This window comes from Mus musculus, chromosome 3, assembly GCF_000001635.26.
Source record: "Mus musculus strain C57BL/6J chromosome 3, GRCm38.p6 C57BL/6J".
Lineage (NCBI taxonomy): Eukaryota > Metazoa > Chordata > Mammalia > Rodentia > Muridae > Mus > Mus musculus.
In genome coordinates, this window is record NC_000069.6 from 60,776,392 (window position 1) to 60,920,570 (window position 144,179).

A 144,179-nucleotide genomic window follows, 5' to 3' on the forward strand; every position below is an offset into this window, starting at 1 on the left:
CCAAAAAAATGGGAATGGGTGGGTAGGGAAGTGTGGGCGAGGGTATGGAGGACTTTTGGGATAGCATTGGAAATGTAATTGAGGAAAATATGTACTAAAAAATATTTTTAAAAAACCTGTTCATGAACCAAAAAAAAAAAAAAAAAAAAAAAAGAGAGAGAGAGAGAGAGAGAAAATCAGAAAAGGGTTTGGGGTATCTCTAACTAAGTAAGTGAAAGACTTATATGAAAAAAATTCAATGATTCAATGTTTCAAACAAAGGAACTGAATTCTATATCAGAGTATGGGGAGATCTACCATGTTCATGGATCAGTAGGATTAATAGAGAATTTATATATGTATATATGCGAAATGATAACCAAGCTAAAATTGATAGAATAAGAGGGTATGTAAAGAATAAGGGATGGGAGGAAAGAGACAGATTTCATTAAAAAAATGAAACAGAATAGATAGTTATTGATTGGGGTTCTTGAATGGGAGGATAAAATGGGAGTTGTAGAAGGGAATACAGGGAGGGACAGCTAGAATGAAGGGTCATCTGATAGTCAGTATAGAAACCTAATACAGTAGAAACATCCTAAGACATACGGATATGTGAAGGTGATCTAAATGAATTCACTAAATAATGAGACAGTTCCATCTGACCACCTCTTATAAACAAACCAACTTCCCATTATTGAAATTTTGTTATATCTCGTTCAATTGTTGACCAAAGGGGTCTCAGGGGAATTTCTCAAACAACTCAGGCTGTTGCTAAGGCAGTTGTTCTTCACAAATTGACACAAAGGCCTCATTGCTAAAGACAACACCTATACAACTCATTGAACATAAAGAAGTTGAGCAAGTGTCTATATAGAAACCCCACCCTTATGTTTCAACATCTTTGGTATAAAAACATGTCTTCTCTTTTCTCAAAAGAATTGTAACACCAAGCCAGTCATAAATCCTTTATCTACAATGGTGTACTGCCTACAAGATGTGCTAGGGCAAAGGCAGCACAAAACCTAAGGGCAGTAACCAAGCAATAACTTACCTGACTTAAGGCCCACCCTATGAGAATTAACCTATACATAACACTGCTCAGGTGACCAAGAATTTGAGACTAGATAGCCAAGAATCCTAGAGCAAAACCAATAATTCTGCTCTAAAAATATGTAGTGATAAAACAACTTCTAGTGTGCTTTATTCAGCTATCATCAGAGAAGCTGCCTCCTGTAACAAATGGGTACAAATATATAGAGACCCACGGCAAGACATTACACAGTGAGAGACCTTGGAACACTCATCACTAAAATGGATGCCTACATCAAATTCTTCCCTTCAGCACTTAGGGAATCCCAAGGAAGAGTAGGCCGAAAGAATGTAAGACCCAGAGGATAGAGTACATTGATAAAATAAGACCCTCTAAATAAACAGCAGCAAAGCTCATATCACAGTTACTCAAGCAGCATGATAGGGCTTATAGGGTTATGTGGTAGGTCTTCTCACATATATTGTAGCTTCTAGTTTATGTTATAAGCTTCCCGATTGTGTAAATAAGTGGGTCTCTTATTCTTGTACCTTCTCTTGGACTCTTTTCCTTTTGTTGGTTTGTCTTATCCAACTTCAATGTGATACTTTTTGTTTTATATTATATTTCATTTTGTTATATTTTAAAACTGAACGAAATAATGAATGAATGAGTGAATGAATGATGAATGAATGAAAGATACACAGACACTAGGGTAAATGTTAGTAAGTGAACCGTTGCTTATGTGTGGTAGGAGAGGGAATATTAGTTTTCTCTAACAGCTTTCTCATTGGGCGTATCAACCACTCCAAGAGAGGCCACGTGTTCAGGAGTAGTTAACAAATCTATAATGAATGCTGAAGGGTTTTTTGTGTGCTTTTATTTCTAACTAACATTATAGTTTGATGTGTTTTATTTTATTTTATTTTTGGGTATGATTTAATCTGTGTTTTGTTTTGGGAAGATTTTGTATTTCTACTGGGTTTTGTTTGCTTATTGGTAGAGAATTTAAATGTTGGATAAATAAGGATGTGGAGAGATTTGAAAGAACTTGTAGGATAGGAAGAAAATGATCAAAATATATTTAAAAATGTTTTTTAATGAAAAAGATTAAAATTAAAAAAGGGAAAGACTCCTAAACCCAGGAAGACAGTCTGATGCTTGATTCTCGCTGAAGGAGTTTGGTTCTGATTTTATAGCTTTCACTGGTACTTTGAAAATGCTCCTAGTAATTCAGATGTGAATAGAGGGGTAGGACAATTATCTTTCCCACAGGCAGGTAGTCAGTGAATTAGTCATGATATGGAAATGGACCATTAGATTAAAAAACCTTAATTCATTTTTTTCCTTCTGGAAAAGTATAAAATGGTACTTTCTTATAAATAGCTGTAAATGACTAAATAGAAGTAGCATTTTACTAGATGAATGAATTTACTAGATGAATGAATACTAGAATTTTACTAGATGAATGAATCACTGTATGTAACTCACTACTTTTTAAATGTCATATTACTTTTAACACATTTCACGTAGCAAGAAATGATGACTGATTTTATGACTTTTCCTATAGTTTTGGAAACATTTGACCCTTGGTCTCTCTTCCATGGACCACCAACTCAAGGACTCAAAGGCATAGCATATTCACGATAACTTGGAAAGTATTCATTGACAGAATTATAATATTAAATTATTTAACACAGCATTATGTTTTCTCACAGTTGCAGTAAGGTAACTGACAGAAACAGCCTAAGGGGAAAATAATTTATTGATTTAAGAGCGGTCACAGGTTCTTAATGGTAGGACAGCATAGTCCCAGCAACATGAGGAAGCTTGTCATGTTGCTTCCATGCCAAGGATGAAGAGAAAGTCAATGTAGTACCCATCTGGCCTTCACCTTTTTCTTTTATTTTCAGGGATCCCAGTTCGTGGATGGACTGATCCACATTCAATTAAAAACTCCCTGGAAACACTTTCCCAGTCACTCCCAAGATTATGTCTCCTGTGTCATTTTAATCCTACTCAAGTCTACAATGAAAATTAACTAGCACAATATGTACTGGAAAGAACAATTATTTCTTGCCGTGATGATACAGAGATGGATAACTTGAGTTATTGAGAACTGGACTGAACATTTGTCCTCACATGAGGGAGAAGAACCATGACTCACTAGCTGTGAATGGTGATGGGACCTTACATTGAAATTTTTCTCTTCTGAGCTGAAGTGGTCTTCATATATGTGACTATATATGTGTTGTTGACTATATATGTGTTGAAAATGTAATTGGTTAGGGCTTTAATGGTGTTGGAGACATTGTGTGACATCTATCCACTGTGCTCTTGTGTGTGGCTGCTTGTGCCTTTTCGCAAACTGAGTATATAAAGACTGGTTGAAGCCCACATTACCTTGTAATGTTTCTCATTAACCTGACTCCAAAGTTATAGCTTCCAGTAGGGCAATGTATGTGTTGCATTTAAGTACTGAGCAGAGTAGAGGTTAGGAGGAGAGTGAACAAAGAAAACATTTCTGGAGAGAGAAATAAGATAAAATAGGAAGTACTTTGCCTACGTGGCTCTCCAATGAAGAATTCCTCAGTCCTTTTTGCTTTGTGGTAAGCATGGATTTTGCTCAACAGCTCATGTAAAATAGCTACACTTTGTATGTGGTCATATGGACCACAAGTGCAAAGATTTTATGTTGCAGAATTGTATAATGGGATAGAGATATAAATCAAAATCTATTATGTGTTTAGTCTGAGTCAGATGTTGTGTTTGGCATAATCTCTCAACTATCAAAGACCCAGAGGGAAATGAGTGCCATTAGTCCAAATCTATCCATAAAAAGAGTTGGTAATCTGACTAAACCAAAACTGACTGACACCAAATGCTTTTTGATGCCTTAGGAGCTATCAAAGATACAAGCGTTAATAGTGATTTGTTTTATGTAACATTTGCATCTATTTATCTGTTGAACTTTATGTTTAATAATATTACATATTCATTGAGCATTTTAGCATAAAGAAAAACATAAATATTTGAAGATAACTATATGTTTAATTTAGTTTAAACATTATATAATTTTACATATACAATATGTGTGTGTTGAAGCATCACATAGTACTAATTAACACGTAGCATTTTTATGGTTTTATTAATCAGTTAATATTAATGTAAAAATATTCTTTTTAGGTAAGATGGCTCAGTTTCTGCTGAGTTCAGTTCAATCCCTGAGATCAAGTCCCCCAGGTTGTTCTCTGACTTCTACAAGCATACTGTCACACACACACACACACACACACACACACACACACACACAATTAAAACATTCTCTTCTTTCACATTCCTGATACCCCTGGAAAGTCTAAACCTGGATTAATTACATTGTCTGTCACTGTGACAGAAAACCTGGCATATATTGTCTTGTTAATTCATGGAGTTCAGTTTACCAAGGACTGTTCTTTTGCTCCTGGTTCTGTGGTGAGGCAGACAATCTGAGGTGGCAATAGATGTAGAGGTCAGAGCAACTTGTGGGAGTGATTCTTTCCTTCCTCCATTCAGGTTAGCTCTGGTTGCAAGGCTCAGCACTGAGAACCCTTACCCACTGTGAGTTCCTCTGGTCCATGATCACATATTTATTACTTTATTAGTGTTTCTCTTTAGTATGCACTTAAAACTTAATTATCGTGTTACCCATAGTGGATAAAGGGACATGAGAGGATGAAGAATGGAAAAGACTTCTTTAAAGCCAAATGTACCTTATTATTCTGACTCAGTAGCTATGCATTAGCTACAGCATAAAGCATATATGACAATCAATACTAAAACCAAAGCTGAAAAGAGCCTTAGACAAATGACCTATGCTAGCTGTATCAGGAAGGGCAGGCACAGGGAGACTTCATTTCAGTTGACTTTAAACCACAGCATCTTGACTGTACAAGTCTAAGCATAAAATGGGAAACCACAGAGACTTCTAAATGATTCAGTAGAATTTTTATCTCTGGAAATATTAATATTGGCAGTTTGAGACATATATATTACATATATATGTATCCTATATATTATTTTTGTTAATGTTTTCATGAACCAAGATATTTCAAGAAAATTGGAAAGGACTTAATAAAATACAGAAACTAAGGCAGTAGAAACACTGGGTTCTTTGTGTGAACTGGTGAGAATATCGGCCTGAGCTTAGGAATAATATTTACTTTTTAAAAATACATATTTTCTCACTTATTCCACTAAAACCCTTGAAGCAATGAATACTGAAAAACAATGAATACTCTTGCTAACCAGGCTGTGGTTTAAAAGAAATATATTACCCATTAAAAGGATCCAGGACTCCTTGGGAAACTGCTGATTTCAGGTCTGGAAGAAAATGAACAAGATTAATTTGGAACATATTGTTGTTACTGAATGTGGAGAAATTATTAAAGGCAATAGTGGTGACATTAAAAAATACATAATAATAAACTTGATGGAGTCTTCATGGCCAAAGTTGAGAGATCCAAGGTCTGAAAAAGAAAAAAAAATACAAAAAAGTCAAATGTACTTAATAAAAATATTTTTAAATTAATACATTTATAATGATAATGATACTTTAATGTGAAGACTCCTATCCCTTGTTTTATCATAGTAACAAAAAGTAACTTGTGAACTTAGCTTCTCTATTTAAATTTTAATTTATTAGATATTTTCCTTATTTACATTTCAAATGTTATCCCCTTTCCTGGTCTCCTTCCAAAAACCCTCTCCTCCACCCCTGCTCACCAACCTACCCACTCCTACTTTCTGGCCCTTGCATTCTCCTATACTGGGGCATAGAGCCTTCTCATGACCAAGGGCCTTCCTTCCCATTGATGACTAACTAGGCCATCCTCTGCTGCATATATAGCTGGAGCCATGAGTCCCACTATGTGTACTCTTTGGTTGGTGGTTTAGTCCCTGGGAGTTCTGGGAGTACTAGTTAGTTCATATTGTTGTTCCTCCTATGGAGCTGCAAACCCCTTCAGCTCCTTGGGCACTTTCTCTAGCTCCTTCATTGGGGACCCTGTGCTCCATCCAATGGATGGCTGTGAGCCTCCACTTCTGTATTTGTCAGGCACTGGCAGAGCCTCTCAGTAGATAGCTATATCAGGCTCCTGTCAGCACGCTTTCATTGGCATCCACAATAGTGTCTGGGTTTGGTGGTTGTTTATAGGATGGATCCCTGGGTGGGGCATTCTCTGGCTATCATTTCTTTTTTTTTTTTTTTAATATTTTTTATTACGTATTTTCCTCAATTACATTTCCAATACTATCCCAAAAGTCCCCCATACCCTCGCCCCCACTCCCCTACCCACCCATTCCCACGTTTTGGCCCTGGCGTTCCCCTGTACTGGGGCATATAAAGTTTGCTTGTCCAATGGGCCTCTCTTTGCGGTGATGGCCGATTAGGCCATCTTTTGATACATATGCAGCTAGAGTCAAGAGCTCAGGGGTACTGGTTAGTTCATAATGTTTTTGCACCTACAGGGTTGCAGATCTCTTTAGCAACTTGGATACTTTCTCTAGCTCCTTCATTGGGGGCCCTGTGATCCATCCAATAGCAGACTGTGAGCATCCACTTCTGTGTTTGATAGGCCCAGGCTAGTCTCACAAGAGACAGCTATATCAGGGTCCTTTCAGCAAACACTTGCTAGTCTCTGCTCCACACTTTGTCTCTGTTAACTCCTTCCATAGGTATTTTGTTCCCCTTCTAGGAAGGATCGAAGTATCCCCACTTTGTTCTTCCTTCTTCTTGAGTTTCATATGGTTTGCAAATTGTATTTTGGGTATTCAGAGCTTCTGGACTAATATCCACTTATCAGTAAGTACATATCATGTGTGTTCTTTTGTGATTGGGTTACCTCACTCAGGATGATATCCTCCAGATCTATCCATTTGCCTAAGAATTTCATAAACTCTCTGTTTTTAATAGCTGAATAGTACTCCTTTGTGTAAATGTACCACATTTTTTTGCATCCATTCCTCTGTTGAGGGATATCTGCGTTGATTATAAATAAGGCTGCTATGAACATAGTGGAGCATGTGTCCTTATTACTTGTTGGAGCATTTTCTGGGTATATGCCCAGGAGTGGTATTGCAGCTTCTTATTCAAGCAGACAAATTACAAAATAATATTTTCTAGATAATTATAGAAAGCTGAACACTGAGCCATTAAATGACAAGTCCTCTTACCTGACAGAGCTATGGAGATGATTTCCCAAGTCTCCCCTCAACTGTGTTCATGTTGCCTTTTAACTACACAGTTTAAATGAACACAGACTGATACAAATACACAACTAACACAGCAATGGAAAATCAGAAATATGAGAGATAGTTATACACTTCTATTTCTGACTAGAGTTTGGTGTGCAGTGGGTTTATCTCCAGACAACATAATAAGGCACTGTTTAAAAGACATGATGTAACTTTTCTGTGGCTGTTTAATACTGCTGAGGCACTCTAAGGAATTCTGGCTACTTTAAGCAATTTGCTTTACATTGTCCAGAATTGGATAGGTGGGAAGTCTCAACATGTAACAGCATTTGTTACCAAGTTCAACCACCTGAATTATATTCCTGGGATCAAGATGGCTAAAGAGACCCAGCTTCATCAAGCTGTCCTGTAACTTACACACACACACACACACACACACACACACACACACACACTGAATTAAAAGTAGTTTTTAAAACGTTAAAATTGTCCAGTCTCTGTTTTTTAAACTAAAAAAATTAAGAGTGGAATTTTATTTCTGCCACTTTGTGGTAAGAGAACTAAAAATGACTAGAAAGTAAGAGGTAAGATAATGAGGGAAAAGAAGAGTGGGAAGGGGGTGGTTCAACAGCAGAAAAGGAGGAGAGAGAAGGATAAGAGAGGAGGGAGGACCATGATACAGACAGAAGGGGTCAAGGAAGAAAGGATAAAGGAAACGGGGGAACAGGGTGGGAGATAGGAGTGGGTTGGGGGAGAAGAAGGGGGATTAGACAGAAGGGAGGAGAGCAGAGAGGAGGCAGGAAAGGGGGAAAGGTTGTGAGGGAAGAGGGGAGCCTGAGAAAGAGATTCACATCCAAGGTAATGGCCTAGTCTTGGTCAAGGTTGTCCTTGTAAACAGCACATCGGACTTCTTTAAACAGATAAAGATTTTACTAAGTGGGCCATAAGCTAGGGTTCCAGTTCGTTTTGTATGACCAACTCAAGACAAGCAGAAATGATCCTTGGTCAACATCAAGATCACCACTCCTGAGCTCAATTCCCGTGTATGATATTTATACCGCTGGGGCAGAAAACTCCTGTTACCATAACCTCATTGACCTTTCATTCTCAGCTCACAAATCAGCCTAGTCCACGATAGTCTTTTACTTGTAAATCCCAAGATTGCTGCCTGTGGCCCAGCTTTGGGAACATTCAGAAATCAGCTTTTGTTCATGGGAGATGGTTTTTACTTCCTCAGTAGCCACAAAGTGGGAAATTTCTCACGCATGGAGAATGAAGGATGGTGCTGGAAAAGAATCATGCCTGTTTATTACATTTAGGACTAAAAGCTCTGTTTTGGTGATGTAATTAGCTTGTGACAAAAGCATATTACTATTAAAATTGTCATAATCACCTAGGGTTAGCTGAATGACATAATGTGTCTTGGTTCTGATAATTCAAGGGATATCTTATTATGGTGTTGGGAAGAGATGGAAGCCAAAAATCACTTTCTGATTTTTCTGTACTAACACCAAAGAAACCAAAGAATCCTTTGCCTCAAAAGCAGCTTTTACAAAAAAAGCAAGTCTTACGTCTCCAATTAGGAAGTGGAAGCGCCAGGCTACTGGGGCTGGCTAAATGTTTAAGTTTCTTGTCTATAGAGAGACACAGGAAGCACACTTCCTTATCAGCCAGAGCAGAGGAGCCTTCTTTCAGCACGCCCACTGGCTGGGAGCAGATGTTGCACTGCCCTAATATGCAAGGAGCCTATTTGTGCTGTAATTGAATGGTTTGCAGCAGCACAGCTGGGCCTCGCAGATTTCACTTCCTTGATAGTCCACAGCCTACAGTTCATTTTTGCCAAGCCAATAGGTGACCTGTAGAAGGAAAAAAAAAATAACATAACCAAATTTAAGGAGCGATGCACAGGGAGCCTCTTCATTTTTACCTCATTAATTCTGTCATTGTTTTCCTCCTGCTCAGAACAGTTACTTTGCCCCCTAAAACTCTGCTTCTTTCAAGATAATTTACAATCATGGAAACCACACAGATCGCTGAGGTCGGGAAGCCACAGAGAGACCACATCCTTTGTTTTCATTTCTCAGCTCCAAGTATCTTAAGCTGCCTGGTTCCAAGATGTGCACATCCACCCCGAGGCCGAATTGTGTAAGAATGTCTCCTTTGGCACCATGCTTCTCTGTCAACACAAATGACTTATCTGTTGTCTGATAAACCAAGTGGACACCCTAAAGAGCTCTCTGGAAACCATGATTGTGTCTGGGTTGGCAGAGGAAGACTTTAGAACATGAGGTATTGAGAATTACCTGAAGATAGAAGCTGCTCCTACTGAAGGAGAGAGAGAGAGAGAGCTCGAAGGAGGGAGGCACAGAGAACACAAGTGTGCACAGATGTTTCAAAATTGTGATCTGAAAGCTATTCTGGCTTAGAGATGTCTTTATCCTCAAGTCCAAGTAGATCAAAGAGAGTGCTTAAAATGGAGGAAGAATTTATTGTTCACTAGGGTCAAGCCAAGCCTTAAGGAAGAAAGGCCTTAAGGAAGAAAGGTTTTCTACTTAATCTTTGAGTTTTTGTTTTCACACAGCTGGGGTAATTAGGTATGGCCTAGGAAAATTTATTTCTTGGAATGGAAGATGGCAGTACAGAACTCAGAATGCAGTCTCCACTGGGTTTGGAACTCCTTGTTAAAAGGATCTTTTTATTTTCCAAGATGTCTAGCCTATCTCTTGAGAGCCGGAAACTAGGAATGAATATGTACTGAAAGATCAAACTAGACATTCTACATATATTTGGAACATTTTCTTTTTATCTAACATATTACCATGAAGATAATAGTTAAAGTGATATATCTATGACATACGGTGTGATGTTTTGAAATATCTATATATTATGAAATATTAAGTCAAGAAATTAACAACTTTCTGACTTTCTCACCTCTTATATTTATCCATTTTGTGTAACAATAAAATTATGATTGCTCAGAAATATTCAAGACACACTCCATTAGGATCAATAATAACCATTATGTTGTATAATAGACCTACAGAATGTACCCCTCCTGTGTAACAGTATCTTAGGTCTCTTTACTGCTGCCGCCCCTACCCCTAACCTTCCAGTCCACAGTCCTCACAACCACGATTCTATTCTCTATTTCTGTGAGGTCAAAATTTTTAAATTTCACATATGACTGATATAGTATGAAATGCTTTTTTCTGTTCCCATATTATTCCTCTTAGTGTGGCATCTTCCAGGTTACTGAGAATATTTTATGCACAGGAACAAAACACAAAGAGTGGCTGTAGAAGAACAGTATGTTTAGAGTCTTCTGTGGCCATATCTGGTTTGTTTCCTACTGCTGTAGCACAAGGACAAACACAAGTTGGGGGAGAAAAAGGATATAAACTTCATCTTAATAGCTTACAGTCTATCATAAAGCAGACTCGGCAGAAACTCAAGGCAAGAACCTAGAGGCAGGAACTGAAGCAGAGGCCATTGAAGAATGCTACTTATTGGCTTGACCCGTGACTTGCTCATTCTCACTTTCTTATACACACAGGACTACCTGCCCAAGGGTAGCACTGCCACCAGTGGGCTGGGTCCTCCCTCATCATTCATGGATTAAGAAAATGTTGTATAGACTTGTTTATATGCCAAGATGATGAATGGACCTTCTCAAATGAGGTTCCTTCTTCCATGATGAATTGTGCTTGTGCCAAGTTGACAAAAAACAAAAGACAAAACAAAACAACAAAAGCAAACAAACAAAAAACAAAACAAAACAAACTAGCCAGTGCATAGACTAACAACTGGCATATTCCTATGTATTAAGTGCATCTTTTCCATCTTTCAGGAACTCTATTGGCAAATATTAACAATGGAGACAGAATTCTTGATCCAACAGAGGACTATTATAGCCAGATTCACTTCAAGATTTATTGGTCTAGATGCCAATTAAGAAGAGAAGCACACAGTCAGAGATAGTTTTCAACCACATTAAAGGTTTGCAAAAACTATGCATCATGACCCCATTAGAGGTCTCAGAGCCTCTCACAGGAGTTGACTAAGACCTAGAAAAACACAGATATTTAGATTATGATTCAAAATGGTAACAAAATTACAATTATTAGTTAGCAACAAAAATAATTTTATGGTTGTGGTTCATCGGGACATGAGGAACTAACTGTATTAAAGGTTTGAAGCATTAGAAAGGTGGTGAACCACTGCTTACATGATGCCAATACCAGAAGAACCAGATCACTAGAGTGTGTTTGAAGGACAAAGTCAGGTACTTTAAATCAGGTGAGTCAGGGCTTACTTCGCATCACAGGTGAATTCTTCAACATGGGTACAACACCTGCTCCCTGATTTCTATTTTAAGGTGGCGTGAGTTTCAAATGCCTTGTAGTCTCTTTAATCCCACACACTGTTGTATTCAGAAGTCACACAGGTGAGAAGGGCCTTTCCCCGACTCACTCAGTATTGCTAATATGGTAAAAAGTGAGAGATTCTGAGTTAAAACTGTACCTTTTTTCTCCCCTTGAGAAATTGAAAGTTGGGGGAAGTAATGACTCAAGCTGCTTCCACTGGGTGGTGGAGCAGAAGACTGAGAGCCAGCTGCCGGGACCAGCTAGGGACTACGGATTCATTACCTCCTTTCCTTATCTGAATCAGAGACTGAGTAACAGCCTCGAAACGGCTCCCTCACAGCAGCGCCATGTTATTTCTATTCTTTGCTATTTGGTGAATGTTTCGCTGCAGTGCAGGTCTCAGTCAGTTGTGGACTACATAAAGCTGTGACAGAGCAACTTAGTTACGGATTTCAACAAGAGGAGAAGCAGCCTTTTTAGAGAAATATACTTAATTCCCCACGGAGAACAAGGGGAGTCCCTCCCTTGGCTCACTCCCATTTATTTGTGGACTTTGGAGGCATTCTGTTTGAAACTGTGAGTAAGGGTTCATATTGTTGATTGTATTTTATCCTCAAATGCCCAGAGCTTCTTAGAATTTCTACAATCAGATACGTTGTCAGAGAGTATAAAATATCATCATAGGCAGGCTACTCCGTGTTTGAAAAGGTTTTCAGTTTCTTCTTATCCCTTGTATTCCAGTCACAAAACTGTACATTGTTTTAATGAATTCGAGTTTTCTAACTCCAAAAACCCCAAGCCTCAAACAGTGAAAATTTCGACTGGTACTGTAAAGGTAAACTCGTAGTTCATTCACTCAGTTACTTAGTGCCTGTGCTGTTAGCATCTGCACTGGGCACTGCATTTAAAGGGCAAGAAAATAAACTGACCTGTGTTTCACTGTGGTATTCACCAAAGTTTGACTGAATTCCAATGCTGCCATTAACCAAGGTTTGGGTTCATTGTCAAGGGGAACAGATTTGGTTAAAGTGATATCTCCCTCTTCAGCCTCTCTGACAACTTCTCAGAGGTTCGGTCTCTTATGGTATACTGTGTATGCTTTTTAACAAGAGCTTGTGTATGATGTCAGGAAGGTTCTTTTTTTTTTAACTATTTTACAATAATTACAGCACAGCAGTCACAAGTTTGCAGCATGGAATAAGGGCCTTTCTATATAGCCATCCCCATTAATATGTAACAGAAAGTAGACTTAATTAGGTTAATGTCTCTGCCATGCAGACAGCTGAGTTTGAGGAAGTTGAAGGGATCTTCTAGAGCTAGAGCAATAAAATAAATAAATAAATAAATAAATAAACCGAGAGATGCATGAGCTTCTGCTTTCCTATTAGTTAAAATTGTGATGAATTGATAGTTGAGTTATGAATAAAGGACACACTTATGACCCACCGGTAGAACTGCTATCATCCTGTTGAAGGGCTCCTGAGCACAATTTTTTTAATTTTTTTTTTTTTTTTTTGCTATTCTGACCACTGTGTTTTATATTTCTGCTGTTGGTGTCAAAATTTCTGTGTAGCATTACAGAATCTCTCCTACATGGACTTGCACATGCAGTGTCTTTTGTCTTCTGGCTGCCAGCCAGGCCAATGCAATGAATGCGCTTCAGTTTCTTGCACATGTGAGGCCTCACCCACTTTGCTTGCTTGCCTATGAGCGTATTTTCTTACAAATTCTCTTGCTCTAGTCCGAATTAAAACCACCACCATCAACAACAACAAGATTTGCTGTAGATTAAAATGTTGAAGAGAATACTGTAGTTACTCCAAAAGCAATTAGAGCTAATCCTATATCATATTTGGACTTATGTTTCTATAACAGATCAGGGACTTGGTAATCACTGAAAGAAGAGTACAATCTATATAGAAACGAGGAGGATTAGGACCCAAGCACACCCTGCTATCCCAGTGCCGAGAAGTTCAGTACAAGGACAGGACCCTTCTACCTTTGTTCGAAAGTGTGTGTTAGGTTGCCTGGATATTGCTGGTTTATTGGCAGAGGGTTGTGTTTTCTTATCCATCCTTTTCAGCTGAGAAGAAGCAACTCTTTCTACATGGCATGGAAGTGATCTGTAGCCCGGATTCTTACACCATGGGCCACATGTGGTCACAGTAAATGCTGGGTTCTCTGACAGCCTCATACCTGGGAGCGCTTTCTAAACATGATGTCCAAGCATGAATTCAAAATTAAATGTGCAATGAGTCTGAGCTGCTTCTGGCAGTGCTGGACCACGCCACATCCCCAACTTCCTTGCAGCCTCACAACAAGCAGTGCACACTGCACATGCTGTCCCTCTGCCTGATGTCACACTGCTGGAACACTAAGGCTGCTGTACTCTATGAATTACACAAGTTTCACTGTGCTGCTGTCTTCTGCCCCCCACAGAAACACGATGGCTTAATTATGGAAAATGAAGTGTTGTGGTCCTTTTCTAATATCATTACTCAGTATGTAAGTATCAAATAATCATATTGTTGCATTGAATCAGGTTAGAACATTAGCATTTAAAAATCCTATTTGAGTTGCTGATATAAGCCTCATAAAATAAGGAATAAAATAAATTTTGTTGGTATTAGGACAGAAATTCCAACCATATTTTTAGTAAGGTTCCCTAAGGATATGTGGGGTGTGTGTCTGTGTGTCTGTGTGTTTGTGTGTGTGTATGTATGTGTGTGTGTGTGTGTGTGTGTGTGTGTGTGACTGTGTGTGTGTGTGAGAGAGTGAATTTAATAAATCAGCTTAAAATAGTAACAAAAGCAGGATTACATGAGAACTTAGAATACTGTAGTTACTTAGTTTTTCTTTCCTTGAAGGGTGATAATTGGTAGTTACTCAGTGTATTTAAGTCCAGGCACCTCAGTAGTCCCTGTATGATACTGAAGCTGGAAGCTTTTTGGAGAGCTGCTAGTTCCAAGACTGCTCACCTCTGCAGCAAAAGGGAAGGCCAAACAAGCAAAGTGCATGATGGTTTTCCTTCTGATTTACTAATTTTATCAGGTTGCTACTTGAAGGTGCCACCACAGTTGGGCCAAGTTTCTTGTTCAATACACAGACAGTCAAGACAGATGTTCAGGTGTGGCTTCCTATCCAGGTGTTTCCAATTTATACTATATTGGCATTAAAACCAACCACAACATACAGCTTTGGAAATGCCCCCTAAATGTACTTTTCCTACTTAGTAGTACATATTCACATCATGTTGCATTCTCAACAATGATGGTTACAAAATTAGACTGTTAATCAATTTAGAAAGTATGAAGCCACTGTGCAATCTACAATACCAAATCTTTGTTTCAGATTTAATGATTTGTATAAAAGTAAATAGGCACACCCATCTTGTTAGCGTGCTACTTTATTTTTATTTTCAGGAACTGTATATGATATCATATATATCTATTCAAAGAATTGCTTTAAAGTAACTTTTAAAATCAAATGTTATCAGTAAATACTTGGTATCTTATAGAGCTTTGTCCTGGTTTGGTGTGAAAATTTCTTGGGTGAAAAGGGGTCTCAAGTGGGAAGGTTTATGAAGCCCTGCTCTGAACATTAGAAATATCTTCAAAGGCAAAAGTCCTTTCATATACTATATAACAGCATTGATGGACACACCCTTAGAGGGTGCTGCTAACACAGACTTAAAAGTGCATGTTTTAGTGGAAACCCTTCAAAAAGAGGATAGGTCAGTTAGCATGCAAAAACACAGTGCTCAGAGTCTTTCAGGGATGGTGCTGTCATGGTCATTTCCCAATTCGTGCCCACAGATCTCCCATTCTGGACACTTGCACTCTGCCACTTTTCTGTACACTCCCTGCAGGACCTGTATGCAAGTGAGCAGACTCCTGGAGAAGAGCGTTCCATGCCACCTTCTTTGGGGTGTACATATTATATTACACTTTGAAACCTGTGAACTAGCCAGTAGCTGAGTCTAACATGAAGCTTTAAAATATAAACAAGTACATCAAATAACACTCCCTTGGCACATGAGAGAAAATGAAAAAATGTTTGCCCCTCCTCACCACAAATCTAGTTTTTGCTTCTCCAGTGTGTTGGTTTCTAGGTTCAGGACTATGCTCATATTTAGAAATGCTTGCATTCACGAGGCTGTGTGTCTGTGCCAGAATGTTCTATGTGTTTAGTATTCTGCTTTCATAAACACCATCAATGTCTGGCAATATGCAAGCAGGCCAGTTGATTCTGTGAAGTGCTCTAAAGCTGGGGTTAGGATTGGGGGTGGTTCCAGAAGGCTAGGAGCGAAATGAGGCCAGGGCTTTCTGAGGACACTTGTTCATCTTCTGGTTATCTGTGCCAGTACTAGTGAGAGCCGTTCATCCTTCCTGTGTGCTTCCCTGAGTACAAATCGGAGCCAAATCTGAGGGAAGTTTTCTTCTGAGTTGTACAAGTGCTTCTTTGACAGTCATTAAAATAGCCGGAACAACCCAAGTCACAATGGGTCTGGAACAGTGCATTCAGAGATGGTTTTAATTATGAGCCTCAGCACCTGCCTCTGTTATGCTGCCATGGCGAGGCTGAGAAAAACTGGGGCTAAGGAGAAAATGTCAGGAGAGTATGGTTGTGTGTGTGTGTGTGTGTGTGTGTGTGTGTGTGTGTATGAGGGGGTGGGAACCAGCTACATAATATCACTGTACTTTCTTTACAGCCTACTAGTAAACAAGTCCTTACGGTTGGTCTATCAGGAGGCTGTGTGTGTGTGTGTGTGTGTGTGTGTGTGTGTGTGTGTGTGTATTAGTGTCTGTACATGCACATACATGTATATGCTTGTTGGTATGTGAATGCATGTGCCTATGTGTATGACTATGCATGAATGTATGGTGGAAACTATGTTTGTGCTGGGAATTTAACATGTGAGTTCAAAACTGCTTGATTGTTAATAGCATTTTGTTGTCAAATGGGAATATTTGTACATTAATTTTTTATTAGCTTAGCTACTACTGGAGGGATATTGTTATATTTCTCAGTGTGACATTATCTTGAACATGTTGCAAGACTACCTTTAAAAATATTTTTAAAGTGTTTTTAAAGTACTTTGTTGAAAGTACTTCTCTTTTTTAAAAGTGTTTTTCTTTTAAAGTTTAGGTATCTTTGGTGGTGGGTTTCATATCTGCACTATATCTTAAAGTACTTGAGCAAAGAAACACTCATCAATACTGAAGTTAATAAAGAACAGGAGCTTAATAAATGCTAATCTTTAAAATATAGATTCGTGTAACATTGCTAGATTTTACAACACTCTGTAAAAACACAAATATGAATTAATAATGAAAACTTCAGGAGTGTGTGTTATGTTTGAAGAAGAGAAAGAGCACAGTAGAGAATGCAGCTGGTTGAAGGGCCTGCCAGTGTATCCTAAGGATAAAGGCTGGTGTTTGAACAAATTCTACCTCACAAAGCCTGCTCAAGAATGGCAAATGTCTCTGTATGATGGATGAAGCAATTCAATCTTGCTCTTAGCCTCTGAGCTGTGGTGCAGAGGACCTTCCTTTACTCTGAAGATTGTAGGTGATGCTTCAAAATGTCCCCCTACCTTAAACCCAGTCAGAGAGAACATTTTTCTCACAGTGTGTGCCTGTGCAGTAGTATTCTATAGGTATGGATATTAACCAACAAGAGTCTTTCCTGGTTTGGTTTGGTTTGGTTTGGTTTGGTTTGGTTTGGTTTGGTTTGGTTTGGTTTCTTCTTGTGAACTTCTGGAAAGCATTTAGCAGGTAGCTTTGATGCTGTCCGTTGATAGCATTCTCAGCCTGTCATGCTAACAGTGTTTGTGACACAGGGTCTCACTATCTTGCCTAAGGCTAACTTCAAAATCCTGTGTCCAAATGACACCCCTGCTTCTGCCTCTATCGCCTTACGTTAGATTCATTATCTGAATTAGGACCCAGAGCAGAAAGAAGGCTTTGGTTTTGACCTGTAGGGAAACATTGGAAGATGGATTTTAGCTGAACGTAGTTTCTATCCTTCTGTCATTCTGCAGACTTATTAGACCTCTATATTCATTCACTCCATAAATATTTACTGAGCAGCTACTTAGTGGGTTTTTTTTTAAGCGAAAGGGCAAGTGGCAAGGGACATGTGCTGCTTCCTTAGAACTTAATGTCTTCTAAGTGACTAAGCGACATTGCTAGCAAATGGGAGGGATGATTCGTATCATTTATTTCTGACCCCTCACCTGACTTTCACATTGTGTTGGACTTAATATTGTACTTTCTAAAGCTGGAAATACTTTTACTGACTCTGATTCTTCCTTCTACTTCCAGGTACTTATATACCAGAGTGCAGGAGCCAAAGTCTCACAGGATGGGTTCCTGCTGTTTGCTGGAACCTGATGGAAGTGGATGGTGTTAGGAAGCCCCCAGGAAGCTAGTCTTTAGATCTATTTGAAAATCATGACACTTAGGGCATTAGTCTTCCTGTCCCTCTTAGATAAGAGTTCATGACTTTATAGCCCTTCATTAAGAATGCTAGTAAAGAGATCAATTGAAAAACTCTTACATTTCTTTGTTATTACTTAAGAAAGCATAAACTTTCCCTGAATGATAATTCCTACCATTACTTTTAGAGGAGAAAGCACGTTACATTTTAAAGTATGGACTCCTTTTGTGACATTGTACTACTTTTAACAATAGTTTATTTCTTCTTTTAACAATTAAATTTTTAAAATATATTGTCATGAACATATATAATTCACTCCAATTGCTATAATTCTATAACTGATTTCATCCTCCTATGCCGAGGCTAGTTTTTATGTATACTTGACACAAGCTAACATCATCTGAGAGGAGGGAACGCCAATTGTGAAAATACTTTTATAAGATAGGCCAGATATTTAGGGCATTTTCTTAATTAGTGACTGATGTGAAAAGGTCTAGTCCATTGTAGGTAGGGTCACACTTGGAATGGGAGTCCTTGGTTTTATGAGAAAACAGGCTGGGCAAACCTTGAGGAGCAAGCCAGTAAGCAGAACTCCTCTACGGCTCTTTCCTTAGGTCCCGCCTCCAGGTTCCTGTTAACTGTGAGCGTTTGCCTCGGCTTCCTTCAGTGGATCCTGATTCAAGATATATAAGCCAAACTGTTTCCTCCCCCAAGTTGCTTTCAGTAATGATGCTTTTCATCACAGTAATTATAACCCTAGATAAGACACCATTATACCCCTGTCAACTGCCCTCCTCTCCACACAGCCCATTCCCACATTCAAATCTCTTGTTTCATTTTGTGATGGACTGAGTTTAAGTAGAGATATTTGTGCAACCATGAGTTTGGAAATACTTGTTGGAGATTGGCTGCCTGAGTCCAGTACCTGGAATTCATGATAGTAGGAGACACCTGTCTCTTGTTGTCCCCTGACCTTTACATGCTCTATATGAACACACACACACACACACACACACACTTCCTGGAATAAGCATGTCACTGGGCCTGGGCCTAGAGGGCCGTATGCCACCCTGCTTCTACACGAGCTGTCCACTTACTGGCAGGCACCATGCTACATGAAGCTACTGTACTCTTCCACTACAGTGGGCCCAGTCACATCAGCCCTCTGAGCCACCAAGCCAGCTCCGCCTAATGCACTGTCCTTCTTCAAACTGTGAGCCAGAATAAACTTTCTGCCATATCTATCAGGTATTTCTATCAAAGAAATGAGAAGAGTCACAGATGCTTTGGCTGAGGTTATCTGGGACCCCTTATATTCAGTTTACAGGAAGATTCTAAATACTATAGGAGGAAGACTGAGCATTTGCGTTCTCCATACCCTTAAATGCATTTGCTGTGATGATTAGCAATGTGATGCTGATACTTAGTTTACTAACTAAGATTCATTTTTGCCCTGTAATGCTATTCAGTATTCACTCCTGTGGATAATTTACTATCTTTGCTGATAGTAGTCTTTAGGTAGCTCTTCAGTCAATGCAGGATTGCTGATGTTCAAACCCACAAAAAGAGCTCTCCAGAAATCGTCCCTTCCTTGTCCCCACAGGGGTGCCTGGTTGAGAAGAGAGCATCCCCTGGAGCTTGTAGCTAGCTCTGCCTCTTCTCGCATCCTCTCTAGGTGCTACTGCATTGTGCACTACTGTAGCTCTCAACCATGACCTTGCTTCAGATGCCCCTGTTTCTGACTGTAAAGCTTTTATCTCCTGTCTCTTGTCCAGTAGGAAAATCACAGAGCAAAATGAATAGCTTGAAAAAGGGTTGGGGTGGGGGACATACAATTTTTAAATTAAATTATAATATACTCATTCAGATTTAGTGTATTTTTCCCCTCAACAACGAGTTTACAGAAAATAGACAACTGCTATATTAAAAGCCTGATAGCCATATGACCGTATTGCTGGTTGTGCTGGCAAACACCAGCAGGATACACTCCAATGCTGAAGACTGGAGGGTCATAGGAAATACAACCTTATCTCTCTTAAACAGCAACCAACACACAAAAGTTAGTGTTTTCTTCTATGAATAAACCAAAAGTACACTTTATTTCCTAACAAAAAGCTATATAAAAACATTTAAAACTGTTTATAATTTATGCTTACCCTTACATGAAAATAAATACAAAAATCATTAATATTTTTTTCAGTTACATTTATTGAGACTTTCTGCTCCAGTTACTCAAAGAAATTGTGTTTAACTAGTCCCTCATAGAGTTTACAGTGTATTGGCAGAAAAAAATATAAAAAGCTGTTAGAATAAAATACAACGATTGGTAGAGGAGTAAGAATCTGTGTCTCACAGGATCCATAAGAGTAAAGCGCTCTACACTGAAGACACATGGAAACATCTTTGAGACTGAGAGGAGTCACACTTTTAGAGATCCCATGAAGTCTTACTAGAGGCCATGATCGCAGCCCACTGACCAACCTGAAGAGAAGACAGTATTGAACCCTAAACTGACAGGGTGCTTAGGATTTGAAGGTTAATCACATCGCAGTTTAGAGAGAGGCACCTTGTGAAAGCTTGATTATCCATTTAAAAACACGATAAAATCCAGCCAGAAAATGTATCACTAAGTTGGGAAATTTACAGTTTAAGTGACATGAAGTGACAGAGGAAAGACAAACAGATTGAGAAGAGATTAAGAAAATAAAACTGGTAAACATATGCTTGGTTTGAGTAGAAGAAGAGACGAGGAAAAAAAACGAACCAAAGATGACCCCAATTAAGGACACACAGGACAATAAAAAGGGGCAGGCAGCTGTGGGTGGGGATTGGAAGAAGAGTTTGCCAGGATTTATACAGTCGGAGATGTCCAGTAGGCATGCATGTGGTTATTACCAGAGACAGTGGTGTGTGTAGGCACTAAGCCCAGAGAAAGGGCTGAACTGCAAGGGCTCGCTGAAACCATCACAGGCACTTGGCAGGGAGAGCTCTGAGGAGGGTTGTGATGGCCTTAGATGAGAACAGAAAATTGCAAGCAAATGCCAGTGAAAAGGCACAGAAACATGAGACCCACGAAGAGAATGAGGCAGTTATGCGGGAGAAGAGGAAGAGGCCCAGTGAGTAGAGCACAGCGCCACAGACACTTAGGAGAGAGGGAGCACGGTGAAGGAGGGGCAAGGAAAATCTCTCTGGAGCTGCTGAGAAAACAGGTAATGAAGTTGTCTGAAGTGATCATTGGCAGTTCCCAGGAGAAGAGTGCTGAGACAGTTCCAAGGTCAGGAAACTACTTAGAATAAAGTGAAGGTATAGGTTGAAGAGGAGTAGAAAACCCTCACCAAGAACAGCTACTCACTCGCTCCTGTGAGTTACCTGTATTGACATGCATTAAAATGCCTGACTTGGATAGAGAAACCCAAGCTTTTGTGAGGGACTGCTTTCAAGTTAACTGGGTGAGGCTTCCAGGCTTCCGGCAGGGTGCTGCAGTGGGGTGAGTCTGCAGAGCATTTTTCTGAGTAGAACCAGAGAAAACTTTGGGACAACATTGGTTTGTCTCTGTTTTTTCCTGCTTGAGCAATCGGAGTCCTGTGGGGGAGTTGATTCAGCCCCAGCTGTACTATTGTTATTCAGACTCGCTGCCAAGCGTCTGTGCAGCCCGCTTTAGAGTTGGCAATGGCATGGCAGAACTGTCCTTCCAATTGGGGTGTCTGGTAAGTCCTGGTCCCTTCCACGCTCTGTTTGTAGGACTGTCAGCTTTAGCAAGTGGACTAAAAATTTAAGCGGAATAGGCCCCCTCTCATTACTGAGCTCATTTTGTATTTCTTGTTACAGTGGCCTTCTTAGTAGTAACTTGGTCAATTAAAATAACTTTAGAAACACGATGGTGTAGAGTATGTGTATACTTCAATGTAGACCGTCCAGACTGGCTTGACTAGGAGATGATAAAACATAGGACTAAGCAAGAAAGACTTCTAATACTTTACCAGATAACTTAGAATACTGGTGCCCAAATTAAAAAACAAAAATCTAATCTAAATTAATTTGAGTTTCATGAGGACTTTTGACAAGTGACCTTTTGTACATGTGAAGCGCCTGCTTTCTTTCACTTTTTGAACAGCATGGCTGAATGGGGTTATTAACTCACGCTATTTCCTGAGAAACAGCACCCTATCAGGATGACTCTGAGGCACTCCAGTATTTCAGCCAGACACCCACACATCTCAGAGTTGTACTCCTCCAAAAAAAACAATGAGCCCATTCACTGCCCAAGTGCTGTCTAGTACATAGAAAGTATCATCCCAAGCTGAAACCTACAGATTTGTGTAAAACTTCTTAATTCATCTGCAAGGAAGCACAGAGGCCATTCCCTGACTTGGAAGATAGTACTGGAGCAGAGGATCAGAGGCAGGACAATCATAAAACTGAAGTTTGCTTACTCAAGTTTCCACGTAAACCAAAGCTACTATGAGTCTCAGGCAGAAGAGTCCCTTGTATAGGCGGCACATTTGCTGACTGGCTGTTGTTGGCCACGAGGCTGCATTTGACTGGAACTGAGGGAAGTTGCTGGGTGTGAGCATCTTCATGCTGTATCATGTTCAAAGTGGATTAGTGTCACTAGGCAATGATCTCTTTCTGTAACAAGTTACAACGACTAACTGGGCTCTGTCTGTACAACACAAATTGATGCATTACTTTGATGACTCAGTGTGTTGAGCAAAAATTTCAGCATCTAGCTTTTCGTTATTGTGGATGGCACAAAACATGTTATGTACATACTGTAATTTCTCTTTAGTCCTAGAGCCTAGTTTATGCTGCAAGCAACCAGCTTCTTATTGTTTCCTTCGTAGTTGTCTTTTCTATCAGAAAGCCAGTGATTCCCATCATGTGTGGTCTGCAACTTTGTTCTTAGCATCAGTTACTACTCCAGTGCTGGGTATTTCATGGGTGTTTAGGGTCTCCTTCTGTCAAGACGAAGGAGTTAGCATCCAAAGACGTTGATAGACCTACAAGCTTTACTTGATTTGCCTATAAAAAGGCTGGGACACACATAGATGAAATGACTCATCCTCCATGAGCTTGGAGATATGACAGTCTTGGAACCCTGGACTCCCCTTCCAGTTCCTGAGACACCAGAGTCCCACTTTTCCATTCACTATCCATTCACCATTTCTTAAGTGCATCACAAGCATGAATGCATTATACCCAGCACCTAATCCTTACAGTACAGGTCAGGTCAGAACCCAGTGTGAGAATACAACACCGAGAATCATAGCGGATCACAGGGCGTTCAGATTCATAGCAACTTCTTACATGACTTCTAGAATGAGGGTCTGCATGAGTGCTTTGCATCTGGTGTCTGGCCCATGGTGGAGTAGAGAATCTACACATCTCAGACTTGGAGATATCTCAGTCCCAAATGACCTTAGATAGCTCCTTTCGTTTTTTTGTTTTTTTTTTTTTTCTATTGTATTTTCTGTACCTGGGTACTCAGAATACATCTTGTTATTAGCTCATGTTGAGCAAATGCTATTATTAAAAAGTTGACTCTTTCCAGCAAATATTGTCTCATTGGTTCAATTTCTATCAGTTATGATTAAGGAGAAATGGCCTCAGCCAAGGCACAGTTCAGTGAATGATTTTCCAATCCTTTCTGAGATTCACTCTCAGGGTGAATATCTGTCTACTATTTTCTTACTATCACAGGAATTGCCTGAACAAATTGTTGGGCCTTTCAACTTCATGAAAATTACCTAGAAATAAAGATGCTCAAACCAATGGAAAACAGTCATAAATTAAATAATGGGACATTCAAGGGTAATTTAAGGACTTCAGTTTACATGTACAACCATGTTTACTTGCAAGAATAGGACCTTAGGTGGTATCTAGATAGATGCCACAGCAGTTAAGAGTGCTTGCTGCTCTTTCAATGGACCAGAGAGGGTTTTGTTCTCAGCACTAACATGGCAGCACACAACCATCTTCAGTAACTTCCACACAAGGGGACCAGGTACCCTCTTCTGTCACCATGCAAACACATCATGCACACACATCCATGCTGGCAAAACACTCATACATATGAAATAAGAAGAAAGGACCAGAAACTTAAATAAAAACAAAGTTGTAGAGACTAGGTGAGATGAGAAAGCTCAGTAGGTCTTGTTTAACTAAAGCCTGAATGTCACTCTTCTATGGTGACACTTAGCACATTTTCATTATTTTTGACATCTTGGACCAATAAAGAGAAGCTGCTGTTCAAAACTAAATAGTGTGGCATTTGCAGGGTTACCTAAATCCATCAAGTATATGTGGTAGGCTCTAGTCACATTGGTTATTTCAGGAAATCGTGAGTTTTTTTAAAAGTTTGCGTGACCGAAAGAGGTGAGAAATAATCAAAATATTGATGGAATTTATGTGTGAGCACTGGCAACTGAATGATTGGCAGCAGCTCCTCTTTCTTGTGCTGTTAGGGAGAACCAATAAGCCTCAAAAATCATCTTTTGCTAACCACCTACTTATTTTGTTAAGATTATAAAAGTGTATTTGAACTTGAGTTTGACCAAGAGAGCAGAAAAAGTTCACTCAACTTTTGCTGAAGTAGAAGTTGAGGCTTAGGCCAGAACCAACAGAACAAATTATAAGGAAGAGTAAAGCATTAGGAAAATGCCACTTCAGGAGAGCAAAGCACAAAGAGAACCACAGAATGACAGCTGTGATCTTCCTGGAATTATTACCCTCGCTAGCTGTGCATAGCACTCTTACATGTGTTATTCCATTCAACTCAGAGCCCTCAACTCCAAATAAAAGTTCAAGTGTTCTTTTCTCTCCCCTCCCCCTATTTTGCTCCTTCATATCCTCCATTTTCTTGCCTCCCTTCCCTCTCTCTATTTTTCTTCCCTACCTTGATCCCCCCTCATCATTCTTCCCTCCTTCCCTTTCTTTCTTCTGTCACTTGTCAGTTTGAATTCTGAACTTACTCCCTTTCTCATGCTAGTCAAGTGCTCTACCAATGAGCTACAACCTCAACTCCCAACAATGGTATTGCTCTAATGGTATGTATTTTTTTTTTATTCAATTAATACAACCAGAAGAAAGAGCTTGCTTACAGAAGGATAATGATAGATTTGTTTCATGCTCTCACTAGGAATTTTCTTTAAGATAAAGACTTTCATTTCCAAGGTGTATTAGCCACCTTTCTCTTTGTTGTGACAAACTGCCCGACAGAAAGGACTTAGAGAAGAAATATCTATTCTAGCTCACAAGTTGGGTCCATTATGGTAGGGAAGGTGTAGTGAAGCAGCTTTGTTCTGGGAGTTTGTAGATATAGATCATCATGTCATAGCTCATTAAGAAGCAGAGAGCTAGTTGGGAACTAGAGGAGATTACAAACTTCAAAACCCTGAACATAGTAATCTGCATCTGTCAGTGAGGCTCCAAGACCCAAAGGCTCTAGAACCTACCCCAAACAATGCCATTAGGCAAGGACAAAATGATCAAAACCTGAGCTTTAGGGAACAGTTCAAGCTCAAAGCACAATGGAGAATATGAATATTCCAGGACAGGTCCTTAAGAACAACAATAAATAGATGGTCCATCCCTTCGTCTCAGCTCCAAACTTTGTCTCTGTAACTCCTTCCATGGTTGTTTTGTTCCCAATTCTAAGAAGGGGCAAAGTGTCCACACTTTGGTCTTCATTCTTCTTGAGTTTCATGCGTTTAGCAAATTGTATCTTATATCTTGGGTATTCTAAATTTCTGGGCTAATATCCACTTATCAGTGAGTACATATTGTTCGAGTTCTTTTGTGATTGGGTTACCTCACTCAGGATGATGCCCGGGAATCTATCCCATAATCAGCTTCCAAATGCTGACACCATTGCATACACTAGCAAGATTTTGCTGAAAGGACCCAGATATGGCTGTCTCTTGTGAGACTATGCCGGGACCTGGCAAACACAGAAGTGGATGCTCACAGTCAGCTATTGGATGTATCACAGGGCCCCCAATGGAGGAGCTAGAGAAAGTACCCAAGGAGCTGAACGGATCTGCAATCCTATAGGTGGAACAACAATATGAACTAACCAATACCCCTCCCCCCCCCCTGGAGCTCATGTCTCTAGCTGCATATGAATCAGAAGATGGCCTAGTTGGCCACCAGTGGAAAGAGAGGCCCCTTGGTCGTGCAAACTTTATATGCCTCAGTACAGGGGAATGCCAGGGTCAAGAAGTGGGAGTGGGTGGGTATGGGAGTGGGGGTGGGTGGGTATGGGGGACTTTTGGGATAGCATTGGAAATGTAAATGAAATAAATACCCAATTAAAAAAATGCAGACCTAAAAAAACCAACAATATATAAACAAACAGCAAACAAACACCCTCTGTGTCCTTCTTCCATTCTCCTTAATGTTTTGTAAGCTGCTTCTTAATAACTTCCTATGTGTGTATGCATGTTTGCCAGGCCATGCATTGATACTGGCATGTTTTAGCCAAGCACTATCCTGCTGAGCTGCATCCTCACTCTTTAACTCCAGTTGAGACTCAAAGATTGGGAAGCACTTGCTTAAATCTCAGTTTAGGGAGGACAATCTTCATCTCCAGAAGTCTCCCTGTACAAACAGTTGCAGCCAACAACTCACCCAGGCAACTCCCGTGCCTTAGAAGCAGGTACATTCCATTGTTATGTTGTCCTTTGTAGGAAAATGGCAGATATTTCCACTTCCCCACACCTCAATGACTTGTAGATGATAATATTTTCACGATACATGCCTATTTTATAAATGGCAAGCCAGTTCTCTATACTGTAATCCCTCCTTTATTTTCAATAGGCTTAATTCATTTGCCATAGTTTAGCTTTACAGCAAAACTGAACAGATGTATAGAGATTTTGAAGATAACATCCTCCATGATTAATATTTTGATGAAATTATACTGACCTAAAGTTTTTCTTTACTTTTAAAGCATGGTACAGTGAGATTTCAATTAGACTAGGACTTTATACTTCAACAGTGACGTCTGGCTACCTTGGATACATGTGCATTCCATTACTTTCAGTTACTGCTTAACATTGTTAAAATCAAATCAGGGAATTACAGCAAACCTCTAGTAGTGTTGAGGTCTGATGTTTATTTGATACTAAGTTTTCATTTTCGTACCAGATATCAATGAATCATGTGAAAGGTTAACTCACATTCAGGCTCACAGAAGTAGTGTGTAAGATTTATACTACTGTGAAAAATAATAGCACATGACTGCTCTTACTGTATGTACACAGGATCGTGACTTCATCATATTCTTGGCACTTCTCAACACAAGGATTCTAGTTTTTCAAAGATCATTTCTCCCAAGAAATATCCAATACCACAACCTCTTAAACAAAAAACAAGCTGTTTAGCATCCTGTTGTTTTATAGAGAAAGAGCAATTAAAGTGCCATCTTTTTGAAGTTGATGATACAACTTTAGCCAAGTTGTGAACAGTTATCACAATTTTATCAGGCTTTGTATTTATCAGATGATGAGGTGTGCTGCAAAATGCAAAGAGCATTGTTTCCCAATTAAACTAAACCTCAGTTTATATTTTGTTTGCTGCATGAGGTTGGGCAAATAACTGTGTGGTATGTAGCTAGACATATCTATTTTGTGATGCCAGCACCAGGGTAAGAATTAGCAATGAAAAAAACCTGCAATCCCACAACACAGAGCACGCCGAAGAATGATGATGGACAACACAGGACAGGATATGGACTCTGGAGCCAGATCAGCTATTTAATCTCAAGCAGGTTGCTTAATTTCTACAAACATCTTTGCTTGTCTACCTCATAAGCTCATTAGAAAATTAAACATGAAGGCAAGAGTCAATTATGCAAATTAAAATATTAAAATGAAATGTAATTACAATTATTTAACAAGACTGACATGTCTTTGTGTATTGAAAACACCCTGGAGAAGCAACTGTGTCTTTGATGACTAGACAGACATCATTGTTTTCAACGGATGTTCTAATGCTGGACCTCATTTATTACTGCTTTTTATTCTTTCTTTAGAATATATTATCTGTCATTAAGCAGTTTAGATGTGTTTCTTAGTTTAGATCTATGCAAGGGAAATATTCTTTCTAATTCTTGGCTTAGAGTTTAGGGAAGGACAGATAAGATTGACCAATGGTACTGGGTTATAGCTATACAGCAAGCAGTAGGAGGTTCTGCTGAGTTTTTATACTATAGGGTAACTTAGATGACAATCTTTCATGAGATATAAGAAAGGATTTTTAAAATCCTGTCATATAAAAATGATGAATGTTTACTAAGGTAAATACGTTGGTACTTAAACTAATATATATATGCTTCACATTGGGAACCCATAAATATTTTTGTTGTTGTTTCTAAGTACCTGTTTAAAAAAATGCTTTCCCTGAATGTTGTCTTTGCAGGTTGTGACATTATTTGTGATGAGCCAGGGCCTTGGCATGCCTCCAGTGAGACAGGAGACTTGGAAGGTGCACCTAAGATGGCCATGCTTTCTTGGCAGCTGCTAATAGAGCCAAATGATCTCTAGGCTCACTTTAAACACACCCCAGCTGAATCTCAGCTCTGTCCTGTGATGTGGGGTTGCCAACTGTTCACTGTGAGTCTAATTTCATCACATGCAAAAGGCAAGACTGTACAAAACTATTTTAGATACCCTGCAGTAACTCAAAGGCGTATCTGATCCCAGCCTTGGGTGAAGTGATTGATATCTGTTGTTCCGGAGACAATCATACTCTGTTCACATTCTGGCTCTACATCTCATTGGCTTCATGACATGAGCAAATTCCTTAATCTCATTACAACTCTATTTTATCTATGAAATGGAGATAGCAAAAGCACCCTCTTTGGGGACTTGATGTGGAGATTAATAAAATCCATTTATATAAAAGGCTGTGGAAAAACCTGACAAACAAGTTTGTAGTAATGTTAATGACTATTTTAATCTTCACACTGTAAGATTTAAACACGCACACACACATACACACACACACACATACACACACACACACATACACACACACACACATACACACACACACACACACATACACACACACACACACACACACACATACACACACACACACACATACACACACACACACACATACACACACACATACACACACACACACACACACACACATACACTAAAAAAAGGATAACAAACACTTAAAATTAGAGAGTGGAGAAACTTGGGACCAGAATAAAAATTGCTGGAGAACGGAGCATATTCTGTTACAGAATTTACATCCTTGCTCAAAAGTCGATATCCTGGTCAACCAAATGTTACACACAAACTTCCCAATCTCTTGTGCTTTGACAACTGCTATTGAGAGTGGCAGAGTTTTGTAACTTTGCCTTCTGAGTTCATTAGAGATCACAGATCAGAGGTCTTTGAAGAAATGGATTACAGAGAGACAAAACTCAGCTTTCTTTGGGTAGTAATATGATGACTAAGTTTCTAAAATCAGAATTGTGTAACCAAGCTAATTAAGAAGCTACTTTATAGCCATATTAGGTTGCATCGTATTATTCATCAAATATTTTAAGGCACTCCTGGAAATTGCTTAAAGTACACTGGTAATGAAATTCATAACAGTGGCACTCACCATTAAATCAGCGGCTCTTCAAGAATAGTGATTCTGCTTTGCCCCATATGCTACATAAACAAGGGGCATCAACAAAGTAAGTGGGAAACATTCTTGTTAATATGCTTGATATTTTCTAATATTCTTAAATTTTCACCTAGGACTTTAAAGTGGGGCAGTGCAGACTTTTAACATTTACGTCCTAATGTTAGATCATTTACTGCCTTCTATTATTACTTGAATCTGTATTTAATGCTTCTGTTAATATAGTGTTCGAACATCTCATTACAGGGACTAGTTTCTTCCCTTGAGACAAAAAGGATACTCTAGGCTGTTGTAACAGCTAGCAGCTGCCAAATAAAGAGAAATTCAGAGACCCTGAGATGATTGTGGCTAAAAAGAAATGGAGTTACTTAGTCCTATTAAGTAGATCTATTCCTCAAGGAATCCATGTGTTTAAAACAAACAAGATGTTTAGTATCAACATACTGAATGTGCTCTGCAAAAAAAAAAAAAAAATCTGTATACCAAAGCTGATATGATATGAACTGTTTAAGTTTGTAGAACTCAAACACTCTTGCCTGTAGTGTTTATATTCGATTAAAGGAACACATAGATTCCAAGGATATATTAACATTGTAAAGCCAGTAAAATTAATATAAAGGTATGGATAATAATATAGCAAACATTCATATCCCTACCAATCATGTAAATGTAAATCTTGCCAGTCTGCTAACGGCCCTCAATCCTGTCCGCCCAGCCTCTCCATTCTGTCTTTCACACTCACCGAGTGAGAGCTGGCTTGTCCTGCACACTTCCTTGTTACAGAGCAAAGTAAGCTGCTCCTGTCCAGGCCGTGAACTCCACATCTTTCTTAAGTATTTTATATAGGAAGAAATGTCTTCTAGGTTGTTCATATTCTAGTCAGTGCTGCATTGTCTTATGGTGCTGCTTTGCTTAGTTCTTATGTCAAATCACGTCTCACAGTTTCCAGGTGCTTTAGTAAGTGGGGTCATAAGGGAAGCTTTAGCCTTTTCTTTCCAACTCTCTTTCCTTGATTGCACTTGTTTCTGTCATGGAGAGCGTAACTTGCTGCTATGTCTAAATTCTGTTTTCAAGGTTTGACAGAGTGTAATTTCTCTTCTTGATTATAACTGCTTAATATAATTTCCAACTGATCTCTCTTTTAAGCTTTGGGTTCTATTGTTAAGACTATCGGTTTTTTTTTCATATTTTTATTTTTTATTCACTTTGCACCCTGATCATAGTTCCCATTCCTCCTCTCTTCCCAATACCCCCTTTACAAATCCCTCTCGTTAGGGGAGCCCCCTTTCATACCACCCCACCCTGGGGAATCTATTCCCAGCAGGGCTAGGCACATCATCTCCCACTGAGGCCAGACCAGGCAGTCCAGGTCAGAGGAAGAAGATCCAACTTCAGGGAATAGAGACTGAGACAGCCCTGGCTCCAGTTGTTACGGGACTCACATGAAGACCAAGCTGCACATTGGAGCATGCAGGATCTGGACCAGGACCATGGATTTTGTTCATCTTTTAAGAACAAACATCTTTGTTTTTCTTTTCCTTTTCTTTAGTTTTGAGATTATAATATAATTACATAATATGCTCCTTCCTGTTTTTTCTTCCAAATTCTTTCATATACACTTCTTTGCTCTCTTTCATGGTCCCTGTATCCATAATTGCTGTTACATGCATAAATGTATATATACATATATATTCCTAAATATAACCTACTTAGTCTGTTCATTTGTATGTATGTTTTCAAACCAGACGATTTGGCACTGAATAACCAATTATTAGAAATAGAGAGAGCTACTTCTCTGAGCATTCCTCGGTTTGCTGTAGTTCTTTATGTAGAGTTTAGGCCTTGGGCTTTCTCTAACCACTCTGGCATTCCCACTGGTGTCTTCCCTGTCCAGATACTTCTTAGACAGTCATGTTAGTGACACTCTACCCATGTAGTTACTGATGTTACCAGGAGACATAATCTCCCAGCCAATTATGTGATCCTCTGCCTGCTACAGTTCTTCTGCCCCTTCTTCTGCAACATTCCTCAAGTCTTAGGTGCACAAATTGCTTTGTAGGTATCCTGCATGTCCCTTGGGGCAAGAACAAACTTCTTGGTAGCCCAGACAGTACCTCCATGAGACTGGGCTGCATTTACCTACCCTTTGAGTGTTGACTCAGAAGTAGCTGATCCTTTCATTTCTTCTTGTATCTTTTTCTTTTGGATGCTAGCAAGAACCTAGCTATGATTTGACAGGGACTGTGAGCATCCTTACACTTTCTCCAAATTCCTCCCTGCCCCACAACCCTCTGGCCCTGTGGCAGACCTGCATGTAGTCTTAATGCAGGCAGCATGTCATTTAGGTTCTTTTTCTTCTCCATTTGCCTCCGTTTGACAGCTACAGAGCTTTACAACTTGACTGCCCTGAAAGTTTCCTCTTAAACTCTAATAAAATTATCCTTGAGCTGAATAAACAAACACAAGCCATAACCCTTCCTACTGTGTATGTGCTCTGGAGTCTTCTACCTTTAATTCTATTGCCCTGTCACTTTTAAACAGCGCTGTGTTAAATTCTTATCCCTATGTATTTTTACTTATAATCCCAACAGTTTAACTTGGATTATATATTTTGTGATTATAATTTGATCTTTTCCCTTTTACTATTGCATGGCATCTGCCTTTATTCTCATTTGTCGATTTTGATTCTGTTCATGATATTTTTTCTTTAATTATTTTATACATTGCTTTATCTTTAATGGTGTATCGCATAGGTACGACTGTATAAGCAACTTCTAGCTAATTTAAAAGCATGAAAATAAAAGTAGCTTTTAGTTTTTAATACAGGAAATTTTCTTTTTTTATTTTTTATTTTTAATTGGGCATTTATTTCATTTACATTTCCAATGCTATCCCAAAAGTCCCCCACACGCTCCCCCACCCACTCCCCCACCCACCCACTCCCACTTCTTGGCCCTGGCATTCCCCTGTACTGAGGCAGATAAAGTTTGCAAGACCAATGGGCCTCTCTTTCCACTGATGGCCAACTAGGCCATCTTCTGATACATATGCAGCTAGAGACACAAGCTCTGGGGGGTACTGGGTAGTTCATATTGTTGTTCCACCTATACAGGAAATTTTCATGTTTGCATTTATTGTAGTTGATTTATTTTAATTAGATGTACAATTGAAATATACCATTCCACCACATTCTTAGAAGATTCTACATTTTTAAAAAAGTAGTCTAGCAAACACAGAAGTGGATGCTTACAGTCAGCTATTGGATGGATCACAGGGCCCCCAATGGAGGAGCTAGAGAAAGTAACCAAGGAGCTAAAGGGATCTGCAACCCTATAGGTGGAACAACAATATGAACTAACCAGTACCTTCGGGTGCTCGTGTCTCTAGCTGCATATGTATCAGAAGATGGCCTAGTTAGCCATCAGTGGAAACAGAGGCCCATTGGTCCTGCAAACTTTATCTGCCTCAGTACAGGGGAACGCCAGGGCCAAGAAGTGGGAGTGGGTGGGTGGGGGAGTGGGTGGGGGAGCGTGTGGGGGACTTTTGGGATAGCATTGGAAATGTAAATGAAATAAATACCTAATAAAAAATGAAATTAAAAAAAGTAGTCTTTATGCTTAATTCAGTTCTTTCTTAGTTTTCAAACTTTTCTTGCTTTCAATTTTTCCCGTAATTTTTCTTTTTTTTTTCCTGCTTTAATTTGGCTTGCTCTAAGAGTTCTTTTAGTTTTTTAGTGAAAAAAATCAACTGGTTCTTTTGAGTTGTTCCCATTCTTGTTTGCCCTCCAGTTACATATGCATAGTCACAAGCACACTGTTTTGTATGAGTCTGTCTCAGAGATACGTTTCTATTTAAACATATTCCTTCCAATTGTTTTTACAAGAAGTTATTGTAAACATCTGTGGCTGTAGTACTTATTAGAAGCTGTAATTATTTTATTTAACTTAACGAAATAAGAACACAATGTGAGATTAAGCATCTTAAATTTTTGAGTATATGTTATAGTTGAATGTAGTTTCAATGTTGCACATAGGTCTTTAAAGACCACTTATTAGGGAGTTCTCATTTTCTTTTCTCCCTACTACTGTGGTCTTTGGAACTGTGAACTTGACCATTTTAGATAAAGCTTCCTCTCTCCTCCCTCTTTGCCTGATTACGTGGACCTCTCTGGATCTCTCTGGTTCTGTTCATTGTTCTTTAGTGCCTCCCCCTAGACTTCTAATCTCATCCATTCTTGGTAAGTTTTTCTCCTTGATTTTTTCTTATTATTTCCTACAGCTTTGCTTACAGAGATTCTTCTCCCATAGCCTGTGTCCCAGTTAAAGGACAAAGAAGCATCAACTCCAGGATCTATAGTAAATCTGTGTCACTTGCTCTTGTCTCACTCAAAGGTCTGTGTAGCCTATATGCATAATGTAGGCCATGGACACAGAAAGCCATCTATCTGGTCATCATCATTTGTCAACACCTCACAAAAGCCTGACTTTTTTTTCTTCCATTTTCTTTTTCTGAAAGAGCCACAGAGATTCCTCTAAAGGTTTTATGGAAGTCAGTGAGTCACCACATTCTGCAGTATTTCACTTCTGTTTCTTTTTTAAAAGGCAGAATAAACACATGCAGATGTTAAAAACTATTCCCACAGGCAAAAAACCATATCCATAACCATATTGAAAATGCTGCTCATTTGTAAAAACACTTGTGGCATCATGTTTCCAGACCAATAAAGACAGGAACCACATGGTGAAAGCAATTTCCAAGTAGCTTTACTTCAGGCAGAGAACACAATAGCATTGCAGTAACTGTAATTTTAATTTAGAAACTATTACTTTATTATTCTTAGAAATACTCTCTCTTGTCTATTAAGAACCAACAAATTTATTTCAATCCGAAAAATAAAAAAATGTTGGCCTTACAGATGAAATAGGAGCAACTGTTTAAAATCACCCCATGAATCTGAATTGGAAACTAATTTTACATTTCCTTGAAGAGCATGTGATATGAAAAATTTTGCAATGTTATGGTTGTAAAACTTTACTATAGGCTATGTGATAACCAGGATAATGTTTCTTCATTCGTTTATTTATTACAATTGTGATTTAAAATTGTTAAGTATTAAAAATAATAAACTTTTAAGAATAACTTTGTTACTAAAACCAGGCTTTGAGTATGTTCAGAATATATTATCATTACATATTTCAAATTCTGGTCTTTAAAAATATATTTTTAAATTTTTTCAGAGGAAAGATATATGCAGCCCCATAGACAAATAAATATCCATAACAGGAGAGAGAACTACACACCATTTTACTTCTAACTTATTTTTAAGCTCAGTTCAAAGGATGAACTATAAACTCAAGAAAACAAAGCTACCCAGGCTTCAGGAACTTCTTTCTCCCTTACCTGTTGGTCATTCTAGAGACCCTATACTCCCTCTGGATCAGCAAATATATCAGGCTAGGAAGCTTTCATTCCTGGAAATTCTCAAAGTTATATTTTGCAGGTATGTATAAATGAGAATCCAAATACCTGTTCAATAGAATGAATATTTTTGAGGAATTCACTGTAAGAGCTTAATTAGACACACAGGCTAAAGCCAAAGCTGGGAATTATTACATGTGGTAAACAGGGTTAAAGAGGAACTTTGAAGCAAGATTTTCTAAGAGATATTAATTAACAATGCAGAATTATTTAGGCTATTGTAGAATTTTTTTAATTTAGGCTCAGGTATCTGATGCCTTCCAAACAGGTATCAAGAAACAAATTAAATTATTAGGAACCAACCTGTCATAAATCAGACAGATTCAAGGTTTCTCTGAATTAATTTATAATGCTAATTTCTCACCATTTATATCTCATTGCCATAACTGCCACATTGCCAATAAAATGATGCAAACCCTCAAGACCTGCAAACAGTCAACAGCCTCAGAGACAGGAGGGAAGCCTCTGGTGGATGACTAATTAGCCAGTTCCACTTATCTCAGCTTTGACATTTCAGGAAAGTCCGCCATTCTGGCATTTGGAACTGGGGAATTCCGGTGTAACCAGAGTCACGTGAGACCCGGATTCTTTGAGCACAGCTGTGAAACCAGAACAAAATGCTGTGACATTAACATGCGAATTACAGGGAAAAGAGTTTCCCCATTAACTTCCTGGGTCATCATTGAAAGTTTAGACAGGCAGATATCTGATGGCAATTTAACTGTGCATGTGTTTGTAGGATAGCATTAGTGTGAAAAGGAATTCACCCCCAACCTGGATGTTCGACCCTGGACAGCCCCAGTGGGCAACTGTTTCAGAGTATGATGTGTTTTGTCAGCATCCCCCAATGCATCCTTCCAGTCAGAATGCATTTAGTGACCAAAAGCTACAGAGGAAGAAAGCTCAGACATTTTACCCTCTGCACCCCAATGGCTGCATCCACTGTCAAGGTCTCCCTAAATACTAGTTTCTCTGTTCCATCCTGCTCCCTGCCCTTTCCTCCCCAAAATGTTAATTTCCAGTGAACTTTCAGAGTCCATTACAGTGACTATTTTGTAGAAATGGACCTTCAGCCAAAGGTAAAGTGGCATTTTGAGAGCTATCCTGTGCTGTCGTCCTAAAAAGCACTCACATGCAATTATGAATTGATTTGTCAGCAAAAACAGGCAGATATTTTTCATTACAAATGTACCAAGAGTCTCATGTAGATTGCTTAATGCTTCCTAGATCTTTATTCACAATGCACAGTCAAATTCAGCACCATGGCCACCTTTCTTCCTTTGTGGTGGCACCTTACTGTGTCCTGTAAATATTGCCAATCTCAGTAACTTTTCTGTTGTTTGTTTTTAGAACTGGATAAAATGAATTGAAAAGCAGCTGGGAAAATCATAGACGCCTTGGGAGAAAAGTACAGAATTATTGGAGGACTACAAAAGGATTGCAGACAACAGCTGTGATCTGGTGGTTTTGTTTTGTTTTGTTTTTTTGTTTGTTTGTTTGTTTTAATGCCATTTTGAAAGGAACAGCCTATTGAGGTTCATGCATCTTTGGGGGAAGCATTCAATGAAGTCATTAATTAATGCCTATCATATGTAAAGCTAGCTGCAAAGCAAGAGGGACAGCAAAAGAGAAGGAAGGTTACCCTACGGGCACAGAAGGAAATATGCAACTATATCAACCACAGCTCAAAACTGTTAAGGTGAGGAAAGAGGGAATAATAATATGTGGGGAAGAAGGAACTGAGGAGTGGGTGTCTGAGAAAGCTGAGAAAGGTTGGGGATGCTGCACTGGGTGCAGCTGAAGAATTTCAGAGGGTTGGGCTTTCAGAGAACTAGAGTGTCAAACCAAGTTTCTGAAATGCATTAAAAACATGACTCAGTTTTCTATGTGAAATTTCTGGAGGAAATCCTCTCATCTCTTATTAAATAAATACGAATTGCTAAAAAGTTCTTGGTTTGTTTGTTCTCTCCCTCCTTCCTTGCCTCCTTCCCTCCCTCCCTCCTTTCCTTCTTCCTTTCCCTCCTGCCTCTCTACTTTTTGTTTTTACTTCTTTCGAACTTCAGGCCCATGCTTTTTCTTTGCTACAACAATGTGATCATGCTGTGCAGGGGTTCAAATGTCAAGGCAACCATCTGGGCTGCCACACCACTGGTCTGTGCATGCAATTGTCCCTGCCTTCGGCTGCTGTGTAGTCTCAGCTGGATGAGTAGAACATAAGTTTGGGATCACATCTTTAAAGCTTGGGTCTGAAAGCTCTGTGAGCTTCTTGCTTGACTTCCATTTTTATGAAAGAGAACTAGGAAAGGCAGTTGTATCTCATATTTCAGCTTCGGTATAACATTAAAATATACAGTTATATATCTTAATGGAATATGAGTCTTTGACAAATTACAAAATGAATGAGCTGAGATTGATATCATTTTTTAAAATTTACATGTTGCTCTAATTTCTAATTTCTAGACCCTCTGGATCCCTTTGTCTGCGTGGAATGGGTCTCTGGGGCAGGTGGGCAAAGTGTCAGATGGAATGACAGACAGATGCACACAGGAGAGGTTGTGTAGAATCTAAATGTAATTTGTCAAATCGAGCATCAAACTTTTTATACAGAAGAAAATAAGGAAGTTGGGTGACACACCAGCAAGGTACAAAGAGGTTACTGGATTCTTTCACAAAACAGAGGAATACAAACACAGAAGGTCTAACAGGAACCACCTGGGATAGAATTCATTGTTAACAAATGGGATCAACAAGAGCTCCACCTAAGATTCACTTAATCTTAGAATCCAGGGTCCAGGGCTTCTTGACCTTGCCATAGTTCCTATTTTAGTCTATTGTATAGTCCACCTTTCCCTTAGGCCATTGTAAATACGTGTGTATGGGTATAACTCAGCTATCTATAATTCTAAGTATCTATTCTGGTTCCTCTTTAGGTCTCAAACTTCCTTCTCCCTAGATGATGGTAAATTCCTGTGTAGGGCAGTGACTTAGCGTTTATTCTAAGTGATAGTGTAATACCAGAGGCAATTCTGAATGTCACTGAATAGGCAACATTCTTACTGAATTCCAAGCCCATGGTTAGCTCAAGGACTTTCTAGGACGTTGGAACATTGGTGAAAGCTTAGCTATGTCAGAATTCAATCTTAAAAGGCACTTATAATAAGATAATACTAAAAGAGAGCACATGGATCCATACACCAGACTAATGCAGGAATGGAATATTAATGTATGGGTTAAAGAGAACGCCAGACTCCAGGAGGTGAGTTTCCGTGAAACTCTTTGCCTCGTGAGTAGCTTCCAGGCCTCTCGGCCCTTCAAGCTGACTCAACCAGAGTGTGTGACAATCAAAGTTGGCTTAATTATTCTATTTCAGGATATTGGAGTTTTAAAAACTTTTAAATTTGATGTATGTAATTTCTTTGTACTGGCCAAAGAGTACTTCTTGTTGTTGTACTTGTTTTCTTTTCTTTTTTGTTTGTTTTTAAAAACAAAGCCTCCTGGTCCCACATATAATTTTACTTGGATAAATTACTGATTCAAAAGCTTGGAAACTTCCACAAAAAAATTCTTTCAAAGAAATAATTTAAAGATCAATTTGTTTATTGTATATTCACTGTATATAATAAAAAGTTTCATGATGTTTCTTACAAGTATATCATGTACTTCTACTTTGACAAGTATATTCTACAGCACTACTTGATTGTATTTCCCCTTCCCACTCTGCTTCTTTCCTTTCTTTCCACTTATTCCCTAATCAATTTCATTGCTACATTCATGTCATATATTCATGCATGATTTGAAATGTCTAGTCATAATCTGTGATTCACAATTAAGAGAAAGCATCTTTCTGGATTTGACTTCATCTACTTACTAGGAGGAGCTCCAGTGTTGGGTGGCTAGTGGACCTGCATGGACTAGAAACCCATAAAGCAACTTTTAGGGCTAAGTGTCCTCCTCTGAGATTAATACTTAGAAACTTGTAGATTTGGGGGTGATGGTTGTTATTATTTAGTTGGTTTGTAGTTTTTGTTATTGTGGGGTGGGATATTCATGTTATTGTTTTTCTATTAGTTCTCTGAGAGTATCAAGGTCTTTACAGCATGTTTTAATCATATTCAAACCAAAATTCTTCCCAATTTGCTGCTTCTGCATCCATAAAATGTTGTGTCTCCCTGCTCTTTTTTTTTTTTTTTTAATCAGTGAAGACAAATTTGTGCTGTCTAATATTCTTGGACTTTTTGTCTTTACCAAGAACATACTTGATTTTCTCAGACTTTCACTCTTAAGAAAATTGACCTTTCCTTTCTCAGCTGCAAAGAATTGCCAGTCACTTCATGGCCAGGGATAGGATTGTATGTTCAACTCCCCTCTTAGTGCCTGGATTTAACCTGGCTTGTGCATGCTGCCACGAATACTATGAGTTCATATGTACAGCTGCCCTGAAGTTTCCAAAGATATTTTACTATAGTCATCTACCAGTTCTGGCTCTCACACTATTCATGCCCTCTCCTCCACAATGGTCCTTGAACCTTGAGAATGGAGGAGTGGTTAATGGGCATCTGGTATCTTGTGGAAGAAGTCCTTAGTACTATCCAATCTATTTGGCTAGTATCTATCACTATCATTTCAGGAATCTCCTGTAGATTCACCCATTATGTATTGCTTACTGGTAATTGTTCTCAGTCTGTTACAAAAACATCTCATGTGTCATGTCAGTCCCCCATGTTCCCTATGTGCAAAGAAAGGAAGAACAGATAAGTGCCCGTGTCTATTGTTTCCTGCTTCTCTGGTCTCTCTCTCTCTCTCTCTCTCTCTCTCTCTCTCTCATGCTAAATGAAGCTTAATGGCTCTTCTTACTCTCTAAACCCCATGATTTATCAACCCTCTTTTTAAGTAACCAGAGAGATTTTATGAAGCCTATAAATAAAAATGCTTAGTCATGACATTTATTTATAGAAATCATATTAGTCATTTTTTAAAAGTAATGTTAATATCTCAGGTGTCAAATAATAGTTAGTATGCTAATATTTACACTACTTCTAACATTTTGTGGACAAATAAGCAAAACGAGGGAGAATATTTGGAATATACCTGCATTCATTCTCATATTTATAATTTGGAACCCCTAATCCTGAAGCTTTATGATATGAAATTTTTTAAATATTAAATCCATAATAGAGTAATTATGATTTAAAAATGATCATGAGGGATTTCATGTACAATGATTCATGTTTTCATTTAGAAGAAGGAGAAGAAGAAAGAGAAGGAGAAGAAGGAAAAAGAGAAGGAGAAGAAACAGAGGAAACATTTGAGACATCATGAGACACAGAAAAATGTCCTGACAAAACTACAGCCAAAAGTTAAGTATTTGAAGGCCTGAAGAGAAGCCTGTTGGGAATTGGTTCTAATGCTTTTATTTAATCAGGAACCTTTGTGTCCAAATGCTGATGGTCCTTGTCCCCAGTTGTTTTTTGATCAATCAATAAAGATGCCAGAGGCCAATGGCTGGGCAAAGGCAGTGGCAGGGGCTGGAGGGGGGGCTCTTAAATTTTCAGGGGCTAGGGTGCAGAAGAAAGGACAAGAAAGGGGAATCGTCATATTTCAGAGGGAGATTTAGAGCTGTAGAAGAAAACTCATCTGAAATGTAGGTGAGAAGGAATGTAGTCCCCCCAAAAGAGCTGGCCAGAAGTGTCTTGGGCAGCAAAGACTAGGGGACTGCTCAGAAGGAACAGGACAGCAAAGATAGATCATAGATTTATAGGATGTTGAGTCAAGAGTACCAGAGGGAAATCTATGATAGCTGGGCTGGGGATTAGAACTGCCCAGCTTTTGAGCTAACCAAGGCATTTAAAAAATAAGCTATTATGTGTGTTTCTTTCATTTCTGCCCAAAGAATTCCTGGGCAGGTGGCTGAAAGACTGCAACCTGCCAGAATCAAAAAGCAGTGTGTAGCTAAACTCTGTGCTACAGAAGCCAACCCTGTATGCACCTTCACTTTCAGCATCCAGGCTACAGAACTGAGAAGTGTGCTTGTGAGATTGAGAAAACCAACATAAAGATTCATGGCATAGCATTATAACTCAACCACAGTGAATGTAACTCAAACCCACAACTAAAAATATACTGTTCAGTCTATTTTGACAAATATATTGTCCAGTCTATGTGGCTAGTCTATGTGACTGAGTCAAACACAAAGCAACAAATGATGTCACATCTGTTATAGGAATCTGAGAAAGCATTCTAAACAGTATGTTAGCAAAGGATGTAATTGACTGGTGCCATTCTTCTGAGACTAAGTTCAAGACAACCACATGTAGGTTTACTTTCTGCTTCCCAAGTCATATGACTTCATCAAACTCTAACAAATTTAGTTGTAGGTTTGTTCTTCGAACTCACATTTCAGATTATGGTTCAGTAGGTCTTAAGGAAAGAGACTACACTGTGACTTTAGAAATAAATTAAACTCCATGATTTTCAGCTTTAAACCTTCCACAGAGTCCACAATGAAAGTCTTCCTTAAGTCACTCTGTCATTTCAACTCTGCTGCATTACCAGTGCTAACTCTTGACCTACAAAGAGGAAGGACAATAAAGCCTCTCTTTAATCCAGTGGAAAAAGGAGGGGAGTAAAACTGCTCTGGGAAATGAATTGATTCAATTAGCTGTTTTTGTTGCACGAATCCCATTAGAGCACCAAACACTACTGCATAAAGAACCTCCTAAACATGCTCTTGTGTATCAGCAACAGACATGATGTAGGCCAGTCAACATACAGACTCTAGAGAGTTTTATGTATTGTAATAAAGAGAAAGCTTAACTGAAACATTCTTATTTATTTTCTGTTCTTTAAAGAAATTCAACATCCAGTTATGATTGTCTTCTGGATTCTACCTAGGAGTTAATGAAAAGAGATAATCCTGAAGTTTTCCTTGTAGTTAAGCAGCCAGGGTCATTTGGTTTCTTATTATGCATCTGCACAGACTTTGAGTACACTGGGTCCAATGGAAGGACAAGGACTTCCCTGAGAGGGAAACTAAACCTTTCTTTGATGGGTTAGCTAGAAAGTAGAGTGATAGCCATGCTGTGCCTTGAAAATGAAACTCTTTAGGACTGAACTCAGTATGCTCCTCTAAGAGGCTCCATGTCATGCTCTGATTGCTGGCTTGATATTTAAAGTGAGAATTTTAACATAGAGCAAAGGAGCATATGTAGGGACTTTGAGACTCAGCTACCATGTACCTTCCTTTCTTCTACCATATTTTTGCCTTGTACAGGTTCTCCAAGGTTCTTTAGGTTCTTATTTTTTGAGTAATACCTAACTTTCATCTTTCCTGTGTGGTAAGGAAGCGGGCACTGGGAAGGAAAACAGGGAAAAGGAAAGGCTGTGTTAAAACATTTCAGGGCCTCTTGGGGTCACACAGGACAGTGGATATCACTACCCTTATTTGAAATGCCATGACTTGATATACAGACAACTCAATCTACGTGAGGTTCTTGACAAATTCTAATCTAGGCAAGGGACTGAACACATTACAAAGGCTATAACCTCCTGATGGTCATTTGAGATGGAGCACTGTGGAAAGATAGGGATGCCTTGTTGTATGTGCTTCCCTTGGGTGGATAAAAGCATAATCCCTCCTATGCAGCACATGCCTCAATAATAGTGGAAGGGAACCTAAGAGCTGGTATTCTAAGCCAATGTGTGCTACACTTGGTTTATCCCCAACATAGTGGATGAGTTAGCTCTTTACTCTGGTGCCTAGAGTGTAGGTCACAACATAGTAGATATATAGTAAATGGAGAAATACTGGCCATGGAGGAGAGAGACATAGGGAATATTTTAGCACCGATGGACTCATTTTTAATTGTATCGGGTTTCACAGTTACTGCCAGGAAGATCAACTGCATGATTGATGTGGAGTAGGCAAGTGCCCAGGTCTCTAGAAATAGAATGATTTCTTTTCTCTTTATCAGACTGTCTGGATTTCCTCAGAATATAATTGATACCTCACAAATGTCATGCACATTACATTTCATTTTGAATTCATGCTCAGTTTCATATTTTGAGTACAATATGAACTCAGCCCACTAACTCGTTTATTGAATAACAAGAGTAAAATGAGTAAAAGTCATGGAGTGTCTCTCTGTGTGTGCACGTGTCTGTGAGTGCACGTGGTTTTTACAATAGCTGCAAATTCTATAGCATGAATAGTATGAAGTCAAAGTGAGCTCAGACCAATGGGTGTGCCCCTCTCCCACGTGCTGGCAGATAAGAGCTGTTTTTTCAGAATGTTACTCTCTAATCAGTGAAAGACAGGGTTATGACGACAAGACTTTCATTTTCTGGGCACAGAACCAACTATTGTGAAAAGTGTTCACCTCCAGAAGGATGGGGTCTTCTGCCTCCTTGAGCCCCTAAGAAATAAGTGTTAAGTAGAGATGTTCAGAAAATTTGCCTTGTCCAAGCTCCAAATTCTTTCCTTTTGTGTTTGAGGTAGTAATTGTTTTCTTCTCTGCTGTCTAAGATTCTAAATGCTTAACAGGACCTCAGCACCAAGTATGAACTTCTGTGAGACCTCAGTATCTTTATATAACACACTCCTTGGAACTTCAGTCTTTATCACTTTGTGGTCTAACAAGGTTCCTGTTGAACCAGACAAGGGGGTGGGGTGGTTTCAGATGAGCAGACAAGTGACAATAAGATGAAGGGAGTAGGAGAAGAGCTAAGGGACTCTGAAGCTTGACCTCAGTCTAATGAATAAAGAGAACCTGGAAAATATACTTTGAGTGTAAAAATTCTTGGAAATTAATTTTTCTAAAGAGAATACGACTTAAATCTCTAGGGCTAGGCATACTGCTTAGAGGTGAAACAATTCCTAGAAAACACACGCGCGCGCGCACACACACACACACACACACACACACACACACACACACATACACACAGTGTGACAGTGTGCTGATTGGAGCCATAAGCAAAGCCATGAAAAGTTTTGCAAACACTGGTTACAGAGATCAAGAAACATCCTAAGTCCACTGGTTCTTAACCTGTGGGTTGTAACCCCTTGGGGGATTACAGATCAGATGTCCTGTGTATCACATATTCACAGTATAATTCATAACAGTAGCAAAATTACAGCTATGAAATAGCAGCAAAATAATTTTATTGTTGGGGGAGTCACCACCACATGAGGAACTGTATTAAATAAAGGGTCACTGCATCAGGAAGGCTGAGAATCACTGTTCTAAGTGAAGATTATTTGAGCCTTAGAATATCATTGCTCTAACTGTTCAGTATTCAAGACTTATAGCAAACACAAAAATTAAAGAGTGCTCTTCATGGATGCTGGATGACATAGGCTTACAGACTTTTTTACCCATGAAAAGGGCTGCATAATAAATAATAGCTGGTAGGCCAATAATACTTGCTTCTCAAAACTGTTGTAAGGGTTACAAATAACTAATGTGTAGAAAAAAAACTCAGTCCAGAACTCAGCATACATTCAGCATTCATCACATGTCATCCATCACTATAAATCACAAGAATTAGTGAGAAAGGTGCCAAAATTATCTTTGAGATTATTGAACCGACTATATAATCTATGAATCAATAGGTCATGACTGAAGGCTTGAACTTGCTCATTTATGTCATCTTCAGTATATCTTCTCCAATTATTATATGAAAAAATTCAACAATGGTGTGTGAGACTTTTTTCCTCTCATTTTGTTGTTCTCTCTCTCTCTCTCTCTCTCTCTCTCTCTCTCTCTCTCTCTCTCTCTCTCTCCCTCTGTGTGTGTGTGTGTGTGTGTGTGTGTATGTGTGCATGCTTGAAAAATCAGTGCATTTTTAGTATTTTTTTTCAATTAAATACTGAAGTGCTTATCACTTAAAAAAATAAGTAGTGGTAAAAATCTAATGACAATAGTATAGAAGACCCCCCCCCTAGTGTTTGGGGTAGCTTCTAAGGCCCCCAGGGGAACACTAAAAAGCACTGAACCCTGCCTACCTTCTGTTGTTTCTGTTTCTGTTGCTTTTTTCTGGTTCTTATCAGTTTCAGCACACTCTCTGCCCTGCCCTAGTTTGTTTTTCTTTTGCTGTGATGACAAACCATGACCAAAACCTCAATGAGTGGGAAAGGGTTTGTTTCTGCTTACAGCCACTGCATGATTGAAGAAAGGCAGTGCAGGGGTAGGAGGCAGAAATTGAAGCAGTACCTATGGAGGAACACTTCTGGCTTGCTCAGGCAGCATTCTTATAGTGCCCAACCTACCTGCCTATAGGTGGCACTTCCCACAATAGGCTAGATCCTAGTATATCAATTAGCAATTAAGAAAAATGCCCCATAGTGCTACATCCACTCCAGTAGTGACAAGCTCGACAGGCCCCAAAAACCTGGGCGCAGTCCCGAGGCAAAAAGTTCACAGAAACAGTCTCCTGGAATCGTGGCATCCTGTATAAAGAATGCTCCAATGTCCTTGCTTTAGTTGGTAAACAGATCTGTGTGCTTTCCCTTAATATTGCTTTATTCCTAAGGATTGATATTTTGACATACAGCTAAGTTAGATTCTAGGCAGTCCTTGATCCGACCTTGGGCATGGAGAGCTAAGTCACTGCCCTACACAGAAATTTACCATTATCTAGGAAGAAGGAAGTTTGTGACCTAAGGAGGAACCAGAGTAGATACTTAGAACTATAGATACCTGAGTTACACACATATACAAGCATTTACAATGGCCTAGGGGGAAGGTGAACTATACAATAGACTAGAGTAGGAACTATGGCAAGGGTATGAACCCCTTGCCCCTGGCTTCTAAGAGTAAGTGGACCTTAGGTGGAGCTGTTTTTGATCCCAGTTCTTAACATTGAATTTTATCCCAGTTGGTTCCTGCCATTCCTTCCGTGTTTGCATTCCTCTGTTTTGTGTAGGAATCCAGTAACCTCTTTGTACCTTGCCAGTGTGTCACCCAACTTCCCTATTTTCTTCTGTATAAAAAGTTTGATGCTCAATTTAACAAATTACATTCAGATCCATGCTCCCTTGTCTGTTTGTCACTCCAATTCCCACCGACTCTATCTATGCCCATCTGCCGGAATCCCTGATTCCCATGGATTGAGGAGGGCCTACTGGGCCCGGTCCGTGGCACCATAGACATGGCCACAAGCCAATGAGATAGAAAAAAAATTCCTCAATCGAGGGCCCTTCTCTCCAGGTGACTCTAAGTTTGTGTCAAGTTGACAGCTGAAGCCCACTAGGACCCTCACTTTCCTCATTTAGAAACATTCATCCTTTCACTTGAAGGAAGCCTCTTTGGCTTCTTTTTGACGCACTGAATCATAAGTGTAACCAACTTCACTTTGGGGGGACTTTAACTAAATTAAGGCTTCCCTGTTATCCTACCATGGAAAACCTGGTACCTGAGAGGATTCCTAAATAACTAATGGGCTGGTAGCATATAAAAAGTAGATATGATATGGTAGCATATGGAAAGTAGATATAGGATATAATATGCAAGGAGATGGCTCACATTCCAAATGGGAAGCAATGGAAAAACATGGCATTTTATCAAGCTACTCTAATAGTGCTTAATTTACCATCTATAAACTCTTTTCACACTTTCTTGCTGAAAAGTATTGAGCTGTATTTTATTTCAGGGGAAAAAAAACAGACAAGGGACACATACTCAGAAAACATATAGTGTGTGTGTGTGTGAGAGAGAGAGAGAGAGAGAGAGAGAGAGAGAGAGAGGTGTATAGGAAGGATTGGCTTACAGATATTCCAGTGAGTTTAAACCTCGGCAGATTGAGACTTCTACTATTCAGTTCTCGAATTGTGTTTTCCCTTAGGGTTTTTTTTTTTTAACATACTTTAGCAGATTCCCTTTATTTGTAAAAGCCTTGCCTCATGAGTCTGAATACAAAATGAATAGCTATTTATTCTCTAAAAAAGCACACTAGAATTGAAATTATATGCAAAAAGAATTAAAATAATTCTGCTGACTTCGAACTGTTTTTAATTAGGGCTAGTAAAGCAGGGAGATTCTTTGTTCTTAGAGAAAAGAAAAAAATGGAATCTTCTTCAGTGAATGGAGACCTACAAGGTTGAGAGACAGGACCTGCATAATTTTTCAGATTAAGATATTATTTCTTGAGGGCTGGCCCTGTACTTCACTGGCCCTGCCAGATGTGGTGGCAGTGGAGTGGGCAGGAGGGCTATCCCTACCTTTGCTGGCCCTGCCCTTGCTGGCACAGTAGAGGTCTGGACTGACAAAGTCAGCTAGGACCCTGACCCAGATCCAGAGCTTTGAGTTGGTCCACCCCGACATCTAATCCATCTATGAACTTCTGGAATGTGTGAAGGGGGTTGGTACTGCAGAACCAGAGCTGCAAGATCACCATGATTCTGGACAACAGCAGGATATTTGAGAGGTGTCTCTGCGAGGGTTCAGTATTGATATTGTGTCAGAAACCCAATACCTTGAATCAGCCCAGTGACTCATTGAAATGAACATTTGCATGTAAAGCTGTTTGAGCAAAGGGCTTGTGATACACTGCAGCTTCCAATTCCACTACAATAAATGAGTATGTGCCAGAGAAATAGGAAAGATGGACGAGAGGAATGGTGCATGGGAGGTGGACCTGTAGACACAACAGCTGTGATGGATGTGAGAAAAGACTGCTGTTGATGGTGGAAAAGGTCATTACCTAATAGGGTAGGTGGAATTGTATGCAGTAGCCAGGAGCTTTCAGAGACACACCCCACACCCTCACAACACACCAAGCTGCTACTTCATGCACTGTAAATATTTCTCAGTGTTGGTTTGTAGAGTTTCTGTGGGTATACTACAGAGTAGAACATACAGTCAGAGTCATTCCTAGCATTTAACATTAAACTGTAAAAAAAAAAAATCTTAAACCTTTCAAATAAGTGAAACAATGACTGAATGTCCTGTGGGGCTTACTGTCCCTTTCTTCATGTTATCCTGTGGTTCTATAGATTTCAGAGAGTTAATATTGGTACAAAAATATCTGTCCAGAGAACTGCAATTGAGTTATGTGTGCTGGAGTCTATGGCACTATTTTCAGGTAGCTAGTGGCAGTTTCCCTTCTATCTGTAAATCAGTTTCTATGTTCATTGAAAGCTCTCTATGTGTGTCTAAGGATTCCTCTTTGACATGGATCTGCCACTTCATCAATTAATTCCTAATTAATATGCTTATATCACATATTTTTGCTGTATTTATGTATTGCATGTTTGGCTTACATTTTTACACTTACATATAAAAATTTTAGATCAAGAGCATTAAATAGTATTCTGACTTTGAATTAAAACCCAATATATTGATAATGAAACCTCTAGGTCAGATAAATTGTATTATTTTGTTGTTGTTGTTCAAAGGTGAACATACAGAGAAGGTATTAATATGTGAATTTGCCTTGAAGTGCAATCTAGTCACTACAGAGTGTGTGGTAAGGTGGAGAAGGTGAAGGAGCTACTGTCCAACATTGTAGGCAAGATACACAGGCGCTTCAGAAAATGAGCTGCTTCTATGTGTAAATCATCTCTTTTGTAGTATGAACTTGATTCTCATGCAAATAAATAGTATAAAACAAGAAAGGGGGAGCAATTTTGATATCCAAATGAAACTAATTTATCAGTGGTTTTAACATTTTTGTGTTTGCTATATTGCATGTTAGTGTTATCTAACATATTTATTCAAACCCATGAAATCCTTAAGAAAAATAAGCAGTTGTTACTACATACTTGCTTTCTACTCAATACTCTCAAACACTGCATTAGTTGACTCTCTAAGTTAATAGAGATACAGATCCTGTAATCAATAAAACAATATAGTAAACTTAATATTTATTGAAATCAGCCAACAAAAATAAGATACCAGTTTTGCCCTCAACGTATATAAATTCTACATTAGAGTGAAGGATTTATTTGGGAATCTGTGAGATACTTGGGTGCAGAGACTAAGGGGTCAAAGGAAGTGTTAACAACAGATCAGTCGGAGCTGGTAATGGCTCTCCGTGAGTCAGCCCCAAGTCAGAGGCTAACCTGTGTAAACAGGTCTATTAGGCTCTCTTTGTGCTACACTCAGGAGTTTTCTTTCCATCTTTGTAGCTGGAAATATTATTAGTTTGCTAATATGCCTTGCTACAAGAGACAAAGAGGGCTTCAGGGATCTGAGATATGCTGACCAGTTGGATGAATGTGCAGTTCAGTGTTCTTAAGCCTGTGACTACGTTAAACTGGCCTAAACCTAATGAACTGTTTCCAAATATTGCTTTCTATTCAATCATTTAGGAGACCACCATGTAATTTTAATTTCCGTGTTTCAAAAAAAAAAAAAACCATACAGGAAACAAATGGAAGGAATAGAGGAATAGCAGCAGAATTTAAAGTGTTAGGTGGCACCTGCAGGACTGCTAGACATTAGCTGATAGTGCGTGCTCTTAGGGCTTTCCAATATTAATTTTATAGACTAGCATTTTTAAATGAAAGGCATTTTTTGGGTAGAGATTTCCTTTTCTTTCCCAATTAAGCTCTGACATGTGCACATACTGGTGATCTAAGATTCAACCTGTAACCGAAGTTGTCAATAACGTATTTGAATACTAGCTTCTTCAATTGTCCTTTCCTGGGAAGCTTATGAATTCTAGACACCAGTCTCCCACTCTGCTTTTCAGGCCTTCTACTTCTCTTGCCTGCCTCACAGCTCACCCTCGAGCTCCTGTCAGCTCCTTGGTATGATGCAAAATGTCAGATCACTTGTTGGAACTCGGCTCATTTGCTGGAGAGGGGGATCTGGAGATGAGTTTGGAGCCATAGGATGCTTGGACTCATCTACTCCCATTTGAATTTCTTAAATTTCCAGAAACAGATCCTCTGGGAGGAAGCAGGCACTCGTGAATAAGCTCTAAGCCCCTCCTCTTCCACCCCTAACCTGCTCTGCACTCTGGAAAGAACCAATTTTATTCAGCCAGGATATACAAACTGAAGCCTTAGTGAGGGACAAGGTTCTATTGGGGGTGGGGGGGGAGTTGTGGAAGTGAATTCCTCCTGTTGAAAATAGAGACAGGCCTTCCGAATTGTTCAAAATGCCTGTGATTTTGTGCAAGTGTATGTATCAACCATCAACTAGAGGTTATTTTCCACAGTTAACAATTTAAGCCTTTGCACTTGACACTGTGTTTATACTGTATCCAAATCCTTTGCTCCCCCTTTGAAATGAAATTCCCAGGGTTTAGGATGGAACTGATCTGGATTTATTTTCTACCTCAAAACTCGTTGGTAGAATTGAAAGACATCTCACAAGCCAAGACAGAGCCCAAGCCCAAGAATTCTGTTACTCTTATAACAGTTGATAACATCACTCCACCCAAGCTGCTTGGAGCTGCACTCGGCTGCTTAGTTTTGGATGCTTGATGTTATCAACTGTACCAGGGAAAACTAAACCAGCAATGAATGTTCAGATCGGAGTAGAACAAAACCCGAAGGAGTATGATTAGTGTGCTCTACAAAAAGAAAAAAGAAAAATCCATGCATCTTAATTACTGTAAACCCAAGTTTGTGAGTTAGCAAATATCTGTTGCTATCATTTCTTAAAATTCATTTCCATCTTCCTCATTATAAAAGCAGAGCTAACCTTACAGGCTTCTGTGGCCCACTGAAGACATTTCTGTGGTGAAAGATGACAAAAAGCAGCAGCCAGCCCCAGCTTCCCCTGGGAAAGCCAGCTGCAAAGTTCCTGAAAGCATCCAGATCTCCTTTCATGTGAAAATCCTGTAGTCTCTGTCTACAGAAAGAGGTGAGTGAGTGAACCAACCCCTTTACCTAAATCTCATTTTTACCCAAATTACGACATTAGGACAAAATAAGGATTCACTCTTTTGGTATTTTCGGGGAAACTGAATCTGTCACTCAAATAATGGTATACATATGTTTTGGTCTAAGCATATGTATGTGTGTGTGTGTGTGTGTGTGTGCATATATATATATATATATATATATATATATATATATATATATGTATGTATATATACACATATACATATATATATATATATATATGCACACATATATGTATATATATGCACACATGTATGTATATATATGCACACATATATGTATATATATGCAAATTGGACAAAAAGATTTCTTCCAAACATGATCAGGACTGTTGTTTCCTACGTATTTCTATGTTAATTGTTTAAGTATATTGGACACTAGCTAGTCTCTCGATTCTCAATGACCAGTCCAGGGGGTTGGGCTGGGGATGAAGGAATCTTACTCTTCATTCATTGTTTTAGATTTTACCGTTGGAATTGTGGTCAAGATGAAAGAGAAAACTTTGCATTGACCATGAAATTACAAGAGAAAATGGAGTAAGCTTTTGGAGAGCCCTTGCTGAGAAGGGGCAGCAATCTCTGCCTCCTGGCTTTTATGCTACTGACTGTATTTTTTTTTGTCTCCATAGTCAATTGTTAAGTTTGTTTAGCAGAAAAAGGGAAAGGACTCTACGTACATGATTCTAATGGTAAAGCAGTTGGTGTCCTTCTGCCACACTCCCATCCCAGCAGAGTTTTGTACCTGCTCAGCTTGCTCCCTAACAGGGACCAGTTTTGTGTCAACTTGACACAGGCTAGTCTTTTGAGAGATGAGAACTTCAATAGTGAAAAGGCTTCTGATACGTTGTAAGGGTCCATGATTTGCCAAAGAATGATAACCCGGACTCAAGTGGTATGTAAACACAAAGAGTGCTTTATTCTGCAGAAGTCCGGCATGCTGGGGTCTCCCATTGCTAAGAAGGAAAACAAAGTGAGCTTATAGGCCTGATTTAAAACATATTCGGGTGTTCCAGGATAGATGACCTCTATAAAAACTTTTTTGAGTGTGGGGCCTGGAAACTTGCTGCTGAGGTAGCTGAGGAAGTCTGGAAACTGCTGCTGACCCATTGTCCTTGCCTCAGGCCAGTTGGTGGGGCAGCTTCTGAGGGCTGGACTTGCCTGGGATTGTCCAGTTCTGGAAACAGAGATTTAGGCCTTAACTACCAATTTGAAGCTTGTCATGGAATCAGACTGGCCTTCTCATATTATCTTTCCTCCGCTGGTGAAATGAGCCAATTTAAGGCAGATTAGAATATATTACCCAAGATATAAGATACAATTTCCTAAACACATGAAACTCAAGAAAAATGAAGACTGAAGTGTGGACACTATGCCCCTCCTTAGAAGTGGGAACAAAATACCCATGGAAGGAGTTATAAAGTTTGGAGCTGAGATGAAAGGATGGACCATGTAGAGACTGCCATATCCAGGGATCCACCCCATAATCAGCATCCAAACGCTGACACCATTGCATACACTAGCAAGATTTTATCGAAAGGACCCAGATATAGCTGTCTCTTGTGAGACTTTGCTGGGGCCTAGCAAACACAGAAGTGGATGCTCACAGTCAGCTATTGGATGGATCACAGGGCTCCCAATGAAGGAGCTAGAGAAAGTACCCAAGGAGCTAAAGGGATCTGCAACCCTATAGGTGGAACAACATTATGAACTAACCAGTACCCCTGAGCTCTTGACTCTAGCTGCATATGTATCAAAAGATGGCTTAGTCGGCCATCACTGGAAAGAGAGGCCCATTGGACACGCAAACTTTATATGCCCCAGTACAGGGGAATGCCAGGGCCAAAAAGGGGGAGTAGGTGGGTAGGGGAGTGGGGGTGGGTGGGTATGGGGGACTTTTGGTATAGCATTGGAAATGTAAATGAGCTAAATACCTAATAAAAAATGGAAAAAAAAGAATATATTAAAGGCAGGTTTATTTGGGAAGCTGCTCTCCAGTGGGCAACGCATGGGCTCCAAAGAAGAAGGAGGACAGGGAAGTAGCCATGGAAGGGGGAGAAAAAGAAAGAAAGAAAGAAAGAAAGAAAGAAAGAAAGAAAGAAAGAAAGAAAGAAAGAAAGAAAGGAAGGAAGGAAGGAAGGAAGGAAAGAAGGAAGGAAGGAAGGAAGGAAGGAAGGAAGGAAGGAAGGAAGGAAGGAAGGAAAGAAGGAAGGAAGAAAGAAAGGAAGGAAGGAAGGAAGGAAGGAAGGAAGGAAGGAAGGAAGGAAGGAAGGAAGGAAGGAAGGGCATAATCATACAGAGAGAAGACAAGGAGAAGACAGAGGGTGAGAGACCAAAATGTCTGGATTATATAGGGAAGAGCCTCTGGGGGGAAGGAAGCCAGCCGCCCCCCCCCCCCCCCACTGGAAGGTTCAGGGTTAGGGGCAGGATGTACCAAGTAGGCATTGAGGGATACTGGGATGACCTAGAGGCCAGGTATGCTTTGATATGTAAAATATGTTTCGGTCCAGGTGAGAAACCGAAATAGCTTCCACTAGAGCAAGCTGAAAGCAAGCATGAAGAAAATTTTTTTACATGGAGGACCCAGCCAAATGTGGGTGGTGCCATCCTTAGGCTGGTTGCCCTACATTCTATAAAAACAAGCAATGATCAGTCAGAGCATACCCTGATGAACAACAAGGCAGTAAGCAGCACCACTCCATGCCCTGTGCTTCAGCTCCTGCCTCCAAATTCTACCCAGTTTAAGTTTCTAAAGTGGCTTCCTTTAGTAGACGCTGAGCCAGACAAACACTTTTCTCTCCAAGTTGCTTTTGGTCATGATTATTTATTTTTCACAGCACTAGTAGACCTAGCTAAGACAGCTTGTGAGTCCAGAAAGTTCTTTCGGTGTTTTTGTCGGCAGGTTTTGTGCTTCCAGTAACAGCACCTGAACACAAAACCTTGAACACAGTTAGGGTCGGCAGGTCACAGAAGACTAGACTGCCGTGTATACCGTCCATCCAACTCACCTTTTAGGGTTGCTCCTACATTATCGAGACAATGACAAGAAGGATGTGGAGTGTTTATTTATCCCCCTTCTGGAGCGCCTGCTTGGGGCACTTGCTTCTATAATACAGCAGCCTCTCTCCCACACCATCCCATCAGTGTATCATTCCTATGTGCTATAAATTCCCACAATTGCTATAGTAGTACTCATTATGATTTAAAATGCTTTAAAAAACCCTGTATAATTTCTGTATATGTATATTTATGTGGGTGTGAGTATGAGTATTGGAAAGAAGTTCATGAGAGGGGAAAAGAGGCTTTAAGTGGGCAGAGAGAATAATTGGACAAAGGTGAGAAGGAACAGGAAATATTGGGCATAGAAGGTATCTTAGTTAGGGTTTTACTACTGTGAAGAGACACCATGACTCTTATAAGGACAGCATTTAATAGGGGCTGGCTTGGTGCAGGAAGAGCTGAGAGGTCTATTTCTTCATCTGAAGGCTCCTAGAAGAATACTACCTCCCAGGCAGCTAAGACAAAGGTATTAAAGACCATACCCACAGGCCACACATACTCTGACAAGGCCACACCTCCCAACAGTGCCACTACCTGGGCCAAGCATATACAAACCATCACAGAAGGGTACAAATAATGAGGTAGGTCAGAGAACTAGAGGAGACAGGTGTGGGAGAGAGCAACCAAAACAATCTCTGTGGAAAATGCCAGGAGGAAACCTATATGCAAATTTTAAAAATAAAAATTTCTTCAAGTAGGATTTGTTTTTGCTACGAGGTCTATAAGGTGTCCTAGACTTCGTGAGGTCAATACGTATTACATTTTTTTTCATGTTTTCTACAACTTGAAGTGTTCAAGGTATCAGAACTACAAGGATTCTGGGAGTTATGCCAGTCAGTGCTTATATTTCTGAATGCACATTTTTGCCAAGTAAAAGCATTTCAATAGGCCATATATTTGTAAATGAACTTACACTGCTTCATCATAGGGATTTTAAAGATCAAAAGTCGATTCATTAACCAGTTGCCACCTGTTATGGTTTGAATATCAAGTGTTGCCCACAGGCTTTTCATTTGAGTGCTTGGGTCTTAGTTTGAGGAATAAAAACCTAAAGGAGCAAAAGAGCCTGTAGAGTGTGGTGTCGAGTTGAAGCAGTTCACCAGCGGTGGACCTTGCATGATGATACTAGATCCCAGGATGGCCCTCCTCTCGCAGGCAGTGGCATGTGTGGAGTCTTGGTGCCAGAACTCAGTAGTGAGACTCCTCTTATTTGCAAAGCAAATGATTCTTTTATGAATTTATAGTCACGCAGGCTGCTGCTTGGATATGGCTGGATTGTGTGTGGCATCATTTGTAAATACAGGGTTATTAACAGTTTTCTCCACTTCTTTCAGCTACAGAAATGAGGTGGTTATATTCCTTGTAGAGCTTGATGCCCACAGTTAGAGTCATCAGCTTATGCCTCAAAATTCAATAAGCTTTGGGACTGGCAGGCTTTTGTTTCCTGATTCTTACAGTGTCCATTTCCAGTTATCAAAGAATATACTTCCATGTTTTTGCAAAAGCAGGTTACTATTAACATTCACTCAAAAGACAGCGAGAAGAAACATCTATAGAGAAACTGATTCTACACTCTAAAGAGAACATCTAACATTGTCTCTGAATCAGTAAAATATTTATTCCCACTAACCACAATCTACAACCATGCTCTGGTTCATATTAAGATGAGAATTATAAATAAGCTCCTTAACTTTATATAGTTTAAGTAGGCAACATTACCTAAACTCTAGTTTTATTTTCAGAATGGTTAACTCTTTCCATTCCTTTTGTGTTTTGAGTACAGTGTCCTTTACAAGTTCAACATTTTACTCTCCTTGCTGGCTACTTTACTTATTCTCTAAAATATAAGTCTGAGAAATGTCAGGGGCAGTTCTGATGTTAAGATCCTGTTCCCCAATTGGTCCTTGATCTGTCAATAAAGAAAGCGATGGGCTAATTGGTGGGTGGAAGGTCCAGGCAGGACTTTCAGGAGGAAAGAGAGACACCAGGAAGGAAAACAGTTCTCCATGCTTTGGAGGTGAAGAACGAAGAGCCATGTGAGATCTCAAAATGAAGTGGCCACAGAGGGCGCTCCTATAGACAGGTGGCCTGTGGAGTTTAGCAACTGAAGTTTGGGGCAGATGGGAGAGGTGGAGATAAGAAATTGATAATGACATGGTTTTGCCCAGAAGGCAAGTTGAAATTGAACAACTTGTGTGTCTGTGTCTTTTGTTGGCAGATTCAAGGGAAGCTGGGAGGGGTCCGGGAATGCAGTCACTTTTCACTTCCCAGGGCAAAGGCAGGTTGAGCAATAGTCCATGTTGCAGAGAAATGACTATATTTGTCTTGTTTTTTTTTAAGTTTTAAATTTTTATATAATATTCCTTGTTGATTAATTTTCATTTTTATTAACACTCTTTGGTTTAGTCAGCCTGAACTCTGAGCCTGTGCCTGTATGTAATTTTTTTATATTCTTTTTTTTATTATTGTATGTAATTTTTAAGCACATATATTTTGTACCCTATACACTTTAAATTTTATTTAGAAAAAGATAGATTGTGTGGGGGTTACTGTTTATAATATTGAGTGTCTGTGTTTATATTTTCCCTGGGATTTATATATGTTTAGCACTACTTTATACAAAATTTTAACAATATTTGCTCCTAAATTACTTATTAGTAATTAAAATCTACAAAATGAAAGGCAGATAGGAGTAATTTTGGTGATTTGGGTCAAGTAATGATTTAGTAGACACATCACCAAATGAATATACACAAAAAGGTATAAATCAAGACTTGTACATACACAAAAATAAAACTTTGGCCAATGCCTTTGGCTGCCTCCTACAACTGGGATGTAGGACATGTTGTGGAAGATATCATACCCTTCAGACATAGGACTTGTAAGCATAGAGTTAGAGCTAGAACTGACTGGAAAGCCTCCTTTCTAAGGACCAGCTCCTTAACGATTAGGAGGTGCTGTGAAAACTGCCAAGGGAGAAAAGCAATCAAGATTCATTACCCTGTTGTAATATCTATGAATACTATTGAGACGTTTGGCAAGATATTCTCAATGGTACAATAGTGGTACTTATGTCTTATAGATAACCAATAGCTCTATAATTGGAGTTTAGGCCTACTCAGTAAGTGGAAACTCATGCTTTATACTGTAAATCTAGCCAATTACCCATAACTAAAGAGATCATAGATCCTCCAGGAAACTTTCTACTACCATTTATCCAAATCAGTATAGCTTATAATTATGTTCTAAATACTTATACCCATAGTTTAGTGTTGCTCTCACCTTTCATCAAGATGCTTCTTTCTGCAAGATCCACGTCTGATCAAGCATATAGAGTAAGTGACCATGTGGTACAATGTATGAACTGGAGACTCACAACCAAGGCTTGGTGAACACCACAGAAGAGGGCAGAAAGACAGGTAGAATGAGAGAAGCATTTTGCCTGCTGCTAGATAGTATCCTCTAAGCCTTACAGATTCACCCGTGAAATCTCAACACTACAGTTTCATGAACAAGGCCTATACAATGATCACATCAGTTAACATGCCAACATGGAGAGGGTTCACAATGTCCCATCTCTACATGAAGAGTTAGAAGCAGTCAACGGCCACTGAGGGAAGAGAATCAGTTCTCTCCACGGATACAGCACCTGATAGGTTATTCATGCCAAGGTGTAAAGCCAAAAGACAGGTATCTATAGATTTAGTAAGATTAATGTGTATGTATGTGTGTGAATATAGAGGAAGAGGTCATAAGTTTAAAAGGTAGTTGAAGGGCACAGTAGGAATTGAATGTAGAAAATGTTAGTGGAAATACAGTGTGTTCATTTGTGAAAACTAAAAATATTTAAAATTTATAATTTAAAAAGGGAACAAAAAAATTTTAGTGCTTTAGTGATCATGGTCAAAAATGTGAGAAATAATCAACAGACTAAAATAAAGTACTATTAAAAATCATGCAACTCACAAAATATTTGCATATATTTCTTTTTTTTGGTGTTGTGAAATATCTTTTTTTTTCCACAACTTTTCACTTTCTTTTTTTTAACTTTATTTTGATTAGGTATTTTCCTCATTTACATTTCCAATGCTATCCCAAAAGTCCCCCATACCTTCCCCCCCCACTCCCCTACCCACCCACTCCCACTTTTTGGCCCTGGCATTCCCCTGTACTGAGGCATATAACTTTTGCAAGTCCAATGGTCCTCTATTTCCAGTGATGGCCGACTAGGCCATCTTTTGATACATATGCAGCTAGAGTCAAGAGCTCAGGGGTACTGGTTAGTTCATAATGTTGTTCCACCTACAGGGTTGCAGATTCCTTTAGCTCCTTGGGTACTTTCTCTAGCTCCTCCATTGGGGGCTCTGTGATCCATCCAATAGCTGACTGTGAGCATCCACTTCTGTGTTTGCTAGGCCCCGGCATAGTCTCACAAGAGAGAACTCTATCTGGGTCCTTTCAGCAAAATCTTGCTAGTGTGTGCAATGGTGTCAGCGTTTGGAAGCTAATTATGGGATGGATCCCCGGATATGGCAGGCTCTAGATGGTCCATCCTTTCGTATCAGATCCAAACTTTATCTCTGTAACTCCTTCCATGCGTGTTTTGTTCACAATTCTAAGAAGGGGCAAAGTGTCCACACTTTGGTCTTTGTTCTTCTTGAGTTTCATGCGTTTAACAAATTTTATCTTATATCTTGGGTATCCTAAGTTTCTGGGCTAATATCCACTTATCAGTGAGTACATATTGTGTGAGTTCCTATGTGATTGGGTTACCTCACTCAGGATGATGCCCTCCAGGTCCATCCATTTGCCTAGGAATTTCATAAATTCATTCTTTTTAATAGCTGAGTGGTACTCCATTGTGTAAATGTACCACATTTTCTGTAGCCATTCCTCTGTTGAGGGGCATCTGGGTTCTTTCCAGCTTCTGGCTATTATAAATAAGGCTGCTATGAACATAGTGGAGCATGTGTCCTTCTTAACGGTTGGGACTTCTTCTGGATATATGCCCAGGAGAGGTATTGCTGGATCCTCCGGTAGTACTATGTCCAATTTTCTGAGGAACCGCGAGACTGATTTCCAGAGTGGTTGTACAAGCCTGCAATCCCACCAACAATGGAGGAGTGTTCCTCTTTCTTCACATCCTGGCCATCATCTGCTGTCACCTGAATTTTTGATCTTAGCCATTCTGAGTGGTGTGAGGTGGAATCTCAGGGTTGTTTTGATTTGCATTTCCCTGATGATTAAGGACATTGAACATTTTTTCAGGTGCTTCTCTGCCATTCGGTATTCCTCAGGTGAGAATTCTTTGTTCAGTTCTGAGCCCCATTTTTTAATGGGGTTGTTCGATTTTCTGAAGTCCACCTCCCTACTCTCGATTCCCTTACACTAGGGCATCAATCAAACTTTCAAAGGACCAAGGAGCACTCCTCCCATTGATGCATGACAAGGCCATCCTCTGCTATATATGCAGCTAGATCCATGTGTACTCCTTTGTTGATGGCTTAGTCCCTGGGAGCTCTCCTGGGTTTGGTTGGTTGATATTGTTGTTCTTCCTATAAGGCTGCAACCCCCTTCAACTCCTTCAGTCCTTTCTCTAACTCCCCTAATGGGGACACCATGCTCAGTTCAATGGTTGGCTGTGAGCATCAGCCCCTGTATTTGTAAGGCTCTGGCAGGGCCTCTCAGGAGACAGCCATATCAGACTCTTTTCAGAATGCACTTCTTGGCATCCACAATAGTGTCTGGGTTTGGTAACTGTATATGGGATGAATTCCCAGGTGGAATAGTCTCTGGATGTCCTTTCCTTCAGTCTCTGCTCTACACTTTATCTCCATATTTGCTCCTGTGAGTATTTTGTTCTCCTTCTAAGGACTGAAACACCCACACTTTGTTATTCCCTTTTCTTGAGCTTCATGTGGTCTGTGAATCATATCTTGGGTATTTAGAGCTTTGGGGCTAATATCCACTTGTCAGTGAGTATATACCATGTGAGATGTGTTTCCTGTATGCAGAAAAATGCTGGGTCCAGTTTATGTATCTATGTCTGTTAGGTTATGTCTTTTTATTGGGGAATTGAGTCCATTGATATTAAGAGATATTAAGGGATAGTGATTGTTGCTTCCTTTTATTTTTTTTCCCTATGGTATCTTCTGCACATGAGATTCTCTCTTCTATCTCTGTTGGTGATGCTTGCATCTATGACTCTTGCTTTTCTATCTAGGTTTTCTATCTCCAGGGTTGTCTCCATTTGTGATTTCTTTATTGTTTCTATTTCCATTTTTAGATCCTGGATGGTTTTGTTCACTTCCTTCACCTGTTTGGTTGTGTTTTCCTGTAATTCTTTAAGGAATTCTTGTGTTACCTCTTTAAGGGCTTCTAGCTGTTTTTACCTGTGTTCTCCTGTGTACTGTCTGGTTTTATGTGTCAACTTGACATAGGCTGGGGTTATCACAGAGAAAGGAGCTTCTCTGGGGAAGTACCTCCATGAGATCCAGCTGTGGGGTATTTTCTCAATTAGTGATCAAGGGGGAAAGACCCCTTGTGAGTGGGTCCATCTCTGTGCTGGCAGTCTTGGGTTCTATAAGAGAGCAGGCTGCACAAGCCAGGGGAAGCAAGCCAGTAAGGAACTTGTGCATCAGGGCTTCTACTTCTTGACCTGCTTGAATTCCAGTCCTGGCTTCCTTGGTGATGAACAGCAGTATGGAAGTGTAAGCCAAATAAAGCCTTTCCTCCCCAACTTGTTTCTTGGTCATGATGTTTGTGCAGCAATAGAAACCCTGAATAAGACATCCTGTATTTCTTTAAGGGAGTTATTTATGTTCTTTTTAAAGTCCTCTATCATTATCATGAGATGTGATTTCAAATCAGAGTCTTGGTTTTCTGGTGTGTTGTGGTATCAGGGCTCTCAGTGATGGGAGAACTGGGTTCTTATGATGCCAAGTAGCCTTGCTTTCTGTTGCTTATGTTCTTGCCCTTGCCTCTTACCATCTGGTTATCTCTGATGTTAGCTGGTCTTACTGTCTCTGACTTTGACCTCCCCTTCCTACAAGCCTGTGAGTCAGCACTCCTGGGTAACCAGTTCTGTTTGGGAGAAATTTAGGTATGGATAACTGATATCAGCTCCGGAATGCACATGGAAACCAGAAGGATCCTGTTCTGGGCTGTTCCTTGCTTCCTGTATCCCAATGGCTCTGGGCGTGTCCCTCTTGGGCCAGGAATTTGAGCAGAAGTGGTGGTCTTACCTGTGCTCACAGCACTCCTGTGAGACCAGCTCTCTCCCGATGGTATTTGGGTATGGAGCACAGTGGCACAGGATAAGCTACTGGTGCAGATAAAGATTTTGATTTTGTTTTTGTTTTTATTTTTACTTTATTTTATTGTTTTAAGACTTATTTATTTTATATATGTAAGTACACTGTCACTGTCTTCAGACACACCAGAAGAAGGCACCACAATTACAGATGGTTGTGAGCCACCATGTGGTTGCTCGGAATTGAACTCAGAACCTCTGGAAGAGTAGTCAAGTGTTCTTAACCGCTGAAGGAAAATTATTTTAATAACCATTAATAATTAGGAAATTATATTTTCTCAGTGACAAGAGAACTTATTTGCCTCATATTTCCAAGTTACAGTCTATCATTGAGGAAAATCAAGAACTTAAAGCAGGATTCATAGAGAAATACTGATGCTTGCTGTCTTGCTCTCTGGTTTGCTATAAATACAAATGAAAACTATAATGAGATACCGCCTCACATCCACTACACTACCTATACTTAAAGGATGCAAAACAGTACATAATGGCAAATATATTGAGGGACTAAAATGTTTAGATTGCTTGTGGGAATTGTGTAGTCATTTTGAAAAATAATTTGCCTGCAATTTTGGATATTATCTCATTTTGCTTCATGTACTAAGATTAATGTGAAATTATCTATTATTTTAGTCCTGGTTCCCATTGCCAGCACTAATGTCAACCAATATTTCATCAACTCTCTATAGCAGCACACACACACACAGACACATACACACACATACACACACACACACACACACACACACACCAAACATACTCTCAAATATACATATATGAATGTCAATGCTAATGACATGTTTTTTATATAACTGTTTATATAGAGAATGTGTGAATGCCTTGGTTCAACAAGAGCCTCACAGGTGTCATCTCATTCCTTTCATTACTCACATGCCCTTGTTGAGATTTGTGGTATAATCTAAAACTCTACAAGGAAAAATGCCAATGGGAAAATCACATCTGAGAGGATGTAACAGGCCTGTTAACCACTCATAAAATGACTCCCTTACATCTATTTGCTTCTGTCCTAGAGACATTCTTTTCATTTTGCTTTTGGTTTCAGATGTGCATCCCTATTTAAATTGATAAATTCCATTTATCCATTTCTGATTTTTGTTGCTGATACTTTTGTAGATTTATTTATAAAACCCTTAACCATACCCATGCCATTAAGCATTTCCACTTTCTCTTCTAGAAGTTTTACAGGTCTGGGTTGTATGTGTGAGTCTTTAACCTGTGTCAGGTTGATCTTTGTACCTGCTGAGAAATAAGAATTCAGTTTCATTCTTTAACATATCAACAGCAAGTTTTGTCTATCATCTGTTGCCATGGCTACCCCTTCCCCATGTGTGGACTTAGTATTTATAAAAGATCAATTGACCTTAGATTTCACATGTTTTCTTTGTTCTGTCTGTGCCTGTGGTAATTACAGCTTTGTAAAATGTGAAAGGGGGTATGTTCTTTTTTTTATATATGATTACTTCAGCAATTTATGGTCTTCAGTGGTTTCATATAAATTTTAGGGTTGATTTTCTATTTCAATGAAGAATTGCATTGGTATTTTGAAAGGTATTACTTCCAATATGAATCCAAGCAATTTTTTCCATGGAAGTTGGACATTCTAGGAACACTAACTTTTCAATCCTAGGATTGCAGATTACATTTCCACAAATTTGTAAATCCTTCAATTGTTTTAAATGGCAACAGGGCTGAAACTGCAGGGATTTATGTTAAATAAAATCAGCCAGTTCCAGTAAGACAAACACCACATGTGACTTCAATGTTCAGAATCTAAAAAAAAAAAAAATGTTGAACTTACTGAAGTAAACACTTATAATAGCAATACCTAAGGACTCTAGTATACTGGTCTGGCATGGAAAAGTAAGGGAGAGACAGGACAATGGGCATCAAGTTACAGCCATATAAGATGACAGTCTGGAGTGCTAAGGTAAATAAAAAAGAAATGCCATTCCTGCCTTCCAAAATAGAAGAAAAAAATTTTAGCAAATTTTCAAGTATTTGAAGTGACAAATATGCAAACCACATTATGAGATACATATATATATATATATGTATATATATATACATATATATATATATATGTATGTATATGTACACACACACAATGTAGATAATATATGGATCACTTTGTACTTCATAAATATATTTAATTCTTACCTGCCAATTTAAAACAAAACAGCACTTATGTTTAATAAAGACTTTAATAGAATAACAGCACTTTTAAGAAGAAAAGTGTTTTATTTACTGCTTAGCATAGCTTACAAGAAACATTTTATAGTGCACACATGTAATAACTGATAGTAGCTCTGATATCTTCATTGAAATAAATTTATGATAAAATTAATTTTAAACTATTCTGTTAAGACATAGAATTACAGATTATTGTAATAAAATTTATTCAGGAACTTTGTTTTGTTTTTCTGTTATGTTTCAAAATATGTTAGCATGATGGGAGACATACGGAACAAATGAAATTGATTGTTTTAAAAGGGAAGAATTCATGTGGTCTGAACAGTTTTCTCATTCATAAGATGATGCTTTATTTTAGACCCCCGTTCAGAAGCTGTCTTCAACACCCTAAATCATTTAAAGTTCATGTCTGCCTGGAACATCACCAAGCCTGTTAATGGCTTTGTTCAGCTGTTTTCTGCTTGCTCCAGTACCAATGGACACATTTTATATGCATCCAGTGCCTCCACTTCCTAGAGTTTCTTTCAGTGCATATCACTCTACAATACTGGGCATCACACTCCACATTGAAATTTCATACTGCTCATGAAAATCTTTTCTCATTAGCCCTCTCTCGACTCCCTCTGCTTAGCAGTTATGGCTCCCATGCTGTTAGAGACTGTTAGTACATGTTGCTACTCTACAGAAAAAGATGCAAGTTGGAACTTTCTGACTGTGCTCCTTACCTGGAAGGAAGTCTCAGTTTAACTGTGCTGGCAAGAGCTCAGAACCTCTGCTATTCAGAGTGAGTCAGAAACTTCATCCTTGAATAATGAGTTCTATCACTTGGGAACAAAGCTCTCTGTACTAAACATGAAAAGAATGGAGTTTTTGTTTTTATTTTTTTATTTTTCTGGGTCTATGATGCTTAAGGGTATTTAGTAAACTCAAAAGAATTACATTAACATAGAAAAGATAAGCTTAGGAAGGTTGCTTTTTGAGAATTCACCTGAATATGCATAGTAGCTGTTGTTATGGTTAATTTTATTATTTTTACTTGAGTAGATCTAGATACTGTATTAGTGTTGCTATTTTTTCTTAATTTTTATGCTTGAAGTGTAGTTGCTGCATTTCCCCTGTGAGCATTTTAAGATCCTTGCTAACAAATAGACTATATAAAATACAATAATTTTCAAATTTGTGCAGTATGCAAAAAGTAGTTGTAGGACATTTGTAATTTGTGTAGTATATGTTTTTTCATTTATCTTTCTTCAGCATGAAGTACACCCTCTTAAAACTCTTCACTTTGTGGTTGCATTGGAAGCAATGCCATTTCATGAATAGAAATTTTTCCATAGGCCTCTATTTTCATGCATGTGGAAGAGAAACCACTGCCTAGGGCCAATCATATCAGAAATTAGAAGCTCCTGGAACAGTGATAAAGAGGAAAGATTCTGTCCAGCAATGACTAATGACTATGGGCTAAGCATTCATTTTTGAGGGGGGCTGAAGCAGGGGGAGTTTATTTGGCTTACAGTTTCGGGCCACAGTCCACCAATGAGGAACATCAAGACACAGAGCGAAGGCAAGAATTCAAATTCTAGCTGGTCTACTTGCTTTTCTGCACAACATGACTACTGACCAGGAACTCACCTCACTGCTAGAGAAGCAGGGCAAGAACAGTTCAGGGAATGGGGTCACCCCCAGTAGCTGGACCACTCTACATCAATTGATAATCAAGGCAATCTCTCACAGACGTGCACAAAGGCCCATCTGATCTAAGCAATCCCTCAATTGATGGATGCTCTCTTCTCAAATTTCTCTAGGTCATGTGAAGTTAACAGCTGAGGCTAGCCAAGACTATCTCGGCAAAAGGGATAGCATTTGAAATGTAAAATATCCAATTAAAAAATTAAAAGAGAAGACCTCCCTATCTTTCAGATGGGCTAAGCGTTCTTAAAACAGACTTAATTCAGACAGGCTAAGCATCATACATTCATTTTGTCTGAACTCTGGCCTGAATGCCTCCCTTTGTGGTGATATGGTGATATACCATCTTCTCTCTGGCTCCTCATAAAGTGGGCTTTATCTGATTAAGTTTTCTTTTATTTGTTCAACACATGCTTATCTGTTTCCTAGAGCTGGGTAAGAACTGGCACACTGAATGAACACAATATACATTTATCTGTCTTGTGAAGCTTAAGTGTGAAAGGAAGAATGTCTCCACAGAATGCAAACTGCTTTCAAACATTGAGAAAGAAGGGGAGAATGATTGTAAGAGCTAGAGGTATCTCCTGCATAGAGTGTCTTCTATATATAATTGGAAAGTTGCCTAAACAAGATCTGGACCTTGACAATAACAGTTGACATGTCATCATTGGTAAGAAAAATCTCACAAATCCCCACAACTAGCTAAAGATTTCCAGGGATATATTGTCTACTGAGAGAGGCATCCCAAGGGGGTCAGAAAGACAGACAGACAGACATGCGCATGTGCACACACACACACACACACACACCTTTAAACAGACTCAGCTGGCTGTATTTATACATTTATATGTATGTATGTACATGTGCATGTGTGTGTGTATGTGTAACAATAATAATTAAGGCATAAGAGGTCATTAATTTGAGGAGGGGGAGGACACAAGAAGATTTGGAGAGAGAAGAAGTGGAAATGACACAAACACAGGGCTCATACACAAAATTCAAAAATAACAAAAAGCAAGAAAAAATAGAAAAATAAAATAAAATAAAAATTAAGACAGTCCCAGTATGAAAAGTAAGTGTCTGAAATTATGAGTCAGGAGTGAGTGAGAACATCTTTTTTTCTTTCTTTCTTTGCTAACATAGACATGGGAACACAGTCCTTATGACAAACACATGACACAGGAAAGCATTTGGTCCTTGTAACAGAGGCTGGCTGAAGGATCTGGAATATCACTTCCACTGTCATGTTGTTCAGTGTGACCTTTCATAACCTCAAAGAGTGAGACAGAGGTGAGTCCTAAAAGTGTCACAAATAAGCATTTGAAAACAAACTTTAAGAGGAATATTGAATATTTGCTTAAATTACGAAATGAAACTAAGGTTATGAATGTATAATTGGTAAGAAAGAAAAATCAACTTATGATCAAGAGATAAATACTATGAACAACTTCATATGTTAAAATACATAATATATTAAAATGTACACAGAAATCTATATGATTTAAAATCAGGTTCAAAGTATACATACTAATTTACAGCCTATGCTTTAAAATTATGCAGTGGAAATTTTTGCTGTCATTAAGTATTTTCCCAAAATAATACCTGAATGGTTCAAGTGACCCTGAAAAGCACCTGTGATGGTTTGTATATTCTTGGACCAGGGAGTGGCACCATTTGGAGGTGTGGTTTTGTTGGAATAGGTGTGACCTGATTGGAGTAGGTGTGTCACTGTGGGTGTGGGCTTAAGATTCTCACCCCAGTTGCCTGGAAGTTAGTCTTCCACTAGCAGCCTTTTGATGAAGACGTAGAACTCTCAGCTCTGCCTGCACCATGACAGCCTGGGTGCTGCCATGTTCCCACCTTGATGATAATGGACTGAACCTCTGAACCTGTACGCTAGCCACAATTAAATGTTGTTTTTTATAAGACTTGCCTTGGTCATGGTGTCTGTTCACAGCAGTAAAACCCTAAGACAGCACCTAACATATGTGCTGCTGCAGGCTGTGTGTGGTCTTCATTTGTTTTTCCTTGTGTTGGCTCTGATCATGGCATCAAGATCAACCCAAAGATGTAAATGAATGAACGTGTTTTTACTTATGCCCATATTATACTAATGGACAATACATACAATGTATATAAAAAGCACAGAGGTTACACTTAGAAATAGTTAAACCAAAGGTTAAGTAAATATAAGATGGGTTGGTATGCAGTGGCTTTATAAAGTCCCTCAGCTATGCATAGTGGAATTGCTGTCATCAAGAAGAGATGCCTCTATTTAAGTTCCCATTGACCATTATATGTCATTTAAGCAACATTTACATAGTTGTATGATGGTTGTGGTATTGCAAAAGCAAGATGTGGATATGCCTCTAGCTTTGTTTTTCTGTAAGACTCAGTGCTTTGCAGCACAAAGATGTCAAAGTTGGAGACTCTCCTTTGGAAATTTCATAGATCTTGGAAACCTACCATTTTTTTTTTCTGGAGCTTTCCTCTTCTTCTAGAATATAGGCAGGTGACAGTTTCCTTTTATTTTCTCTAATAAAGGCTCTAGAATCTTTTCCATCTCCCTCAAGAGACAAAGCATTTCCCTATAACTCTCATAGCTTCCTTTATTCTGCAAGTTAAAATATAAGGTCTCATGGTGGAAAGTGATGGCTTCTCTGACCTCATCCCCAATATTCAGTAACCTTGAGTCTCATAGAACTGTTACCTGTTTCTTGAACATTTTACCTTCATTTTAATCCTTGAGACTTTTTAGAGCAAAAACTTCCAATTAGAGGTCATGAGGCAGGGTGGTATTATCACAGGATAATGAAACATGTACAAAATATAAAGTTCTATTTGTGATCTATTACAGTGATTGGGATTTAGGAATCTGGTACCTCTGAGCCCAAAGTGCTCAGGGGCAGCATTTGAGAAGTGATGAATCATGCTAGACCTGCCATCGGGCTCAAGTATCCTGCAGTTTCCATGCTACCTGCTATCTGGGGTGTGTGTTCTACAGTTTCCACACTACTGTTTGTTGTATTTTACTCATCTATGACATATCTATGGCCCCTCAGTGTATTATTTCCTCAATAACACAATCTCTGTGGGCCCTTGTGTTTCTGACACAAATAAAACCTCCACTATCTGCCCCAGGCTCTGCTTCTGCTCCCACTGTTTACCCCATCGGGCCAAGTAAAGACTAAATTATTTGATACTTCCTGGACTTGGCCCATCACCATGGGCAAAAATAGGGGTTTATCATTATACTCAAGTCGGGCAGGACAAAGAAGAAAGTGAGGAGGAGGGAGAGGGAGAAAGCAGACCTCTAACAAACAACAGAAACCAAGACACTAAGAAGAAACAATAAACACATGAACCAGATATTTGGCTCCTTTGTCATCTTTCTAAAGCCTGACATGGTGTACATTTAATTTATGATGTAAGACTTATTCAGCAGAAGTTTCAAAATGTTAGACTTCCACTAAATTTTGGAGCCATAAGGACTTGGAGAATGTGTAATAAATAGCTTTGCTATTTAGAGGAAGAAAATAGAGGCCTCAATTATACTGATACATTTTAGAGAAAATTGCTTTGTACATGTTTTGAGGAAAACAACACATGGAGACATTTGGGAAAGTTGACAATCAAGCAGAATGAGGGAAGCAATGACCTTAGAGATGGTTGGGATCAGGCAGGATTCGGAAGAGTGCACAGACAGTCTCAATCATCCACAGCAAGACTGCAGTAATGATGATATGGGGCTGAAGCTGAGAGGAAATGAATGTCTGATCACAGAAGCCAACATCATCAGCTGTGACTGACTAACTGACCGTGAGGCCATTTAACATTCTCCCCATGGAACAACTGGTGACCTTCTTTTTGCTCCAACTCCACATGACAAGGATATAATTTGCCCTAATTCTTAAAAGAACAGGAAAACACTAAACACTGATGTAATCTGTTTGTTTAATTCTAGAAAACCTCTCCCTGGAGCCTGTTTTTTTTTTTTTTTTTCTCCTTTCCCCTACCAAACTAGGAGAGTAGTCAAAGGCTTTAAATGGGAAAGAGGCTCTTACTACAGTATAGAGACCGCTCAGTGAGACTAATGGGAAACAGGGGAAATTTAGACAGCCAAGCAAAAGATGAAGAAAGTCTGTGGATACTGTACAAGATGTTTAAAGTTGGTGCCAACTCGAGCCAATCAGCTACAGTTCACCTCTGCAGTCTAATCTTAGCAAATTGGTGCTTGCAAGTAGGCTGCCAGATGCAGAAGACTGGGAAAGAGGACAGACTGACAGGCTGAGTTGCTTCCTGTTGACCATAGATTAGAAAAGATACCGAGGTAATGGCCTTGCCTAGGAACAAAGTTGAGAATAATAGGTTAGCATTGCTCTTATGACCTAGATAGAGATGTGGTTTAAAGCCAGTATTCTATAATATTCACTTGAAAATCTCACATTTGAAAACCTCACAAGCAATACTAACAGGACATAGTCACGACTGAAGTCGGCCTTTGTTCTTCTCCGACTTTCCCTGGATGACTTAGTTTTCCATCTCTTCATCATTCTTTTGTGGTGTATGTGTGTGTGCGTGCACGCACATGCACCTATGCATGTACTTCCATATGGAGACTAGAGGTCATTGGCAGGTATCATTTTTCTCAATTGCTTTACCCTATTTTTTTGGGACAAGGTCTCTCATTAACCCCAGAGCTCACATTCTATAATTCAGACTTCTTAGGCAGAGCTTTGGATCTGAACTCATTTGTAGGCTCTAAGCACTTTACCAACTGAACCACCCTCCTAAGCTTTTATTAGTTATTCTTTAGTCTTTATAAACATGTGCCTGAATTCATAGTTCTAAGGAATATTTTGGTGTTACCTTTTCATTTGCTGGTTTGGGCTTAAACCCAGATCTCTACATGAGGTAGGCAAACCCTGTGTCCCTGAGCCTTGGCCTTGGCCCAGGTAAATGCTCATAAGAGCAAATAAATTTCAACTTTTAAGTCTGTATCTAGAACCCCCTGAGCTTCAGGCTTATATGTATAAATGTTCATTGGCCATCTTGACCTTTCTTTATGTAGTCATTTTAATGTTTTATAGATATTCAGAAAACCCCAGTGTGGTTTTCAAAAAGAACTAGGTACTCCATAAACAGCTGTAACAAAATTAAGGAACTATTATCTTCCTTTCTCCATATCTACATTCCATTCTGTATGTTTTGATTTTACTTAATTATACTGCTGTGACACCCTCTGATTCAGTCAGTAAATAGAATGACAGTTTTTGCTCTTTCTATAATTCACCTTCTGAATCTAAGCAGCCATTAAACACTTTAAATTCTATGAAAGGAAATTTTCCACAACACAATCCTTCCTTTTACAGACTATTACTGGATAACTTGCCTTTACTAATGAAAGCATTATACTTTGTGAATTGTGTTGTCCCTAAAATGTACATGTTAAAAACCCTAATCTTGTGACTGGGGAGATGATAGCTCAGTGGTTAAAAGCTCTCACTGCTCTTCAGAAGGTTCTGAGTTCAATTCCTAGCATCCACATGGTAGTTCACAGCTGGAAGATGCCTTCTTCTGGTGTGCAGAGTACATGCAGAGAAGAGTGCCCATATACATGAAGAAATACATCTTAAAAAAAATAAAAACCCTAATCTCAAGTACCTTAGGATGTGACTATGATTGCAAATAGTTCCTTTAAAGAGGTCATTGACTTAGAATGAGGCCAGCACAAGTTGACTGCTATCATTAGAAGCAAAGTTAAACACATGGAAAGGCAACATAGATGTGTTCTCAGAATGAAGATTGCTTGAGGAGATAAGATGCAGGTGTCACCTGAAAGTCTAGAAAAGGAGCCTCAGGTGAAATTTGGCTTGCAACTCTAAAACATTTCAAAACTGTAGGAAAATCAATTTATTTAACCCACTCAGCCTGTGGTATTTTGTCATGAATGTTCTAGAAAATTAGCATGTTTTTGATTAAAAGATTACCCAATCTGCAGCATGCCATCTCTCTGGCTATGTATGTATGTATATATGTATCTATCTATCTATCTATCTATCTGTCTGTCTGTCTGTCTGTCTGTCTATCTATCTATCTATCTATCTATCTGCCTATCTACACTCCATCCATATATCCATCATTGTCATATTTCTTTTTCCCATTCATTAAGGTGGATTACAAAGAAAGAAAAACACATACACAGATATTATGTATATTAGACATTTACAGTATAAACCAGTAAATCAGCCTCATTTATCATTCTTCTTCGTCTTATATGATCTTTCTTAAACAGTGTAAAAACTTCAAATGAGCATGTTATTTGGTATTTCAAATAACATTTTGCTCTTTCTATTCTACCAGTAAATTTGAACACCTTAGACTACCAGACAAGGCATTTTGCACTTTGTTTCTCCCCTACTCCCATTTGACTTTCCCAATTCATCTGATTTACAGGAAAAAGGGGCAAAGAATGAATTAGTCAGAGAGAGGTACAATTAAGAGACAAAGTAAAATGATTGGGGTCCTATTGGCTCCCCAGTCCTAGCTCTAATATCAGGACACAGGTACTGTGTACCAGGCCCTTTTGTGAGCACTTTACACATGACTATTCAGTTAAAAACATTGAAACACAGGAGTATGCAACTTCTCAGTGTTCCTTCAGTGGTTATTAGGACTAAGAGAGTGAACCACTCAGGCAGTTACAAGAATTTGTCCCTTATTGTCCTTCACTACCCTCTAGCTGTTATTGTTGTTTTTTATTTGTTTAATAAACCTTATTTTAAAAATTATAACTCCAATTGGTTTCTATTATTAATAGTAAAGTTAAATAAAAATGCATAGTAGCCTAAATTAATTGCCTTACAGTCTGTATGGGGGCAGGGGATGAGTCAGACTTATACAACACTTCCTATATTTGACTATCTTCATAACAGACCATTGTGGCTTAGACACAGTATATCTCCTAGCGCTTCCTGTGTTGGATTCCTGGAACTCTCAGAGGTGGCACTGGCAGATTGTGTAGACCTTTAATCCTGGTGCAAATCCAGTGCTTTCAAGGGGATGTGATGATGCTCTCATGGAATCCAAGTTAGCTCTTAGAAGAATGAACTGTTACAAAGAGAAAAAGACTGACAACGTGCCTACACTTTGGCTACCTATCTTGCCACGTGATCACTACCTTTACAGCAACTCCAAGCCACCATTAGTGTTATCACTATGATGCATCACAATCAACTGGGCCCTCATCAGTTTAGCAAGACTTGTTTGGACTTGATACTTCTAATACTATGTATTAAAGAAAACCCCTTTTGTTATAAAAACACATGGTATTGGGTATCTTAAGTAACAGAAAATGGACTGATACACAGCATTTATCAAATCACAACACACTTACTAATTACTTACAAAACTGAATTTAAGAACACTTCAAAATGTTCATTATCCAAGTAGGCTTTATTCCAGGGACACAAAGTCGGGTCAATACAGGCAAATCAATAAATATAATATTACACCTAAATAGAATTAAGAACAGAAGTTACATGATCATCTCAACAGATTTCAAAAAGAGCTTTGACAGAATTCAATTCCTTCATTATAAAAGCCCTAGAATACCAAGATTAGAAGGAACAGACCCGTATGACACACCTACTGCCAGCATTATATAGAATTTCTTCTAGCTTGGAGAAGGAAGCAAGGGCACTCACTCTCTGTTATTCACAAGAGCCCTAACATCTCTTATTAGGGGCTCTATGGCAAGAGGAAGAAGTAAAAGGGGCACACAAAGCAAAGGAAGACATCAAATTATCTCTACATGCATATGGCATAAGTCTCTACTGACTCAACTAGAAGACCCTGAGATGTGATAAATGCTTTTGTCAAAACAGCAGGGTTAAAGCAAAAAGACAACATGTAAAACTGTAGCTTCTGTACATATGCGTCTCCAAAACTCTTAACCAGAAAAATAAAAATCAGATTTGTAACAGTTTAAAAACAAATCATAAGAATGAATATAACAAAGGCCATAGATGACATACACAACAAACTCTTTAAGACACTGAGAAAAAAAGCTGATGATGACACTGTGGGCTGCTTAGTTTTTGTCACATATGCCAGAGTTATCTGAGAAGAGGAAACTTCAACTGAGAAAATGCCTCCGTTAGATTGGCTTGTTCAGTAAGCCTGTAGAGCATTTTTTTGATTAGTGATTGGTATGGAAGTGTCTTAGATCACTGTGACCATAATTCCTCCTGGGCAGGTGGTCCTGCATTGTATAAGAAAGTGGCCTAAGCAAGCCATGTGTAACAAGCCAGTAAGCAGCATTCCTCTCTGCTTGAGTTCCTGCCTTTAGGTTCCTGCTTGAGTTCCTGCCTTCATTTCCCTTCAGCACAGACTATAATATGTAAGGCAATACATCCTTTCCTTCCCAAGCTTCTTTTGGCCACAGTGTTTTATCACAGCAAGAGGAAACAACTAGAACATATTGGGTGATCTAAAGATCATAAGTGCTAATGGCTTGGCAGCATTACTTCTGTGAAATTGGGTATATTACCAAAAGATATCTACAGAATCAATACAATTCCTACAAAAATTGCAATAACATTTTTTTGGGAACACTTGAAAAAAAAAAAAAAAACAAAACAAAAAACTCCAGAAATCCACAAGAAAACACAGAAGACTTGAAACACAGAATTAATTCTGAAGAGAATGGATGCGCCACTATAGTTGATCTCAAGTTATACAAAACCAGAGTAATCAAAGAATATATCAGCCTCTGATCTAACTGTAATATACTAAATACACCAGCCTCTGGTCTAACTGTAATATACTAAATACATCAGCCTCTGGTCTAACTGTTATATACTAAATATATCAGCCTCTGTTCTAACTGTAATATGCTAACTACACCAGCCTCTGGTCTAACTGTTATATACTAAATATATCAGCCTCTGTTCTAACTGTAATATGCTAACTACACGAGCCTCTGATCTAACTGTAATATACTAAATACATCAGCCTCTGGTCTATCTATAATATACTAACTACCCCAGGCTCCATTCTAACTATAATATGCTAACTACCACAGCTTCTGGTCCAACAATAATATGCTAGCTACCAGAGCCTCTGATCTAACTATAAAATGCTAACTACATGTATTAGTCAGGGTTCTCTAGAGTCACAGAACTTACGGACAGTCTCTAGATAGTAAAGGAATTTATTGATGACTTACAGTCGGCAGCCCAATTCCCAACAATGATTCAGTCGCAGCTGTGAATGGAAGTCCAAGGATCTAGCAGTTACTCAGTCTCACACAGCAAGCAGGCGAAGGAGCAAGAGCAAGAGCTAGACTCCCTTCTTCCAATGTCCTTATATTGTCTCCAGCAGAAGGTGTAGCTCAGATTAAAGGTGTGTTCCACCACACCTTTAATCCCAGATGAAAAGGTGTAGCCCAGTTTAAAGGTATGTTCCTTAAACTCGGAGATTCAATCTTCTGGAATCCATAGCCACTATGGCTCAAGATCTCCATACCAAGATCCAGATAAGGATCTCCAAGCCTCCAGATCAGGGTCACTGGTGAGCCTTCCAATTCCGGATTGTAGTTCATTCCAAATATTATTGAAATGGAAACAGAGTCATAGGCCAATGCAACTGAATGGAAGATTGAGAAATCAGCCCACATAGCTGTAGCCAACTAGTCAGTGACAAGAACATTATTCACAGTTTTGTAAAGCTGTCATTTTATGTATTATACACAAAGAACCAAAATAAAGTGATTTTTTTATAATTATATATTTTTCTTATATCATGTAATAAAGTCCCAAGAGTATTACCACAGTGCCTTGCTTTTGTTATACATTAATACTTGGTGTAGGGTTGATGTGTGGGAGGAGTCTAACACTAAACTGAAGAATGATGGGCCATGTTATATAATCAGACACCTTTATGATTCTCTATGCCCAATTTAAATAAAGAGGAACAAAAATTACAAAAGGAAAACATGGAGCCAAGTCCTAAGATATCTGGACCAGGAGAGGAATGGTATTCTGCCTAGAACAACAATGTCATAGCATCCTAGAGATTCCACTGATCTTAGATGGTGGAGCATTGTGTCTCTCTGCTTTTCTTTTGATGCATTCTTCCTTTTTTTAATGATTATACTTGTGCTATCCTTAGAGACAATTGGGGTGTTCTTTTCAAGTTTGACTAAAAATATAGAGTCTTGGTCTTGCAAATCAAATATAGAATTGTTAAAATCCTGATGCATTCTAATTTTGTCATCAGAATATAGGCTTACAAATATTGCCTGGCATTTGAGAATAGGAATTCCTTGTTTTCCATATTAAAAAAATGTTAAGGTAAGATTTCTTTTCCAGCCTCCTTAATGGAGCAAATGAAAAATAAAAACATCTCTGAGTTTATTTAATTAAAAACAATTAACTTAGTGATATTTTTTACGCTGCTGCATATTAAGTCAGGGCATTGGACATGTAAGACAAGAGCTCTAGTAGTAACTTGTTCCCTGGTCTCCCAATTTGAGATGCACATAAATTTTGTAAAGTAATCAATAGAAGTTCTGAATAGAAGTAATAGAATTTTGTGAACTTTATATAATTTATCCCCCTAGTTATCTCAGAAGATTCAGTGTCTGTCCAACATCCCCAAAAGCAGAATATTAGATAAGGCAGGCATGAATTATAAATATTTTCTAGAGTAGAGAATTATGTTAAGAGTGCCTGATATTCCTATTACTGCTTGATAAATATGTATGCTTGCCTATTATCATCAACTAGCAAGAGATAGCAATAAAACACAGTTTTTTAAATAGCAAATTTCATATACCAATTAGAAAATTCTTTCAGACTTGTAGCAACGTGAATGATACTCCCAAGAAAACCATTGGGTACACTAATTTTCTAGATGTTAAAAACACTAATAAACATTTCTATGCAAGGAACTTAAGGAAAAAACTAGATATTCAGCAGAATGTTAGACACAGAGGAAGGCATATACCCCAGCAACTATGCTTTGGTGTCCAGAACCCAAATGTGGGACAACATCTTACCTGTTCCAGCTATACTTCCAGAAGCCATGGCTGTAGAACCAATTCTATTCAGGCTCAAAGTCAAAGAGGTCTCTACCTATGGGATTATCAGGTCTGTAACTGTCTGTGAGGAGTACTTTCTACAGTTACAACTGAGTGTAGTAATTATCAGCTCTGAGAAACAGTGATCAGCCAGGGATTTAGACAGGGCCACAGTGGTACAGTCACCATAGATATGTTACACATAAGAGATGGTTCTAAGCATCTCTTATGAAGAAATCATCCTTGAATTAAGGACAAAAGAGTATACTGGGGTAGGAACAAATGTGCTATGGTAATGTCTTTACTGTGGAATTGTCTACACTGGGATATATTAAGAAATATGCCAGACTCTTCTGATGGGGCAGACAAATAAATATGTTTCACCATATCTAAATCAAAGCTCACCTCATTCCCATTCATTGAAACAAAAGGCAGTGCTGGGCAGGTGACTGGTTTTGGAAGGAAAATCCTGCTGAAACATGAGTTCAAGAATGCTCTAGAAAAACAAACAAACAGAACAAAGAATGCTCTAGAAAAACAAACAAACAGAACAAAGAATGCTCTAGAAAGGTTTCTTTTTAAGCCCCACAGGCCACTTGCTTTTGCTTTTCCAGGTGTAGTAATAGGCTTTGTCCAATCCACAGGCTGACCTTGTCATCTAAGCCTGAGGTCTCATCATCTTTTCACACTCTGCTCCTCCTTCCCTTCAGTTTACAGTTTATGGTCTGTCCTGGTTTTCTGTTTCACTGTTAGCATATTCACACTACAGAGTGTGCTGAGACAATTAGTGGATTAACACATAGAAAATAAATAAGTGGATAAAAAAAAGAATATAAATAATAAGGAAAGTAGAAAGAGAAGAAATCAGAGAAGGAAACTGAGAAAGAAGGGGAGTAGAGAGTAAAGGAGATTGACTGGGGCATTTATAACAAGGTATAAAAGATCTTTTATTAAGGGAAGAAATTAATCTCATTGCTTCCCCACTTCCTTTCCCATGTTCCTCATTTAAAAGCATTTTCTAAGGACACAAGAATGTCACAGTAGGGTACCTGTCCTAGGTGACAGGGTTAGTAATGACTGGTGGATGACTGAATGATTGAAGTGGAATCACTGAGCACGGACTGACTACAAGAGATACACTGAGTGGGAGTTTGCTCATGCCTCCTTGTCTGTGAGCTCTGCACTGTACACAGAGGAGCCAGTGAGGCATTGCAGCCCAGTGAGAACCCGAGATCAGAAGGAAGGTAGCTGTGGCCTCACTTCCAGCTGTGCCATCTCCTAGCCCCGTGGGAGTCTGAGTGACTTAACTTCACAGAACCTGCGTTCTCATTCGCATTAAGCAGTTAGAATCCTCTTTTATATTGGATTATCTGAAATGATATTCTTGACTATTGTTAGTTTTTTTATATTTCCCTTTCTTGATCCCAAGACTAAACTCACACTTGGACAAACAACTGTGCCGTTAGAATCATCAGGAAATCAGAGACCTGTGGTCAATCCTCAGGTAGATAGTTATAAAGCAGTATAGGACAGGTTAGGAAGAAAGTGACAACCGTGCTGGTGTGCTAAGGGGTATTATGGATATGAAGCATGTGAGAAAAATGAAGATGGCACTTCCCCTAGCATCCCAGAACCATCCTGAGACAACTCAGACCTAATTCCTCTAAGATGCTCAAAGAAGACAGGAGCTAAGGTCACTAACCCTCTCTGTTGCTTTCAGGGAACAGAGTCTAGTGAATAATAAGGACGTGAATGTTGGCTATATGAAAGTCTGTTAAGACCAAGTGTAAAGGAACCACTTTAAGGGAGTCCCTAAGAAATGTACAGAGCTGTTAAAATTGCTTAGAATATGGGTCACAGCACAACTCTTCATAAGCATGTGCTCTGAGGACATTTGAGTGACCTAAAGGCAGGGTAGGATCAGGGCAGATTTTAATTGCCCCTAACTCTTCTGCCTATCCAGCCCCACAAAATGCAGTGTTTCTTTTAACTCCAGAGTAACAAAAGACTTTTGTAAATACTTAGAAAAATATATAGAAAGTAAAGCCACACTATGTAAACCTACAGTTTTAAAGTGCAGATCTTTTTGGTTTATTTTAGATTTATTTTACATGTACAAATATGTACAACATGAATGCCTAGCAGTTACAGTTGGCTGTGAGCCACCATGTGGGTCCCAAATTCAGGTCCTCCGCAAGTGCAACAAGTGTTTTTTTTTTTGTTTTTTTGTTTTTTTGTTTTTTGAGACAGGGTTCCTCTGTATAGCCCTGGCTGTCCTGGAACTCACTCTGTAGACCAGGCTGGCTTCGAACTCAGAAATCTGCCTGCCTCTGCCTCCCGAGTGCTGGGATTAAAGGCGTGCATTACCACCGCCCGGCACGAGTGTTCTTAACCACTGAGGCATCTCTCCAACCCCCAATTTGTCTTTTTTTTTTTTTTTTTTTTTAATTCCAAACTCTTTTTAAGGAGAGGATAAATACACACCCGCCTGCACTTTCAAAAATGACATTATAGTGTAGAAGTCCTTTTAACCTCCTGCTTTTTACTCCAGCATGCTATAAGCATTCTAGCCATAATAATTCTTCATAAATTTTAAATTACTGTGTATCACGGAAAGTATGTATCCAATATTAATGAAAATGGAATTTGATGTGCTGCAGAGCTGAAGAGTCCTGATCAGGAGCTTAGAGTGGTGGTTGCTTCCAGAAGGAAAGCCCAGTTCCTTGGTGGAAATGGCCCTTGCTTTCTGCAGCACTTGGAAAGCTGGGAAGGATCGCCTGTCAGACTGATTAGATAAAACGTGCACCTGTGGGCCTAGAGCTTAAAAGAAAATGAATAACTTATGAGAAAGAAGACTGACAGGGAAAGCCAGAAAATCAATACGGAATGTCCTGTCAGCCAGTCGAAAGTATTTTTGGCTGTGAGAGTTTTGTCCATTATTAAGGAGCCGAGGTAATGATGAGTGTGTGCTGGCACCTCTCTAACCACACATTTGAGCAGCCTGGAGGAGACAGATTTCCTCAGGATTGTGAAGCTCTATAAGATGGGCCATCTTCCTTGCAAGAGGATAGCTGATGTTTACCAAGGGCTTTCTGCACACAAGCAATTCTGTTTTCTCTGCAGTCATTGACTTAGTGAATCCTCCAACCCTCCCAGTAAATAACTTCCATTGTTATTCGAATAGCCCCATTTTACACACCGGATAGAGGAAGCATAGAGAGTTTATGCTCACTGTCTCAAGACAAAAACCCAGCAAGACAATGTTAAGTAGGGTCTACAGAGTAGCTTAGCAGGAGAAAGCACTTGTTCCCTAGCCTGGCAGCCTGAGTTTCAGCCTTAGAGCCCATGGTGGACAGAATGACCTCTGACCTCTGAACACTGCTCTCTCTCTCTCTCTCTCTCTCTCTCTCATGAGCACACATGCAAACAAAAACATAATCACAGTATATTTTTAGAAGATTTAAGACCAGCATCTGTTTCCAGAGTGATATCTGCATTATATGTGTGAGTATTCACCAATACAATCTAATACAATCCACTTACACTCAGGAGGTGAACATATCTAGGGAAATATAACTCATGTGTGTGGTATTTTGTGTTGTTTCCCTATTAAAATATTGTCATTGTGTGAGTATGTGTGAAGTATGCAGGGGTGGGGGTGGCGTGGGGTTGCCATTGTGTACATATGGAGACCAGAGGTCAGTTTATTGAGGCTGGTTTTCTCTAACTTTCATGTAGGCTCTGGGAATCAAATCCAAGTTTCCAGGCTAGCATGACAAGCAGCACTCCCTACTGAGCAATCTTGCCTACCCTACTTCTCTCACCACACACAGAACCTATTAAAGTCTTGCCTGTGTTTGTCTCAAACTGTGGTCTAACACGTTCCCGTATGTTCACAGAAGTTAAAGAACTGTACTAATGGAAACCCAGTTTCCCATCTCATATGATTCTCCAGCTAACCTGCAGCTTTTCATCTACTCTGTAGATGTAGTTTCTCTGAGATCTCAACTGTTGCTGTGATTTGCAGACTCATTCGGTTGGACCTCTAGGTAAATTCTCCAGAAGTTAGCAATTCCGTCTAGGACATTTGCCATCATTTATGTTCAATGACAAAGGGCATCCTTGATTCCTTTATATTTATGGTATTTTTATAGGTTTGTAGAGCTCTTCCATTTGAGTCCTTTAACAATTGCTATTCTCCAGCTTTTCTTTTCTCTTCTGCTGTTTTCTCGATCTGAGTATTTTGTTACTCAAACATTTTTAAAGATCCCCTATCATGTTCATGTGAAAGTTCTTTAGCATAGTTATTTTACTGGAAGTGGATAGGACTGTGCTGAGGTGAGGTTCAAGTTTACTCACCTGTGAGCTGACCTCTCTCTGAAGCGCTGACAGGTACTCTACGTTTACTATGTGCAATGATCAACACTAATCTTCCCCCAAGACTCAGTTAGTTCTTGGATAATACATCTCCACTAACCAGACTGCCTTAGCTTGATTTTTAATATGATAAACTATGTGGTCACTATGATAAACACTGTGACCAAAAGCAAGTTGGGGAGGCAGGGTTTATTTCAAATTACAACTCCCAGGTCATAATTTATCACTGAGGGAAGTCAGGTTAGGGAGTCAAGAGAGGAACCAGGAGGTAGGCACTGAATCAGAGACCGTGGTGGGAGGTGATGCTTACTTTATTGTTCTCCATGGCTCACTCAACAATTTGCTTTCATGTACAACCCAGGACCACCTGCCCTTTGGTGGTATCATAAGCAGTGCGATGATCATTCCCATATCAACTACTAATTAAGAACACATTCCACAGACTTCCATGAAGAGTGAATTGAGGGACCTATTTTCTCAGTTGAGGTTTCCTCCCAGATGATCTGAACTTATGTCAGTTGATAAAAACCTACTCCAGACACAGTACCATGCTTTACTCATTATAAACTAGAATACTAACAATATTCTTTGAGTGTTTCCTAATATGTTTGTGGTGTAAGTTTTTAAGATAGTATTTGATTTCCTAAATATCATGGAGTTTTGTATAAATAATAGCACTTTGAAGTCAAAATAACAAAGAATAAATTCAACTTCAATATTCCATAGGCATAAGACAAACTATATAGATTTCTGTTACATTGATTAGTGGGAATGGGATTGAGGAATTAGGGACCCAATGCCATAGGTTGTCTCTGAATCTCTTGATCTCTCTCCTGTACCATCCACACTGACTTCTTTCCCGTGTGTGTTAGCTGTTCTTGTCTTTGTATTTTATACTCACAGCTCTGTGGATTGAACAGAATCTATCCTTTACTCATCCAGGTCTCAAATTATCTATCTATCTATCTATCTATCTATCTATCAATCAATATCTATCATATATTTTTTTTCTCCATGGACATTATGTCTCTAATGCTTGGTCCAGTGATTGTGGTTGAGGAGGAAGACACAAAAGTAGGAGGAGATGACAGACTCAGTCCATCTGCATGTATAACAGTTCTATCAGCATCACACTGCTGGCATGGACTGGTTGTGGATCTACTCACAAAGCAGAGATGGCTTAGATGACTTTATCAGATGAATCAGGGAAGGGATGCTACACAAAAGTGAACTCCACTATGATATATTCTGCCTTTCCACCCCTACCTCTCCTTCTGTTGCTTTTGATTTCTATATCTCCTGAATCACTCAACTAACCTTTGTCTTCTGCCTCTCTCTAAATCTCGTCCCTTCTATTTATGTTGTTCACATAGAGAAGTGATTTCACCTGAGGACCATGAATGACCATGTGCTCAAGACTCATCAGTTTAGCTCCCTTTCCTGTCATCATGACAAAATACCTGACAGACAGAACTTTAAAAAAAGTTAATTATTAACTCGTGCTTTCATTGACCTCTGTCCATAATTCTTGGATTTGTCAACTCTGAGCCCATAGCGAAGCAGAACATACCATGGCAAAGCCTTCTCATCTCAAAATGGACAAGAAGCGGAGGGTGAAGGAGAGGCCCTTCACTGACCATCAAGGGGCTTGAAGTGAATGGCTTCCTCCATTTGGGGCCTTCCTCTTCAAGTGTTCAGAATCTCCCAAAAGAATACCACCAGCTCGCTATAGGCACACAGCACATGGGTTGATGAGGGCATTTCACATTCAAGCCATAAAACCAGTTTTATGAAACTCCTTCAAAGTTCTCTTCATCTCCAGGCTGAAGTCCAGATTTCTCAGCTTGGCTTTCCTGAGGCTGAGACCTATGTTTAAGAATCTGAAGCATTTTTACTTCCTGAATACTATCCTTTAAAACAGTAACAGACTTTTAAATCTAGAAATACAAACTACTTTTTACCATATGCTCCAGAGCAATGTGTTTTCATGCAAATTCTTCAGTTAATTCTGTCAACAATCTCAGAAGAAAGGCATGGCAGTGCCCATTGCCTAGGAGAGACACTGAAGTTCAGAAAAGGTAGTGGACAGGGCTTCTACACAGGGCCACAAAAGCCTAGGGGCTGGAGTTCCTCTGTCATAGAGCGACAGTGGCAGCAACTGCAGAGGGTTCTGGACAGCTGTGCCAATCACATCAGAGTATTGATTTAAGCTTCATTGATTAAAGAGGGTTGGCGTAAGTAATCTGTGATAAAATAAGGATCCAAGTATTCATGGGAGACTCGTATCAATGTACTGATATTTGCAGTTTTATTTGTTGTCTTAGTTAGGGTTTTATTGCTATTAGGAGAACATGGCCCTAACAACGCTTACAAGGAAAACATTTAATTGGTGCTGACTTACAGTTCAGAGGTTTAGTCCATTGTCCTCATGGCAGCATGCAGGCAGACATGGTGCTAGAGAAAGAGCTGATAGTTCTATAACTGGATTGGCAGGCAGCAGGAAGAGTGAGTGAGCCACTAGGTCTGGCTTGAGCTTCTGAAATCTCAAAGTACAATCCCAATGACACACTTCTGTAGCAGAATTTTCCCTATCAAATCACTTTGAATATTAATACATTAAGAAGCCTGTGATTGGACAGGGAAAAGGGAGGTGGAGTGAAGAGTTGCAGAGTTGGAGACGGAAGAGACAGGTAGAGAAGAAGGAAGCAAAATAAAAGATGAACAGGATGATTCAGATTCTACGTGGTTTTAAAAAGCCATAGGTAAATATACTATCATAGTAGATGTAATAGAGGTAGAATAATTGGGGTAAGTTGTCTAATCTAGGTGTGCAGCTAGTGCCATTATCAATTGTCCCTGAATTTATTGTGTGGGCATCTTGTGTATTGAAAATTTATTGATATATAAATCTGACTGATTGATTATAAGCTTCTAGAGTTTTGATTTTACCAGGTTACTTGGAATTATGATAGCTAACCAAGATTTGGGCAGTCATTGTACTGGGACTGGTGTGATGACCCTCTCAAGGGTACTCAGGATATCTGGGCCAGAAAATCTGCCGAGATGAGAACACCCTGCTGGAGCCATGTGGCCCATCGGTGCATGATATAGTACAGGAACTTGCTGTTCTTTCTTTCTCTCTTTCTTTCTTTCTTTCTTTCTTTCTTTCTTTCTTTCTTTCTTCTCATTAAACTTGTTTTAATGGTCTCAAAATTCTATGACAGATTTTTGGTCAAGTTGTTTCCATTAAAAAGTACTGATTTTGAAAACTAACAACTTAAAACAGCCACACACACACACACACACACACACACACACACACACACACACACACACAAATGGTCCACAAAACATTCTTTCCTTCTGAAGGTTTTACGATGCATTGTTATCATTAACCAGTCTTTTACTATTAAATTTAAATGGCCAATTGAGACAAACAGTTCTGAGACCCTTCTTCCACCACTGATTAACACTGGGGTGGCAGGTGTTAGGGGTAATATTCATTTAGCCTTCTGAGCTTTCTGGGCAGACTTGGTGACTGCCAGTTCCAGCAGCCTTCAATGTAAAGAACGTGTCGGTCAAAGACGTTAGATGAGGCAATGTTGCTGGTGACAGCAAAAATGACCTACCAATGGAAGCAGCTGATTATCATGAACCATCCAGGCCAAATCAGTGCTGGCTATGCTCCTGTTCTGGATTGTCATACAGCCCACATAGCATGCAAGTTTGCTGAGCTTAAAGAAAAGATTGATCGTCATTCTGGTAAGAAGCTGGAAGATGGCCCCAAATTCCTGAAGTCTGGTGATGCTGCCATTGTTGATATAGGCCCTGGGAAGCCCATGTGTGTTGAGAGATTCTCTGACTATTCTCCACTTGGTCATTTTGCTGTTCATGACATGAGGCAGACAGTTGCTGTGGGTGTCATCAAAGCTATTCTTTTTAATATTTCCCACAACACACTTCTTTCAAGACCACACCTCCTTATAGTGTCACTCCTTGTGGTTCTATGGTGGCCATATTTATTCAAAACATGATAGTGGAAGTTGTTGGTGGTGGAAGTGGAAAGTTCTCATAAGAGAAAGAACATGCTACAGAAGAAAGAGCATTTGCCAGGATCTTGAAAAATTAGTATTCCCCAGATTCATATCCTTCCTTGACACCCCAGTTTAGATACGTTTTTTCACATCTGTAAACCTTAGTTTTCATAAATGTAAAATGGTTGAAATCAGGTGTCCAACCTGCTGTTAAGTTAATAACAAGGTATATTAGATACTGTGAAACTGTGTTGAAGAGTCATAAGGGATGAAAAGCCATGGAGCTCATGGTCCATTTGAGGGAGTCCTGCCTGGACAAGCAGAAGAACTTCTCACATCCTGACACAGAGAGGCAGGTCTCATGATATAGTCACTGCTGTTGACATCAGTGTCATGCTTCTGTCTGAGAATTTTAACTGAAGAGGAGTCTAAAATGTCGGGGAAAGTGGCTTCTGACACATGCCCTTGTGCAATCACACCGTGTCTACTTGATCACATGCTTTCCTTTGGTTTCTCCTCCAATCAGCTTTGTGACTGACCATTCTGTCTTATGTCAGTCTAGACAGAGAAATTTCAAGCCAATCTTTATGATATTGAGGCTGCATATTTCTAGTATACCTTAAAGGCTCATTTCTTGCGGAGGGAAAAAAAGATTGGGTCTTAGCTTCTTGGGGAAAGCTTTATTTATATGTTCCCTTTTTGTAAAGAAGCAGGGAACAGCCAGTTGAGGCTCCAAAGGAAGTAGGATTAGTATGCAATAAACACTGTATTCCATCCTTCTTGTGAGGCCTGCCATCCCTGAAAATGAACTATATACCCTTAACCGCAGGCATTCCTCAATGTGAAAGTGGCTTATAAGCTGTCTTAGGCAGAAATGGCTGGGATCCTCCTGCAACCTCTACTTTGCATTTCTTCTAACCTCTGGCAGTAATTCACCAGGGCTCTGTTGGCTTTGGCTGCCTTCAGCAAATCCTGGTATTTCTGGAATACAGTGGCTTGGCTGGGAGAAACCTGAAACAACATGTGTCAGAGAATCTTCTTATTCTCTCAAAGATTAGCCATCATTCAAGTATCAGCAACATCCCTCAGCTAGGGACATAGGAATCTGGCAGAAACCCACTCCTTATGATGGGTAGAGGTTCAACCAAAGGCTCACAGTGCTTGGTTGAAGATGGTGTAGGGCTGTGTTGTCAGTTATCTGATTCTCTGCAGGACAAATTTGCAAGATATTTTTTTGCTAATTGCTTCCTCTTCACATCTTCCAGCATCAATGTTGGCACTACTGACTACTGGGTCTTCAACCACATGCTGTTTTCTTTGCTGGGATGGCTGGCATAAGCACAATCCTTCTTGGAGTCTTGTTTTTTCTACTTAATCACAGTTACTTTCCCATCAAGTTCCTTGTCAATTAGGTGTTCCCCAGCTGAGGACCATTGCGTCTCCATCCCACCTGGATAGCTCTGAAAGTCCAGCATGCTATTGCCTGGCTTCAGGCAAGATCCCCTAGTTCATCCTTCCCTGTGACTGCTGCCATGTCCCATCCTCCTGCTGAATAATTTGGAGGAGGTGATTCTGCAAAGGGATTTCCTGTCCCAGTAGCTCCTCTCCAGTTACTCTGCCCAACTCCTACTTGGCTCTTGTAAGTTTATTTCTTACTTGCATCTCACAACAACTCTCTCCAAGTGTTTTGCTTCTTCAGTAACATTTATATTCTGTTTTTCGAGACATGGTTTCTCTGTATATCCCTTGCTGTCTTGGAACTCTCTGTGTAGCCTAAGCTGGCTTTGAGTTCTGATGTCTCCCTGCCGCTGCCTCCCAAGTACTGGGATTAAAGACATGCAACATCACCTATCTGAATGTGAAAATGATCATTTTATCACTGTGCTTCCCCACCAAAATGTAAGTTCTGTGTGATGAGAGCTTCTGGGTTAAATAACTAGAGTGTCCAGCATACTAAATTGCTCTTTGTTCAATGTTAATCATTCTATAGATACTAAGAAAGTAAAATATGAATGAAAATAACAGATCTAGCCAAACATAGTTGTCATTATTTCTTAGATACATGCCAAGATTTGACTCTAATGCATTTATAAGATACACATTTGACCTGCTGTAAACTAAATTACATTCATTATATTGAAGTTCAATAAAAATCTCCTTTATTAAGTTATATGGTTTGAGTATTAAACATATAGCTTTTTAAAAAATTTTTAATCAATCAAAGATTTCCAACATCAAGTGTGCCCACATTTTCCAATGATATTTCCGGGCTGAATGGAATGTTTCTTTGAATCTGTACTTTATAGTATGGTATCAATATTTTAATGAATATTGTCTTTTTTATAATAATGTATTTGCGAAAAGCACTTGGGTATGTTTTTTCTTTTCCTCTCTAAGACTTCTGTTATATTTGTTATTTTGTGTGAGAGCATGCATATATCAGAAAACAACCTGAGGGAACAAGTCTCTCCTTTTACCTTGTGGATAGTAAAGCTTGGTTTGGCATAAGGGATCTCTACATACGAAGGTATTTCACTGATCCTCCATTTTATAGAGAAAGAGTGTCATACAGCCTTGGTTAGCCTCGTAACCGTTATATAGAGTGGGCTGTATTATTCTCACAGTAGTTTTTCTGACTCTGTCTCCTTAGTGCTGAGATTACATATATATGTTATGTTATCACTCCTGGATTAGATTTATTTTTGTTTTGAGACAGAATCTATGTAGTTGAAGGCTACCCTTGAACTCACAATATGGCTCGGATTTATTTTGAATACACCATCCTCTTCCCTCAGCCTCTTGAATATGGGGTTTGTGGAACTGTAAACTACAGCCAGTTAAGTTTTGAATTTTAAGTTAGGTCTTTACTAACCCTACAATTCTCTTGAAATAGATTTATTTTCCCATTTACATTAATGAAATTTGTTTCTGTGTCATTTTACTGCAAGCTTCACTATTTTAAGGAAAGGTACCTCCCACCTCCCTACCATGATAAATGTTCTTGCTCTTCTTAGGGTCTCCATTAAGCTGTTGGTCCATTTAGCAGTCCTACATTGAGTCCTGCCAAACAAGATGCGGTCTCAGTCTCTCTGCTAATGGACCCTTTTTTCTGTCATTCTCATGCCCGATTGTGTCCAACAGAGATCTCTCCTGTGAGCTCCAAAACCATTTTCTTTCTTGTACTTTCTTTCAGTATCTTTACTTAGTTTTCTATTTGGTGCCTCTAACACATTCCTCTGTGACTTCTGCTTGAGTTCCTGTTTCTAGATCCACGCCTTGATTTTCTGCCCCAAATTGACTTTCTGATGGCCTGTAAATTGTAAGCTGAAATTAACACTTTCCTATCCAAGTTACTTTTGGTCATGATAGTTTATCAAAGCAATAGCAAGTAAACTAAGTAAGATCCATGACTGGCCTGGGAGCTGTGGGTTCCATTCCTTTACTCCTTTCTTCACTGCTATCATGCTCACAGCACCGTCATGTGCTCTTCTACATTACTTTAATACCCTTGCACTCAGTCACTAGTTTCTACATTTACCTTTCTGCAAATCTGTTACCCACAACATTGACCAAATGATCATGTAAGAGATATTGACCTGATCATGTTGTGCCTAAGATTAAAGCCCTATCTAAATGATTTCCTTTCTCTCTTAGGACCAAATCCAAAATATTGTTTATGACTTATCAAGAAATTATTTCTTTCCAAGCTGTCATTATTCTTCCTCTATATCTCTCTGTGAATCAATTATAAAATTATCTTTCTCCTTTTCAAAGCAGGCTCAAAGCCTTTACACACATATTAAACTACATCACTATTCACATTATGCAGAAAGTATCTCATCCTAGATAATGTGGGGATACAAACATATATAAATTAACCTCTAAATGGTTCATATCTATTTCTTATGATACTACCCTTCTCCAAAGTATCTAATGTTACCTCTTGTATATTTTTCTAATGTGTGAGTATGTGTGTTTGTGTGTGTTCATGTATGTATGTGTAATATGACTTGTTAGTAGAAGGACTTCATACCCACTTCTCTTCTCTGCTGCAGTTTTTGTCTGGCTTGAACTTGTGCAGGTCTTATGGGTGCTGTTACAGTCTGAGAGTTCATATATGCATCAGCCTTGTTGTATCTGGAAAACGTTGACCCCGTGATTCATTCATTACTTCTGACTCTCACAGTCTTTCTTTCTACTCTTTCACATAGATTCCAGAGCCTTGAGGCGAGGAGGGTTTGTTTTTTTTTTGTTTGTTTGTTTTTTTTTTTTTCCTAGCCATCTGTAACTCCAGATCCCAGGTTTCTGACATGCTCTTCTGGACCCCAATGGAACCTATATTTACAGGCACAAGCTAATACACAGACATGGAGACAACATATGCATATAAAATAATAAGCCATCTTTAAATGAATTTGGCATTTGTACTAGAGGCATTGTCACTGGAATTACTTTAAAAAACAACAAACAACAACAACAAACAACAACAGCATTGTTTTGGGAATGATTGGTCCAAAGTCTCTTGCTCTGTAGATGTGCCCAGCAGTGTGTCTCTTTGTTAACCACCCTGTACTGTGTTGAGTGTTGAGTGTCACACTGATCTTTAAGACTGAAACTTTTATGAGTTTATATTCTTATTGTACTTTCTATATTTTGCCATCTATATTTTGTGAGTAGTCACAATTATATAATTTCTTCACTGGTACACATTTTCTCTTAAGATCTACTACCTGAGTCATTAGAGATCCGATTCTAGTCATACATGGATATACAATTCCACAATGTTGACATTACGGAGGATTTGCTACCTATGACAAAGCATCATCTTCCTTAGGCAACTTTACAGCCGGTTCTCCAAGCAAAGCAAGAGAAGATGTCTAACAGACTGGAGGGGACTAACTACTTCTGCTGAAGAAACATTCTCAGGGTGAGGTAGGGGGAATTCTAGGATCGTTTAAGCCCATTATTTCCCAAAGAATGTCTAGGTCTTTCACTGGAGACCTATAAGTCTGAATGTATTCTAGGTTATCTCATTGGATGATTTAATTATTCATTCTTTCCTTTGTACTTTCTAGGGTAGCAGTAGTCTCTGATGGTAGCTGGCTTTTAAGAGCGAGCCCATAGCTGATCTAATCCTAACATTCTCACGTTACATAATGACCTTTGCCTATACGTTCTAACAACATTTTCTAAGTTAGCTAACCCCCTTCATTATATGTAGCAAAGTTGCTCTGATGTGTTATTATAAACATAATTTTCCTCTTCCACTACACTTCATGTTTAACGCACTCTTTCAAATAGAGAATATGAAAATTTACATACAATTTTGTCATTCAGTTTATCGATTTCTCTAATTCTTTTTCTCTAGCTCTGCTTCTAAGTATGGCATTTTGATATCTGCACACAGTAATTTCCTCACTCCATCTCATGTTGATATCTCACTTCTTCCTAATGTGCATTTGTTTTTGCCAATAATTCCAGAACAATGTACATAATGGATGTACATAATGGAGGTATTAATGTCTGTTATCATCTTGTTTGTGCTGCTAATGGCGATGTCTCTGTCAGTGGCTTACTATTAGGTTTATTGATGCTAAGTCGATTGAGAGAGGTATATATAAAATAATAACTATTATTATTTTAAAAGCATCCATTTTTATTCTTCCAAAGATGTTTATGAAGTCCTGGTTTTGAATTGTGTCTGTTTAGATTGTGGGAATATATAAAGCTTCATTCCTTTCTGATGTAAACATGTTGCTGCTTGCTGTATTTTCTAGAGGCCATTTCTTTATTTTTTACTGTTTCCATCACACCTTAGTACTATGTTGTCTCCTTTTAATAATAGTGGCTTAAAGAGAAGATATGTACAATGAGTAGAAAAATCACCTTTAAAATCTAGGTGCTCTACTTAAGGACTATTTTGTAAGTACTTCTGGCTTCACTATAATTTGTCCCTTTCCTGTTTTTTTCTTTTTCTTTTTTAGCTTTTATTGATTCTTTGTGAGTTTCATATCATGTACCCCCATCCCACTCATTTCCCTGTCCCTTTGTATCAGCTCTCTGTCCTTGCAACATTACCTCCAAAGGAAAATAAAAAATAAAAATAAAGAAAAATTAAAGCAAATCAAAAGCTGTGGTGTATCACATTGCCATTCAGTATACACTTTTGTTCATACATTTTTTACTTACAAATGTTCATTTCAGTGAGTCATTGGTCTGGTTTGAGACCTGTGATATTTGAATATGCTTCACCCAGGTGTGGTACTATTTGGAGCTGTGCCTTTGTTAGAGGAAGTGTGCCACTGTGGGCATGGCTTTACGACCCTCATCCTAACCATGAGGGAGCCAGTTTTCTCCTAGTGGCCTTCAGATGAAGATGTAGAATTCTCAGCTTTTTCTATACCATGCCTGCCTAGTGCTGCCAGGTTCCTGCCTTGATGATAATGAACTAAACCTCTGAACCTTTAAGCCTGCTCCAATTAAATATCCTTATAAGAGTTGCCTTGGTCATGGTGTTCACAGGAGTAAAACCCTAAGACAAGACCTCTGGCATCTGCTCCACCAATAATACTGGATCCTCACAGCACTCCTCTTAGATATCCTGTGGTTGCTCTGTGTCATAGATTTCCTTCAGCTTTGAATCTGCATGCTAGCCCTTTCACGTGCTCCAGAAGTTCATAGGTTAAGTACATATCAGAGTAGGCCAACTCAAAGCCCTGGATCTGGGCTTAGGTGGTTGCTGAATTGGACAGCCTTCCAATTCTCCTGGATCTATATCATCATGGTGAGCTTTCCATATTGACGCAGCTAGCTAACCCAATGCTGTAACCATTAGCATAAGGCAGGGTCATCCCTCCTGCTCTCATACTTTAGAATCTGCTTCACTCTCACCTTTGCCACCAGGGCCAGCTCTACTGTACTGCCCAGGAGAGATCTTTGTCTTTTTTTTTTCTTTTCTTTTTTTTGTTATTAGGTATTTTCCTCGTTTACATTTTCAATGCTATCCCAAAGGTCCCCCATACCCACCCCCCTAATCCCCTACCCACCCACTCCCCCTTTTTGGCCCTGGCATTCCCCTGTACTGGGGCATATAAAGTTTGCAAGTCCAATGGGCCTCTCTTTGCAGTGATGGCCGACTAGGCCATCTTTTGATACATATGCAGCTAGAGTTAAGATTTGTCTTGTAGCTGGTAAGGGGCAGGGTCAGCTCTCTTGCTTTTACATCTTAAGGGCCAGCTTTCCCACAATGCCCAGGTGAGAGGTGGAGCCAGTACTTCTCAGTCCTCAGACATCAACATGGCCCCAGGCAGTAGCGTAGAACAGGGAACTTCACCTGGCCCTTGATAATGAAAGACCCTTGTTAGCCCTCGGTGGCAGCATGGACCAGGATCTAAGCATGGCCTTAAATGGCATTGCCAGGTACTCACATCAGGTTCCTCACTACTCTCAACTCTCCAGTTCTGATGTACACATCCACATTCTCTGCTTCTCTTTCTCTTCTGTCTTTTCACCACTTGATTATCTTAATGACACTCTGGGCTTCTGGGTGTCTGGAATCATTTTTAGAGTGCTAGGTCTTGCTTGTGCCATGTAGCACCAGGCAGGTATCTGGTAATTAAGATAACAATACAATGGGATGTTTCAGCTCAGGTAGTTCATCTTTTTCTCGAAAAGGTTATAGTGTATGCAATGTGGCTGAGTTTCTAATGGACACACACACACACACACACACACACAACCATATATATAAAACAAAATACCTCCACACTAGAAACAATCAGTAAACATTTTAAAGCAATTCTTTAAACAAAAATTTTAAACAATTCTTATTAAATTATATAAAATTTTCTCAACCCAAATCAATACTTTCAATTTTTTCCAACTCCTAAGCCTGATAAACAGCTTCGGTGAAGTAGCTGGATATAAAATAAACCCAAACAAGTCAATGGCCTTACTCTATACAAAGAATAAACAGGCTGAGAAAGAAATTAGGGAAACAACACCCTTCTCAATAGTCACAAATAATATAAAATACCTTGGCATGACTCTAACTAAGGAAGTGAAAGATCTGTATGATAAGAACTTCAAGTCTCTAAAGAAAGAAATTAAAGAAGATCTCAGAAGATGGAAAGATCTCCCATGCTCATGGATTGGCAGGATCAACATTGTAAAAATGGCCATCTTGCCAAAAGCAATCTACAGATTCAATGCAATCCCCATCAAAATTCCAACTCAATTCTTCAACGAATTAGAAAGGGCAATTGGCAGATTCATCTGGAATAACAAAAAACCGAGGATAGCAAAAACTCTTCTCAAGGATAAAAGAACCTCTGGTGGAATCACCATGCTGGACCTAAAACTGTACTACAGAGCAATTGTGATCAAAACTGCATGGTACTGGTATAGTGACAGACAAGTAGACCAATGGAACAGAATTGAAGACCCAGAGATGAATCCACACACCTATGGTCACTTGATCTTTGACAAGGGAGCTAAAACCATCCAGTGGAAAAAAGACAGCATTTTCAACAAATGGTGCTGGCACAACTGGCGGTTATCATGTAGAAGAATGCGAATTGATCCATTTCTATCTCCTTGTACTAAGGTCAAATCTAAGTGGATTAAGGAACTCCACATAAAACCAGAGACACTGAAACTTATAGAGGAGAAAGTAGGGAAAAGCCTTGAAGATATGGGTACAGGGGAAAAATTCCTGAATAGAACAGCAATGGCTTGTGCTGTAAGATCAAGAATCGATAAATGGGACCTCATAAAATTGCAAAGCTTCTGCAAAGCAAAAGACACTGTCAATAAGACAAAAAGGCCACCAACAGATTGGGAAAGGATCTTTACCTATCCCAAATCGGATAGGGGACTAATATCCAATATATATAAAGAACTCAAGAAGGTGGACTCTAGAAAATCAAATAACCCCATTAAAAAATGGGGCTCAGAGCTGAACAAAGAATTCTGATCTGAGGAATACCGAATGGCAGAGAAGCACCTGAAAAAATGTTCAACATCCTTAATCATCAGGGAAATGCAAATCAAAACAACACTGAGATTCTACTTCACTCCAGTCAGAATGGCTAAGATCAAAAACTCAGGTGACAGCAGATGCTGGCGAGGATGTGAAGAAAGAGGAACGCTCCTCCATTGTTGGTGGGATTGCAAGCTCATACAACCACTCTGGATATCAGTCTCGCAGTTCCTCAGAAAATTGGACATAGTACTACCGGAGGATCCAGCAATACCTCTCCTGGGCATATATCCAGAAGATGTCCCAACCGGTAAGAAGAACACATGCTCCACTATGTTCATAGCAGCCTTATTTATAATAGCCAGAAGCTGGAAAGAACCTAGATGCCCCTCAACAGAGGAATGGATACAGAAAATGTGGTACATTTACACAATGGAATACTACTCAGCTATTAAAAAGAATGAATTTATGAAATTCCTAGGCAAATGGATGTACCTGGAGGGTATCATCCTGAGTGAAGTAACCCAATCACAAAGGAACTCGCACAATATGTACTTACTGATAAGTGGATATTAGCCCAGAAACTTAGAATACCCAAGATACAAGATACAAATCACATGAAATTCAAGAAGAACGAAGACCAAAGTGTGGACACTCTACCCTTTCTTAGAAATGGGAACAAAACACCCATAGAAGGAGTCACAGAGACAAAATTTGGAGCTGTGACGAAAGGATGGACCATCTAGTGTTTGCCATATGCAGGGATCCATCCCATAATCAGCTTCCAAATGCTGACACCATTGCATACACTAGCAATGATTTTGCTGAAAGGACCCAGATATAGCTCTCTCTTGTGAGACTATGCCGGGGCCTGGCAAACACAGAAGTGGATGATCACAGTCAGCTATTGGATGGGTCACACGGCCCCTTATGGAGGAGCTAGAGAAATTACCCAAGGAGCTAAAGGGAACTGCAACCCTATAGGTGGAACAACAATATGAACTAACCAGTACCCGGGAGCTCTTGTCTTTAGCTGCATATGTATCAAAGGATGGCCTAGTCGGTCATCACTGCAAAGAGAGGCCCATTGGACTTGCAAACTTTATATGCCCCAGTACAGGGGAACACCAGGGCCAAAAAGGGGCAGTGGGTGGGTAGGGGATTGGGGGGGTGGGTTTGGGGGACCTTTGGGATAGCATTGAAAATGTAAACGAGGAAAATACCTAATTAAAAAAAAAAGAAAGGCTTCTTCAGTATTATTTTTCAAGAAGAGTATGTGATATATGCAAATCACCACCCTTGTGAGTTTACAGTCTTTCTAAGACGTGTATTTCTAAGTCTTTCTAAGACTAAGTAGTGACTAACACATGTTGGGAGTGAATGTTAGTCTAATCATGGAGAATGTATGGGCAATTTAAAAATGGTTTTCAGGGACATATTTATAAGTTTGAATACTGTCTAACATATGGGATCTAAGTAACAATAGAAAATATTTTATTTTTTTAACTTTAAGAATTTGACCTGAAATGACTCTGTAGTATCTCAGAAATATCAAATATATATATATATATATATATATATATATATATATATACATATATATATATATATATATATACACATATATATATAATTTTTAATTGGATATTTTATGTATTTACCTTTCAAATTTTATCCCCTTTTCTGGTTTCCCCTACAGAGCCCCCCATATCCTTTACCTCTTCCCCTGCTTCTATGAGGGTGCTCCCCCACCCACCCACACATATAACCACTCCTACCTCACTGCCCTTGCATTCCCCTACACTGGGGCATCAAACCTTCACAGGACCAAAGGCCTCTCCTCTTACTGATGCCAGACAATGCCATCTCTGCTACATATGAGGCTGGAGCCATGTGTCCCTCCATGTGTACTCTTTGGTTGGTGACTTAGTCACTGGCAGCTCTGGGGGGTCTGGTTGGTTGATATTGTTTTCCTTCCTATGGGGTTGCAAACCCTTTCAGATCAAAAATATTTTTTAAGATAGATTTTCTTCATCTTCCTTTTTAAAAATATTATTTTACAATAGATTCCAATCACAACTCTCTTCCTTTTCCAGTCTCACCCTTACAAACATCTCCTGCCATTACACCCTCCCCTTCTCATCATAGGTGATGACCCAGTTAGAGTCCACACCACCCTGGAACATCTAGTCTCAGGACTAAGCACCTCCATCCCCATTGATGCCCAACTTCACAGTCCAGGTATGGGAAGGTGAGCCAATCACAGGCAATAGAGTCAGAGACAGTCCCACTCTAATTGTTAAGAGAGCAATATGAGGACCAAGCTGCACATTTACTACAGATGTGAAGGGGCTCTACTAGGTATAGCCTCTGCATGCTATTTGGTTAGTGATTCAGACTCTGTGATTCCCTCATGGGCCCAGATTAGTTGATTTTGTAAATCTTCTTGTGTTGTCCTTGACCCCTCTGGCTTGCTCAAGTCTATCCCTTCGCTTCCACAAGACTACCTAGAATACTTGATACCTTGGATGCCATACATAAAAATGTTTTATGCAGGTTTGAAGGTTACTCAACCTAGCGTGGCAACATTATTTGAATCAAATTTCCTTCATGATTGCTGTGCACAGGAAAATACCTACTGGATGGTCTGGTTAAAATATGTTATTTTTTTATGTAGTATTTACATTGCATAGAACATTCCAACTCTATCCCTCTCAACTCTTAACACTGTCTGTTTGCTATATAACACTACCTCTCAAAATATGTATTTATTTGGTTACTTATTAATCATCTAGGTGAGTAAAAAATACATGGGAAGGTGTGCGTTGGTTATGCTCAAATATTTTGAATTTCAAAGGACTTTAGGATTTCAGTATTTGGAGGAAGGTCCTGTAACTTAGCTGATGAGAGGTCTGAGGAGTGGCCATACTTTTAAGATTTAAGATGACAACAGCTCTACCAGTTAATATAGTCTTAATACAGGTCAAGTTTTACATTTTACATATACTAGATTTTATGTTTTAGTTCTCAATCATTCTTGTTCAAGCAGAAAAGTAGAATTTAAACCATTAAAAATCTTTGATGTTGAGAAAGTAATGCTGTAAAAGCAGAATAGAATCCAAGGTAGGAAGAAAGCTACAGGTGTCAGACAAGAATTATTTCTTCTCATTCACAACCTTGATATTGCTGACCAAGTCACCATCTTGCTCCTTAGTGAGAGAAAATTGCCATGCTTAGAGTTAAATGAAACTCTTCCCATGAAAGAACTATAATACTCTAGAAAATGATAGTTATATTTTCTGTTCTCTCAAGGACAAAGGAACAGAACATTTTAGGGACTGAGAATTCCTGAAGGCCACAAGAACTTAGAACTGAGAACCGTGGCTCCTGTTATTTGTTGAGATTTGTTTTCTCTGTGGATGGCAATTCTCCTGGCTCTTTATTAGCAGAGTGTCCTCTAGCTTTATGAACAATTGTGATTTAAACTCACATAAACTCACCTAAGTATTTCATATATATAACCTCTCAGAAAAATTTTGACAGTGATGCTAAGACAAAATTTATGAGATAAATGCAATAAAGTTAGTACTTCTTATGGTAGAGGTAGCTTTTAGAATTGAATACTAAAAGAAAATATTCTAGTAAGGTTAGAAAAATATTTACACTTGCAATTTAAATGAAAATTTAATCAACAGACATGAAATTTTATTAATGCTATTTATTAAATTTTTAAACATTCTGCATTTTCTATTGTTAATGATATAAAAATCTTAAGAAGCATAAACATTCTTTTTTTAAACATTTTTTATTACGTATTTTCCTCAATTACATTTAGAATGCTATCCCAAAAGTCCCCCATACCCTCCCCCCCACTTCCCTACCCACCCATTCCCATTTTTTTGGCCCTGGCGTTCCCCTGTACTGGGGCATATAAAGTTTCTGTGTCCAATAGTCCTCTCTTTCCAGTGATGGCCGACTAGGCCATCTTTTGATACATATGCAGCTAGAGTCAGAGCTCTGGGGTACTGGTTAGTTCATAATGTTGTTCCACCTATAGGGTTGCAGATCCCTTTAGCTCCTTGGGTACTTTCTCTAGCTCCTCCATTGGGGGCCCTGTGATCCATCCAATAGCTGACTGTGAGCATCCACTTCTGTGTTTGCTAGACCATAGGTAAGTATAACATTTGAATTGATAAAAGCTGTCAACATGCACAAAATATGAAAATGTAGAAAGGTTCAACAGGTCTTGCAAACAGAGCAGTGATTTTAGAAATGATAAAGATGCACACAGAATTGTGTGTACTTGGTAATTTTGGTGGTTTGAATATGCTTGGCCCAAGGAGTGGCACTATTAGGAGGTATGGCCTTGTTGGAGGAAGTGTGTCACTGTCGGGGTGGGTTTTGATATTCCCTCCTCACAGATGTTTGGAAGCCAGTCTTCTCCTGTTTGGCTTCTAAACAAGATGTAGAACTCTCAGCTCTTCTAGCACCATGCCTGCCTGCACGTTGCCATGCTTCCAACCATGATGATAATGAACTGAACCTCAGAACCAGTAAGCCAACCCCAGTTAAATGCTGTCCTTTATAAGAGTTGCTTTGGTCATGGTGTCTCTTTACAGCAATTGAAACCCTAATTGAGATATTAATATATCACAGGATTACCTAGCACCAAAAGCTGTTGATCCAACTAAAAATTAGTAGCAAGGGGGTGGCTTAAGAAATTACACAATTAATTGTCAAGTACTTGGCTTGTGAGCTTTCTTATAAATATTGTTAATATCAACATGCTAGTATGCACAGCACATTGTCACTATATAAAGATTTGGAAAAATAGATTAAAAAAGAGGAATATGGGAATATAGCTCAGTGCCTGGACAACATAAAAGAGTTGGCCCACCCCCATCTACAGCATCTATGATCTGCTAGAGTACACAAAGGGGCTAAAGGCCATTCCTACATACCAAAAACTGCAGGATCTCCATGATACAGGGCAAAAACAGGATATCTGAGAGGAGTTTCAGGAAGGATATATTATTGAGAGAGCCAGAGGCCTTCCACCAGACCAGTGTCTCACTGCAATGAACATTTGCAAGTAAAGAAGTGTAGACAAAAGTGAATACTGTGGAACACACTCTGACACACTCTAAGTTCTACAATGAGTTGTTGTTATTTTTCTTCTTTTTCTTTTTAGGAGGGAGGTTCCAAGGGCAGAAGACAGGTAAGAAGGAACTGGGAGATGGTGGGGTTGGGGAATGTGATGTAAAGATCACAAAGAATGGATAAAAAGTTAAGTAAAAAAGTAGCTAAACTTTCCCAGTTATCTGCAATGAGCATGTTGTATGTCATGATTATGAACAAATCCCATGAACTCGGGATTTTAAAGCAGAGATATTTGACCAGAATAGAATTTATTCATTGAGGTGAATAAACAGTTTCAATTAAACACAGTTGAATTCCTTGTGGTGTTTGGCATCTTTTGCCTATTGTTCATTGATTAGTTGATTTTTAATTTGTGTTATTAAATGTTATCTTACTCAAAAGTTATGAGAATTTCTTCCATCCCAAAGAGACTCTCATAATTGTTCTTATTCCAGACTTTTCTGGGGATAAATGGAAGATGATATATAGCTTGGTTAAAAACGTCTATGGAATACTGTCTTATTTCTGGGTATTGTTTTTTTAATTAATTTTGCTATTATAATGTAATAACCTGTCTCCCTCTAGCTCTTTGTGTATGGTTGAGACCTGATGGGCTTTACCTTTCTACTTTTGCATTCTCATTGGTGTTGAATTGTTCAGCTTATTTTGAGCATGTTTTAAATTGTGAGTCTTATTGTTAATTAGATATAATAGAGGAAGTTTTAGGTTGATTATCTAGTTGTCATTGAATGAACAACTTGTTACTCACAATTCTTTGAAAAAAAAAAAGAAAGAAAAGAATCTCTATTCTACATAGCCACATAGAAAATTACAAGGTGAGGGAGAAAAATAGAGTGGCAAGACTCCTTATTTTGCTGCCTGAAAGCAGGATCAGGATAGACAATGGAACAATAGGAAGCTCATAACTGGCTGGTTAAAAATAAGCAGACTCTATGTGTCTGACATTTGCTCACCCTTGAATATATAATGGAGGAGAGGTGTTTGGAGTGTGGGTTGCTTGGTCTGCATACTGTTGGCAAGTGCAGCCCTTTGCTATTGACACATCTGTGGGCAAGTGGAGCCCTTTGTTTTCTCCAAAACATTGACTAGCTTTATGAGACTCTGATGTTTTAAAGACTCATATACTAAAACATCAAAGAAAACTATTAGTAAATACAGCCTTGCCTTTTACACACATTCCTAATGTACCTAGGATCTAGGTATTAGCTGCTCTCCTAGCAGCTTAAATCTCTAATGCTCATGACCTCCTGCTTTTACTTCAAACCCTAAACCCAGCTTCTGCCAGTTTCTTGTCTGGATATGCCTCCTTTGGTCCTAAGGCTATTTGTCATTTTCAGTTCATCTTGCATGGGACTGTGGCAGCCATGGTACCTCTGCAAACCCCAACATGCCTAGAATCAGATTTAGACTCAAGTCATATCTCTGAACACTTACAAACTTTCTTTCTTTGCTATGATTCATGGCACCTTGGAAGCCATATTCTCTTAAAGTACCAATGTCAAAATGATACAACCACCGCTGCTTGAAAATCCTGCTCAGCTGCATTTCTAGGGTGCTTACATTTGAGTGTGATTTCCTGGATTTCTCCCTTTTCCTTTATCCTAACACAACTAATTGGTGTCCTCCAAACATCAGAACATCACTCTTACTTTCTGTCTTGGAAAAAAGAGAGAGCGGCCTTCGAGCGACAGCGACGCAAGATGGCAGCCACCACAGGCTCGGGTCTCAGAGAGGAGCTGAGATGAGCCCACTACAGCCACTCAAGATGTCTACAATTGAAGTGACGTCTCTCCTGTGTGTCCAGGACTGCAGGATGTCAGACAGTGGCCCTTGGCTGCCAGGAGTAAAAGTCCCTCGAAATTTCCGACTGTTGGAAGAGCTGGAAGAAGGACAGAAAGGAGTAGGCGACGGCACAGTTAGCTGGGGTCTGGAGGACGACGAGGACATGACACTTACAAGATGGACAGGCATGATAATTGGACCTCCACGAACAATCTATGAAAACCGAATATACAGCCTTAAGATAGAGTGTGGGCCTAAGTACCCAGAGGCACCCCTGTCTGTAAGATTCGTAACAAGAGTCAATATGAGCGGCATGAGCAGTTCGAATGGAGTGGTGGATCCGAGAGCCACGGCAGTGCTGGCAAAGTGGCAGAACTCCCACAGCATCAAAGTCATCCTGCAGGAACTGCGGCGCCTGATGATGTCAAAAGAGAACATGAAGCTGCCACAGCCGCCGGAAGGACAGTGTTACAGCAATTAGTCACCAAGGCCCCGGCCTCCCCTCCCCATCCAACCCAAGTCTTCATTTTCCACAGTAGTGAATTTTCTAGATACATCTGTAGACCTCAAAGTACCGGAGAGGAAGCTCCACTCAGCCTTCATCCTGAGACACTGTTCTGATACTAACTTCTCGTCCATTTGAAATACCTAAGTTGTGCTGTGTAACATCAACTGTTGAGTGTAACCGCTGTCTGCCTGGTTGAACTTCTGGGATCAAGAAGGTGTTGAAATCGGTTTCCTGTGGGAGCGGTGGGCACAGCTAACGCAACTGTGAACAGACACGTCACACAATCACCTGCTGCTGGCCCTTGGCCTGGGTCTGCCTTTGCCCGCCCCGCCCTCCGCCACAGCTGTGTGGTGGCCCTTAGAATAGATGGGAAGGCTTCAGGTAGCAGTTATGGGACTGACTACTGCTGGGCTTGGGGCGCTTTGGCTGCACCCCTGCTTCTTAAGTCTTAAGTGATGCCCCATCCAAGCCATGGTCCCCACTCCTCCACTCCCACCCTTGGCCAAAGCTTAGATTGTAACCCTCCCCTCCCTCTGAAATTGGCCGCGGGTGAGGAATTCAGGGCTTCCCGTGTCCCCACCTTTATCAAGGGGTGCTGCTTCCCCTCCTCAACTCCCCTGTTGCCCATCACCACCCAACACTTGCTGTGGCCAGAAGCCATCAGATGAGGTTGGAATTGCCTGGCCTCCCTCACTTAGCTCCGGACCACACTCACCTGCCACCAGCCTGGGAAGGGAGCGCCGGGTCCTCAGCCCTGCTGCCACCGTCAGCCCTCGAGCTTTGTGCTCAGGTCTAAGGTAAACAGCAGTCACAGGGCGACTCGGACCGGCCAGCGCTCAGGGTCCTTGGTGAAAAGATGCCTAGAGAAAGGCCATGCGGAGTCCTCAGTGCACACGGTTCTGAGTTGGTTCCTTTTCCCATCATTGCTTTGCTTTTACACATTGAAGAGGTTTGAACAGGGCTCTCGTCACCCTGGCCACCCATCGGGTCTGATGTGGAGCCTGACAGCTGGAGCACGAGGCCCTGACCCTGCAGACTCAGGTTTCAGTGTTGCTCCTCAGACCCTCTGCAGGGACCAGGAGGAGCTCTGTGTCCCCATGTTTGCAGATCATCTGCAGATCCGTGGGCCTGGCCTCCTGGCTCACTGCCACGCTCCCCACTCTGTTCAGGACCACTAAATGTTGAAATGTGGATGCATACCGAAATAAAGGCAATCCGTTGTGTTGCAGAAAAAAAAAAAAAAGAGAGAGACTACTTCTTCTTTCTCTACATCTCAGAAAACAACTATGAGATGGAAGACAGGATAGACACCAGAACAACAGTAAGTCTAGCTTTAGTGTTAGGCTCCGTAAGGAACCAGAGTTAGGTTTCACTGGTGCTGAACTTTTGATGGCTCAGGTAACAATTAGTAGCTGAGTACTTCACATTCCCCAAATTTATACCTTATAGCCCTAACCTCAATGTGGCGGTGGTAATTGGAGCTGACCTTTGGGACATAATTAGATTTAGATGAGGTCTTGTGAATGGTACAAGGAAGCAGAATTAGTGACTGAGTCAGAAGAGACACTGCATAACTGGCTTATTTTTCCAAGGAGTACTATTTCAGGAGAGGCTCTGTGAACACACAAGAAGAAACTAAGCTTTCGGCAAGCTTGGAAGAGTGGCCTCTTCGTGACCTAAGCATGAAGGCATCCTGATGCCAGGCTTCTAGCCCCAGAACTCAGATATCTGCTATTCAAGTCTCTTTCATGATATGCTGTGATAGCTGAGTGTATCACACAGTGTGCTTCCACAACCTCACTATAGTAAAATTTTAATGTCAACAAAGGACATTTCACTCCTCTACATATCTCCCTTTCTCCAAGGCGCACCTTCTCGAGTTGTAGCTTTCCACACTTTAAGATGGCCTTGGCAACTGTGACTGTTCTGTGATGCCCTTACCATACTCTAATAAAGATTTAAAAATTCCCTGGCATTTAGAGCTTCTTTCCATTCTCAGAGTCATCCTTACTTCCATAGACCCCTGCATCAACCACTGGGTAGTCTGGCTAGAACTGCAAGCAGGGGTTCGATGTAAAGGGTGTGCAACATGAGTCAGTCTTGCCATGCTGGCAATGGAGAAATACACAACTGCTGATCCAAAACCAGATGGATCATACACCTTCCACGCTCAATCATTGTTCACTCTCTAGTCTCTCATCCATGAAAGAACAAAGGTGATAGAGCGGCGAGTGCTCTGAGGGACCATTTAATCTGTAATGTGACTTTTTACAGCAGGCTGTAGTTTCCATATAATTTGTTGCTTTTGCTCTTTCTGGCTCATCTACTGTATGTTTCTTCACAATTGTCTTCAAATGTGCCAAGGCCACAATGCCTTGAATTTCTGTTACTGAGATTGGGTTCCCCTGGAAGTTATTTAAAAGTCCAGAGACCACACGAGAGGACGAGCAGCTTCCTCTCCTTGATGACCACACTGTATCCATCTGTGCTTTCATAGTATTGGGGCAGAAATACAAAATGACATGCTTTCTAAATTTGGGTCTATTTTAGGCCAATATACTCTGACTTCTACATATTTTAATACTTGCACACTAAGATTTAGTATTACATAATAAAATAATAGCATTATTTCTTTATTTTCTATAATTGAAGTTATAATTATGGGTATATCACAAGTATAAAAAACAGACATATTATAACAAGACTATATAATATAAAAGGTAGTAAGATAGAAGCAAATAGCTAAACATATCTAAAGTAACAGTAAAAGTCTTGGAATCTCTACACTGTTCCCTTTCATTCTAGAGTTAGAAGAAAGTACAGAAAGAAAGGCCATTTACATTGACCATGGTCAACATTTCAGAAAATAACTAATGAACAGTGTGTCTAAAGAAACGAAAACGGTCATAACTGAATGTTTACAATGGATGATAAAAATTAAAAAAAAATTTTTGGCGATAGCAAGAGTAATCATCTTATAGTACATTTAAAAATATAAAACTGAATTAACTAAATCAATCATTTAGAAACTATAAACTATGGACATATTTGGTCATTTGATCTTCAACTTTTAATTTGCCCCAGGACTTTTAGTTGTATTGAAATATGAATTTTAGAATTTAGAAAGAAATCTAAAATATACATTTTAGAATTATAAATCTATCAATCATAGCCTTTATAAATTTATACATATACATTTACATTTTGTATTATATTTAGGAAGTTTCACTCATTATTCAAATTCATAAGATCTTTTTCTTAAGCTAGGGTCATCCTATCTTAACATCTATGCAGTTCAAAGCTAGTATGGAGTTTGTAATCCCCCTGCTTCAACTTCCTATCTTGGGGCTGAAGGCATGCCCATAAAACTTCTTTGTAATTTTTAGCAAAAAACCAAATTGCTTTTTATTTATAAAACTACGTATAATATCCCCATACATAAGTAGGGCTGTACTTAACCATGGGAATTGAGAACAAGAGACAGAGTAACATATAAAATCACAGCTTTAAGGAATGTTAGGCTATAAAGACATGCCATCCCTTGGAATCTGAATGACCTCCCTCTCCAGTGCTGGCAGCAAGCAAGGATGCAATTATTTCTTGGGGTTTTACACTAAGGTGCTGAACCTTAAGAGAGAGCAATGCATTAGTAGTCTTGCATGGAATCTTTAATTAGAGACCGAGAGCATCAAATGTGACAAGACATCGTACCTATCCTTTTTGTCAGATGCTTCAGATTGCATTTTGAAATGCTGAGGAACAATTTAAACACTTAATCAAATTACAGGTTTAGAAAAATTCCCAATTTGATGATGGTTGATTGAAGCAGAAGGTTAATTTTATTAAAGACTCATATAGCTGTCTGACTCCCTCATCAGAAACTCTAACGCACAACCAAAGGAAGAAAAAGAATTGCCTTCCTTTCTTATCATCAAACATACAATAGACTTTTTCCTAAGTGTTATTTGTGAGTTACTTTCTCACATATGTTGCAACAAAAGTAATTTAACTAACAGTGTATAAGCAAGATTCTCTGAAATTTGGACCTTGTAAAACAGAAAGAACAGAGACTGTAAGCTGTATGGCTCTGGATCACACACACACACACACACACACACACACACACACACACACACACAAAACACACACACACACAAGACTGAAAAAAATAATAGAAAAGAAAAGAAAGAAAGGAGAAACTGGCACAATGGCATTTGCTAAAATGGCAAAGGATTAAAGGAAAACAGCTTGCAATGGTGGCATCTAGTACAACTGCTCAAAAAATATACATGTGCACACATATGTGTGAGCGTGTGTGGGCAGGCATGTGCACATGAGCTCGAGCATACACACACACACACACACACACACAGAGCAAGAGCAAGAGCAAGAGAGAGCAAGAGAGAGCAAGAGAGAGAGAGTGCTTCAGAAAGTGCAAATCCCTGTCATTACGTTCTTTCTTGTTTTCTAAATTTTCTACTGAAGGGAGAAAAAAATATTAGTTTGGTAAAGTTCAACAATTTAATTTTCTATATAGCTGACATGTTTCTGTCTTAATCATTGTCCTTACTTTAAGGTCACACACATCACTGGTATTTTCTCTAGAAAATAATTTTGGCTTTCACTTTGAATCTATGACCTATTTTTACTTTAACTTGTGTATGACCAAATGTAATGAATAAGATTATTTTTAATGGTGTTCAAATATCCCTGCACTGTATTTTTAAAGAATTCATTTGTAACCTAACCTTGGCAATGAAAAAATGTCAATCAGCTGATCTCATCAGCAGTTTCCTGTTTATGGACTCAGATATCTAAGATTCTTATCACTATTCTTACCACTAGACTCAGACTGTCTCTTGTTTATTGTAATTGTATAATAAATCTTGAAATCACACAATCCAAGTAATCCCAACTGTGTCCTGGATTTCAATTCTTTTTTTTTGCTTTTTCTTTTTTTCTTTTTTTCTTTTTTCAAGACAAGGTTTCTCTGTATAGCCCTGGCTGTCCTGGAACTCACTTTGTAGACCAGGCTGGCCTTGAACTCAGAAATCTGCCTGCCTCTGCCTCCCAAGTTGGATTTTAATTCTTAATATGCTATATTTAATAGGAATATTTTTGATTAATAGAATAACTGAAAAGGTAATATTTTCTAGTATTAACATCTGACATTGGGTCAGTATGTTTGCTACAGTTAGTCGACCCATACTGAAATACACTTAACAAAGATAACTTCAGCTTTTACATATTTTAGCTTTTTGTCTGTTATTCCAACTCCATGTGGCATTTATCTGTCATATATCTTTATACTTGAAAACAGCCCAAATAAAATGCATAATTATATACCATATAATACACTGAAATATATAATTATATATGACAAAATATATTGGGTATATTATATAGTCATGTCTAAGCTCATCTACAAATACATTGAAAGAAACACATTCTATTTCAATCCAGTAATCTAATACATTATAACTTTTTCATTTTCAGAATTTGTTACTTCCCTTTTCAAGGCTGAGAAATCAGGGTTTTTTTTTTTGTCCTTTCTTATATGACCCCTGAGTGTAACCTGCCCCGTTCCTCTGTCTTTTCCCACTGCAGGATCTCTCCTGCATGGGTTTCAGTCACCCTCACTGGTTGGAAAATCAGCAACCTTGTCTCTCTGCATGGCATCTAACAGTTTCAGGAACAAATCTTCCAGAAGGAAAGAAAAGAGGAGATGTAGCAGGAAAGGAACTTTGTTACATAATCTCTATGGGAATTAATACAACATAATTACCTTGTTGATTTCATGCCTTTTTTGTTGTGTCAACTAGGACATGAGCTATGTAAAGGTAAACACAAATACTTAAAGTGTTTGTGATTGAGAAGTTGATAGTGGATATATTTTCCTCTTCTGATGCTTACATAAATACTTTTAAAAGTCAGGAATGAAAGTGTAATGCCTGTAAACCCAGCACTAAAAACCCGAGGCAAGCAGATCTGGAGCTTAAGGCTAGCCAGGGCTGCAGAGAGAGTTGAGTTAATCTCAAATATTAATGAAACAAGTGAAGACTTAAAAATTAAAAGTATATATTATTATTGAAATTTGTAAGATTTGTCTCTGTAACATAGCAATAATCCTGACACAATATTTCCACTATTATATACTGCTTTTCATCTGCAGTATTATTATCCTAAATTATCACACTATAATACAATTTTTCTTGTAGGATAAAAATACTGTCTTCTTGTTTAAAGCTAATGATGTGTTATTTAAAAATTTAAAGCTAATTTGTTGTAATTTATTCCAAATGATCTGGTTACCTGAGTTATCAAACCAGTTAATATGTAATGATTCAGGCTTATTTACTTTATATACTTATGATATATAGTTTACTTTTTTTCCATTTCTGTAATTTTTGACAGAATCGAAGCAAAGAAAACTAAAGTAAATAGAAATTTCCTACCTACCACGGAGACAAGTAACATAATTCATTATGCAAAAGATGGTATTTACTTTCCTGTTTTGTGGTATGATTTCTTCCAGAGGGAAAAGCTTTTGACTCTGAGACATTATGTATGCAACAGCATGTCCCATGTGATAGACTAGTTGCTAAGGTAACTGACTTTTCCTGAAAATACCAAGCTAAACAGGAGGCTGAATCATCAGTGTGTAATTTACTGCTATTACATTCATTGAAATCTTCGTGAGCATTCAAATAAACATGTAATGTTCTGACAACCTGAACCCTTTCTCTAGCCCATGCCACTCTGCAAGGGTCTTTAAAATTCAGGAGCAATAAGCAAGGCACAGTTGATTACACAGAGAAGCCAAACTATTTTGCCAAATCTAGCATCAAAAACCTCAGGGCCCATTAATTAAAAATATTTGTTAATTTAATCTCTATTAAACCACTTCTGTATAATCATTTGCCAAGCAAAAAAATATAAGAAGTTGCATGGCAGGGCACCAAAGGAGTTAAACTGCGGTTTGGAATCTTAGCATACTCTGTCAACAACAGTGATATTTCTAGTAACCATTGCATCTATTTTTTTTTTAATCAGGCCTTTAAAACATAAAATCTTTATTATATAATATCTGATAAAGTACTTCTGTGATTTTGTTTATTGTTTCCATTTCATTTACACCTGTTCTAACTTGGATTTTTCATTCTGTCACCTGGTAAGGGTTTGGCATGGTTAGTAATAAAAAACTACTATTAGTATATTATATATAATTATAATGGTTTGGTGACCCTGTGACTGTCATAAAGCAGCATACTGTTGTATGATTTCTACTAGCTAAAAGTACACTCTATGTTTTTGGATCATTTTTTTGTTCTACATTTATAAAATTTCCTATGTACTATTTGTCAAGGAATACAACTTAGATTTGAAACTTCAGAATCATTATTTCTGAATCAACTTAATTAAAAAATATATACATTTATGTTTTCGAAGAAAAAAAATGTGTCTCAATGACTTCAAGGTCAGCCTCCTATGGGAAATTCATTCCAGACCAGCCTGGACCACATGGTGAAACCCTGTGTCTGGAAAAATGGACAGATAGCAACACAGAAGGAAAGGAGGTGAGATAAACTAACACTAAGGGTGTTTAGAAATGCTATGGGAATCACATTATTTTAGATTTTTAAAAATCCCACATATATAAGTATATGTTCACACACACACACACACACACACACACACACACACACACACACACACAGAGAGAGAGAGAGAGAGAGAGAGAGAGAGAGAGAGAGAGAGAGAGAGAGTTTAAATGACCACTATGGCTTTTGGGCTAATAATACCCTAAAGAGCCATATACTATCTAACAAAAGTGATCACAATACCAGGTACCAGAACCCCTTTTCACCTTCAGGTCAGAGGAGTCCCAGCCATGGCTGCAAGCTGCCATAGCGGGAAGCAACCAGTAGCTGTAATGCCTATAAGCAACAATGACCAGAATGGCAAGATCTCCTAAAATGGTCCAACAGAGACACTGATTTCCTTAGGTAACCAACAGTCACATAACTGGACTTAAAGTTTGCTCAATAAAAGAGATTTTATGTTTGGTACCATAAGCCAAGCCCCTTACTGATGGATCCTAGAAGAGAACTCACTTCTGGTACTTCAGTAAACCAGTATAATTTCTAAGTGAATTCTAAATACCTTTCCTTGAACCCACCGATGAGTGTAGCTCTCACTCCTTATCAAAGGAGCTTCTTTTTGCAGCAGACCGTGACCATTACAGAAATCTCAACTGGTCAAAATGCCGAGAACAAACGCTTGTGGAGAGCACTGCTCCAACTGGTATATCTACAAAACAACACCTACACATAAGGCCAAGGGAACATCAGTTAACATGGGGAAAAAGATCATAAGAACCAGGGAGCCAGGAAAGAGTATTCATTTTTAAATAGTCTTTTATATAAGACTCGTAAAATGTACCCAGGAAATCGCAAAAATGTGATCATCTAACCAAGACATAAAATATGACAACACAAATTGACATGTCCAGTGGATGAGGGAATCCTTATAAGGGACCACCCCATAAAAGCTACAGGAAATTAATAGTTTCTAAGAGAGGAAGCATCAGTCTATTTCAGTAGAGAGATTCTGATAGGTTATACAATTCCCAAAGCCCTAAGCATATGTACATAACTCTAAATTATTTCATCAAAGAGTATTTTACATTTTTATATAAATGTTTACATATATATATATATATATCCATCATAAAGAATAAGAGGCAATATATTTGAGGAGGGGTGAGAGGGATGCAGGGAGAAGTGTAGGGAGGAGAGGAAATGGAAATGATGTCAACATAGTATTTATATATGAAATCCTTAAGAATCAAATAAAACTAGTATTTTTAGAAGCATACTTATATCTGATACAACAACAAAGGAAACTACCTAAAGCAAACATTTACAGTCCCTCCAGAGCCAGACATCCAGGACTCAACTTCATCTCTGCCCGTTGTTTGCAGAGGAGCTCAACCAGCTGGTGAAAGCAGCTGTGTTCTCCCCAGTCTTTTGAGGACCGGAGCAGTGTTCACATAGGGCTGCCAGCGAGTATGTTAGTCTCTACAAGGAAACTAACATTGTGCTCAACACATGAAGTTTTACCTGCTATTACTTCAACTACCATTGTTATGTACGCTGGAAAATTAAAATCACGTTAAAATTTCCTTTATGAGTTTCAGACCCTTTGATGAATATTGTCTGGACTTGGGTACTATGGAACTCATCCAATCTTCTCTCTAGCTAATCCGTTCCTATAAAGTTTATCACTGAGAACCTGGTCAGGTGTCCATAGATTAAAGTACAATAGCTGCATTATAAGGAAAGAAAGTTTCTGGCAAGCGTAGTTTTGAGAGCAGAGTTTGATCTCCCATTACACGATACAGCTTTAGTTTATGTTTGTTTATTGCATGGACTCCAGGCTTGGTCAACAGGGCTATTTGATCACAGGTTAACATTTATTTTTTTTCCAGTTTTATTGAACATGAATGTTTTTCTCAGATAGTATATCCGGAACACAGTCTCCCCTCCATCCACTCCTCCCACTTTTTTCCCATCTCTACTCTCATACAGATCCATTTCCTTTCCGGGTTGATATTTTCTTGATGATTCAAGCTACTTTCTATAGGTTTTATCCCTGGGGCTTTCTATAATGCTCTGGCACTATTCCTTGGCCAAGGGTGTCTCTGTCAGAGGTCACTTCTATAGATTTGGCAGTTCTGGCTCTAATCTGGAAAGAAAACAGGTTACTAACTGAAACAATTGGCCACCTGGGAAGGGTAAGTGAGAAACTGCAGACCTGTTGACCATAGGACAACCACTATTTTCCTGGGAATTTTGAATTTGGAGATTCAAAGCAGCTGTGGTTCTGTCAAAAAATTAAATGAGATGGTTTACAATGAAATCATCCTGTGTGAGCTGCAGGAAGCTATGATGTGGAAAAACTCTTTATGTCATGGGAACTCTGAATGTTTGCCTGTTCCAGTCTCCTTAGTCCAAGATGGTGATGAGTCATGTAGATTGCATAAGAAGTTTGTCAGGACTTCTCCTGAAGCAGCCTTTTACGTGCTTGCCTTCAGACAGTAATTTAATTGGCATTTTAATTGCATGAAAAGTTTCTGTATTTTCTATTATACTGCATTGTCTTAGGCAGGCACTAAATAGTGTGACGCTCCTCTAATGTCTTTCCTGATGAGGGCACTACAGTGGTTGTACTGATTTGACTTGTTATCACACAAGAATATCACGTATTGAGGTCTACGAACTTTCAGCCCTGAAGTCCTTTCTTCTTTAGAGACATCATGTTTTATTCAAAGTCAATCTTGCATTCACTCCATTCTGCCAATTCAAGTGTTAGCTGTAAACTATTCTCAAATTAAATTTATTATTTTATGATGTCATGTAGAAAGCATCAGCTTTTAGATGCTTTCATTTGGTGGGTTTAACTTTTTTTTCAGTGCCCGTGAAAACCAATTTTTTAATTGAACAAACATTTATCATGGCGTTTTCTTACTCTTTGTGTTATTACTATGGTTGGTAGAATGCCTGCCATGCATTGGGGGTTCATTCTTCACCTGTTCCCCACCCCCAACTCCACAGTGGCAGTAGGAATGAATATTGTTATATGGATATCTGGCCAGTGTTACTCTGAAGAGCTTAAGATTCTTTATTGAGCATCCTTTGATAATCCATAAGTTTATGCATTTGTGCTTTTTTATGAGTTCAAAGTTTTGCAAGATGTAGCTTTGTCAGTACCGACAGTGCAGGAGTGAGCTAAGCCCTCTAGCTCGCCATTTCATGTCCAGCAGTTCTCTAGATACCACACTCAAATAAATGAACTGTGTATCTTAACTCAAGAGATAAAGCAGGAGGTAAGTGAAGAAGTTGAATTCCAATTTATTTTCTTACCAAAAGAGTAATGACTACTGCACCTCACTAAGTATTAATTCCTTTATCACAAGTTCATCATCATCATCTCTCTCTGAAGATCTCTGTTTGGAAGGCCAAACACAAACTACAACTGTCTTCAGTATTGGGCATAACTAGGAAGTGCTTACAGCTTTGGGCCCCCAGTGATGCACCCCCTTCAACAAGATGCTGTACTGAGAATTCTCGAATTTTGGGTTCTTAAAAAACACAGAAATATTATGAGAATATGTTTTCATTTTAATTCCAAGTGTGAAATATGGGCTGCTTGAGATTGTCCACAGCACCTGATTATGATTTTCCTTGTGTTCTAGCAGTGGCATGGTTTGGCCAGCTACAGATAGTTTTGGTGATTTTGTGATATTTGCAATTCTGGGGACTTTTGAGAAGGTATGTAAATGTTAGAGCCCTGAGTGGTAGGGTTGATTAGTTGTTGGTTGCTGTTGGTTGCAATTTGTAAAGTAACCATATGCAAAAAAGAAATTAGATATCCTGGCAGTGAAGACAAACTTGCCCCAAAGAACTCAATACCCTCAATCAACAGGAAGTTGTCTAAGGATAATGTCACCCCCTGTCCAACTCCTGACTTTATTCAGAGATTTTTTTCCTCCTTTCTTCATCATCATTTTTTCTCTCTTATCTATTGTTAGGGAGTGAAAGGGTAGAGAACCCACAAACTAGCCAAAGTCTAGCTGCAAGATCCCATCAAATAGTCTTTCAGTATGAATTCAAGTGAAGATTAACTCAGTGATGAGGCTATATCTCTTGCTCTATTTGCTTCTCAACACCATTATCAGCCATGAACCATGCATTTTGCACATTACCCTATGGGTATGAGGAGGAAGTAAATGCCATATTCAAACCTTGACTCACTCTCTCTCTCTCTCTCTCTCTCTCTCTCTCTCTCTCTCTCTCTCTCTCTCTCTCTCTTTCTCACACACACACACACACACACACACACACACACACACACAGGAGAGGTTGGGGGAGAATACAAGGTATGAACAGTATAGATAGATCTGAAGATGCTGGGCTTGAAAAGTAGAGCGATAAGGTAGAGAATATGAGAAGCCAGCAGATACTAGAAGAGGAACGATTCTTTTGTAAGTAGTCCGGAAGTATCAGAACTCTGCCATTAGCTAGATATCAGAGTGGTGCTCCTGATCTGAGATTCTAGCCTCTTTAGAACTGAGAATATACTTATTCTTACTACCAAATTTTGGCGGTTCACTACATCAGCTTCAGGAAATTTACCCAGTTATGAAGTTATATCATAAAATTAGTGGAGTTAAGTATGACCACTTATATGATTCTAAAATAGAAGAATGAAATGTGACCTTATTCGTGACCTACTATGTATGTATCAGCCATGTGGACACAGTGCAGCATCTCAGTCTTCACAGCTCTGCTACTTATGCATCTTTGGCAGACACATATCTATTAGGAAAACTGGCACTGATGTAAACTTTCACTGATGTTCAGTGTTATTTGAATGTATTTCTGTGGTGCTGCGTATTGAGCCTCGAGCCTCACACATACTGGGGAAATGCTCTACCATTGAGCTATATCTACAACCCCCTTTCTCACTTTTTTTGTTGTTGTTGTTTGTTTTGAGACGGGGTCTCCCTAAGGTTCCAAGCCTTGCATTGAACTTGTTGTATAGCACATAGTCCTAAACGTGTGAGCTCTCAGACTCCTACATAGTTGGGAGTAGAGGCGTGGCTACTTAGACTTTTTGATATAGTTGCTTGAATTTGAATGAGAAGCTGTGGATACATCGTATACAAAAGCAGTATATAATTAGCTAACAATAAAAACATGTGTCTTGGTTGGCATATGCCTTCCCTGTTTTTGTTTTATTCAATGCAGACAGACTTGTTGGCTGATATCTTAACCCGTGAGTTTTGGTCAGCATCTACTCTGTCTAGGATATTATGGGAAATCAGAAAGCAAGACCCAAGTCTGTGCTAGTCAATGAGCTGAAGGAGAAAATAAAGATATGTTTTAAGATGAAATGATCCAGGCAATAGAAACCATCATCAGCCATTCTCATTTAACATCATCTATCCCGCCGATGGTGCCTCATAAATGCTCATGTAATAGCATAATTGATGGTTGGCAAGCTACTCCAGAGAGCAAGACACTTACATGGATTCGAGTGGGCACAGAAAGATGAAGAATGCCATGGTCAAAAGATTTTACCTGCTTTTATCAGCTCCTCATTTCTGAGATGGTTTTTGAGACACCAGATCCAGGGACAGTTGTTGAGAGAATTAATAATGACTATTCCAGTGGACAGCCTGAATTAATTTTACTATTTTTTTCTCTGTTGATTCCAGCTGTCCTCTACTTCATTCTGAGCCCCATTGCGTAGCCATTGTACAACATAAATCAATTCTAATTTTTAAAACTCAAATGAGATTTTTTTCCCATTTCTCTCTTATCTTTTTAGAGTCTGCATTTCCTTTAAATACTGACACCCACAGGTAGAGAAGGGCCCATGGCCATATCTCTAGGGCTAAGACTGGATGTACATTGTGGGAGGGTAGCTCTTTCATATGTCTTGAACTTTGTAAACTCAGATCAAAAAATTCTGTTCCTAGTGATTTACTGAGATTAGTTCAGACACCTTAGGGACTTGCAGGCCATAGAAATTACCAAACTTCTCTTTTGGGTTCTCTAGATGGGATAGGATTCATTCTATTTTCTCTCTACTGGGTTTAGAATTCTATGGTATAGTATAGTGTATGGTAATACATAGTGAATTGTTGAGATTTTTATGCCTGAAATGCTATATTGTTTGTGTATATATCAAACAAGTAATAGAAACCTCCATAGATAAGAAATAGTATTCATCAGATGGAAACTTCTGAGCAGGAGGATGGACACCAGATCCCAGTGAGACAAAAGTGACTTTCTCAAGAACATGAACCATTTGATGGACCTAACAGTTGAAAAGAAATGGAACTGTGTAGAAGTGCCCAATTAATTACTCAAATTGATCATGGCGTTGGCAGTGTGCTTCTCACTACCTGCCCCAATGTTCTGGGTTCCTGAATGAAAGACACACAAGCACACAGCCTTTATAGTTTGATATGCCTAAAACAGCTCAATGGCTGGGCCAGTTGTTGACCTCCATGTGGTAAATCCATCTCCCTCTAAAATTGCTGAGTTATTACTAAATACTATATCTCATCTTTGTTGTCCTTGACCCAGTCGGGGGAGGCACTCTTGGACCACAATCCCCCAGCTTCTATATGGTGGCTATACTCTCTGCCCTGCACCTTCTCAGGTGTGGCATCTCCTCACCTTCTCCCAGACTGGGCATGGTGGCTCTCCTTCTCTTTCTCCTTCCTTGGTCACTTGCTGGGGAATTCTAAAAGTCCTGGCTCTGTCTGCCCTGCCCAACTATTGGCTACCAGTAACTTTATTTACCAATCAGAATCTTCTGGGGGTAGGGTACTCCAATGTTTCACATGCCAACATGAGGATTCTTGCACAAGCAATTTTGGGGACTCAAATTAATGTAATATAAGAAGCACTAGACCAAACCCCTACAGAACTGGCTGTTTTCCATGATAGTACTTTAAATTACCTTACTTTCAGGTAGTTAGTTTTCCACTGCTGTGGCAGAATCTATAATAAAAGAACCTAAAATAAGGAAAGAATTATTTTGGTGGTTTGTTCTGGACACTTTTGTTTATAGTCACTGGATTCTTTTTTCTGGGCTACAGAGTGACAGAACATTATAGGAGGGACATATATTGACCAAAATCTCCTCTCCATCATATAAACTTAAAGTATAGTGACTAAGGAGAAGGAATTGTGGACAAGAAGGACCTTTCCATGGCACATCCCCAATGACCTACACCCTCTGTACCTGTGTCCTACCTCCTTCTCTCTAACACCTCCCAATAATGACATCACATTTTACATCCACTAGTGGATTAATCCACTGATAAGGTTACACAGCCTTTGAAAACCAGTCATTCTCTCAAACCTGTGAGCTGCAATGGAGATTTGAGAACCATTTCACTCAAGCCACACTGTTTCCACTCTTAAGTTTTAGCATATTCTTTATTGGGGTTGTTAGTCAAAGTTCATCTAAGTTAGCCTTAGGTTTATTTATTTAACTTATAAATGATTTAGAGAAATTAAATAGGTGTATCCTTAAGGACAGGAGTGGACATGTAATCAGAATGTATACAAGTTTTTTGAGTGAATGACAAAGCACTACTTACAGCAGGTAATTCATGCTTACAATTCTAAGAATGCAATTCATGTACAGATATTAACCGGTACTTGAATTCATGTTAAAGGGGTCAGGTTTATGGTGTGCACTGCACTGTGTCAGAACATATCGTACCTGTTCTCTTTAGATAAACAGTGGTGATGCATTCAAATTACCACTCTCCCAGAATTAATTACACTAACCTCTGGAAAGAACATATGTGGGGTCCATTTCCAAGGACTCCATCTCAACATTACGCATTTCCTTAAGAAATTAATAAAATCAGGTGATGGTCTGTCTCCTCTGACCATCTGGGTTTCAGTACTAATGGCAGCTGATGAGTTCTTTCTGTTGAATTTTTAAGTTCAGGTGGAAACAAAATTTTGTTTTTTATTATTATTCATGCTTCAGTTCACACTTACTCTCTAAGGAAAATTAAAGTAAATAGATTAGGAAAAATTAGCCAGGGGATAATTCCAGGCTGTGTCCTGATGCTTTAATTAGAAAATGTGTTTAGGCTTCAAAGTTAAATATTTCTAGAGAAGCTTAATTAAAAATAGATAAAACCATTAAAAGGCAGAAATAGAATTACAAGATTTAGCCTCATGAAAAAATCAGTAGGTGGTAAATAAGAGAACAAAATCATTTTCGGATATAGCAGCTATGCAGTATGCAGTTAACCAATTACCAAACATTTGTGAGATAGTTTGCATATGCATTCGCCCACTGAAAGAGCAGGTAGAAGTCACTACACCTGATGCACAAAAAAGAAACAAAGAGCTTCAAAGTCATAGACTTATTTGAAGAACCAACTTCATGACCAGTTCAATGTTTTATTTACTGTGCTTCAACTGAAAATTAGATCAATCTTGAAGAGATTCCTGAATGAAACAGTGCCTATCCTTGGTAAATAGCGAGACATCATTCATCACAATCATATTAAGATATGAAACTTCACAATGATGTTATCTTTATGCTCCTGTGAATAATTTAAGAATATATTTGACTCAAAGTTTCAAAGGTTTTTGCTCTTTGGTGCTCTACCATATTAGTGTGACCCGAGCAAGGCTAATATAGTGGTGGGAAGCAAACTTGCTCCCTTCATGGTATATGAAAAACAACCAGAGAGGAAAAAAGAAGTCAGTATCCCAGTATTTCTTTCAATGGCATGATTCCAGTGACCTAATATCATTCAAACAGGCCCCACCCTTTAAAGATCCTTTAAAGGATCTACCCTTCCTAGTAACTCCATATCCTGGGGACAAATCCCTAATGATACCAGCCTTTGGGGAGCATTTATACATTTATTCTATAACAATGAGTTTAGTACTAACTATGAAAATATTATCAAATAAAAAGAAACATTGTATCATCAAGTACAACATTGGAAAAATGTATTTTTTGGCTGTCAATAAGAAATTTACTTATTTTTAAAAAATCCAAATGCTAGCATTGTCCAGAAATCACCCACCCTCCATTGAACATTTTTTTTTTAATTTCAAATGTTTTCCCCTTTTTAGGTCTCCCTTTCGGAACCCCCATCCCATGCTCCCCTTCCCCTTTCTCTATAAGGGTGCTCTCCCACCCACCCACTCTCATCCTCCCTCCCCCCACCCAGGCATTCTCCTATACTGTGGCATTGAACACCCTCAGGCCCGAGGGCCTCTCCTCCCACTGATGTCCAACAAAGTCATTTTCTGCCACATACGTGGCCAGCGCCATGGGTTGCTCCATGTGTATTCTTGGTTGGTGGTCCAGCCCCTGGGAACTCCAGGGGGTCTGGCCTATTGACACTGTTGCTCCCTCCATGGGTCTGCAAACCCACTCAGCTCCTTCAGTCCCTTCTCCAATTCCTCCATCAGGGACCCCTGAGCTGAGCTCAGTCAAATGGTTGGCTATGAGCTTCCTCCTCTGTATTTGTCAGGCTCTGGCAGAGCCTCTGAGGAGACAGCCATATCAGACTCCTGTCAGCAAGAACGTCTTGGCATCCACAATAGAGTCAGGTTTGGTGGCTGAAGATGGGATGGATCCCCAGGTGGGGTAGTCTCTGGATGGCCTTTCCTTCAGTCTCTGCTCTACACTTTGTCTCCATATTTCCTCCTGTGAGTATTCTTTTCATCCTAAAAAGCACTGAAGCATCCACATTTTGGAAAAATGTAATTTTTTGAGTTTCTTCGCAACCTGGGGCAGAGTACCACCGAGTAGAAGTAGGGGAAGTTGAATTTGTGGTTTTCCCTATTTGAGTTGTAGTATCTTCTTGGAGTCATTTGTGGCAAATTTCACTTTCCCTCTCTTATGAGTTCTATCAGCAATTCACAGTTAAACTTTCAGAATGCAGTCTCTGGCCACACCTTACCACCATTACTGTTGACATCCCAGACATCCCAGGCAAATCTTGAACATCTTCCCTTGGTAACTGGTTGTCATTAATTTGCACTTACCAGGCTTTTATTTTATTTTGCAACTCTGTTAATTCTTTTCACAGTAGTGAGTGATTCTCACAGATGATTATCTTATATCACTCTTCTTCCCCGAATTCTCCAGTAGCTTCTAAATCGTTTTGAATAAAATTAGATGTGCTCACCAAGGTCTGAGTGTGTCTGAATGCTGCTTCTGGAAGCTTTTGTCATACTGCTCTCACCTCATTCATTAGTACCAGCTGTCTCCCTGTTTGAGGTGTGCCCAGGAATCTCAGACTCCTAACACAGACTCTTCTATACTTGAGATATCAAAGCCTATCTCACAACAGTTTATAAATGACCAACACCAAAAGACAACATTGGTTTTCTTAGTAAGGGTTTCTATTTCTGCACAAACATCATGACCAAGAAGCAAGTTGGGGAGGGATGGGTTTATTCAGCTTAAACTTCCATACTGCTGTTCATCACCAAGGAAGTCAGGACTGAAACTCAAGCAGGTCAGGAAGCAGGAGCTGATGCAGAGCCATGGAGTGATGTTCCTTACTGGCTTGCTTCCCCTGGCTTGCTCAGCTTGCTTTCTTTTTTTAGAGTGTTACTTTTATTTATTTATTTATTTTTATTTCGTATTTTCCTCAATTACATTTCCAATGCTATCCCAAAAGTCTCCCACACCCTCCCCCCCCCACTCCCCTATCCACCCATTCCCATTTTTTGGCCCTGGCGTTCCCCTGTACTGGGGCATATAAAGTTTGCCTGTCCAGTGGGCCTCTCTTTCCAGTGATGGCCGACTAGGCCATCTTTTGATACATATGCAGATATAAAGCCCAAGACTTCCAGCCCAGAGATGGTATCACCCACAAGGGGCCCTCCCAACTTGATAACTAATTGAGAAAATGCCTTACAGCTGGATTTCATGGAGGCATTTCCCCAACTGAAGCTCCTTTCTCTGTGATAACTCCAGCCTGTGTCAAGTTGACACAAAACCACCCAGTACACTGATAAATAATAGGGAAAAAAAGAACTTGATAAGGTAAGTGGAGTAGTTTAGAAAGTGGTATAAAATGATGTATACCTTTATCACCTTTATCCATTTAGTCTTGGTTTTGGATTCAATAACAAACTACCATAGACTTTGAAGCTTACAAGTGGTGAATATTCTTTTGCCATAGTACTTTAGGTTAGGAAGTCCAATGAAAGGCACTAATGAATTCACTCTTGTGTAATTCACTTTGTAAATGGTTCATAGGCAACACTAATTCACTATGGAAAAATCCAAGTTTACTGAAATGCAATGGCTTATTCTATTAGGCCACTGAAATGACTAACTTTAATACTCAGCTTGCTATAATGCAGAATCACCAAGGTGAAAATCTCAATGAAGGATTGTATCCATTGGGTTGACCTATGGACATGTCTCAGGACAATGGTGTATTATCTTCATTAAGTTAGTTGATGTTGAAAGATGAAGTTCATAGTGAATGGCACCACAGACATGCATTTCCAAATAGGATCAGAGTAGAGAATGATGTCAAGCAGAAACAAGCAAGCAATGAAGCATGTTTGCAATATTTCTGTCTGTCCTGGGTATGGATGGATGTGATCAGCTTTTAGTCTCCTGACTCTGTGACTTTACCATAGGGACGTATATTAGGGTATTTTATCATATCATAAATGAACCTAGAACAGGCATTATGCCCTCATGTTTCTACCACCACTTAAGAGACCTCGCCTCCTACTTTCATCTCTTTAGGGGTTTGGTTGATGACTCAATGAAACAGCATGCAGATTCATTCTATAAAATTAAGTTGAGAATAACATTAAAGAGAAAGATTACGTTAGGCTACATGACGAAAAAGAACTTCCATTAATTAATCAATAATAATTAAAACAACACATTTTAAACATCTTTGTGCACATTTTTATTGTGTTTAGTTCTTCATGTAAATGTCATAAATGTCACACTTGGAAGTGCCTAGCTCTTGGGGGGGGGGGGGACGAGTGTAATGAAGTGAGAAATCAAGGGGCAGAGAAACAGCAAGGACCACATGAAAACTGGATATGAAATTTAAGGAAGAAATGGATATGGTAGTTAAAATATAGTTGTGGGAGGTTGGGTGGGTGGGGGAGCACCATCATAGAAGCAGGGAGAGGGGGTGGGATATAGGGTTTGACGGGGGGAACTGGGAAAGAGGATAACATTTGAAATATAAATAAATAAATATCCTATAAAAATGAAAAAAAAGTTGCTGTTCAAGATGTAGATGAAATCTGTGCAATGTATATTCTGAGGAAGTATGCACCTGTTTATTTTGAAATAACTCAATTGTTTTATTGTTAATAGGACTTTCAGCATATTCATATTTTTGTAAAAGCTTTTTGCAGGAAGTGAAATTGTTATTTGGCACAGTTGTGCATGTTTTTCTGTAGGGTTGAATATAATGAAACCATGTTCTCCTGAACTCCATGATATGCAATGGTAACAACATCACTGCTGCTTTAACAGGAGCATCAGTAAACTAGTTCAAGCTTTATCATTCTCATCCAGTACAGAAGAGAAGAACGGACAGGGTAGGATTAAACAAACCAGAAAAAAAATCCTTGTCTCTCTGGTAAACTTCACTGGGCAGAAACTCAATAACCCATCTACCATCAGGACCTTTCTTCTATATACTAACATCAATAAAAATTGTTATAACATGAATAGTTCTCTTTTTCTAAAGACAGGAATGTAAATTTGTTATAACTGGATATAAACATCACAGTTTATAATTTCTGGACTCTGAGCTTTAAAGCAAAACTATCTCGTCGCTGTAAATATTTATTCAGTAATTATTAAATAGATCAGTGCAGCACGCTTGCTCCAGCTGGAAGTGAGCAGACATCTTGCTGCTCCTCACGTTACTGTATAAATTGTTCTTCAAATAAGACTAAGAATGGTGGTTCTGCCTGGTGTTGCCCCAGCAGTTGACTGTATTCTCACAGTGCACTTGCCAGATGAAATCCTCAAAATGTGAAGGCTGCACTTGAGGTTACTTCTCTCATTTTAGTTTTCACTAATTGGATTCAAAAGGAATGTTCTTTATGCAAAATAACATAAAAATAATATGAAACAAAATGATATAAAGAAAATGCAGTAAAAATAGTGATGAGGGCTGGAGAGATAGTTCACCATTTTGAGTTTGTGTTGCTCTTAAAAAGGCTCCAGGTTCAGTTCATATCACCTACTTAGGTACGCTAACAACCACTTGCAACTACAATTCCAGGAGACATGATGCCCTTTTCTGATATCCACAGGTACCCATCCATCCACACGCAAATATCTCTATATCTATCTATCTATCTATCTATCTATCCATCCATCATCTATCTATCTCCTTGACAAAGATGTTCTGTAGTGATAGTTTTGTTTCTTTAAAATATAAATATTATAAAAATATAATTTTGTTTTAATCCCAGGTGTGGTATATGGGAGTGCTTGAGAGAGTCCACAAAGCTGATTATGATTTGCCTTGTGCTCTAACAGGGGCATGATTTTGCCAGCTCCAGATAGTTTCTGTGATTGAGTGACATTTGGGATTTTAGGGACCTTTGAGAGAGTATATAAATGCTCGGGCCCCAAGGTGGGTTGTTGACTGTTTGTTGTGGTTTGTTAAGTGTGCAAAGAAGGAACATCAAAAAGAGGAAATTAGATATCCTGCCAGCAAAGATTGTCCCAAGGAACCTGACACCTCCAATCAGCAGGAAGTAGACTAAGGATAAACACCACACCCTTTCCCTCTATCCTTTTCTCTCTTCTATCTAGTTTTAGGAGTTTGAAAGGGTGGGAGAAAGGTGGAAGAAAGATGAACCCACAAAGTAGAAAACTCCAATTACTTATTCCTTCCATTATGTGAAAGTCTCTTTATCTGCTTGGAATCTGCTCCATGTATGGAACAGTTATTTCTTTATTCTTAAATAGTCTACATTTCAGCTTTCGAATCTGATATTTAGGTTGAATGATGCATCAATACGCCTAAATACTTTCATCCCTACAGTGTCCATAAGCCATTTAAGCATAAACTTATAGCCTTGAGTTCTAAAGGCTGGGAAATCCATGATTGTGGTCTGGTGGTATACAGTTTTGGATGCAGTTGTCATTTTGGCTTGCATATGATGGTCTCCTTTATGATTTACATATGACTGCTTCCCTCTTGTATCCTCACATAATCAACAGAAAAGAAGCCTTGCAGTGTACTATTAAATATACATCTGTTTACAAGTTTTCCCTAAACAAATCTACTCAAAATACCATTATGGTTAAGATATTGCAAACAGGGCAAGTAAGATACCTCAGTGGTTAAAGGTGATTGCTGTCAAGCCTGATAACCTGAGATGGATCCCCAAAGCCAACACAGTGAACGGGGAGAATGAACACTTGAAAATTTTCCTCTAACACACACACACACACACACACACACACACACACACACACACCATCACCAGTAGCAACACAAGCACACACTAATAAACTAAATAATTAAATCTAAATAGTTTAATTAGTTCTTATTAGTCAACAAAATAATGGAGTCTGAAACGTATTATGCCTTGTTGCTTTCACACTTATGGAATTTATAATTCTAAAGTAGGTATACATGAGGGTCTTTCAAAAGTTTTATACTCTTGTCTTTGTTTAGTAACAATTAAAGAAATGAATCAGTTAAAACATGTGTTGCTTTTTTTCTTGTGGTGTTGATGTTTAATAATTATGCCTCCATTGCTGTGCCTCATGATGCTTAACTATCCAAACTTAGGAAATGAAATTTTAATTTGAACCATGCCATTCAAGAAGTAACTGCTTATTCCATTCACATGGCATATGACCACTCTAAAGCATGTGGGTCAGATGTTTAGAACACTTGGTAATATTGTGCACACGTTTTTAATTTATTGTTATCTTACACGCGTTCTCACGACCGGCCAGGAAAGACACAACAAACCAGAATCTTCTGCGGCAAAACTTTATTGCTTACATCTTCAGGAGCAAGAGTGCAAAACTCAAACCCCTTGCTTACATCTTTAGGAGCCAGAGCGCCAGAGCGCCAGAGCGCCAGAGCGCGCTCTATTGTTTACATCTTTAGGAGCAAGAGAGCAAGCCCCCAAAAGCCCCAAGCCCCAAGCCCAAAGCGAAAGCCAAACCCCTTCCCTCTTAAGGAGAGTTATCCTTCGCCTAGGACTTATCACTCCCTGATTGGCTGCAGCCCATCGGCTCAGTTGTCATCACGAGAAAGGCAGAACACATGGCGGGAAAACTGCCCCTGCACGTGTGCAGATTATGTTTACCACTTAGAACACAGCTGTCAGCGCCATCTTATAATGGCAAATGTGAGGGCGGCTCCTCACACTGTTATTTAACTTTGTTATTTTTTTTAAATGTAGTTAATTTAAAAATAAATGAAAACAGATATTGTTGCCATTAAAATCAACATTTCCAAAAAACAAGAACTTGAGTTTAATTTCCAGTTACTGGTCAACTCTTCTAAGATAGATGACCTTTATGTGTTAAGCAGAACATTGCTTGCATCCAGGTGATTTCAAGTTACAGGAGTGAAAGGTCTTAAGTACTAGAAAGATGGCTCCACAGTTAATAGCATTTGCTGCTCTTCCAGGAGGCCTGGGTTCAGTTCCTAGTACCCACATAGGGTGACTTGAGCTCCCTATAATGCTAGCTTCATGGGAACAGTTCTTCTGGTCACAGGCATCTGCATACAAATGGCAAATACATACCATGCACACACACACATACACACACACACGCACACACACACACACACACACACACACACAAATACTTGCACACTCATATCCACATATAAAAATAGAATAAATATTAAATTATAAAGGTTGCAGTGGATCTCAATGTTTAAAACATTCAGACATTCATTATAATTTTACCCTAAAATGCACAGCCATCTTGCTCTATGGTTGATATTGTGTGAAGTAAGTGCTTGCCTGCAATGGTACCTCAGCAAAGAGAGATGACAATATGAGGAAATGAGGCATGGTCCTACCTCTTAAAGACTGATTACTCCTGGGTATACAATCTCAGACTTGTATGGTGAGCCATTTACCAACTTAGCCATTTCTCTAGCCCTCAGCTTTCATCACTAAAGTACCTCAGAAAATATGTAACTTCATGGACATCCATTAGGCTAAGACATAAAGCTGCCAATATGCAAAGCCCAGGAGCTACAAACTTATAGTACAGGCAATAAGAGATTAATGAAGTTCAGATTCTACCCTCTACCCCTTTCCACTCAAATGCATACTGTTCCTTCTCCAGTTACAGAAATAAAGCTAGTAGTAGGTTTGTCTCTACACCCATTCCCTGCGATGGGTTACACAAACTCTCATGCAACAACAGTCAGTGTGGCCAATAAAAAAAAAAAAAAAAGACTGATTACTCCATAAAGTATCCTTAGACTATTATCTAGTGACTGACTTGGCTGGGAATTGATGAAGACTGTGCAGTGTACTCAACTTGAGGCCCCTCCCCCTATTACAGATTAGTATAAGTAAGCCCTGGGCTTCTCTGATGTGCAGGGCTTTTAGTGTGTGTTAAGAACTTCTTTTCAACCCTTCTCATGGCTCTGTGCTATTCAGTGTGTTCAACATTTCCTTTCGTCAAACTGAATGGAGCTCATTTGTCTGGGTAGAGTTCTCAGCCTTGCTAATAATGCTTAATTTCCTTGATTCCTGTTCACACTGGGTATTTTCTTCTTAGAGAGGGGGTAAAAATTCTCACCACTTCACACAGACTAATTATATGCTTCACACCTCTGGGATTCATTTATTAGTCAATAAGATTTAAGGAATATCCAAAATAATATTAAAATACATATGATGTTATAAATAGACCATGAATGAGACAAATGATATACAAGTTATTATTGATTGTGAGAGAACTCCCCCTTTCATTAAAGTAATATTTGTCTTTCTTTGCTTGTATTAAAAACCAATTTTAACATCCAGAATGCATTTAAGGAGAAAAGGAAAACTGTTGTTTCTTTCCTATGTTAGGAAGAAGGTGGCTTCAGAAATTACATGGATACTAGACTCACCAGGTCGATGCTTAGGAAACTCACTCTTTCTGATTGGATTTGTGTGTGCCTATAGAATCCTTTTTGAGTAGCATCACTATATTCCTTTGATTTGTAAGAAAGTACAATGCCTAAAAAAATGTCTGTCATTCCATCAAAGGGTTGCAACCCTCAAATACTGAGGATATTGCCAAGAAAACAATGTTCAAACAATTAGTAAACTTATTAGCTACTTATATATTTTCTTTGGAGAAATACTTAGTTATTTGGCTTATTTTTAATTGGGTTGCTTTATTGTTTAGTTTTGAGAGTGCTTTATATATTTTAGAGATCAGAGCATGCTTGCATGTATGGCTCAGAAAGATTTTCTGTCATTCTGAAGGTGGTGTTTTTCCATCATCTGAAGAAAGAAATATTTTGCCCAATACCATCATCTGAAGAAAGAAATATTTTGCCATTATTCATCATTTTGTTGATTATATTTTAAGTGTAATATCATTTAAGTTTACTCCTATATTTTCTTCTGGAGATAACATTTAGGTTTTTAATACAAGATACACACTCTTTTGTATGTGGTATTAATTCAGGCTTCACTGCTTTCATGTGAATATCTGGTCATTCCATGATTATGTATTGAAAATTAAATGTTTGTCCCATTGAATTTCTTTAACATTCCTATTAAAAAGTCGATAGTAATTCTTAAAAGAAGATGATAGAGAATATTCAGGCATGGTCTGATAGAGTCACTTGGGAATAAATATCTGAAGAAGAGTATGATGCCCAAGTGTCTCTCTCCTTTACTAGCAAAGTAAAATATGGAATTTTGCCAAACAGGAGACCAAGTGAGAAGTCCTTCCCTGAGAGACTGACTAGTAGTCTTAGCAAGATCAGATGGTAGGAGTCACACCTTACGACAGAGAATCTCAGAAATTCTGTACTGCACTTTGACAACCAACATAGTGATCACAACTAGTCTAGGTGTGAAAAATAAGAGACTGTAGAACACTCACCTCAAAATGGGACCTCTATATTATAACTCTGTTTTCTGGGGATCAGGGAACATCTTGGAAGGAATGGAATGCTTGTAAGACACAGAAGCAGTGGGTGACTACAGCAAAATTCTGTTTACTGGGCATAACAGGGTAGTGGTATTACATGAATTCATAGAAGTTGTGTTAGCATGCACAAGGATCTGTAAGCACAAACAAGACAAACATCCAATCTGGAGGAGGAAAAGTAGGCTGAGGAGCTATTGGCAGGTGATAGCTGGGAAAGGAACAGTCTTCTTTAAGAATATGGACCCTAGAAGGTTGACTACATTATAGTGGATGACCACACAACCATGAGCATGTGAGCAGCACAAATTAACCTTGATGTATTTAAGAAAAAATGACATCAAATCATGGGGGTGGGGGGAGGATTTGAGAAGTTGGGTGTTGAAAGTGATCAAAACACATCAAATGAAATTCTTAAAAACTTAATTTAGAACATTTTTTAAAATCATAAAAAGAAGGGAGCCATACCAAAGAGCACACACAAGACAGCACTGACACAGGGAATAAATGCTAAAGGGAACCCTTTCCCCAGGCGCTAGACCCTCACCAATCTCTTAGAACAGCCACAGTATGCCTTTTTAAAAGACCATTCTTGCAGTGGCCAGAGACATGTGAATCACAGTACAAGGAAACTCAGAGTAGGTGCCAAGATAATAATACTGGAACCAAGCTACAAAATATTGGTAGAATGAGGGGAAGAAATTTAAACGGAAACGGCATGATATTGATGAGGTACAAATGTGGCTGGAGCAGATTCTGAATAGATATTCTTAAAGCTATACAGATTTAGGATGTCGTTTAATTTCAAAATGACAACTATAAATCCAAGCTACAATAACTATGTAATTTATCTGTCAAACCTAAAGGAGAAAGAAAAACATCTCACAATAAAAGCTGGTTAAATAAATCTGTAACTTCTATGCTTGCTCAACAGAAAACACCGAAGAATTCTTTAAATTGAAGAGAGAACAAGCGTACATTCACACACTTATAAGAATAACTAAAACATACTAGAATGTCATTAATCAAATAAGTTGAAAAATATCAAATACAATAATATCAGCACAATGACCGGAGTCAACACACGTCCTTCAATAATAATTCTAAATATTAATTCCCTCAATTCTCCAACCAAAGATTAGCAAATTATATTTTAAATAAAACTGAAGCTTTAGAGATGGTTCAGCAGTTAAGAGTATTTACTACTAGTCCAAAGGATCCCATGTCTGGCAAGTCACAACCACCAGTTGATTATAGCTCCAGGTGATCCAACACCCTTTTCTGAATTCTGCAGGCACCTTCACTCAACTATACATAAACACACACACACACTAAATCAATATACAAATACCTATATAAATATATAAATGGAACCAGAAAATAGACTGACAATTGTACTACTACTACTACTACTACTACTAGAAAACAGAATCCCAGACAAAATTAATTAGAAGCGTTAAACACTGATTACAGGAAGGAACAGTCCCCCAAGATGATATGATTCTAAACATATGTAGAAACATGGTGACAAGGATGCACCCTGCTTTATAAGATTAAAAAAAAAACAAACTGGATATAAAGTTGCAGATTTACCCCAATGCAATAATAATGTAACTTTAGTTGACATACATTCAAGAGTTGACAACCCATTGAGACAAAAGTAAATAAATACATAAACAGAGAAACACCATAGACAAAATGAACAACAAAGTAACAACAACAAAGCAAACAACAAACAAACAAACAAAAAAACCAAACCAAGAAAACCCTACAGAATATTCCACTCTAATTCCACAGAATGGACATTTTTCTCATGAGTGCTGGGATTTTCTCTTAAGTAGATCATGTAACAGGATATACACCAAGGGCTAACAAATACAGAAAAGTTGAAATAACTTGTGTTGTATCTGAACAGAAGGGAAACAGTAGTACACGTTGGCTCAGTGGGATTGAACAATGTCCTATTGAGTGATAAATAGGTCATTGAAGAAGTCAGAAGAGAATAAAAAAATCCAAGAGGGAAATGAAAAGGAAAATATGAGAAACAAAAGCATAAAATACAATTAAAGCAGTTTAAGAAGTAAACATATAGACATAAGTAACCAATATAAAAGTCAAAGATCTCAAAAGATAACTTTCGCACTTAAAACCTTGCAAAGCAAAGCCAAGCCAAATCCAAAGTCAGTCAATGGAAAGAAAAAGTTAAGATTGGGGTAAAATTAATATATTCAGATAAGACCCCAGCAGTCCAATTCCCACTAGAAAGTTGATTTTCTGACAGTCTCTTCTTTTATTCTCATCATCTGGCATGCTAAATCCTTCTTAAAGCAAGTTATTAAGCTGTGTTAATAATTCCTGATTTCATCAAGTTTCAAGATATGAATCAATGAGTGTTTACTTACCAAAAAGAAAGGTGTTGCTTTTTCATTTTTAAAAAATTGTCAGTAGGACCATATCCGGCAAATTCAAGCTTCTGTCATTCATAGATAACTTAAAGGGTTTTTGATACATACACACAACACAGTATCTTGGTTATTTTCTAGCATATATTACAGTTTCAATTATCAAAGTATAGTAGTTTAACAACAAACATGAATGTTAACACAAATTATTAAATATCAATGACAGGAAAGATATGTGCTAGATCTTCCTAAAATGCATCCATATGTCCTGATTTTAGATAGTTTCTGTCAAGAGCCAAGGTATATATTAATGAAATGTGTTATTTTGATTTTGGATTAGGAACTATCTCCTCTATGTAAGTGGGTCTGTAAATTATACTTAAATTTCTCATCAAGGACCAAGTTTCAGCACCAGTAAAGCTGAGACAAAGCTACATCCCAGTGAGGTATACATGCAAGTTGCAGGAATAGGACCCTACATCCACCTTTCAGCTTTCATGTGGATGGGGCTATAAAACATAATCACTGTGGAGTGCCAGCTACAGTCAGCCACGCTAACGTAAGGCTAAGGCATGCAGATCAGGAGGAACTTAGATAAGTGCTCACAGGAACTTCCTAGGTGCAGAGTGACTGTCTCTTGAACCCAGACATGTACATCATATGGAATTTCTTGAAATAGTTTTATATGGAAAAAGGATGTCTGCTGAGGCTTGCACAAGGTATCTATTTTTCATGACTTAAGCTACAGAGAGATAATTTTGCCTATGTAAGGACCCCTGGAGTATAAACATGGGGTGATGAAAAATAAACTTGCTTCAGTGCTTGCTGTAGTCATGCTATAATGTAGTCTGTCTTTTTTTTTCTTGGTCATTTTAAAAATATTTTTTATTACATATTTTCCTCAATTACATTTCCAATGCTATCCCAAAAGTCCCCCATACCCTACCCCCACTTCCCTACCCACCCATTCCCATTTTTTTGGCCCTGGCGTTCCCCTGTACTGGGGCATATAAAGTTTGCCTGTCCAATGGACCTCTCTTTCCAGTGATGGCCGACTAGGCCATCTTTTGATACATATGCAGCTAGAGTCAAGACCTCCCCGGTACTGGTTAGTTCATAATGTTGTTCCACCTATAGGGTTGCAGATCCCTTTAGCTCCTTGGGTACTTTTTCTAGCTCCTCCATTGGGGGCCCGGTGATCCATCCAATAGCTGACTGTGAGCATCCACTTCTGTGTTTGCTAGGCCCCAGCATAGTCTCACAAGAGACAGCTACATCTGGGTCCTTTCAATAAAATCTTGCTAGTGTATGCAATGGTGTCAGCGTTTGGAAGCTGATTATGAGGTGGATCCCTGGATATGGCAGTCTCTAGATGGTCCATCCTTTCGTCTCAGCTCCAAACTTTGTCTCTGTAACTCCTTCCATGGGTGTTTTGTTCCCAATTCTAAGGAGGGGCATAGTGTCCACACTTCAGTCTTCATTCTTCTTGAGTTTCATGTGTTTAGCAAATTAGCATTTTTATTAGATATTTTCTTTATTTACATTTCAAATGCTATCCCGAAAGTTCCTTATACCCTCCCCCCCACCCTGCTCCCCTACCCACGCACTTCCACTTCTTGGTCCTGGTGTTCCCCTGTACTGGGGGACCTATCCTATAATCAGCCACCAAACCCAGACACTATTGCATATGCCAGCAAGATTTTGCTAAAGGGACCCTGATATAGCTGTCTCATATGAGACTATGCCAGAGCCTGGCAAATACAGAAGTGGATGCTCACAGTCATCTATAGCATGAAGCACAGGGCCCCCAATGGAGAATCTAGAAAAAGCACCCAAGGAGCTGAAGGGGTCTGCAACCCTATAGTTGGAACAACAATATTAGCTAACAAGTACCCCCAGAGCTCATGTCTCTAGCTGCATATGTAGCAGAAGATGGCCTAGTTGGCCATCATTGGGAATAGAGGCCCCTTGGTATTGTCTTCCTTTTTTAATCCTCACTCCTATCCCTGAGAACCTGATGACTGACTGAGCAGGCTTGGTAAAATCACACAATCTCTTCATGAAAGAGGTAAGCATTGAAGAAACCAGAGACTTTTAAATTTGAAAGAAAGCAAGGAGTAATATATGGGAGAGTTTGCAAAGAGAAATGGGGAAGGATAAATATTGTAATTATATCATAACCTTACATAGAAAAGTAAAGTAAAAGAAGTTTATTTTTAAAAGATGAACAAAAATCCATGGCCTTACCAAGAACTCAGGGCTTAATAGAGACATCAGTTGGAAACTGTTAATAAGCAGTTATGTTATAATCAGGAAAAATTTATTCTCTGACAAACCTTGAGAATTTAATTTAAAGTAGACACAGTAGTAAGTTATAATCTCCATGAAAAATAAGTGAAACAAAACATAGAGAGTTGTAAAGAGGGGGCTGAAGCTTCTAGCGCTTGAATGTATGACTTTGTTGACTAAAACATCTATGGGAATCTGTGAACTGTGAGATGTATCTCACCATAAGAAAGAAAAGACAGCAGTGATTAGAATATGAACAACCCAGGTGGAGATGGTTCTCTTTATATAAAAACTTAATGAAATAATTTAGAAATACATAACACCACAGGCGACTGAGGAATGTTGAGAGTGGGAGAATTAGTCTTCTCCTGGGAGGAGAACCAACTGGTTATCAATACCAAATGGTCACCACCATAAAGATATATACAAGTAACTTCATGCAGACTAAACAGGTTATATTTTGAAATATATATGTATACACATTTATTTGTGCATAATTACTTTTTAAAAAGACCATGCATTCGAAAGAGAGCAAGGAAAAGTCTATAGAAGGTTTTGAAGGGAGGAAAAGGAAGGACAAAATTCTGCAATTTAAAGAACTATTTTTTAATTTATAATAAAAGTAAGAAATATCCAGTTCCTGGTTCTTGGCCTTCCAGGCAGTGTCAAACATGGGCTTCCTCTCCTGGCATAGACCTCATTAGAGCCATTATTAGTTGGTCACTGCCACAAGCTCTGAGCAACCATCAGGCTAGCACATCTCTTAGAAAGGACTCGCTGTGGAGTGAAGGTTTTCTGGCTGGATTGGTGTCTTAGCCCCAGAACTGGATGCCTTGCCTGGTAATAGAGAATGGCCAGTTCAAGCTCCATACTCTCCATTACTAGGAGTAATATAGATAGGAGTTGGGGGATAGAAGAATAGGGAGGAGGGGAGGCTGTAGTCAGAATGAATTGTATGAGAGAAAAGTTAAAAAGGAAGCACACACACAAACACACACACACACACACACACACACACACACACACACACACACACACACAAATTATCTAGTTAAATGAGTGAGTTAAGGGGCCCAGCAACTATCTCCCTAGTTGGACTAGACTTTAGTTTAATAAACAGGAAAAGGGACCTTTACTCATGGTGATTTGATACTAATTTTAATTTATTTTTGAAGAGTCTTGTTATTTAGCTAAGGCTAGCTGAAAAATTATGATCTTTCTGCCTCAGCCCCCCTCCATGTGCTACTCTTTAATGTGTGGACCACCATATTTTGCTTATGTTGAATTGGTATGTAGCTGCACACTTTCTAGAAAGAAAAAAAGGACAAAATTGGGTATATTTAGATATTTGAGTCTTTAGAACTAAAGCAAATCTCTAGACTCTAATTAGTGCCTTCTTGAATATTCTTCCAGTACATAACAAAATTTCATTTTTTCTGCCATAATTGTATCTCATCTATTAGACTGCTAATGATCCCATATACATCTTTTGGGTGGTTGTGAAGACAAGAATCTCTTGACATCTGTGCCTTACTGGATACAGCAGTCTCCTGCTTTCTATGTAGTGTTTTCCATTTGCTCTGCAATAAGTTTTGATCACTGTTCCCTGTGACAAGGACAGGGGAATTGTGTTAACATGAAATTACTGTAACAAATAATCTGAGATTATCATCAACTCAGAAAGGAGAAGCATTTGGGCTCAAAGCTTCACGTTTCATTGGTCTCATTACTTCTGTTGGTGGTGGAATAGCATGGGGTAGTGCACATAGATCCAAACTCCTCAGCTTATAGCTAGCAAGATAAAGATAGAAGAGTGAGGAGCTAGAGTCCTAGAATGTGCTTAACACCGTGTCTTCTGAGGCTTAAGACCCCTCCTTTGGCCTCCAACTCATAGAGCTGGAAACCAATCTATAATAAATTGGCTTTTGTCTCAAATGATCAGTTGCTACAGATGTCTTCATTCTCCATCTCACACCCTGAGCTACTGCATGAATAAGATGCTGAATAGTTGTGTCTTTCTGTGCGTTCTCTTAATACAAGAAGTTTTCAAAAGGAACCATAATAAGAACAATGAGGGCTTCCATTTATACAAAAAAATTTCATTTAATATAAAAACTTAGAACCAAGATTTACTTGTTCCTAAAAACTTTGGAAATTCAAAGGAAGCAACTGAATCATATTTTTTTTCTTTGTTCTGGTAGCTAGCAATCAAGGGGAGTTTGGTTGAGACCATGACCATTTTAAATACAGGGGTACAACTGCCTGGGCTTGGTCATGGCTTCTCTTCTGTTGGAACAACTGTTTATTTTCTTCCCCAGTGTTGTTTATTTTCATCAGACTAGGAATGGTTAGTTTCATTTTTCTCAAAGAAGAGTAAATGAATGCATGATTTCCATAATGATTTGCGTTGAGGGCACAAATCCAATGTTGTGGAAGAAACATATGTCTCTTATAAGATTCTAGGTGCTTGAAATGAAGATTGTGTTTACTTTTGAGATCCATTTGAATTTTAGGTGTGGCAGTGATTTGAAGAAAAAGGAACAACAATTTACTGAAGTAAACCTTGCTTCCTTGCAGAGTAATATAAGATTTCAGCTTTTGCTTTCAAAGCCACTGAGAAAGCATGAAATCTGTGGGGTTTTCTTCAGTTTGAGCTCCCCTTGAAGTCTGTAGTCAGTGAGAGCAAAGTATGCTGAGATTACAAACGGATTCAAGTGGAATTGGAGAGTTGACTTGGCAGTTGAGGGAGACTGCACCTCTTTCAGAGGATACAAGATTAGTTCCTAACATCTATCTTGGATGGCTCACAACTACCTGTAACTCCAGCTCTGGGGAATTTAATGTTCTTTTCTGAACTATATGGGTACTTGTGCTCAAGTGTATTCCTGTGCCCCCTACACACAAATAAAAATAAGAACAATTTTAAATGACTTTAAGGTATGCTATAATTTTATATAAAATCATCTAAAATGTGTATCATTAACACTCCTCAGAGATCTTAGAGTGAAGACTTACAAAGATGGTGTGATGCCTGTGTCCCCGCCTCAGAAACTAAAGGTTTCAGTCCTAAGCTTTTGTTCTATATTGACAATAAATAGCCTGGTATGTATTTCTACAGAATGATTTATTTTCAATTCTTGTAATTATTCTCATGTTTGCTAAATTTATCTAGTGTATCTGACAGTAATGCATGTTTGGATTTACTCCTTGCTTATTTACTTCAATACAAAAATGGATCGTGAAAACTTTCATGTATTAATGTGTAAATTCATTACTTGTATGGCCAAATGTGGCATGTGTTTTGGGGGTCCAGGTGTGGTTCCCAGTCCTCTGCTTCCTCTCTTCCAGGGTGTCCATATACCACTGCACACCAGTCCAGAACTGGTGGACTTCTGCAGAATCTGGGTCCAGCTGAGAGTGTGTGCTGTGGATGAGGGAGTAAAGATAAGAAGGCCTTCTCTAAGGACCTTGTGTTATAGCTCTTGTAGGCAAAGCCTTCCCTGCCAATCTTCAATTACACATCTCTCTGAGATGGTCTTAGCTTGTTTACATTTCTTTATTTTTGGTGGATTTGAATGCATACACTTTATCCGGGGTGAAACAGAGGTATATATGGACATTGGAGAATGGGAAGGAGTTTTCAGTGTAAATTAAAATCATTGTCTAGATTTTAAAGTTTTGTGAATGCTTACTTTGAATGGAGAGACATTTCAGGAATCTCAGGTGCTTGCTGGACAAGTTCTTATCCAGAGGCAGAAAGCTGAACCTGTAATCTCATGAAGGCTACATGACATTCAGCAGATAGAAATTATAGAGGTTCCAGGCTCCCCATACCAGGTCAGAGAAGGAGAAGCACTGCTGATAAAGGGAGTCCCCATTTTATGCTGAGCTCAGAAGGTTATCCAGACAATGTTAGACTTCAACTTTAATTAGGAGGATCCAACAGCCAAAGATAAGTTATCTGATGAATGATAAACTACAACTGAAGATCAACAATAGAGTATTACTTAACAAATTCTCAACTATTAATCTGCACTACTTCTCAGAATGAATTATAGAGAGGGCCAAATAAACAGCCCCCTGATACCTTCAAAGTGTTGACCTTTGTTCTGTGAATGCACTTGAGCATGCTGTTCATGCTCTACTAACAGCAAGCCCATGCTAGGAAGCACACCAGTGTCTGATATCATTGCCACTCTTACTGAGTAGTTTCCTGGTACTGTCACAACATGTTTTGTTATGCTATGAGTTCCTGTCATATTACTGAATTTTATGTCAAATTATTAGATATGCCCAGTACTTTATTCCCCCTTTGGATTATATTTAGCATGTAAATTTTATTTTACCATGTTTCTTTGATTCTTGATTAATATGTAGTCATTCAGCAGTTTGTTATTACTATGAATTTATCATTTTACTTACACCATCGGTCTTATTTAGCTTCAGGTTGTACTAAAATTGAAACTAGATCACAGCAAATGTTATTGTCCAACATTTAGTTACTACTTAAAATATTACTGAAAATATCACAAATAAATGGGACTTAAAATAACTTATTTGATATCAAATATGAAAATAGATAAGTTAAAAGCAAACTATAAATTTTAAAAAATGTTTTTCATTGAAATGGAGTTACACAATTTTTCCGTGTTCCCATATATCCTCCCAGTTCCCCTCTTTTAAAACCTTTACATGTCCGTACTCTCAGTACTCTCAGATTGATAATCTATTTGTGTGTGTGTGTGTGTGTGTGTGTGTGTGTGTGTGTGTGTGTGTAACCTGCTTAGTCAGTTTATGGTGGTGATGTACATATGGTCCACATTGGACAACCAATAAGAGAAGTCATCCTCTGGAAGAGGCTAACTCTCTTTATCTATGCAGTTATTAGTTTAAGAAGCCTTTATAGAAGTGCTGCCATCATGAGCCTGCATCATTATAAAGGTGAGAACTTTAACACACAAGAGAAATTTATGACAGAGCATTGGAAAGACCTACACCTGGAAGATAGAACCACAAAAAGAGACAAAGATGGAACTAATTGCCCAAGAGGCAGAGGTGGGTTCTTACTGTAAAATCCACCAAAAAATTAAATTGCAACAAATCTTTTCAAGAAAAAGATTGAAAATGGGGGCCTCTCAGAAACCAGGTTAGCTGTTTAGGAAGGTCTCCATGACCTTTATGGTAGCAAAAATCAAAAGAGAATTCTAACTGGAGTTTTTTCATAGATATCTGAATTCAGATTGTTGTTTCAAAAGTATATGTTGGAGGGAGAAGAAAATTTTTCAATGAAATAAGTGATGAAGAAGATTGAACTAGAGAGAGGTAGTTTAGCAACTGCTAAACATTTATCTTAGAAAGGGGGAGTGATCCTTGAAGTGAGCAGACCGGGGACAGGACAGAAGATATTGTGGGAACTGGTGGTATAGAGTATAAGGGAAGCAAAAAGCACCTGGGGGCTGGGGGTTGCAAGGAGAATAACAATGAATCCTGAACCAGAAAGCAAAGTGATAGAGAAGATGGCCATTCTAAGGATGGAGCCAGTTAGTTACTCACACATATAAAGGACAAGAGTGTTTAAACTGCTTAATGTTTTCATTTCAGACCTGAGAATTGTTTACTCAGTGTATGAGGAATCTTTAACTCTATGAAGAACATTTCAATTTTTTCTTGTAATTTTAGTTATTATTGATAACACTGAAACTGTTGACAAATGCGGAGCTACTTGAAAATGAGACTTGCAAGATGAGTCATCAGGTGAAGGAACTCATAAATAGACATAACAATAAATAAATAAATGAATAAATAAATAAATAAATAAATAAAATGAATAGTTAGAATTAAATAAAAATAAATAAACGAATGAAAATGAATGAGAGAAAGAAAGAAAGAAAGAAAGAAAGAAAGAAAGAAAGAAAGAAAGAAAGAAAGAAAGAAAGAACGAACTTTTTCTTTCTTGGGATATACTAAGATTTAAGACTATGTCTACAATCTTTTTAGTTTGTTTTGGTACTTGTGGCCACATTACTGGATTTAAACAATAATTGAATCTTTAAAATATACATTTCAATGTTAAAATACTATTAGAATATATGACAATTTCCTAGCAATTTTTTATTAATGGTATTGTTTCAAAAAGCATTCCTGGCTGTTTGAAGATAGATTTAGTATGTATATTGGGTTTCTTTCCTAATTGTTCTGTATGCTTAGCATTCTTTCTATGAAACAGCTTCTGACACTACAGTACTCTAGTTCCATGAGGAACACATGATTGGATCTCCGGTATACTAAGAGACCACAGTCCCTTGAGTAATGTCATTTGAGAGAATCTCAGATACAGTTTCACTTTCCCCTGAGGAACACCTTCTGGTAGGACTCAAGACTCTTGAGGTATTAATTTGCTGCTTTATATCTGTCTCTTTCACTGAGAGAAGACTCACTTTAAGTTTGTTTACTTTCAGTATTGCTTAAGTAAAAATTCCATGGATATTTGTGAAGGAGAACCTGTCTCAGAAATGCTTGTTCTTTAAGAGGCTTTAAATAGACTGGTAATGGCCACATTTGAAGGTAACTTAAATAAATAAAAGCATCCTCTCCTGCTGTTGAAGTCATTTTCAGCCCACTTCTTCCTCCATATCTGAGCTACTGCTAGAATGCGTATGTAGTCCCTTCCTTTGCCATATCTTAAGGGCATGCATACTTTTTGACATAGTTCTCTGTGCACTAATCTTTCCTTTGCTTCTTACCAGTTAACTCTTAGATGACTCTGCAGCATCCCCTGCCTTTGTTCTATGGTCTAAGCTTCAAAGAGCAAAAATAACCCTTCAAAACAATCTGCCAGACCATGGCCACCTTCTGCCCCAAGCCTCCTATACTTTTCCATTTCCTATCCCATCTTCTACCACATAACTCCTTCATATGTTGATGATGTCAAATGGCCATAGGCACTCGACTCCATTTTGTCTTACTTCACCCTTTACCTGAAGTCACTGCTGTGAAGAACTTGCAGCTCATGAGTGTATTCTGATTACGTACACCATAGAAGTCAACAGTTAGAGGAGCATCAGAGCACAGCAGCACTGCATCATATAAAAGCTCACCAGTGTGCCTGGAATTCCAGAAAGCCACACTCATGGAGTTCCCTCTAAGAAGTGCCATACAGGCAGCTCAGCAGGTCTGTTTCCCTTCCCAGAAGCTGTTATGTTTTTATGACTTTGGGCAGGAGTGCTGTGAATCTTCTAATTTTCAGGAACTTCCTGAGAGTACTGAGTTCTTGAACCCAGCAAGTCTGTTGACTCTGAGTTTTAACAAGTCTTCCCAAAAGATGGCACATGTCAGTAAGAAGTTGTTAAATAACTTAATCAATACAAGAAAATATGAAGATGACATTCAAAGTATCTCATCAATTGGATAAAAACAATGTATTAGGCAAGTATAAAGTACCTATGGCTTTGGACTTTACATTTTGATTCATAGCTAAGCTACTAGCTCTCAGTTATTATCAATATTACTATCTTTTGGTTACACAGGTTTGGCACACAGGCTGAAATTCTAGAAGCCAAGTACAAGGCTACAATACATAAATGCTTAATAATATTTGTAGCAAGCACGTAAAATGATTCACTCCTCTCATGGTTTTTATTTAAACAGTAGTTCCAGGAGTTAAAGGTTAGCCTGGACACGTTGTAGGAAGGAAAGCATGGAAAAAACAAAACAAAACAAAAACAAAAAACAAAATAAAAAAACAAAAACAGCTGATGGGAAGCAGAGTCTTGTTTATTGCCAGGTGCCAATTCGACCCAGATGCCCGATGTATTCCTTCTATCACCCCACAGTGAGGAACATAAAAGCCCTTTGTTTACTTTTTGCCAAGCCGCCCAGCAGCATCCTTCAGTTTGTAGTCATGCTATCTGAAGTAGCTTAACAAAGTGATCTCTTCAGCCTCATATTGTATTCCCACACAGATGAGTTCTATAAATACACTGCTCCACAACAGGGTGCAGCCATTATTCGGTGCCCTCATAGATTGGTACCTGAGCAAGGACCCTGCAGGCTAACCCCTTAATCCTGTTCTAATAGGGCTCTCCTTTGTGTGTTCTTTAAGAATATGGAGTGCTGTTGTTCCTCACCAAAATTTCCTTTAGCTGAAATCAATGGAATCCCATCTTTCAACTTCACTTAATTAAATAAGCCATTCACAATAGCAGCCATTTTTCTTATTATCAAGGACAGAATCCAAACTCCAACCATAACAAAAACACAGAGGCCATGTTTTTATGCAAATAAGAATCAACATCTAAATGAAAGAAAACTGTTAAACTAAGATTGCTAGAATAATAAATGAATCATCCAGATTCTGTAGTTTAGCTTGCTTGCTTTGTTTTGCTTTCTTTTTTTTTTTTTTTTTCCATTCGTGGGCAGTTCAGCTAAAGAGTTTTCTTCAGGCCTGTGGGCTTTGTAAGGGGCATCTTCAGCTCTGTCCCTCATAGAGGGCAGTGAAGGGAGGACAAAGGCAAAGGCAAGAGTGACAGCTCTTGGAGAGTTGGAGCCCTGTTAGATACAAAAGCAGCAAGCAGGGACAGAGTGCAGGCAAGGTCAAGGCCAGGCAAAATCTCTCTGTGAGCTGTGATGGTCCCTTCCACCTTTTTTTCTAGTTTGCAATCCATTTGCAACAAGTATGTCTGTTTCAAAGAAATAGGTTTATCACTAGTCTTGAGTTTCATGCACTGAGCAGAAACTATATTAGCTAAAATACATTGTAGTGTTTTGCTTGTTAAGGAAGGTGTTGAGTAGAACACAATTGAAGGGAGTTACCTCTATGTCTGACTTGTTAGCACAATGTCCTAGTGTCTTGGTATTAGTAAGACCTAGAGGAAGCCTTCAGGACTTTTCCAATAACTCTAAGCCCACCTTCTCCAAGAATGTCTCCATACAGAAGTAGTGCATTTTTTTCTAGCCAGACTTAGTTCATCATTAGACTAAGTCTAGTATTACTAGTCTATTACTATTGCTAGACTATTAGCTAGACTAAGAGTTTTTACTAGTAACCCCCTAAAGTTAACTGTCAGAATACTGAGGTTTCCAAGCCGCCAGAGCTACGATATTTTAACAAAAACTTTCAGATATTTTAAGCGGGTGACTCATCAGTTAAGAGAGTTTATAGAGGGTTAGGATTGGTTTCCAGTACCTACATAGCATCTCACAACTCTCTGTAACTCCAGTTTCAGAGAATTTGATATGTCTTCTGATCTTTGCAAGCCCCAGAATACATATGGTATGTATATATATTCTCAGAAACAGGAACATCCATATAAAATAAATAAATATGAGACATTTTGTGCCTATTTGCTCCTTCTCATTTTATGACCAGAAACCTGGCATACCCCTAGATATCTGGTACTCATCAACAGCTCTGAGTGTTTACTTCTATGGAATTTTATGCTTTGATGTTACACGTGACCAAGGTTTCCTTCTGACTCTTTGGAACCCCCCTGCAAGAGGTCTTGACACGAATGCCTCAGACAGAATACCACAAAGATGAGGCCGTGAGAATACTTTCTCCTGCCATTTTGGGCAGCTGCAGGAGTTCCTTTTTCTTTCTTATAAGTTGTATTTCCATGCTTTTCTGCATACCTTACAGTCCTCGTTCTGTTCTCAGATATGATAAATCACATAATTTGTATCAAAATAGTTTTATATTGCTATAAATTTCCTTGACCTTTTTTTCTGCATATGGTTGTTTGGAAGCAATGTGATTCACTGGGAATTTGTTCTTATCTTGTTAGATAGAGCAAAAAATAAAATTATTTTTCCTCAATAGTGAACCAGGATATTTTAGAAACTGAGTCACAGTCTCATTGTGTTAGGTTATCTACGTGTCTGTTTCCTAAGACTGTGTTTTGTCTCTGTACTTTTTCCTCTACTGTTTGTGGAATTTTTTCCTGAACTCCCATTGATATGTAGATCAGCTAATTGTTGGGCCTTTGAAAAAGGGATGTCTGTATAGTTTTGGAATTTTCTCTCCCTTGTAATGGTCATTTTTTTCTTTAAGTTTACCTTACAAACTCTATTGCCTACATTATGACTGACTGTATGTCTATTCCAATGATAAAATATTTTCGTAATGGAAATTAAATACTTCAAAATTGTTCATTGGAATCCACAGAAGCAGAGTTCCTTTGTAAAATAGTTGGGCAGTTTTTATGAAAAATAGACTTGGAGTTAGCAAATAAACCAGCAATTGTTCCCTAGGGCACCCATATATCACTGAGAAATGAAATCATATTTTCACACCATATATATATATATATATATATGACTATATAGAGAGAAATGACATAATTCAGAGAACAAAACTGCAAAATAAAGTATTCTATAAATAGATGCATGATTGAATTGACCATGCTATAACTCTTCCACAGAATACTATTCATCAATAAAAAGAAATGAACTATTGATGCATATAATGGGTTGCAGAAAGCTCAAGGAAATTATATTGAGTGAAAATCAGCCAACCTCAAAAGGATAGATATGATTCTTGATAATATTCAGGAAATCGTCCAGTGATGAAGATCTTCATAAATTCCTGTCAAAGTCAGAGAAGGAATGGAGAATGCTTATGTTTGGCCAGGCTGAGTAAAAAAGAATGTCTTGTAAAGGTATAGTTATGATGTTGACTGTTTTAGAGGTGATATTAGCCTCTCTATACAATACAGGTGTATAGAGGCACATATAAATAAGAATTCATATAACTCATAAAATCTAAGAAGTCCTATAGACTGTAAAGATGTCAGTAAAACTGTTGATTTCGCTAATGCATTGTAACACAGAAGAAGATTAGGAGTTAGTGTAAGAAAGTTTGTTTGCACATTTCTCTATAACTTCCTGTTATCTGTTCTTGTTTTGTAAAAGAAAACTCTGGCATATAAGAATGAAGCAGAACCAACACAGATACCAGCTATAAAATTTGGGTAAGTTGAAAAAGAAACAATCTTTAGAATATGACTTAGTAGTCCTAGAGGCACTGACTCCTAAAGTCATGGGTTGTCAGCCCAACTTTTACTCATGTCTCCTCTTCCTGTCTCAGAAAGTGATCAGATCAGATAACTTCAAGACATACTACCAAGCTATAGGGTAATCAACTATCATTTCAATAGTATAAAAAGATATTTCTTGACCAAGAAAAAGACCAGAAAGCACATAGAAACTTTCAAAATCGCACCTCATGTTCAGTTGATATGGGATGGCAAGCTAGCTTGAAAGCTCTGGGGCCCAGCCTGAGTTCACACCTCAGATCCCTTCAACTGTAAAACTTCTTTTAAAAAGTGTACAAGAAAATACCTATCGTTAATTCCTGAGAAATGATCGTGTCTTAATAGGGCCTCTGAGGCATATGAAAGAAAAACAAAACAAAACAAAAAGCCATCCATAGTAATGAAGACCTGTGATACCGTCATTGTAGTATAAGGTGGGTAGATTTGTACATGTCAAGGCCAGTCTGGACTGCAGAGACATAGAGAGACCAAAACTAGTTTAATGGGATTTCAACACATAGCAGAGGAAAAAATAATGGAATTATAAAAATGAAAGAAAAAGAAATGGGTTGGAAGAAAATATGCAATCATATATCCAATAAAGGGTTAATATCCAAACCACATAAGAAATTTGACAACTGACTATAAAGGAAACAATATTGTTTTAAAATGGGCAGAATATATAGATAGACCCTACTCAATAAAAGACACACAGGAGGGCAGTGGCTATATGAAGAAATGTATGGCATCAGGAACCATCAGGAAGGTTATGGGTCAAACTACAATTACTACAAACATTACTCATCCTCCTTAGAATAGTGATCATAACAAACACAAAATATAGCAAGTGTGTAGGGAACCTTGAACCAATCTAATGGGAATGGAAATTAGTACAGTCATTGTGGAAACTGGAAGAGTGACTTCTAACGCACTTAAAAAATAATTTTGTGGATGATGCAGTAAATGAAATCAGAAAATGCAACAGACTATACTCACTATCATGCTTTCCACCACTGTTCATATAGTCCCATATGCAAAATCAGCACACCTGTCAGTGCCAAGTGAATTTAATGAATACAAAACTGCATTCACCTCACCATTAAAAAGGAATAAATTCTGTTATTTACGACAACATAAATGGACCTAGAAGGGATAGTGAAATGAGCTAGACACAGAGAAGTGACTATCACAGGATCTCATTTGCATGAACAAACCTTGAGCTCATAAAAGTACCTCAGAGTGGTGTTATCCGGGGTGGACTGAAAAGTTTGTTGAGGTAATGTTTTAAGGAGAAATTATAAGTTAAGGGGACTTATTGAAGATTTCTGTTACAGATAGTCAACAGTGATATACAGGTTTCTTGGAAAACAAAACATGAAAGCTTTCTCTATAGAAAACAAGTGAATGAATGCATACATTACCTCCAGCTATGTATCTATTTTATAATATACATGCATTTTCAAACATCCTGTACACAATGAATGTGTACAATTTTATCTGTCTACTTAAA

The 144,179-nt window shown here is 38.8% G+C and overlaps 2 long non-coding RNA genes and 1 pseudogene across 4 annotated transcripts; 2 read left to right on the top strand and 1 right to left on the bottom strand.

The window, feature by feature from the left end:
• Positions 1–5,092: 5,092 nt before the first annotated feature.
• Gm553061 lies at positions 5,093–92,429 on the bottom strand. Of its 3 annotated transcripts, XR_867330.1 has the most exons (5): positions 92,221–92,429; positions 76,788–76,878; positions 8,815–9,099; positions 5,466–5,517; positions 5,093–5,371 (listed from the first exon to the last, which is right to left on the bottom strand). It is a non-coding gene; the product is annotated as a predicted gene, 553061 (long non-coding RNA). The 3 variants fall into 3 exon arrangements; XR_867329.1 differs by having other exon boundaries at positions 5,093–5,517; XR_867332.2 differs by lacking the exons at positions 5,093–5,371; positions 5,466–5,517; positions 8,815–9,099 and adding an exon at positions 72,738–74,947.
• Gm38326 lies at positions 11,970–18,337 on the top strand. Its single transcript, XR_867333.2, has 3 exons — positions 11,970–12,183; positions 14,047–14,112; positions 17,934–18,337. It is a non-coding gene; the product is annotated as a predicted gene, 38326 (long non-coding RNA).
• Gm8325 (predicted pseudogene 8325) lies at positions 100,608–102,453 on the top strand (annotated as a pseudogene).